Source organism: Symphalangus syndactylus, chromosome 18 (assembly GCF_028878055.3).
Source record: "Symphalangus syndactylus isolate Jambi chromosome 18, NHGRI_mSymSyn1-v2.1_pri, whole genome shotgun sequence".
Lineage (NCBI taxonomy): Eukaryota > Metazoa > Chordata > Mammalia > Primates > Hylobatidae > Symphalangus > Symphalangus syndactylus.
The window spans coordinates 10,033,040-10,172,707 of record NC_072440.2 but is presented as its reverse complement, the minus strand read 5'-3'; the positions used below and the strand labels follow the sequence as shown (position 1 = coordinate 10,172,707).

Here is a 139,668-nt window from a genome sequence, read left to right as displayed (position 1 = left end):
GGCCCCACCCCAACCACGATAAACCCTGGCCTTTGGACCAGCTCGGGTGGGGCGGGGCGAGGGGCTCCTGCTCCCCTGGAAACCTCAGTGGTGTAAAGCATGGGACGTTCTCACCCTCCTGGTGTGTGTGTGGCATCTTCAGTCTTGACATCCAAACCGAACGCTGGGCAGGGATCTCTCCTGTCCTTGCAACGTGACCGTCACTGGGATGCCCCGTCTCCAGCTGAGCAACAGCACTGTGTGTCCCAGACCTGAACAGTGATTGGAGACAGTGCTGCTGTGCCACCGCAGGGCACCTCCCACTGCCTTGGCCACCCAGGCCCTCCTGGGAGGGATCCAAACCACTGACCAGAAATAACACCTGAAAACCGGAACCTGGGTCCAGGGGTCCCACACAGCCGAAGGGATGGGCTGGGTGCACGAAGGACTGGGCGCCACAGAGCTCGGCTGTGAGGGCGTCATCTGGGCTCGGAGCTCAGCCGCCGTGTCACCTGACCCCCCTGCAACGCCGCGTGTCAGGTGGGTCGTCTGGTTTTATCCCCAGAGCACCTTCCCGGAGAAAACCAAGGACACAGCAAGGTATGAGGAGCACAGGCTCCTGGTTCAGAATGAGCTTCAACAAAAGAAGGTTTATTGGCTGCGTTTGGCTTTCCATCTGTTTATTTGCTTTTGTCTCTGGTATAAATATGAGGAAGCCGAAAATGGAGAATTAGGAATGGGCCTAAGTTACTAGTGTCTGAAACCAAGCTTAAGCTGAAGGGGAAGTCCAGAGTGGACCCAATGTTAGGTGGCTTGGAGGCTTCAGGAATGGCTGGATCCAGGAGCTTATGTGATATTATCAGATCTCTCTCTCTTTCTGTCTCTCCTCTCACCCTGTCTCCCCCTCTGCCCACCACCATCAGTACCCATGAACCTGTTTCTCTTTGAGTCAGGTCAGGCCCCTGGACCCTCCTGACCCACAGCCATGAGGAAGACGCTCTTCCCCCCAGCCAGCTTCATGCAGACTCCCCAGTTGGCCTTGCTGGGGCTGTGTGTCCGCTCCTCTTGCAGACTCCCCAGTTGGCCCTGCTGTGGGCAGGAAGATGAGGCACCTTCCCTGGCCAGCCATGGACCAAGTGGTGGCCCCCAGGGCCAGGAGGCGAGGGGGTCCTGTGATGATGGTGTGGGTGCAGTACAGCTGCCCTCATGAAGAAAAGATGACTTCAGGCAAAGATCTAAGTAAGAGATTCCAGGATCTACGGTAACCCAGCTCCCAGGGGAGGGAGGGATGCAAGAAACACAGTGTAGAGTTCGACTCAGCAAAAAGGGGCAGCATGGCTCAGAGTGATGGACCCCCACACCTACCACCTGTCTCCCACCAACCCGATGCCCACGGCGGCTGGACAGGCTGGACCAGGGGAAGTCAGCGTCTCGGACGCTGGTGCTAGGCCAGCTGCATTAACCCTGAAGTCCACCCCAGTCTGCTGCGTGGAAACTCAGCACTGGGCTTTTGTGAGGATTTCATGAGTTGGTTCCTGATTAGAATCTGGCCCCAACCACAGGCCTGATGAGGCTTTGCCGGGCAGGCCTCGGGGAAGCTGCCCTCCCCGCACCAGGCTTATGCAGCCAGTGCATCACGGCGTCTGCAGGGAGCTGCAGTCCCGGGCCCAGCGGCCACCCCAGCACCAGAAGGCCAGGCTCCCACTCACGTCTAGAGTCCTAGGCCAGGCACCAGCATCCAGAGGCCTCCTTAGCGGGGTGGGGGTGGCAGCTGAACCACTTTCCTCCCCTCATGCCCTTCCTGCCCCTGGCCCCAGACTGTTTTTAGAGGCAGTGTCTTGCTGTGTTGCCCAGGCTGACCTCAAACTCGTGGCCTCCAGTGACCCTCCCGCCTGGCTTCTCCAAGTGCTGGGATTGCAGACGTGAGCCGCCATTGTGCCCGTCTCTGCCAGGAGCCTCTTGCTGGGGGCTCCTCCTCTTGAGGCGATCCCCACATCTGCACTGCACCTGGCCAACCCTCACCCGTCCCCTCCGTGGGGCAAACGGGACACAGGAGCCGGTGCCTCCCTCTGCCTCTTGTCTGTGGCCACAGTAGTGAGTAAAGGCTTGATGGCCGCGGTCGGTCCGGCTGGTCCTCCTCACTGACCGGCCGGACACCTGGTGGCTCAGCAGAGTGTGTAAGAGCCTCTGTAGGCCCCAGCACAAGACGCACTCTCCAGGTAGCCCTGGCCCGAGGCCTGAGCCAGCCCTCTCACACCAAGCTCAGGCCAGCTCTCAGGAGGCACCGCTGCCCTCCACCCTGGAACAGGAAACCGCAGCCACCACGAGACTCCGGCTCCCTACCCACAGCCCATCGGCCACCCAGTCCTTTCCTTCCAATTTTGTCCAGCATTTCCCCAGCCCAGTCCTCCTGGGCCCTGCTGGTACCCATCCCCGCAGTGCCGAGGGGATGCCTGCCCAAAGCCGACCTCAGCCCCTCTCACAGTGGCTCCCAGTGCCCGTTTAGAGAGAGAGTGAGTTCTTCAGAGGAAAAGGAGAAGACGTCTGAGGCAGCCTCTGCAGGGCGAGTGTTCTGCGGGGCAGGTGTGGGGAAGCTGAGAATGGTCCCAGCCCTCGTAGGAGGCCTGTGGCAGCCCCGGCTCTGGAGTCAGCACTCCCTCCTGGGAACCGACAGCTGTCTGTGAGCTCTGACCTGGCAATTTGGAAGTGGCCGTGGGGACTGCGTGTTTGGAATAGGGGTCTCCATCCCTCCTTTAACTGGAGACATAGTGGGGACAGTCACTGAGACCCCAGGGGAAGGGACGCCTCACAGGAACCAGAGCAGAGGAAACACAGACTTGTCTGAATCCACTTCTAGCATCTCAGTAATTCCGAAACGTCAAACAGAGCTCAGCCATCAGAGGCAACAACTGAGGTTGGAGGAGGTCCTGCTTCACCCCGAGAGGTTTCCCCGGCCCTGTGAACCGTTGTTCTGAGGAAGTTCCCCACCTCCTTCCCCGCTTCCAGCAGCCACAAGTCGTGAGGGGCTTCCCCCTGGGTGGGGGGCTCCTCTCCACCTCCACTCACCCTGTAACGTCTGTTTCCTCTGCACGGGGCACAGAACAGGGGCTGCTCAGAAACTGTTGATTTGTTTTCTGTTGAATTTGTTGAAGAATCATGTAAAATGGACCCTTATAAGGGAAAGTAAGTTTACACCTTCAAAAGAAAAGTATACACCAACCTGGTTGGGGGTGAGGAGGCCTTGCTTTCTCTCCAGATGTTGACTGTGTTAGTCAGAGTTCTCCAGGGGAACAGAGCCAGGGGGTCGTGCGCAGAGAGAGGTTTATTTTAAAAAATTGGCTCCCACAGTTAGGAAGCTGAGAGCTCACCATCTGTAGCTGGCGAGCCGGACACCCAGGAGAGCTGGACACCCGAGAGAGCCGGACACCCAGGAGAGCCGGACACCCAGGAGAGTCGGACACCCGAGAGAGCCGGACACCCAGGAGAGCCGGACACCCGAGAGAGCCGGACACCCAGGAGAGCCGGACACCCGAGAGAGCCGGACACCCGAGAGAGCCGGACACCCGGGAGAGCCGGACACCCGAGAGAGCCGGACACCCAGGAGAGCCAGAATCCGGGAGAGCCAGAATCCGGGAGAGCCGGACACCCAGGAGAGCCGGACACCCAGGAGAGCTGGACACCCAGGAGAGCCGGACACCCGAGAGAGCTGGACACCCAGGAGAGCCGGACACCCGAGAGAGCTGGACACCCAGGAGAGCCGGACACCCAGGAGAGCCGGACACCCAGGAGAGCCAGAATCTGGGAGAGCCGGACACCCAGGAGAGCCGGACACCCAGGAGAGCCGGACACCCGAGAGAGCCGGACACCCGAGAGAGCCGGACACCCAGGAGAGCCGGACACCCGAGAGAGCCGGACACCCGAGAGAGCCGGACACCCGGGAGAGCCAGACACCCGGGGGAGCCGGACACCCGGGGGAGCCGGACACCCGGGGGAGCCGGACACCCGGGAGAGCCGGACACCCGAGAGAGCCGGACACCCGGGAGAGCCAGACACCCGGGGGAGCCGGACACCCGGGGGAGCCAGACTCCCGGGAGAGCCGGACACCCGAGAGAGCCGGACACCCAGGAGAGCCGGACACCCGAGAGAGCCGGACACCCAGGAGAGCCGGACACCCAGGAGAGCCAGAATCCGGGAGAGCCGGACACCCAGGAGAGCCGGACACCCAGGAGAGCCGGACACCCGAGAGAGCCGGACACCCAGGAGAGCCGGACACCCGAGAGAGCCGGACACCCGAGAGAGCCGGACACCCGGGAGAGCCGGACACCCGGGGGAGCCGGACACCCGGGGGAGCCGGACACCCGGGAGAGCCGGACACCCGAGAGAGCCGGACACCCAGGAGAGCCGGACACCCAGGAGAGCCGGACACCCAAGAGAGCCGGACACCCGGGGGAGCCAGACACCCAGGAGAGCCAGACACCCGAGACAGCCAGACACCCAGGAGAGCCAGAATCCGGGAGAGCTGGACACCCGGGGGAGCCGGACACCCGGGAGAGCCGGACACCCAGGAGAGCTGGAATCCGGGAGAGCCGGACACCCGGGGGAGCCAGCGCTGCAAGCTCCAGGCCTAGTCCGAATCTGAAGGCAGGACAAGCCCATGTCCAGGCAGAAGGCTCCACATCTCTGACAGACCCAACAAGGCCTCGCACGCTGGGGAGGGACCGCTGCGTTACTCACCCATGGACTCAAGTGTCCTCCTCACAGCCCAGCCATGGTGACACCTCGATTCCGCATCACATCGGTGAGTGCACGGCCTCCAGGTGGCTACGTGCCCCGCGCACTCATCACACTTGGCCCGGCGGAGCCTGGGTGGCTTCGTCTGACCTTGTCTACTGGGCCAACTTACCCTCTAAATCCCCAAAGCCAGGATCTGTGGCGCCTCTCTCTCCCATCCTGCTCCAGACAGCGAGGGCCTCTCCGCGGTTGAGGGCAGGGAGCGCGGTCTTTGCCGAGCCCGCAGGCTGCTCCCAGGACAGCAGGCACAGGCAGACGCAGCCCCAGCCCCACCCCAGCCCCGGGCGCAGGTGTGGGCTCCAGCTACTCAAAGGAGGTCTCAGAATTGGGAAGTACAGCCACTCTTGGCACCCAACTTCTTTTTGAAATATTGAAATATTTTTCTTTTCACAAAAATGTGCTGTGTTCAAACGCTATAGGTTTACTTTTGTTATATGGAAATGAATGAGTACTGTAACTTCTCAGTTTTAATTTCAATAGGGTAGATATCAGTAGACATAAGCCACATAACCAAAAGCTTGCTGGAGTCCTCAATAATGTTTTTTTTTTTTTTTTTGAGACAGGGTCTCACTCTGTCGCCCAGCCTAGAGTGCAGTGGCAGAATCTCAGCTCACTGCAGCCTCAACCTCCCTGGATTCAAGTGATCCTCCCACCTCAGCTTCCTGAGTCCCTGGGACCACGTCTGCCTAATTTTTGTGTTTTTTGTAGAGATGGGGTCTCACTTCATGGCCCAGACTGGTCTTAAGTTCTTGGGCTCAATTGATCCTCCAGCCTCGGCCTCCTGAAGTGCTGGAATTACAGGCTTGAACCATCACACCCAGCAAATAATTTTTTTTTTTTGAGATGGAGTCTTGCTGTGTCCCCCAAGCTGGAGTGCAGTGGCACGATCTCGGCTAACTCTCACTGCAAACTCTGCCTCCCAGGTTCAAGCAATTCTCAGGCCTCCGCCTCCTGAGTAGCTGAGATGACAGGCGTGCACCGCCGTGCCTGGCTAATTTTTTGTACTTTTAGGAGAGACGCCTGTAATCCCACTGTAATCCCAGCACTTTGGGAGGCCAAAGGGGGAGGATCACTTGAGCCCAGGAGTTCAAGACCAGCCTGGGCAACATGGCTAGACCCCATCTCCACAAAAAATTTTTAAAATTAGCCAGGCGTGGTGGTGCATGCCTGTGGTCCTACCTACTCAGGAGGCTGAGGCAGGAGGATCACTTGAGCCCAGGAGTTTGAAGTTGCAGTGAGCCATGATCACACCACTGCACTCCAGCCTGGGCAACAGAGCAAGACTCCTTCTTAAATAAATAAATAAATAAATAAAATGTACCACCTCAACCACTTTTAAACATGTGCTTCTGTGGCGTTAAGTACACCCACATCCCTCTGCAACCATCGCCACATTCATCTCAAGCACCCGTCATCTGACCAGACTGAGACTCTGTCCTCATTAAACACTAACTTGCAATTTCCCTTTCCCCACCCGCTTCCCCACAAATTCTACTTTCTGTCTATGGATCTGGTGACTCTAGGCTCCTCACATGAGTGGAATTATGCAGTATTTCTCTTTCGTGTCCAGTTTGTTTCACTTAGTAAATTTTTAAGGTTCATCTATGTTGTAACACGTATCAGAATTTTCTTCCTTTTTTTTGAGATGAGGGCTCACTCTGTCACCAAGGCTGGGGTTCAGTGGCACAATAATGCCTCACCACAACCTCTGCCCCTCCTCTGGGTTCAAGCAGTTCTCGTACCTCAGCCTCCCAGCTAGCTGGGACTACAGGTGTGCACCACCACGCCCGGCTAATTTTTTGTGTTGTTGGTAGAAACAGGATTTCGCCACATTGCCCAAGCCGATTTTCTTCCTTTTCGAGGCTGAATAATATCCCACTGAACGCACGGACCACGTTTTGTTTACCCATTCATGCACTGATGGACACTTGCGTTGCTTCCACCTTTTAGCTCTTGTGAATAACGCTGCTGTGAACATAAAGGTGTAAATATCTGTTCAAGGATTGCTCTGTTATTTTGAGTGTATATTCGGAAATGGAATTTCTGGATTATGTGGTCATTCAGTTTGATATTTGGGGAAGCCAGCATACGGTTTTTCCATAGCTGCTGCATCATTTTACATCCCCACCAAGAGTGCACAGAGTTCCAATTTCCCTCTGTGCTCGTCAACACTTGTTATTTTCTCTTGCTTCCGTAAGAGCCACCCTAATGGGCATGAGGTGGGGCCTCACTGTGGTTTTTACTGGCATTTCCCTAGTAATTCGTGATGTGGAGCATCTCTTCATGTGGATCTTGGACACTTGTGTGTCTTGTTTGGAGAAATGCCTACTCAACTTCTTCACCCACGTTTTTTATTGTGTTGTTTGGTTTTTGTTTTTGTTGTTGTTGTTGAGTTGCAGGAGTTCTTCACACATTCAAGATATTAATCCCTTATCGGGTAGATTATTTGCAAATATTTTCTCCCATTCCACATGTTGCCTTTTCACCTTTTTGATAGTGTCCTTCAAAGCACAAATGTTTTTAATTTGGGGCCAGGCATGGTGGCTCACGCTTGTAATCCCAGCACTTTGGGAGGTTGAGGTGGGCGGATCACCTGAGGTCAGGAGTTTGAGACCAGCCTGACCAAAATGGTGAAACCCTGTGTCCCCTAAAAATACCAAAACTAGCCGGGCATGGTGGCGGGTGCCTGTAGTCCCAGCTACTCAGGAGGCTGAGGCAGGAGAATAGCTTGAACCCAGGAGGTGGAGGTTGCAGTGAGCTGGGATCATGCCATTGTACTCCAGCCTGGGTGACAAAGCAAGACTCTGCCAGAAAAAAAAAAAAAAAAGAGAGAGAGAGAGAGAGACAGAAAAGAGAGAGAGAGAGAGAGAAAGAAAAAAGAAAGAAAGAAGGAAAGTTTTCAATTTTGATAAGGTCTGATTTACCTATCTTTTCTTTCATTGCCTGTGCATTTGTGTCATATTTAAGAAATCATGGCCAGGCACGGTGGCTCACGCTTGTAATCCCAGCATTTTGGGAGGCCGAGGCGAGCGGATCATGAGGTCAGGAGATCGAGACCACGGTGAAACCCTGTCTCTACTAAAAGTACAAAAAAATTAGCCAGGCATGGTGGCGGGCGCCTGTAGTCCCAGCTACTCAGAGAGGCTGAAGCAGGAGAATGGCGTGAACCCGGGGGGCGGAGCTTGCAGCGAGCCGAGATTGTGCCACTGCACTCCAGCCTGGGCGACAGAGCAAGATTCCATCTCAAAAAAAAAAAAAAAGAAAAGAAAAAAAGAAATCATTAGCAAAATCAGTGTCACAATGCTTTTACCTTATGTTTTCTTCTGAGAGTTTTAGCTTTTACAAGTAGATCTTTGATAAATTTTGAGTTAATTTTCAAGTCTGGTGCTACATAAAAGTTCTATTTTATTCTTTCACATGGGGATATCTAGTTTTCTCAGCATCATTTGTTGAATGGACTGTTCTTTCCCCATTGAATGGTCTTGGCACCCTTGTCAAAAATCATTTGACTGTATATATGAGGGCTTATTTCTGGGCTGTATTCTATTCCCTTGGTCTATATGTCCTGTGTTTATGCTGGTACCATACTGTTTTGATGACTGTAGCTTTGTAGTAAATTTTGAAATTAGAAAGTGAGAGTTCTTCAACTTTGGGGTTTTTTTTTCTTTTCCAGACTGTTTTGGCTAGTGAGGATCCCTAGAGATTCCACATGAATTTTAGAATGGGTTTTTCTATTTCTGAAAAAAAAAAAATAAGTCTGCACTTTGCGAGCCCGAGGCGGGCAGATCACGAGGTCAGGAGATCGAGACCATCCTGGCTAACACAGTGAAACCCCATCTCTACTAAAAAAATACAAAAAATTAGTCGGGCGTGGTGGCAGGTGCCTGTAGTCCCAGCTACTCGGGAGGCTGAGGCAGGAGAATGGCATGAACCCAGGAGGCGGAGGTTGCAGTGAGCCGAGATGGCGCCACTGCACTCCAGCCTGGGCAACAGAGCCAGACTCCATCTCAAAAAAAAAAAAAAAAAGTATTTGGAATTTTTATAGGAATTGCATTGAATCTGCAACTTGCTTTGGACAAGATGGATGTCTTAACTATAATAAGTCTAATTCATAAACACTGGGTGTCTTTCCATTTATTTATGTCTTTTTATTTTTTCAGCATACAAGTCTTTCACTTCCTTGGTTAATTCCTAAGTATTTTATTCCTTGTGGTGCTATTATGGATGGAATTTTTAAATTTCTTTTTTGGATATCTCATCATTAGTATATGCAAATACAATTGACTTTTCTGCATTGATTTTGTGTCCTGCAACTTTGCTGAATTCACCTGTTAGTTCTGTTAGTTCTAACAGGTTTTGGGTGGAATCTTTAGGATTTTCTACATATTCCATCATGTTGTCTGTGAACAGAGATAATTTTACATCTTCTTGTCCATGTTGGATGCCTTTTATCTATTTTATCTGACTGCTCTGGCTGGAACTTCCAGTGCTGTGTTGAACAGCAGTGAAGAGTGTGGGTACATTTGCCTTGTTCCTGGTCTCAGAGGAGAGGCTTTCTGCCTCTCACCATTGAGTACAATGCTCACTGTGGTTTCTTCCTACATGGCCATTGTTACGTTGGGGTCGTTTCATTCTAGTCTGGTTTTTTCCAAGTTTTTATCATGAACGGGTGTTGAGTTTGTTCAAAGGCTCTTTCTGCATTGATTAAGGTCACGTGGTTTCTTTCCTTCATTTGGTTAACATGGTGTACAACATCGATCGGTTTCATATGTTGAACCATTCTTGCATTCAGGAACAAATTCCACCTGGTCCTGGAGTAGAATCCTTTTAATAAGCTGCTGAATTGGGTTTCTGCTAGGATTTTGTTGAACTTTCCATTCTATTTCAAAATAAAATGTGTTTATGTTTCACTGATTCATTCTCCTATTCGGGAAAATATCGAACATGCACATGGAATCCCTTTCATATGTGTCTTCGGTATCCATGTGACCAAGAGCAAGAGAGAGTCACAGAGAGGCAGAGATCCTGGGAGACCCAGGGCTTTGAGCTGGATGCAGGGCTGGTCAGGCCCCTGGGGTGTCTTGTGGTGGTGAAGATGGGGTCCTGTGGGTTCCACGTGTGGGAAAAGTGGTGAAGCCACCATTTGATCATCTGATGATCAGAAAAGTGTGGGTGGCAGGAGCTGGCAGCTGTCACCAAAGCCACTTCCTGTTGTGCTTAGGCACACAACCGAACTATGTTTTCCAGCCTCCCTTGATATGGAAGATAAGCACAGGACTGAGTTCTGGCAAAGGAGTATGGGCATCAGGTGCACAAGCCTGGTCTCCAGGACACCCTGGGAAGCTGTTCCCAGGCTCTTTTTCCCTCTGTCTGGAACCAAAGTGACCCCAGGGCCATGTCTGGAAAAGTGTGGAAGGTGGAGGAACCCTAGGAGAAGGAATCCAGTTCCTGACCATTAGGAACAGAGCCAGCCATGAGCAACATTGGACTCAAGAGTAAAATACACTTGACTGTGTGTGGCAGCAGAGATTTTTAGGGTTTTTCTATTATACTCACAGAGGTATTAACCCATGTAGCCATGCCACCATCTCTGGGTGTTGAGATGCACTGGCCCTTCCTTCTGGAACACTCTGACCTCCCCGTCTCCTTCTTTCTGGAACACTCTGACCTCCCGGTCCCATTCTTTCTGGAACACTCTGACCTCCCTGTCCCCTCTTGCCTGGCTCTGCCTGCTGGGCTGTGTCCCACGGCCAGGACTCCAGGGCAGAAGGGGAACCTCAGCCTCTCGGGTGGAGAAAAGTCGGGGAACTGACTCACAGCCTCACGCCTCTGGGGCCCCAGTCGCTCTCCCACCTCCCCCCACTGTACCTGCCCCACCCCCTCGGTTGCACACCTGCCCCACGGGAACACAGTGGAGCCTCTAGAAAAAGTCCAGGTGCTGCTTCCACACAGGCGCCGAACCTGAACAACAGCACAAAGGAAGGTGTCTGGGAAGCCGCTTGCAAGACTCACCCAGAGATAATGCTGCGGTTTCCACAACTGCTCTGTTTTAATATCAACTCCCACGAATTGAGGGGACGTTATTTTCCTTATTTACAGATGAGGAAGGTGAATCCAGGCATCCCCTCCCACTCACCCTCCCGCAGCAACGCCCCTGACACCCCTCTACCCACCCTGCTCCGGATGCCTGAGCCGCCTCCCCTACGTGATGGCCTCAGAGGTCTCAGCTGAGGACCTAAGGGGGCACCTGTGAGGTCCAGTCATCTGAAGCCACGTCCACACTTGAAGACCCAGGCTCACTGAGAAAGCTTGGCCTCGGCTGGGCTGCTGCAGCTGCAGGGGAGGCCAGGATGACCCAGAGGGAGGAACGAGCACCAGGCTTCAGGGAGGGGGCGGTCGGGGATACTAGAGAGGAGAGTCCGCAGCAGGTCCCAGCTCCGCCGTGTGGCCAGGGACACCCCTGAGGCCTGGTGGCCCGTCCCTGCCCCCCCAGGGCTTATTCTCCCTCAGGGCACCCAAGAGGAGAAGCCTTCCCCTGCCCTCATACTCTCACTGCAAAGGCCGGGTAGGGCTGAGACATTTCGGAAGGAGGCCCACTGCCCACAGAAAGGGTCGGCCTCCTCCTGGGTTCTGGGGAGGGGACAGTGGCAGGAGGCGCCTGGTGAGATCTGGTGAGCACCAGTTCCAGAATGGGGGCTGTGGGGCACTGTCCGAGGTCCTGACCCTCTCTGGAGGGCCTATGTCAGGCTCAGGACTCAGAGGACCTGTGCAGCAGCGAGAACAGAGGGGTCCGAGGAGGCAGAGACGGGGGAGATGGGGCTCACAGTGGCACTTGTCATGCAGACTCGGGGCTCCTGGGCATCTCTGATACTCAGGGGCCATGGGGTCAAGACGGATTCAGGGATCCGGCCAGGTCCAGGGACTGAGTGGCCTCAGGGCTGCCTCCACCCACTGCACCTGTGGGTCCCCACATGGCCTGAGTCAGCCCAACCTGGAGCTCCGGCCAGGGGCAGTGCAGGACTGGACAGAGCCTCACCAGAGAGGCCAGTGCTGGTGGACACAGAGCGGACGCCGGCCTCGGAAGGAGAAAGGGTTTATCTCCTAGAGGAGAGCCGTCCGGCCGGGGGCGTGACAGTGGCCTGGGGTCCAGAACAGAGGGAAGGGGCACCGTGCTGTGCAGCCCGGCTGCGCTTCAGCCTCCCGGGAGACTCAGCCTCCTGGGAGGCTGCCCACAAACGGGCCAGGCATCCACCTGGAGGAATGAGCTCCCTGTCAGCTCCGTGGCTCCCCAAACTGGCACATATACCCAAGTCGGGCGACACAGAAGCATGGTCTCCATGTGGAGTGGCACGCAGACCCCCTGCCCCGGCTCTGCTGGCTGACCTTGGGCCCCTTCCAAGCCACTAAGCCCTCATCCCAAAAGTCAGGCGTGCTGATCTCTGAAGCCAGGCCTGACGCCGGGGGCCTGGTTTTCCGCTCTTGATGGGAATAGCTCACAGCTGTGTGTCTATATTGGAAGCCGCTTCTACCAAGCCCAGTTATTTATATATCTCCTTCCCAAATGGAAATATAAGGAAATGTGTTAGCAATTTTGACTTTATTTCATAAAACACAGGATGAAGCCAAATGGAAGTCTGTTTCTGAATAAGATTACAGATTACAGATCTGAAAAACCAAGTTGTCTTTCAGCTGCAAATATCACTTAGAGAAAATGTCTTGTTTTGTAAAAAGAAGCTGTGTGTTGACAGATTGCTTACCCTCAAATTCTAGAGGGATTTCAAAGCTCTCAGAGGTTCTAAGCTCTCAGAGTTCTACCTGTGGGGGAGGCGGTGCTTGCATCCCGGACCCCCCCTGCCCCTGCAGGCCCAGTGCAGTGGGGTCGCCAGACGCAGCTCCGTGCCCACAGGCTTGGTGGCAGGGGCAGGGCTGGCTGCCATGGGGCAGGGGGGGTGCCACCTCCACCCTGACCAGCGCCTCAGGTGCACCAGCCCAGCAGCAGGATGTAGAGGTTCTGGGATCCCCACAACAGGACAAACATCCTCATCCTCCCCTGGGCACCTGGAAAGCCAGCCGTGCCGTCGAAGCCTTCCGGGAAGGCGCACCTTGCCCACCCCCAGCTTGCCTCCCACCCCCAGCTTGTCCCCCACCCTAGGCTTATCCCCCACCCCCGGCTTGTCCCCCACCCCCGGCTTGTCCCCCACCCCCGGCTTGTCCCCCACCCCCGGCTTGTCCCCCACCCCCAGCTTGTCCCCCACCCCACCTTTCCCTTTAACTCTCGCTCGGCCTCATGTAGAGTTTAAAGGGAACACCCCCAGGCAGGTGACACCTCCCCACCATTGGGTGACCCACCCGCTGCCTCCCACAGCCCTCCCATGTGCCCCCCCAGCAACACCCCTGAGCCCCCACTTCCCGCCCTGCTTGGCAATGCCTGAGCTGCCTCCCCTATGTGATGGCCTCAGAGGCCTCACAGGGAAGCCTGAGACCCCCCGTGCCATGCCCACCCTGCCCACAGGACCCTTGAAGACCCCAGGTGGCCGCAGGCTCCCTCCTTTCTGTCCCCTAGTTCCTCACTTCCTGGTGGTCTCTCCTCGCCTGTCACCTCCCCGAAGCCTTCCTTGGCTGTCCAGGCGCCTCTCAGCCCACACCTTCCTCTTCCCGCCCTGGGCATCGCATCTGCACGTGTCAGTCAGCGCACTTGTGCTGGTCTCTCCTTCCCGCTGCTGGTCAACCCTGCCGGGTACCTACCATAGGTCCTGCATCCATGATAGGGACCGGCAGATCCCTGGGGAGGGCACCGAACCTAGGAGGGCTTCCTGGAGGTGGGTGAGAGCGGAGCTAGGAGTGTGAGGAGGACCATCACCCCTGGACTGGGTTCCTGCATATATGAGAGAGAAGACTGTGCCATTCCTGCATATACAGATAGGAGAGTGTATCATTCCCGCACATACAGAGAGGAGAGAGTTCCATTCCCACAAACACAAAGAGGAGAGTATACCCTTTATGCACATGTGTAACCTCATTGCATGCTGATGAGAAGCCTCGGGCGTGCGTGTGCACGGGCAGCGAGCGACACACAGCTCTTCCCAGTGATGCCCCTTCTGTCTTTAAAATTATGGTTAGTAATGAGCGCAGAATCTTTTCTTGAAAAAACAAGAGTAAGAAGTCATTTAATGATTTCCAAACTAGTTACGAATATGGCCATACTTGAAAAGCCACTTCCTAAAAGTGATGACTTGGCTCAAGCTGCAGTGAGAACCCGCTCAGGAGGCACCCGCCATGAGAACCCACACGGGAGGCACCCTCCATGAGAACCTGCGCGGGAAGCACCCGCCGTGAGAACCCGCACGGGAGGCACCCGCAGCCGTCAGTGCCACTTTTCACCCCGGCCCGAGGCAGAGACCCCTCCCCATCCCCACCCTGCCTGCCCCTGCCTCCTCAGTGGGGTGATTGAATAAAGGACGTTGGTTCTGGTTATCATCTTTGAGCTGCCAGGTTTTTTAATGGCTGCATGGAGATATCATTCACATACCCTCAAACTCACACGCTTAAAGTGCCCAACTCAATGCCTTTTAGTATGTTCACAGGCTGTGCGTCTATCACCACAATTTTAGAACATTTTATCACCTCAAAAAGAAAGAAATCCTGCTTCCAGCAGCCATCACTCTGAGTCTCCCGTTTCCCCCGCCCCCGTCCATCATGAAGCCACTCTCTGTCTCTGTAGATGTGTCTGTTCAGGACATTTCACATCAATTCAATCATACACCATGTGGTCCGTGGAGACCAGCTTTGTTTACTCAGCATGATGCTTTCGAGACTCTGTGGGGGCGATCTGGCTGTGGCATCTGTCACCCCATTGATTACCAGGGTTGATTCCACTGATGTGGCCAGCTCAGCAGCATTCCCTTCCCGCCTGACTGCTCCACGTGCCTCCCTCCCAAAACTGTGTGCTCAGCCAAAGAAAATGACCTTCCCAAATAGAGAAGGACTGTTCTTCAGTCCAGGGTGTCTGAGCAGCCATGCTTCCCTGCTAGAACCTCCAAAGAAGCTCTCGAGATCCATCCATGGTGCAGCAGGAATCAGACCTTTGTTGCCATTTAGGGTTTAATACAATTCCATTGTATGGATTACATCACATTTTGTGCAACTACTTATCCCTTGGCAGAAATTTGGGTTGTTTCTACTTTTTGGCTATCACTAATCATGCTGCTGTGAACACAGATGTACAGCTTTGTCCATGGACACGTTTGCCTTTCTCCTGGGTAAATGCCTAGGAGTAAAATTCCTGGGTCATCTGGTAACTCTACATTTGACATTGGAGGGAAAATGAGACTGTTTTCCACAGTGGCTACACCATTTGCCCCTCCTGCCAGTGATGGATGAGGGATCTGGTTCTCCACATCCTTCCAACACCTGTCATTGTGCCCTTTAGACTACAGCCGTCCCAGTGGGTGTGAAGCGCTGTCTCTTTGTGGCTTTGATTTGCCTGTTCCTGACAGCTGCTGACGTTGAGCATATGTCCATGTCCCTAGGGGTCATTGGTGTGGTTTGGCTCTGTGTCCCCATCCAAATTTCATCTTGTAGCTCCCATAATTCCTACATGTTGTGGAAGGGACCCAATGGGAGATGACTGAATTATGAGGGTGGGTCTTTCCCGTGCTGTCCTTGTGGTAGTGAATAAGTCTCACGAGACCTGATGGTTTGATAAAGGGAAACCCGTTATGCTTAGCACTCATTTTCTCTTGCCACTGCCATGTAAGAAGTGCCTTTCACCTCCCACCATGATTCTGAGGCCTCCCCAGCCACGTGGAACTATAAGTCCGATTAAACTTCTTTTTCTTCCCAGTCTTGGGTATGTCTTTATCAGCAGCATGAAAACAGAATGATACAGTAAATTGGTACCAGTGGAGTGGGGCACTGCTGAAGAGTTACCTGAAAACGTGGAAGTGACTTTGGAACTGGGTAACAGGCAGGCGTTGGAACAGTTTGGAGGGCTCAGAAGAAGACAGGAAAATGTGGGAAAGTTTGAAACTCCCTAAAGACTTGTTGAATGGCTTTGACAAAAATGCTGATAGTGATATGGACAATGAAACCTAGGCTGAGGTGGTCTCAGATGGAGATGAGGAACTTGTTGAGAACTGGAGCAAAAGTGACTTTTGTTATGTTTTAGCAGAGACTGGCAGCATTTTGCCCCTGCCCTGAGATGTGTGGAACTTTGAACTTGAGAGAGATGATTTAGGGTATCTAGCGGAAGAAATTTCTAAGCAGCAAAACATTCAAGTGGTGACTTGGGTGCTGTTAAAGGCATTCAGTTTTAAAAGGTAAACAGAGCATAAAAGTTTGGAAAATTTGCAGCCTGATGGTGTGATAGAAAAGAAAATCCCATTTTCTGAGGAGAAATTCAAGCCAGCTGCAAAAATTTGCATAAGTAACAAGGAGCGAATGTTAATCCCCAAGGCAATGAAGAAAATGTCTCCAGAGCACGTCAGAGGCCTTCATGGCAGCCCCTCCCATCACAGGCCTGGAGGTTTAGGAGGAAAAAGTGGTTTCACGGGCTGGGCCCAGGATCCCTGTGCTGTGTGCAGCCGAGGGACTTGGTGCGCTGCATCCCAGCCACTCTGAAAGGGGTCACAGTAGAGCTTGGGCTGTGGCTTCAGAGGCTGGAAGCCCCAAGCCTTGGCAGCTTCCATGCAGCATTGAGCGTGAGGGTGCACAGAAGTCAAGAATTGAGGGTTGGGAACATCCACCTAGATTTCAGAAGATGTATGGAAATTATTACTGCTGTAATAGTACCTTCTATAATTCTTATATGTTCTATATATAAATTATCAAATATTTGATTTTCAAATATTTTCTCCCATTCAGTGGGTTGTCTTTTCATTTGCTATAATAGAGACAGTGTCCTTTGATGCACAAACGTTTTTAATTTTGATGAAGTTCAACGTATCTGTTTTTTCTTTTGTTGCTTGTCATTTTGGTATCATGTATAAGACACCATTACCTAATCCAAAGATTTACACATGTGTTTCCTTCTAAGAGTCTTATAGTTTCAGCTCTTGCAGTTAGATCTTTGACCTGCTTTGACTTAATTTTTTGTATGTGTGAGGTAGCAACTCAAATTTATTATTTTGCATGTGGATATACAGCTGTCCCAACAGGGTTAGTTGAAAAACTATTCTTTTCCCCCAATAAATGGTCTTAATGTCTTTGTCAAAAACCAACTAAGGGTTTAATTTCTGGGTTCCCTATTCCACTGATCTGTGTGTCCAGCCTTGTGGCATTGCCACAGTCTCCATTACTGGTGTTTTGTATTCAGTTTTGAAATAAGGAAGTGTGAGTCCCCCAACTTTGTTCTTTGTAAAGTTTTGAGTTTTGAGGTTATATTCGGGGTCTTTTTAGATTCCATACTAATTTTAGGATGGATTTTTTTTCTGTTTCTGCAAACAGGTCAACTTGGGTTTGGATAAGGATTGCACTAATTCTGCAGATCAATTTGGAGAGTATTGCCATCTATTCAGTATCAGTCTTATGGTCCATGAACTTGAAATCTCCATTTATTTAGGTCTAATTTAATTGCTTTCAACAATGTTTTGATGTTTTCAGAGTTTAAGTTCTCCACTGTCTTGTTAAACATATTCCTAAATGATGTTCCATCTTTTATTTCTGATTTTAGTAAGCTCAGTCTTCTCTCTTTTTTCCTTAGTCTAGCTAAAGGTTGGTCACTTTTGCTGATCTTTTGGAAGAATCAGCCTTTATTTTACTGATTTTCTCTATTTTCTAATCTACATTTCACTAACTTTTTTTTCTATTCTTTATTATTTCCTTCCTTCTGCCTGCTCGAGGTTTAGTTTGCTCTTCTTTTTTCACTATCTCAAGTTGGGAGGTTAGGTTGTGGATTTGAAAGCTTTCTTTTTAAATGTAAGTGTTCTCAGACGTAAACCCTCTCTGCACTGCTTTAGCTGCATTCCATACGTTTTGGTATGTTGCATCTCCAATTTCATTCATCTCAAAGTATTTTCTTATTTTCCTTGCGATTTTGTCATTAATCTGTTTTGTTATTTAGGAATGTGTGTTACTTAATGTACACATATTTGTGAATTTCCCAAGTTTCTTTCTATTTTTTATTTCTAATTTCAATCCATTATACTCAGTGATTGTGTTTTGAAAGGTTTCAATCCTTTGAAAGTTACTGAGGCTGATGGATTCACAGCCAAATTCTACCAGAGGTACAAAGAGGAGCTGGTACCATTCCTTCTGAAACTATTCCAAACAATAGAAAAAGAGAGACTCCTCCCTAACTCATTTTATGAGGCCAGCATCATCCTGATACCAAAACTTGGCAGAGACGCAACAAAAAAAGAAAGTTTCAGGCCAATATCCCTGATGAACATGATGCAAAAATCCTCAATAAAATACTGACAAACCGAATTCAGCGGCACATCAAAAAGCTTATCCACCATGATCAAGCCACCTTCATCCCTGGGATGCAAGGCTAGTTCAACATATACAAATCAATAAACATAATCCACCACATAAACACAGCCAATGACAAAAACCACATGATTATCTCGATAGATCCAGAAAAAGGCTTTTGATAAAATTCAACATCCCTTCATGCTGAAAACTCTCAATAAACTAGGTATTGATGGAACATATCTCAAAATAATAAGAGCTATTTATGACAAACCCATAGCCAATATCATACTGAATGGGCAAAAGCTGGAAGCATTCCCTTTGAAAACTGGCACAAGACAAGGATGCCCTCTCCTATTCAACATAGTATTGGAAGTTCTGGCCAGGGCAATCAGGCAAGAGAAAGAAATAAAGGTATTTGAATAGGAAGAGAGGAAGTCAAATTGTCTCTGCAGATGACATGATTCTATATTTAGAAAACTCCATCGTCTCAGCCCAAAATCTTTTTAAGCTGATAAGTAACTTCAGCAAAGTCTCAGGATAGAAAATCAATGTGCAAAAATCCCACGCATTCCTATACGCCAATAATAGACAAGCAGAGAGCCAAATTATGAGTGTACTCCCATTGACAATTGCCACAAAGAGAATAAAATACTTAGGAATACAACTTACAAGGGACATGAAGGACCTCTTCAAGGAAAACTACAAACAACTGCTCAAGGAAATAAGAGAGGACACAAACAAATGGAAAAAAGTGCCATGCTCATGAATAGGAAGAATCAATGTCATGAAAATGGCCATACTGCCCAAAGTAATTTATAGATTCAAAGCTATTCTCATCAAGCTACCATTGACTTTCTTTGCATAATTAGAAAAAAACTACTTTAAATCTCATATAGAACCAAAAAAGAGCCTGTATAGCCAAGCCAATCCTAAACAAAAACAACAAAGCTGGTGGCATCACACTACCTGACTTCAAACTATACTACAAGGCTACAGTAACCAAAACAGCATGGTACTGGTACCAAAACAGATGTATAGATCAATGGAACAGAATGGAGACCTCAGAAATAATACCACACATCTACAACCATCTGATCTTTGACAAACCTGACAAAAACAATGGGGAAAGGATTCCCTATTTAATAAATGGTGCTGGGAGAACTGGCTAGCCATATGCAGAAAACAGAAACTGGGCCCCTTCCTTACGCTTTATACAAAAATTAACTCAAGATGGATTAAAAACTTAAATGTAAAACCTAAAACCATAAAAATCCTAGGAGAAAACCTAGGCAATACTGTTCAGGACATAGGCATGGGCAAAGACTTCCTGACTAAAACACCAAAAGCAATTGCAACAAAAGCCAAAGTTGACAAATGGGATCTAATTAAACTAAAGAGTTTCTGCAAGCAAAAGAAACTATCATCAGAGTGTCCAGGCAACCTACAGAGTGGGAGAAAATTTTTGCAATCTATCCATCTGACAAATGTCTAATATCCAGAATCTACAAGGAACTTCAACAAATTTGCAAGAAGAAAACAAACAACCACATCAAAAAGTGGGCAAAAGAAATGAACAGACACTTCTCAAAAGAAAACATTTATGTGTCCAATAAACATATGAAAAAAAGCTAATCATCACTGGTCATTAGAGAAATGCAAATAAAAACCACAATGAGATACCATCTCACACCAGTTAGAATGGCAATTATTAAAAAGTCAGGAAACAACAGATGCTGGCAAGGCTGTGGAGAAACAGGGACGCTTTTACATTGTTGGTGGGAGTGTAAATTAGTTCAACCATTGTGAAAGATGGGGAAGACAGTGCATCAATTCCTCAAGGATATAGAACCAGAAATACCATCTGAGCCAGCAATCCCATTACTGGGTATATACCCAAAGGATTATAAATCATACGACTATAAAGACACATGCACACATATGTTTATTGCAGCACTATTTACAATGGCAAAGACTTGGAACCCACCCAAATGCCCATCAGTGATAGACTGAATAAAGAAAATGTAGCACATGTATACCATGGAATACTATGCAGCCATAAAAAAAGAATTGAGTTCACATCCTTTTCAGAGACACGGATGCAGATGGAAGCCATCATTCTCAGCAAACTAACACAGGAACAGAAAACGAAACACTGCAGGTTCTTGCTCATAAGTGGGAATTGAACAATGAGAACACATGAACATAGGGAGGGGGACATCATACACCAGTGCCTGTTGGAGGGTGGGGGGCAAGGGGAGGGAGCGCATTAGGACAAATACCTAATGCATGCGGGGCTTAAAACCAAGATGATAGGTTGATAGGTGTAGAAAACCACTATGGCACATGTATAGCTATGTAACAAACCTGCACATTCTGCACATGTATCTCAGAACTTAAAGTAAAATAAAAAAATTAAAAAAGAAAGTTACTGAGGCTGATTTAATGGTCTAGTATGTGATCTATCATGAAGAACGTCCCACATGTGCTTGAGAAGAATGAGTGTTCTGCTGTTGCGTGGAGTGGTCTGCAGATACCACTTAGATCTACTTGGTTGTAATGTGTTTGAGTTTTTCATTTCCTGTTGCTATTCTGCCTGATTGTTCTATCCATTATTGAAAATGAAGCATTGATGTCTCCAACTATTATTGTTGAAATGTCTATGTCTCCATTCAATTCTGTCAGTTTTTGTTTTACATATTTTGGGTCTCTGTTGTTAGGTGCCTATGGTTACAATTGTTATTTTACCTGAAGAACTGGCTTTTATCATTATAAAATATTCCTATTTATCCCTAGTAACACTTTTTGTTTTAAATTTCTGTAAGTACTCCAGCTCTCTTATGGTTGCTGTCTGCGTGGTATTTTTCATCCTTTTACTTTCAGCTTTTTTGTATCTCTGAATCTAAAATCTGTCTCCTTTAGACAGTATATAATTGGATATTGGTTCTTTATCCAATTTATCTCTGCCTTTTTATTGTTTAATCATTCACATTTAATGTAATTATGAATATAGTTGAATTTATGTCTGTATTTTACCTTTTGTTCCCTATATGTCTCGTGGTCTCATGTCTTTTTGTTGTCGTTGTTGTCATTAATCTATTCCTCCTTTACGGATTTCTTAATTAAGTGAATATTTTCTAGGGCAATTTTTTCTATTCCTTTAATGGCTTTTTCACCATATTTTATTTTCTTAGTGGTTGCTCCACAGCTTACCACATACACTTAACATTTCAGAATCTACTTCAGATTTATATTAACTCCAATTATATGTTGACATGTTATCTTTATATTGTTATATTTACCTTGTTTAGTTATATTATCTTTTCTTATTTACCACTTATTCTCTTCATTTGTCTTTTCTTTAACTTTTTTTTTTTTTTTGGTATAGACGAGGCCTCACTGTGTTGACCAGGCTGGTCTTGGAACTCCTGGGTTCAAGTGATCCACCATCTCAGCCACCCAAAGTGCTGAGATTTCAGGCATGAACCACCCTGGCCACCTTCATTTGTTTCTGTGGGTCTGAGTTACCATCTGTTGTGACTTCTTTGCTTCAATACAGTGTTGTTCCCCATACCTCCTTTGTGCTATTATTAATATATTAAATTTTTGTTTGTTACAGGTCCAGGAATACAACCATATACATATTGTTTTACACAATTGATTTTCAAATCACTCAAAGAAAGAAGAAATGTGCATTTATACTGTCTTTTATAATTCATTATTACATTTCTAGTGCTCTTTTTTTGGTGTGGATTCGCATTTCCATCTGGGATCACTTTTAAGGCAGATCTGCCAACCATGAATTATTTTGGCTTTTGTTTATCTGAGAACTTCTTATTTGGCCTTCATGTTGAAAAATCATTTTTGGGCTATGACAATCTTGATTTACAGGTTTGTTTGGGTTTTTGTTCAGTCCTTTGAATATGTCATCCTACTGCCTTCTGGCCTTCATTGTTTCTGATGAAAAGTCACCTGTTAATCTTGTTGGAGTGCCCTTACCCATAACCATGAGGAGTCATTTTTTTCTCTTGTTACTCTCAGGATGTTTTTTGGTTGTTTTTTGTTTTGTGTTTTGCTTTTGGCTTTCAGTATTTACTATGATGAGTCTGCATGTGGATTTCTTTGCATTTATTCTACTTTGAGGTCATGGGGTTTCTCAGATGTATAGATTAATATGTTCAGCAAATTTGGGAAATTTCCAGGCATTATTTGTTCAAATATTTCTTGTCTTTTCTCCTTTTCTTCTCAAGTAAACCTGTGATGAGGATGTTGGTGGACTGAAAGTTGTCCCACATTTCTCCGAGGTTCTATTCATTTTTCTTCCATTTTCTGTTTTTCAGATTGCATAATCTCTATTAATCTATCTTCAAATTCACTGATTCCTTCTTCTGCCAGTTCTAAACTACCACTGACCCCCTCTAAAAAATCTTTTTCAATTATTGTATTTTTCAACTCCAACATTTTCACTTGATTCTCTTTCATAGTTTCTTTTTATTCATAGTCTGTATTTGAGTCTCTATTGATAGTTTCTATTCATACTCTCACTGTCTTCATATCTTCCTTTACTTCTTTCTTGTAGAAAGTAAAAGTTCCTCTTCAAAGTTTCCCTTCTTGTTAAAGAATAAATCACGTGTTAGAAATAATAGTTTCTTTTAAAGGCTAATTTCATGCTAGACGTGCTCACAGACATGTAGTACATTCTATGTCCTTGTACTTTAACCAAGATATCTGTGCTGGACGTGCTCACAGGCATGTCCCAGCTCGCAGCATATACCCCTTCCTTATTTGGGAATGTTATTACTTTTCTAATTTCTTTCATAAGCAACTTCCTCTTTTCCTTTATCCTTCCATTACTTTTACCTATTTAGAAAAGTTTTATACTGTTAGCCAATCGGGTTTTAGTTTAAATTGTGCTATCTGGCTCCAGCCAATGGAGACAGGACACAGTAGCAGGGACAAACTGTATAAGGGATAAAAATTGCTTCTCTCCTTTGTTCAGGTGTGCTCTTGCCATTATTCCATCTGTGAGGAGCACCCTTTCTGCAGGAAGTAAAGGTTGCCTTGCTGAGAGAATTAAATTTATGTTCAAGTGCTATTTCTTTGCAGCACCAGGGAGTAAGCATTTACATATAACAATTCTGCATGGTTTTCTTTAGTTCTTTGAATGTATTAATGATGGATACTTGGAGGTCCCTGTCTGTTAAGTCTGGCATCTGATCCCTCCCACGGGCAGCTTCTGTTACTGCTCTTTTCCCTGTGTATCCGTCATGCATTCCTATTTAATGTCTCTTAGGTTTTGTTAAAAACTGGACATTTTAGATAATATTTTATAGTAACTCTGGATACTGATTCCTGACCCCCCCACCCTCTAGGGCTTGTTTTTGTTGTTGTTTGCTTATTTATTTTCTGACTTGGCTAGGTTACTTTAGTAACATTTATTTCCCCCTTAGAATGGCATTCCCCCTTCGATGGCATTCTCTAGTGGGCTCAGCCTTGGGTGTATACACAACCACCCTAGATGACAGCAGTCTTGTTTTCACTGGGGCTATTCTTGTCTCTTTCCCTGATCTCTCTGTTAAGCTCTCTGCCTCATTTGCCATTACACTCAGCCTGCTAAGCTCCACTAATTACCTGCTGGTTGCTCTATTGTTTTTCACTAAGCCCTGGGGCATTAATTGCTCAGCACACTAATTCAATTAAATTCAGGCAGAAATAGTTATGAGTTCCAGTCTTAGGTTGATTCTGACCCAGCAGGGCACTTCTTAGTCCTTAGTTCTTTCTAGCAAACTAGCTAGCCCGTGGTAACAGCTCATTGCTGTTAATTAGGAACTATTGTTTTCTTAACTGTTATTTTAGGTTCAGAGGTACATGTGCAAGTTTGTTATACAGGTAAACTCCTGTCATGGGGGTTTGTTGTGCAGATTATTTCATTACTCAGATACTAAGCCTAGTACCCAATAGTTATTTTTTCTTATCCTCTCCCTCCTCCCACCCTCCACCCTCGATTTTAACAGCACCTGATATATGGAAGGAACTCAACGGTTTCCTGAATTTTTGACTTAGCTTTCTTACAATAATATATGATTTACACTTGTCTCATAAAAGAAAAAGAACTATTTTTTTTCAAGAGCACTCAGGCTTAAACTTCTTAGCACCCTGTTTCAAATAAAGTCAGTTCCTTTGGTGAGAGCTTTAGGGTTCTCTTTCCCTATGAACTGCCTCTCATCCTGGACGAAGTCTCTGAGCCACTACTCTGGGCATTGGGCAAGGCAGCAGCCCATGGTCTTTGGGGTTTGCTTCTCCTGGTGGGAAATCTCAGCTGTACAAGTGAGCTGGGGCAAGGGTGGTCAGGTCCCCAGAGTTCTTAGTCTGTCTCACCTGGGGACAGCCTGAAAGCTGTGGATGTGCCCCGTTTAGAGAAAGGGTCTCTACTGATGCTGGTGTGGTCAGGGTTTCAGGATGCGGTCTTCCTGGATGGTCCAGGTGCCCTAAAGCCAGTGCCAGGTGCTCTTGTAAGAGACACACAAGAAACAGACATGGAGCATGGGGTGCCCAGTGCCCCAGGAGCCAGAGAAGAAGGAAGGTCCTCCTCAGGGTGTCTGGAGGGTTGGGCGCCCAGGGCCACAGGACCCAGAGAAGCAGGAGGGTCCTCCCCAGGGCATCTAGAGGGAGGGCGGCCCTGCCACACCCAGATTTCAGGATTCTGGCTCCAGAGCTGCAAGAGAATGAGCTTCTATTGTTTGTGGTCCTTGGTCACAGCAGCCCACGACACTCAGGGGCTCTTTGCTCCTTGAAAACAAACTGTCTCCTCCTGCATCTCTCCAGCCTTGTCCACAGAGCCACCTGGAGGGCAGGAAAGAGCAGGTGCATGGAGGATGAGCCAGGTCGGGAGCTGCCTCACAATGTGCAGGGGAACATGTCAGATCTGGGGGTGGTGGTCTTGCCCACAGTGTAGAATGGGACTGAGGTCCCTTTGTCTGAGAGGAGGCCCCATCCCAGATGCTGGGATCCTGACAGCAGGAAACATGCTGGGACAGAGCTGTTCCAGGTAGGAAATGAGTGACCTGCGAACTTCTCCACTCACAGCAGGACCTGGCCCCGGACGCTCACACGCCAGTGGGGAGGTGAGGCCGCTCACTGCTCTCACCACTCCCTGCACCTGTAGCCTGGAGTCCTGGGTCCCCCCACCAGAGACTGCACCTTTCTGACCCTGGACTTTTTTGGCCAGCGCCCACCAGGAGGACACGCTAGGACGTGGCTCTGTCTCCAGGTGATGTGAGCCAACTGTGTGTGTGTGAGACGCTATTCACAGCACAGAGGGCAGAGCTGGTGCTCCCAACCACAGGTGTTCAGGGCCCAGAGGCTGCCTTACTTGGCCCAGTTACACATGCAGGTTCTTTATTGATTTTCCAGCAAGCGAGCCTGCTCCAGACCCAGCTTCTGGGAGTCCTGAAGGACCCACAATCCCTACGGTTAACCTGCCCGGCTCCCCTAGGTAGTCCCACATCCTCCACCTACCAGCACAGGGGACGTTCATGACCCCCGCCCGGGCACAGAGCTGTTGGGGGGGGGGGGGGTCTTGTGGAAGGTGAGCCTGGAGGCAGGGCCGTGTCCCTGGAGCCATACAGGGGCTCAAAAGGACCTCCTTTCACCACCTGGGGACACCAACCGGACTGCATCCAGCCTGGGCCCTGGGGTCTCAGAGCTTTTCCCGGGAGAAAAACACCCCAGTCTCCCCTAACAAGCTTGTTCCCCAGGACAGCAGTGGCCGGGTTGGACACCCAGAAAGGGGGCCTCGCCTCCTGCCCCCTCCATCAAGACAATCACACGGGGAAGAAAGGCTTCAGTGCCAGGGGAAAGTGGGGGGCCTAGGACAGAAGCAGCCCCCGGGGGAGGCAGGGGTCAGCCTCCAGGAGCTCCCGGCGGGGAAGAGCCTGGCAGATATGTGAGCGGCGCTCTGGAATGAGTCAACCAGCAACAGCAGGCAAGCAGGGGCACCCTCCAATTGTCCTGAGAAGGGCCAGTTTCTGAGCCAAGGCTGCAGCAGCCATCCCACCAGTCACAGAGACCAAGCCTCCTGGGGAAGACCTCACCCGGCTCCCCTCCGGCCAACCGGGGTCTGCACTCTGAGCCCCTCCAGAAAGAGTGTCTGGCGGGGCCTGCAGGGCAGGAGGCAGCACCCACTCTGTGGGGAGTGCAGGTGCCCTTCACCCCTACCCCACCCACAGGGCTCCAGGCAGGACAGGCAAGGCAGGGGTCTACAGCCCCCCACATGGCCATCCCAGGGCTCCACGGCATCGCCTGGAATGTCTCTGAGCAGCTCTGCCCCAACCCCCATCCCCAGGCTCACCCCAAGGCCCCCGTCCTCAGCCAGGGCCCCCATGCACTGCCCCAGGTGTCCCAGCCCCGATGGCTACTCCCCGGGGGTCCCACCGCAGTCCCTGTTTCACCCCTGACCCTTCTGCTGGGACATTCGGCCAGGGACCACTAGGCCCTGTGCCCTCCCACGCCGGCCTCAACGTCCCCACCCCACGGTGGCCTTCTGGGGACTCCCGTTGGGGATCATGGGGGCGGCGCCAGCATGGGGCAGGGGACAGAGCCGATTCCCTGCGCGGGTGTTTGGTCCGCGAGGGCTACGGGGTCCTGGGGGAATGGTGGGCTGCAACCAGGAGAGCCTGGCAGGGACCCCCCCATGCCAGGCCTAGCGCGGCCGGGAGGACCCAGGAGGAGTGAATGAATGAATGAACAAATGAATGAGGGAAGGGAAGGGGAGGGGAGGGGAGGGGAGGAGATGAGAGGAGAGGAGAGGAGAGGCCAGGCCCTGAGGGCAGGGCAGGTCCCACCCCTGTCTCAGGCCCCCCATGAGGCAGACGGGCCCACCCTGCAGGAGCCCCCTATTCACTGCCCTGGGAGATGCCCGGCCATGTCCTGCCCTGCAGGGCCTCGGGGTCCAGGGAAGAAGTGGCCCCCTCCGGCCCCTCACAGAGGCTCCCGCTGCACCCGAGGGTCCTCGACGCCACCCCGCCATCCCCCAGACCCCCACCCTGGGCTCCAGCTTCCTCCCCGCCAGCCCCGGGAAGGGCCACGCTGTCTCCTGCCTCCCTGCGGAGGTCTCATGAGCTGCTGCGCCCCAGGCTGCGAAGAAACACCCCGGTCCCCTCCCCCGCGACCCTCCCTGCCTCCTGGGTGCCCGGCAGACCCCACAGGGGTCTCTGTGCCCGGGTGGGGGTCATGAACGTCCCCTGGGCTGGTGGGTGGAGGATGTGGGACTACCTAGGGGAGCCGGGCAGGTTAACCCTAGGGATTGTGGGTCCTTCAGGACTCCCAGAAGCTGGGTCTGGAGCAGGCTCGCTTGCTGGAAAATCAATAGAGAAGCTGCATGTGTAACCAGGCCAAGTAAGGCAGCCCCAGGCAGGTGTGACCTCGAAGAGAAGCCACATTTCACGACCTCCTCAGAGACTCAGATGAAGGTCCACACATTAAATGCAGATCTGGAGAAGGCTGAGCAGGGTCACTTCAGACTTTCCTTTTTTTGTTTTTTTTTTTTTTTTTTTGAGACAGAGTCTCGCTCTGTCACCCAGGCTGGAGTGCAGTGGTGCGATCTCGGCTCACTGCAACCTCTGCCTCCCAGGTTCACGCCATTCTCCTGCCTCAGCCTCCCAAGTAGCTGGGACTACAGGCGCCTGCCACCACGCCCAGCTAATTTTTTGTATTTTTAGTAGAGACGGGGTTTCACTGTGTTAGCCAGGATGGTCTCGATCTCCTGACCTCGTGATCTGCCCGCCTTGGCCTCCCAAAGTTCTGGGATTACAGGCGTGAGCCACCGCACCCGGCCCAGACTTTTCTATGAATGCTGCATGTCTTGGCATTTAGCCTGACAGGTAACGTTTACTTGTAAGGAGCTCACATTGATCATTGGTCAACGATCCGGGCTCCAGAAGTAAATCATCCAGAAAGTGACCACACCGTGTCTCAGGCCACACATGGCCCATGCGTGCCAGGCCCAGGCCAAGCCTGTGGCAGAGTGGGCAGGTGATCCTGGGAGGAGCAGAGGAGGCGGGAAGGCAGGTGCCCCTCAGCTCCCTCCAGCACCCACCTGGATGTGATTTCTCACCCGGAACAAGGAGAATGAAGACCAAACCCTGAGGGGAAGATGTTTCCCAGCCTCTGGGCCAGAAAAGCTGCTCCAGGGAGGAGAGGGGTTGCACATGGTGCCCCACGTCCCCTGTCAAAGGCCACTGGCAGGACCACATCCCAGAGCCCCCCCAGAACCCGGGAGGCACAGGCCTGGAGCCCGGCCAGGTACACACCAGGGCCACTCCAACCCTGGAAAGAGGTTAGAAACAGCCGCTGTCTGGATTCTCAATGACAAAGGGACAGATGTTCAGGAAGACAGAGGGGGAGTGGGGTGTGGGAAGGAGGACGCTGAACAGAAAGGGCCTGGATGCCCACAATAACAAAAGCAAAAGCTGAGGAAACTTCACAGGGAGCAGGGTTGGAAAGAGGAGGGGTGGGGTTCAGGCTGGACAGAGGAGGGGGTGGGGTTCAGGCTTGTTCTGCAAACCCAACGTGGGTACCTTGGCCTTTCTTCTCCCCAGCGTGCACTTGGAGCCTGTGGCCCTCACCTGAAGGTGCTCCCAGCTCGGGAGGAGTTGTGCCCCTTCCTGGTCCCCTCCCCTTGGGTGTTGCTGGGGCCTGTTTCTTGCTCCTAAGCCACATCATAGGGATAGAGTGTCCATGGCTAAGTGTGTGTGCATGACCACACCACGTACAATTGTGACCCTGCCTTGCTGGAGCTGCCCTCTCCTTTGCTGCAGGAACACAGCAGCCGTGTTGGGCAACACCACATACCTGGGACCTTCCGTGGCCTCTAGCACCAGAGTGCAGCCTCTGGACAAAAGCCAGCGAGAAAATGAAGCCATCAGTCCTACAGCTGAAAGGACGGATGGTTGCCAGCACCCTGAGTGAGCGTGGAGGTGAACTCTGCCCCAGCTCAGCCTCCAGCCCAGCCACCACCCGATGGCAGCCGGTGGGCCGAGCAGAGGACCCCACTAAGCGGCGCCAGACCGCTGGCCAGAGACTGTGAGATGACAGATGTGCGTCGTTTTGAGCTGCAAGCTTTGTGGTGACCTTGTTACACAAGGACAGACGCTAACACAACGGGTTCCCACAGCAGGTCTCCAGGGCTCAGGGAGTTCTAATCACGAGACCTCGGGGGAGTCTTTTGGCTGAGTGCAGAGAATAACACGGCTGAAGGTCATGGCCAGATGCCTGGGGACAGATCACCAGCCACTGACACCCTCAGCATCGACAGCTGCTGCTGAATTGTGGACAGGCCTTTTTTTTTTTTTTTTTTTTTTTTTTTTTTTTTTTGAGACAGAGTCTTGCTCTGCCGCCCAGGCCCAGGCTAGAGAACAGTGGCGTAATCTCAGCTCACTGCAACCTCCATCTCCCTGGTTCAAGCGATTCTCGTACCTTAGCCCCCAAGTAGCTGGGATTACAGATGCATGTCAGCACACCCAGCTAATTTTTGTATCTTTAGTAGAGGCGAGTTTTCACCATGTTGGCCAGGCTAATCTCGAACTCCTGGCCTCAAGTGATCCACCTGCCTTGGCCTCCCAAAGTGCTGGGATGACAGGTGTGAGCCACCACACCGGCCAGCCAAGCCCATTTCTAAGAACGTCCATGGGAAGGAAGGAGGGATGGAGCCAGGGCCAGGACCACCCCAAGAGCAGAGTGATGGGTGCGGGTGGGGAGCGGGGCCAGAAGGGGCCCAGGGGCTGTGGTTCGTGGACCTGAGGCCCAGGCCAGCCCCCAAACGCTGCAGCTCCTGGCTCTCAAAGCAGCTTCCTAGGGACCATCAGTATAACTGTGACAGCAAACCCATCAGTAACGTGATTTAATTAAGCGATAATGACAGTGGAACCGGGAATTGTGCCGGGTAACGGGTCCTCATTGCCTCAGGAGCAATAACTCAGAACTCAGTATATTAATGCTTCACCGTGTCACTGTTTGGGGAGAATTGCCATATTTTTCAAATGCCTTCAAACTTTTATTTTCCTTCCACGGTCTCTGAGTTTGCCCCAGTCCCTCACTGATTAGTTCCAGCTACATCTGCCTTTTCTCATTAAAAGAAAAGCTCGTGCATTTTATTTTCAATTAACTTGCAGGAATCTATCAGGAGAAAATCCAACTGAACCTCATCATTCACAGTGCAATTTCTCAGAACCGCCAGAGACGGCAGGTGTGATCCGGGGTGGGGCTGGCCTCCCACCTGCTGGGGCACGTGCACCCCAAGGGCTCTCTCGGGCCGGGGCCGCTGTGCTCAGCCTCCTGCACAAAGCAGGGAGTGTGGGGAGAGGCCTCATCACACTTCCCACCTGGCAGCAGGTGCCAGGACACCTGAGTCTCCTCCGCTCTGCCCTCCAGTCTTGTCCCCTTGAAGACACATAGGGCAGGGCCGGAGGGCTAATGCGTTAGGATATGGGTTCTGGCCTCTGGCAGCTCTCAGAGCCTGCCTGGTGCTCCCTTGGTGAGCATCTGGCCTCTGGGCACCTCTTGACTCCCCTGGCAAGACAGAGTGGTCTGAGGGAGCCGTTATCCCAGGGGACACTCGCCAAGACCCTCCCACAGGCTGTGGATGCGTGTGGCCTGTCCTTGGCTTCCCTGGACCAGACCTGCCCATGGGCCTCTGGTGTACGTGGGTTCAGTGCATGGCTTCTGAGAGAAGAGTGGCTGTTTAGCCACTGAAACATCACCTTCCTCACAGCTCTTTCCTCTCATAAGTTCACGCCTTTCTCCAGGCCCCAGCTGTGCCCAGTGGCAGGGATGAGATGAGATGTTCTGAAGTACTCGTCAAAGGCCCGGAGAAGCATCGCATGGGACAAGAGGGGAAGGACTCCTGGGGGCCCGTCCTGGGCCTCTGCCCAGAGACCCAGTGTCTTCCTGCCAGCATCTGCTGCCAGGCAGCAGCACCTCCTCCAGCACCTCATGCCAAGCATTTAGTGTTTTGTTTGGGAAGTCACCGGGCACAGCCTGTCTTGCAGGACGCAGGAGACGACACTGGAAATATCATCACTCATCATCAGAACAACCCTGTTCTCCAGGGCTCCGCCCACACCTCCACTCCTCAGGGCACGGACAGGTGGGCAGGGCCGGGAGCCTCCACAGCCCGCACCCCTGCGAGGGGTCTTGCAGGAGGGGAGGCATCTGCGGCAGAGCCCAGCGTCCCCACCGCCGGCATCTCTGCCTGTCTGCAGTTCAGCCTGGCTCCCAGCAGGCCCGGCAGCATCTCCTCTGTGAGCCCCCAGCGCCTGCCACCGAACATTGCAGGGCGGCCTCACCTCCCCATCCCTGGGAGGACAGGGTCCCTGGAGCAGACATGGGAGTGGGGCCGCCTCACGTTTGCTCCTACAGCAGGCCCTCCACGGGAAGCCCCCTCCCATGTCCTGTCCCCCACACAGCAACCCCCACCGCCTTCACCCCAACCTGCCCCGCCCCTGCTGCAGCCCCTTTCCAGCCCAGCTCCTGCCCCCTCAACCCTCCTCCTTTTGGCATTCAGGTGAGGTAAGAGACTGGCAGGACTTGTTTTCTGGTCCCAGCCCCACTGACCCATACAGGACCTGGTCCAGGCAGGATGAAGTGAAGAAACCAGCAGGAACTAGCAGACGGTGAGAGGCGGATCCCTGGCTGCCCTCACTGCTCACTGGCATCAGACACGCCCACCAGTGCCATGACAGTTTACAAATACCATGGCAATGACCCAGAAGCTACCACCTTTTTCCTAGAAAATTCTAAATAACTTGCCCCTCAATTTGCATTGGCCCATCCTTAATTTGGGTGTAATTGAAAGTGGGTTCTCATGGGTATAAATATAGCTGCCAAGCACCCATACACTGTTGGCTGTGGGCGCACTGCCTAGGAGTTAGCCCTGTCCTCAAGAAGCAGTACCGTTCAATGAAAGACTGCTGTCCCACACCACTAGCTCACCCTCGAATTCCCCTTGGGGAAGCCAAGAACCCTCCCATGCTAAGCCCTAGTTTGGGGTCTTGCCTGTCCTGTAACAGGGGGGGCCTCCCTCTGCCACTTCACTGGCCCTTCCTTGTTCCCCCTCCAAGTACAGTGCCCAGAACCCAGACACCACCCACTCACGGGATCTTCCCTCTTTCCAGAGAATTCTGAGTCTTGGCCCGGCTGTCCTAACTCCCCTCCCCACAGCTTTTGACTTTCACCTCCACTGGGCTGTCCAGCCCAGCTATGATCCCAGCCCCCGGCCCCTTCCTGTTACAGCTGGAGGGTCCTGACTCCCACGTCCCCCACAGGGACCCCCAGCCAAGCACAGCTCCAGACTTGTGGGCCCCATGCAGGCGCCATGGTTCATACCTGTAATCCCACCACTTTGGGAGGCTGAGGCAGAAGGATTCTCTTGAGCCCAGGAGCTACAGACCAGCCTGGGCAACACGGCAAAACCTTGTCTCTAAGGAAAAAAAGCAAAAATAAAGAAAATCAAGATGGCAGCAGCAGAGCAGGTCCTCCCATGCGTGCTTGCCCAGTGCATGGCTAGAATCCTGCCTGCTCTGCCCCTCCTGGCCGTGCCCCTCTTCCTGCAGACCACTGATCAGACCAGGTCCTCCCATGCGTGCTTGCCCAGCATGTGGCTGGAATCCTGCCAGCTCTGCCCTTCTTCCTGCAGGTGAATGATGGGGACCCTGCACAGTGCCTCCCCTCCTCAGAGATGCCTGCCCTGATGCCCACATAGTGACAGCCCTGCCCTCTCCAGCCCCTGCTGTGTCCCTCCACCTTCACCCCACAGTGACTGTGTGCTTCTGTCCAAGTCCCCACACACCACAAGCCCGTGGTTGAGGCTCTTTGCCTGTTGCTGAAGCCCCAGTCCCTGGTGTGTCCCCCAGGCTATGGTACGGGTCCCAGAGCATCTGTCGACCACTGTAGTCAGTTCCAATTTCAGACATCAATGTCCACAGGGGCTTTGGCACAGATGCCAGTGCTTTGGGCTGGCCTCTTCTACAACTCACCTCCAGCCATGTCATGGCCTCAGCTTAAATCCCTTCAGATGTACAACTGACCAGGCCAGCACAGCAGCCCGTCCACCTGTCTGGGTGATCCTCCTGCCCTGCTGTCCTTTTCTCAGGGCCAGGCTGCAGGTTAAGGCTACAGTGAGCTATGACTGCACCACTGCACTCCAGCCTGGGTGACACAGCAAGACCCTGTCTCAAAAAAAAAAAATTATCAAAATCAAAAATGAAAGATGAGATATCACTACAGATCCTACAGAAATAAAAAGGATGATAAGAGAATGCTATGAACAATTTTATGCCAACAAATTACATAACAGATTAAATGGACAAATTACTGAAAGGAACTACAGAGACCTATTCAACAAGGAAACAGATTGAAATAGTAATTTTTGAAATTTCCACACTGAAAAGCACAAGGACGGATGACTTCACTTGTGAATTCTACCAAACTTTTTTTTAGTTGCTGTCAACAAGTTTATTGTCTTTGTCTGGAAAATCCTCATAGAAATTGTTTGGTTTAGCTTTCAGTAGCCTGCTCCCAAGCTCTGAGGAAGCTCACCTTCTTTTGAACTACCCAGGCTTTCTTCTGAGCAAGAGACATCTTCACCTCTTCTAACTTCTTTCTTGGGCTTCTTTTCATAGACTGGATTATCTTGTATAGCAGCATGAGCTTTCTTTTTTTTTTTTTTTTTTTTTTTTTTTGAGATGGAGTCTCACTCTGTCACCCAGGCTAGAGTGCCGTGGCGCAATCTTGGCTCACTGCAACCTCCGCCTCCCAGGTTCGAGCGATTCTCCTGCCTCAGCCTCTTGAGCTGCTGGGATTACAGGCATGAGCCACCACGCCCGGCCCCAGCATGAGCTGTCTTATACATCTCCTCCATCATGTCTGGAGTTAAGCTTTTTTTTTTTTTTTTTGGTGGAGTCTCACTCTGTTATTCAGGCTGGAGTACAGTGGCGTGATCTCAGCTCACTGCAACCTCCACCTCCCAGGTTCAAGTGATTCTCCTGCCTCAGCCTCCCAAGTAGCTGGGATCACAGGCACCCACCACCACATCCAGCTAATATTTGTATTTTTAGCAGAGATGAAGTTTCACCATGTTGACCAGCTGGTTGTGAACTCCCGACCTCAAGTGATCGCCCTGCCTCGACCTCCGTAAGTGCTGAGATTACAGATGTGAGCCACTGCGCCTGGCCTACCCTGTTCTTTATGTATTGAGAGAACTGTTTCTTATAAGCATCTTCATCTTCCTCCATTAAGTAGTGCATGTAATCTGCAACATTCTGGCCTGTGACGTGCTTCCAGTGTACTTCTGCTTTAAATTCTTTGCTTTCAGAATCATGACCAGAGAATTGTTTGGTGCTGTGAGGGACAGACAAGCCTCCATCCACAGCTCTCTTTAGGGCACCAAAAACTTTATTGCCAGTGGTAATTCTGGCAAGGCCTGCATCCAAAGAGCAGGCAAAGGCACCCAGCTGACCATATATGCTTTCCACATTGTATTCATCGCCAGTCACCTCCACTTGGCCTTCTTAGATCTTGTCCAGGCCAAACCTATTGAGAAGCCTGTGGGCCAGCAGCAAGCCAGGACAATATGCTGCAGTGTCATTTGTCAGGCCAACCTTCACATTATATTTTGAGAGTTCGTGTGCATATCCTACACGGACTATCATATCCCCCTCTATACGGGCATAAGCAATCTAACAAATGATATCTCTGTTATACAAACTATCATCCTGTATTTGGATGTGTTGTGTTTATTTTTATCCTGTATCACCAAATGTTTCTGAGCACAGTGATCAGTTTTACCCTCTCCTAATCTTCTAAATTTCACTTGGTATCTCTTAAAGTAGGCCTTATTCTTAATTTTAACAAACCCTATCCTGTGGAACAGAGACCCACGTCTGTGGCTCAACAGAGACCTACAGGCCTAGCAGCGCTGGGCAGGGAAAGGCTTTACCAAACATTTAAATAAATAAGAAATGCTAATCCTTCAAGCATTTTTTCAAAATAACTGAAGAGAAGGTAAGACTTCTAGATATGGTTTGGATGTCTTGTCCCCTCCAAATCTCATGTTGAAATGAGATCTCCAATGCTGGAGGTAGGCCTAGTGGGAGGCATTTGGGTCATAGGGCTGGATCCCTTAAGAATGGCTTGCAGTAATGAGTGAGGAGAATTCACTCATTATTCCTGAGGCCCTCACCAGAAGCAGATACCAGCATTATGCTTCCTGTACAACCTGCAGAACCATATACCAAACAAACCTCTTTTCATTACAAATCACCCAGCCTCAAGTAATTCTTTATGGCAGTGCAAACTGGACTAACATGCTTCCCAACTAATTCTGAGGCTAGTATTACCCTGAAACCAAAACCAAAGATATCACAAGAAAGAATATCCCTTCTGAATACAGATACAAATATCCTTAACAAAATACAGAATTCAGCAATTTATAAAAAGGATTATATCCTAAAACCAAAAAAGAATTTATCCCAGGAATACAAGGTTGGCTTAACGTTCAAAAACCAATTAATGCAATACATTAATAGAATAAAGGGACAAACCACATGATCATCTCAAAAGACACAGGAAAAAATAGAAAATTGAAAGTGTTGGTGGCGATTTGGGGAAATTGGAACCTCGTAAACTGCTGGTGGGAATGTAAAATGATGCAATTGCTTTGGAAATCAGTCCAGCAGCTCCTTAAAATGTTAAACAGGGCTGGGCACAGTGGCTCACACCTGTAATCCCAGCACTTTGGGAGGCCAAGACAGGCAGATCACCTGAGGTCAAGAGTTTGAGAACAGCCTGGCCAACATGGTGAAACCCCATCTCTACTATAAATACAAAAATTAGCCCAGTGTGGTAGTGCATGCCTGTAATCCCAGCTACTCCAGAGGCTGAGGCAGGAGAATCATTTGAACCCAGGAGGTAGAGGTTGCAGTGAGGTGAGATTCCGTCACTGCATCCCAGCCTGGGTGGCAGAATGAGACTCTGTCTCAAAAAATAAAAATAAAAATGTTAAACAGAGAGTTAATGTATAACCATGCAATTCACTCCTAGGCATATGCCCAAGGGAAATAAAAACATATATCTACACAAAAACGTATATGCAGAGAGATCACGATGGCTGATAGGCACAGATACATGTACCTCCTCCATGGAGAGGGACAAAATAGTAAATAGATGTGCACATTTTGAACAGACCATCCCGGAGAGAATGCTAGGATTCACCAGAGATGAGACAGGAAGCACCAGAAGTAAGTTAGGAGAGGGCTCATGGCAGCCTGTCCAGCCAGGAGCTGACAGCCTCCAGGTGGGAGTCTCCTGGACATGCCTAAACTGTAAGAAATTCCCAGGGCTCCACACTCTGAAATGGGCTTTTACAATCTTGGCTATGGGAGAAACCATCCACCCACTAGGGCCTCGGGCCTGACACATGGAGCTGCCTGAACATTGCACAGATACGTCGCTCCAGAAAAGGGAACCCACAAAGAACCTCACAGGCATTCAAACCTGGGGCAGCCTCAGCCGAGGCCGTTTTGAGAGCCTCACTACCGGGGATCTACCGACATGGCTGCAGCCACTGTGCTGCTCCAAGGAGACAGGGGAGACTGGGCACTGCCACACACTCCTGGGAGGTGCCCTGGGGGCCGGTGGGGATGCCAGCAGGCCCCAGGGGCTGGATAAGCAAACTGTGGAAGCCCCATGCAACGCAGTGTCGTTCAGCCATGGGGAGACGTGAAGCTCTGACGCCTGATACAGCCAACGCGCTTTAAACCATTGCACCAGGTGCGGGAAGTCAGGTACAAGAGGACCGGTACGGTATGATTCCACTCACAGGAAACGTCCAGAACGGGCAGCTCCACACACTCAAAGCCGATCAGTGTTGCCAAGGGCTGGGGGAAGAGGAAGGAGGAGGGACTGCTGATGGGAACGGGTGTCCTTTGGAGGTGATTGAAAGATTCCAAAATTGACTGCAATGATGGTTACACAGCTCTGAGAATGTACTAAAAACCAGTGAATTGTGTGCCTTAGATGGGTGAATTCTCTCATGCCAATGATATCTCAGTAAGGCTGGAAGGACGCAGACCTGGTCAGCGAGGAGGAGGGGCTGGGCCTTGCTAAAGTGGGCAGAGTGTGTGGGGTCCATTGGCTCAGCCCCAGCCTCTCTGTGCAGCCCTGGGGTCTGGCTCCTTCTGCCGCGCCCCACAAGCTGCCCCCTCTCCCCAGCTGGGGCCCCAGGCCTGCTCTTCCCTGGGCTGAGCATCACCTTTGCCAGAGGAAGGTCAAAGCACCTGGACCCCAACACCCCAGGGGCCCTCACAGGCCTCTTCCGGGACCCACCTCTCAGTGAGCGCTGCCGGTGAGCACCCCTGGGCCTGAGGGCTGGGCATCCCCCAGGTGGGCAAGGGGCTCTCCGTGCAGGGCTGTGAGCAGAGTGGGGGCAGCCGGCCGCAGTCTCTAGCCCCTGGGGCCTGCTGGCATCCCCACCAGCCCCCAGCCTGGGCACCCCACCCAAGGAACCCAGCTCCCAGAGTCGGGGGCACTGATTAATATTCACACAGGCAGCAGAGAGCTGCTGAGCCCTGAACGCGAGGCAGGGAAGAAAGTTGAAGCACCTGCTGTCTATAAATCAAAACGAATTTACTCTTCCTGTAAGGACAGCTGCTGTAATAGGCCGCAGCCAACAGGTCTCATGGCGTGATTTATGCGCAGGAAGCCGCTGCTCACACCGGGTGTGGAAGCATTCGTAACCCCGAGGGGACCCGCTGCTCCACAGAAGCTGATGGAAAGCTCAGGGAAGGCCGGGCTTCAGGGGTCACAGGCCGGGTGCCAGAGCTGCTCACATGGGTGGTGCCCGAGGGAACCCTGGGAGGAGCCGTCAGCCCAGGCAGTGGGTGGAGATAGGCTCTGCCTTCTGCCTTCACCAGTTCCACCCAGTGCCCGGGTTGCCCACCACAGCCCCGGCCAGAGCAGGCAGCCGTGCAGACGCCAAGCCGCACTTGCTCATTAACTCACATCCTCACTACAGCGTAGCTGTCGAGTAAATGCTCTCCATGGGTTAAAAATATAAGTAGAGACGGCGAGGCACAGTGGCTCACGCCTGTAATCCCAGCACTTTGGGAGGCCGAGGCGAGTGGATCACGAGGTCAGGAGATCGAGACCATCTTGGCTAACATGGTGAAACCCCGTCTCTACTAAAAATACAAAAAATTAGCCCGGCGAGGTGGCGGATGCCTGTAGTCCCGGCTACTCGGGAGGCTGAGGCAAGAGAATGGCGTGAACCCGGGAGGCAGAGCTTGCAGTGAGCTGAGATCTCGCCACTGCACTCCAGCCTGGGCAACAGAGCGAGATTCCGTCTCAAAAAAAAAAAAAAAAAAAAAAAAAATATATATATATATATATATATATATATATATATATATGTAGAGACATGAGTGCCGATTCTTATTTATTCACGGAACCAATGGCTTAGATGCCAGAAATTCAGTCCCTGGGTTGACACCAAACCCAACTGTTGGCTTTTCCTGCTGAATGGAGGGGCTGGGAGAAGCCACCTCTGGCTGGCAGCCTCAGACCTGTGTCCACCCAGCAGGCCTCCACCCAGGTGGGGACAGGCCACCAGGCAGGAGTCACTGGGGCACTGCTAGGGCTCAGGACACTTGCAGGATGAGTGAAGGAGGAGAGGGAGGAAGGCGGAGAGGACCACCTCGGCCACTCTGACCTTGCCTCCTGGCCACGCCTGGGTTCTTAGAGGCGGGAGCTGGGGGGCCGCAGGGCTGGGGGCCACAACCACTCTCCAGCTGCTGTCACCCTCCCTGGCAAAGAACCCCAAAGCCCCCCACCTCCCCACCGCGGGTGCCACACACAGGCCTGGTGCAGGTTCCACATTATCCGTAACAGTGTTTCCCACGCAGGGCCAAGCATTACCAGGAAGCTGCTATCATGGCCCAGCAGCGTCCGTCAGCCACCACTCACCTCATTCTGGCTCCAGCTAATCATGCCAGGGTGGGGAGAAGCCCAGGAAGCCAGCTCCCCACGAGCCCCTGGTTCAGCCGCACAGCCTGACTGCATCATCCGAGCCCTTGGCCCTGGCCTGCCCTGACCCTCCTGTCCCCAGGCCTGTTTCCAACCTTCAGTATCTGCAAACAGAAAAGGACAGTGCCCCGCCCAGGGGCTTCCCTTATGGCCCCTGTGGGGAGTGAGGCCGCCCCACTGCAGGTGGGCCTATAGCAGCTGCACCTGAGGCAGGGCTGGCGGCCCCTGCGGGGAGTGAGGCCGCCCCACTGCAGGTGGGCCTGTAGCAGCTGCACCTGAGGCAGGGTTGGGAGGAAATGGACACCCGGGTTAGCCAAGTCAGATGGGAGCGGGATGGGGAGCAAGCCAGCGGGCCCGGGGCCTGCAGCCACCCCCACAGCAGCACACCCAGGGCAGGGTGCATAGGGACCCCAGGCCCTCAGGAGAGAGCTGGACCTGAGTCCATAGCAGGCACGGGAACCAAACCAACCGGGCTGCTGGACAGGTGCCTTCCAGCCCCGCTGACCAGCCCTGTGGCCAAATGGACGTCAAAGCAGGAGTGCCGTGCATCCACCAGGAGCCAGAGCGGGAGGCTGGCACAGCCTCCTTGGGCAGGTGTGGGCCTGTGGCCCCGACCTCGGCAAGGTCATGCCTTTTTTTTTTTTTTTAGTCTAATTAAAGATTGGTCAATTTTATCTTTTCAAAAAACTAACCTTTTGTTTTGTTGATTCTTTGTATTGTTTTCTAGTCTCTTTTGTTTAGTTCTATTCTGATCTTTATTATTTCCTTCCATTAATTTGGGGTTTGGCTCATTCTTGTTTTTCAATTTCTTCGAGGTGCACTGTTAGGTTGTTTAAGTCTTTCTATCTTTATATATATAAAGTGTATCTCTTTATCTATCTATGTAGATAGATAAATAGATACAAAGAGACAGGGACTGGCTGTGTCACACAGGCTGGAGTGCAGCGGTACAATCGTGGCTACCTGCAGCCTCGACCTCCTGGGTTCAGGTGCTCCTCCCCACTCAGCCTCCCAAATAGCTGGGACCACAGACACACACCACCACACCCAGCTAATTTTTGTATTTTTAGTAGAGATGGAGTTTCATTATGTTGGCCAGGCTGGTCTTGGACTCCTGACCTCGTGATCCACCCACCTCGGCCTCCCAAACTGCTGGGATTACAGGCAGGAGCCACCGCGCCCGGCCCTGACTGTATCTTTTCCAATAGCCTGTCTTTGAGCTCACTGATTCTTTCCTCTGCTTGACCCATTCTGCTGTTGAGAGCCTCTATCAATTTTCCAGTTCAGCAGATGTTTTCCTCAGTTCCGATATTTCTGTTTGATTTTTTAATTTCAATATCTTTGTTAAAATTCTCTGATAAGTTTCTGAATTGATTTTCTGGGTTATCTTGGAGATCACTGAGTTTCCCTATAACTGCTATTTTGGATTCTTGATCAGAGGCTCACATGTGGCCATCTCATTAGTCACTGGTTCCTTGCTTTGTCCCTTTGAGTGGTTCATAGTTCCCTGTTTGCTCGTTTCTTGTGAATGCACATCTACGTCTTTGCACTGAAGGATTAGTTCTTTATTCCAGTCTTCTCTGTCTGGCTTGTTTTGGTTTTTACTGGGTATGTTTGCTTAGAGACTCTTTGCCATGTACCTGTTGAATTTTTTTTCTGCTAGGTTGCTGCCTCCTTCTTCGGCACTAGAGGGCAACATAAGTCCAGGTTTTCCTCAGCTCCCAAATGGGGGAGGTCCCACAGGGGATACCCCAGCAGTGTGGGCAGACTGGCCGGGGGTCCATGCCCAGGGAACCTATGGACTGTGCCTCCTATCATGTAGCTGAACAGCCTGACTTGGTGCCTCTTTTGGCTGCATTACAGGGCAGTTTTTAGGGCTGGAGATGCTAGTCCCACCTCTTCCCCTTGTCTGGCTGGCCTCAGGGATATTTCTCCTTTAAGCATTCTGAATGCTTTCCTTGGGTTGAAGCAGAACAAGTCTCCTGCCAGGGAGCCCAAAATACTGGGAAGCTGGTAGTCCACCTTGATCTCCTTTTTCCAGTGCAGAAGCCGTGAGTCAGGGGAGATTTGCCCACACTTGGTGCAGGTAGACTGGGGGAAGGGACATCATAGATCTAGAATTCCAGTTCTCTTACTGCTTGCTCAGAGTTTATTCACTTCTCTGTGGCCCTGGGGACTGTCTCATCCTCATATTTGAGTTCTGGGATGTTGCTGGAGATAATTTTGGTGCTGAATATTTGTTTTGGATTTTCTGTGGCAGAGAGAGAAGCCAGCTTGCTTCTATGCTGCCATCTTGGAACCAGCCATCTCCTCAATTCTTTTTTCATTTGCTTTTAATTATAGGTGATAATAACAACTGAACTCCATAAACCAGCAGGCACCACATGTGGGTGCATTTGCCACATATTGATCCTCCAAGGTGGGGGTTGGCTAACCCATCCTGGGCTCTACTCCCCACCCCCCACCTGGCTCTCCCGTGGGGGCGCCATGGGAGGCGGGTTGCTGAGCCCCAGAACCTGGCTGTCCTCACCTGTACAACAGGATGGGGTGGGGAGTCAGAGGAGGCAGGGAGGAACCTGGAGGGTCTTTGTGCTTCAGAGTGGGAGTCCCCACAGCTGAACTGATGTTAAAACTCTGGGGCGAGAGACCAACAAGAGATGTGTTTCATTTGCAACGGGAGAAACACTAATGAGATAAGGTAGAACCGCATTAGGAGTCAGTGAGCAGAACATTGTAAGTGAATCATAATTTCAGGAAATATCCACGCAGGAGGGGTCCTAGCTCAGCAGAGCTGTTGCCGGCCTGGTCAAGGGCCAAGCTCACGTGCAGGCTCCCTCCAGGGAGTCCAGGCTTCTTACTGCGTCGCTGAGTCTGGCTGCCCCAGCCCCACGGCTCCCAGAAGCCCCCACTCACACAGTGGAGTACACACCCCACCATGCTCCCTGGAGGGGGGACTTTGGCTAGGTCCCGAGAGTGGGGGGCAGGGGGACCTCTGGGCACTTCACTTTGGACACTCATTATACTGAAATATGCATAGAATTTGGCCATAATCTTCTGCTTTCCATGAGAAAAATGTGATTTTTGTAAACTAGCAGAGGCCTTCTCTCCTACTTGTGTGGGGGTCATTTTTGGGATCCTCCAGCCTTTGCACATTGCTCCCAGCCCCCACTCCCCGGCATCCACAGGCCCTCGAAGCTCACAGAGATGGAACAGCTGTGCTGCCCGGCGCCTGGCCTTCGGCCCAGCCAAGACTTGCTGCCCTGAAGTGAGCCCAGCAGAGGGAACAGGATGACAGCCTCCAGCTCCAGCCACAGACACCGCCTGACCAGCTCTCATCTCCAGGTGGACAGGAAGGACACTCTGAGTCCCTCTCTGAGCCATCCCTCAGAAGGGGGAGCACTGGAGGGGGCAGGAGGCTCCTGAGGGCCACCGTGGTACCTTGCCGACCTCCCTTCCTCCAGATGCTCATAGGACTCAGTGCCACGGCCCAGCCTGGGGGTGAGCGCTCAGCCATCAGGTGGGGCCCCTCACCCCTCGCTCCTCCCCAGCAACTTCTTCAGTGCAGTGGGCGCCCAGAGGACAGGGCCTGTGAGGCCAGGGGTCACTGTCCACAAGACCGCAGGGCTGGACTGAGGCTCTGTGGGGATGGAGATGGTGATGGTGCACAGAGGAGGCTCAGAGGTAGCACTGACCAGGTATGGGGACAGGCCGGGGGGTCAGGGAGGAGACCCGAGGGGACCCCCAGGCTGAGAGGGCCTCAGGGGAGGGGCGCATCTGCAGGAAGGGGCTGCAGGGCTTCCCACCCACCCCCTGTGCTTGCAGTCCAAGCACAACCTGGGTGCTCAGAGCCTGGGCCCAAAGGATTTGGAACCTGAGTGGGTCTCTGGGGGATGGAGTGAGCAGCACAGATTTGGGCTGGACCTCCTGGGGGTCTGACTGAGGGTCTTCGCTCCCTACCTGCTGCTGCCCCTGGTTCCTGCCACCCCCATGTGGCCCAAGGCAGGGCCCACCCACAGAGAAGGGGACCTGGGGCTCAACTCCTCACTGCATTCTCCCTACAGCCCCTGTCCTCTCCCCGTGTGACTAAGGGGCTCTCCCCACCTGGCTGAACCCCCAGCTCCCTAAGCCTCACGCTTCTGCCCTCCCTTTCTTGCCCGGACTGCCAGACACATGACTGTTTCCTCCTCCCCTGAAGTCAGGCAGGAATAACCTCCCCAAAGCAGAGGGAATCCCCGGCAGGTGACAGAACCGGCCAGGGGCAGGGGTGGTCCGGGGGCCAGCCCAGGGCTCGGCGGCAGTTTGGCAGGGGCTTGAGGCCTGGAAAAATGGACTCCGACGCTACTCAGGAGGACCCCCCAAAGATGTCCACAGCATTACACACTGACGGACACTTCGGAATCATCCCAGCCTCTCCAAGCAGCCCGTCCTCCTGCTGACATCCACAGCCTCAGAAATGGGAAAAACAGATCGGCTTTCCCAAACTGCTCACGCCCCAGGCTAGGAAGGAGCAGCTCAACGTTGAGCCAATTCCAGAAGCAAACAGGCTGGTTTTAGGGAAGGACGAGCCAGATTCCATGCGAGGGCGTCGGATGCCAACCGGGCACAGCTGGGTGGGGAGCTGCACCCAGGAGGAGCGGGTGCAGGGGACGAGGCCAGCTGGACACACCTGAGCGGGAAGCTGGGATCGCACGCTGGATACGGAGCCCCCTGCTTAACCCGAGACCCTCACCAGCCAGTCACCGTGTAGACTCCAGACCCCCACCAGCCGGTCAACCCAGGGAGGTGAACATGACTCAGTGGTCGCCCCCACAGTGGGTCGGCTTCACTAGGGCACAGCCCGGAACCCAGGGAAATTGGATTGCTCTGCACTGTATTTTGAAGGCCTTTTCACATCAGCGTACTAAGTTCCTCCTCATTCTTTTTAACCCACTACCACAGGTTTTTCAGCCAAGACAGGGCGGAGTGGTGTCAGTCAGAACAGGAGGCCACACTGTGAACTTGGTTCCCAAACATGAAACTCTGGCGGCTTCGTGCCCTGAGCCCTCTGGGTCTTAGCTGCCCACACCGAGGCCCTCCTCCGGGGGCTGGGAGGGCCCGGGGTCCTAGCGAGGTAGGGAGGCTGCGGGGAAGTCAGTGGGGTGCGAGCGGTGTGGACACCTCCCCAGCCCCAGCCGGCTCCAGTCCCGGTGGCCTTGGGCCAGAATGGATCTGCTCATGAGGTGGGCACCAGCCCCGTGGGCTCAGGGAGATGTCAAAGGCTCTGGTTTTGGGGGAAAAGGTAGGGAACCTCTTGCTCCCTCCTCGTCCTGAAAAGCCAAGACGCACCAACTCCCCGAATCTACACGCCCACCCTCCCCACGCTCAAGCCAAGCGCACCGCCCTGGAGGACGAAGGACCGCGGCGAGGGCGCGCCCTGGGAGACAGAACCCTGGAGAGCACGACCTGGACGGCGGGCGAGGCCAGGATCCGCGTCTGAGCCGCTGGGAACCGATGAGCCCCGTCCATGGAGTTGAGGAAGGGGGTCGCCCCAGGGGGTGAGCGCCGTCTACACGGCGCGCTTCCTCTTCTCTCGTTAGCGCCACGGAACCAGCCTCTGGTTCTGCACCTCGCGCTCTGGGAGCCGCGCCTGACTTTGGCGAGCGCTTCCCCGGGACTGCCCAGCCTCTGCTCCGCTCGCCCCGCCAGGCCCGGCTCCGCGAAGCCCCCAGTGTCCAGCCCAAGGCCCCGATTCCCCAAGGCCAGGGCCCCGGGGCAGCATTGGAACAGGGCGCGGACGCCAGTCCTCCGAGCATGGAGTCATTGCAGCTTTTGAGAAAAGAAAGCAGACCCCACCGCATCGAGAACGCGGCGCCTTGTTTAGGGACGTTCCTGGGCCTTCAGGGAGTGCCGCCGGCTCCTCGGTCCCTCCCTCCTCCCCGCCCCCACACCCGACAGCCGCTTCCCTGGGGACCTCCCCTCGGGCTGCGCTTTCAGCCCAAACACAGGGAGGTCTTCCAGGAGCCTGCCCAGTCCCCACAGCAGCCCAGAGACCCCCACTCCCACCTGTACCTGCCAAGCCTTCAGAGAGGGCGCTGGACATGCCCCGCACGGGAGGCGCCCCGCCTCAGCACCCCTGCAAGTAAGTGGCAGCAACCCAGAAAACCCGTGAGAGGCCTCTGAGCAGCCCAGGAAGTGGCTGGAAGACGCACACGCATCTCACCCCTCTGTAAGAGCAAGGACCGGAGAACACATGCTGACCCCTGCTTTTGCAGAGGGGCGACGCTCCACGACAGGCGCGCTCAGCAGGTGTCCATCTTATTTCACACCTTTGTGTTTACATCATCTTATTTTGCATTTTATGTCTAATTAACAATATGCAGCTGGCCAGGCACAGTGGCTCAAGCCTGTAATCCCAGCACTTTGGGAGGCCGAGGCAGGTGGATCACTTGAGGGCAGGAGATCAGGATGGGCCTGGGCAACATAGCAAAACCCCATTGCTAATAAAAATACGAAAATTGGCCAGCCGTGGTGGCGGGCACCTGCGGTCCCAGCTACTCCGGAAGCTGAGGCAGGAGAATCACTTGAACCCAGGAGGCGGAGGTGGCAGTGAGCTATCGAGCCATTGCACTCCAGCCTGGGCAACAGAGAAAGACTGTCTCAAAAAAAAAATTAATATGCAGCAGAATATTATGTGGTCAGCCCAGGCAGTACCCCTCACTCAGCCCTCTGTCCCCACAGCTCCAGGCACTCCCCCAGCCCCTCCCCTGGACAAGAGGTAATGCCCAGAGGGTGAAAATCCACCAAGGTTAAGCCAGAAACAAAAGGCTCAAAGCTTCAGCATCTCCCTCCGCTCAGACCCACTTAGAGCAGATTCCTCTCATCGACAGCACGATCAGGCTGTGGGTGGCAAAGAGAAGGGGTGCAAACTGCACCCGCCATTAGCTGGGCTTCTCGGTGGTAGCCGCCTGCTCCACGGCCTGTCCCCATCTGGCTCCTGCACCCGCTTCCCCATTTCCTTTCTGCGTGGGCGGTGGGTGATCCTGGGAGCCACCAGCTGCTCGTGGTGGGGAGGGGCCTGCCGGGCGGGGCTGGCTGTGGGAAGGAGAGCCACGAAAGATAGGAAGCACCTGCCAGATGCAGGACAGAAACTATCTAAGGAAGACTTGATTTCCAAGTTTCTATGGAGATGTTACAAATGGTGTAGGCTTAAAAAGCATTTAAAACTTTTATGTAACCAAAGTTTTAAAATAAAAATATGATCAGGTGAAAACAAATAATGCCATCCCATGACAATTTTTAAGATAAAGGCATGTCCCCGCCGCTTGCAGCCAGCTCCCCACCCGTCCTTGGGGCTCACCTAGCCTTCTAAGGCTGTAGGAATAAAAAGGCCACACCGTCCAAATCTTGACTTTATTTTTAATATAAAAAATGCAAATTTGGAAACCCACCCTACTTTCCCCAACATAATGCTTTACCTCTTAAAAATAAAAATAAAGTACTAATTCTATATACATCACATGTACCATACAAAAATGTATCCAAAGTTTCTATTGCTACCAAAGTGTTCTAAATTAAAACAAGTTACAGAAAGCCCCTCATTGTAAACAAAAGATTACAAGTTATAAAATCAAAGTACACACAGGCCAGAGTCATTTATACAATGCAATGCATTCTGCTCCCAAGCCAAGTTGAATTTTTATGTGCCTGTATAAAAATGCATATCAATATACCTTTGCAAATGTATTTCTCGTTATAAAGCAAATGAATACACTTTCTACAATAAATAATCCGCTGGGAGGCACACCTGCGGGGTTTGAGGCGGGCGGGACGACGGCAGCGGGGACACACCCGCCGGCGGTCACGGGCAGCGGAGTGTTTTTGGTGATCTGCAAGTGATGTACACAGCATAACTTTATTCTCCCCTCTTTCCACAAAGTACCATTCAAAATAATGTCATTTTCTTTCTTAAAATACACATTTGTCATTGTAAATTTACATCCCGTCTTATTAAATAAGTGGTACTCTGTGTAAAGAGCATGATTTACAAAATTATTAAACATTCAAAAGTCTTTAAGAAAAAGCTACATATCAAAGAAAGTGACGCCAGCAGCACGGCCCGGGGACGTGCGACAGACGCACTGCGCTGCCCGGACGCGCCCACCCCACTCACAGCGCCCAGACGGAGATGGGTTCCTAGAAAACTTGGAAATAAAACCTCCCCCCTCCCCGGGGAAAAAGAATTAAAGAGCTACAACTAAAAATCAGAATAAGTTAAGTTTTGAACAATATACAAACATGTACAGCTTATCAACACTATGGACAAGACCCGAGCTGGCGGCCGGGCCATCAGTCAATGTCACTGAGGTCGCTGGTCGGCTCCCCGTGGACGCGGCTCAGGTGGTTCATGGCGCGGTCAAAAGCGATCCGCACAGCCTTCCGGATGCTGGAATTCCTCCCTTCCATCATCTTTAACTTGTCTATAGTTTCATCAATACCAAGGGGAACCATTTTGGACTTAGGAAGCCACTGCCTTTTTAAAAGGAAAAACATGGGGAAAATCATTGCTTGCACGTGGTATTTCAACATGCTCCATGTAATCATCTAACAAATTCACTGCCCTCTGATAGAAAGGGGCCCTGCTCAGCACCACCAAGACAGCTGGGCCCCGTGCAGGGACAGGCCCAAGGCCAGGAGTGCACCCCTCCCTTCTCCTCTCCAACTTGGGGATACGGGAAGCTAAGTAAGGCATAAAAACCATCACCTCCTCCTCCACCTCCGAAATGTTTCCCAGTGCCTGCTGAGTGACAAGACATGCACACACCAAGCCCAGAGTCAGGGTGGGCTCCGGAGCAGGGGCCAGTGGTTGGCGAGACCCCATCAAAGGGGCCCTCGGATGGACAAGGTGTGGGCCTCGCTCAGGGCCTGACAAGGAGCAGTGGCCACATGGCCAAAGAGGCAGAGGTCGAGGCAAGAAAGAGAAAGACGGTAGGGATGCCTGTGCCGCCAGTCCTGCTCCAGGCACACCTCAGGCAGGTGGCCCCGAGCCCCTGCGCCAGGTCCCAAGTGCAGCCAGCTCCACGGGGAACCAGGAAGCACCTGCCCAGGCCACGTGCGCAGGGAACAGCCGGGGCCACAGCTCCACCCAGGGGCATGTGCTGCCAGCATGTCCTACACAGAGGGGTCTTGGGGTCTGAACCCTGGCACATGAGGGTCCCAGACGCTCTGGGAAAAAGCAGCTCAGGGCACAGGGGGAGCCTCCTGTGGTGGGGTGGATGTCTGCGCAGAGCTGGATGACGCTGGGACGGAAGGCTCTAGGCACAGGGCCAGAGGCCAGGCCCGGGCGGGGGCCACGTCCTGCAGCACAGGGGTCCGGGAGCACAGCAGAGGGACCCCCAACACTACAGCAGACACACGGGTAAGGAGTAGGGAAGAGACGGTCCAGGCCAGTGGGGCTCAGGCGAGAGGGAGAGGAAGCCGTCAGGCAGAGACAGACCCTGTGCTCGGTGCCCGTCCCACAGTCCTGGCGAGGGGGCTGAGCAGTGCCCTTCTCTACCAGGCAAACAGCGGAGCACTCACCTCCGACTTTAGCTGTGCCAGGGCCCAGCAGACAAAGAGGCCGCTCGCCACAGGGACACTCAGGTCACTGAGCCCATGGCCCCCACACAACCACCCCAGCCGGTTCCCGGAGTTTAAGGCCTCTCAACTCACCAACTTCTCTTATTATCAAAAAAGAGAACGAGGAACAGCTTCTCATCGGACTTGGTCTGCATGTGCTCCCCAATCTTCAGCACATCCAGGGGTGGGGCCGGGATGGTGACGCCATTGTGGTGGCCAGGCACGCGCGGCATCTTGGGGTCGATGATCTGCACGAGAAGGACCCGCTGAGGTCACTGTGAGGCTCACACCCACAGATGACCGCACCTGTCACTGGCACCGCCCCCCCGCCCCCCCCAGCTGTGTGAGCCTCCTCAGACCACCCCCGCCCCCCCGTCCCCGAACCACCCCTGCCCCTTCCAGCTGTGTGAACCTCCTCGGACCAACCCCGCACCCCTCCCGCAGCTGTGTGTGCCTCTTCAGACCACCCCTGCCCCCCAAACTGTGTGAGCCTCCTCAGAACCCCCCTCCACCCCACAGCTGTGTGGGCCTCCTCAGGACCCGCAGGCGCCACGAGAGCCGTACTCACCAGTGCCGGGTAGGAGGGGTAGCCGCTGCACTTGGCCCACACCACCTTCAGGGGCTCCAGCACTGAAGCGGCGGCATCAGTGGAGATCCACATGCTGTTCTGGCCAACTTCTGCAGAGAGGCACGGCGTCAGCAGGACAAAGGAGGCACGCCCCGCCCCCCCCGCCAAAAGGTGCAGCAACAGGGTGGGGTCCCCCGAGCACAGCCCAGCTCTCAGGCCTTTCTCACCCACCCCCAGCGGCACCACTGCCTCTCCTGTGGAGTCCAGGCCCTTGCATCCCCACTGTCCCTGCAGCCCACCTGGGGGCCCACCAGACTCCCACGGACCCAGAGAATCTCCTGCCCTCCGGGCTAGAAGGCTCTGACTCCAGGTGCCCAGCACAGCCCCTTCTGAGCCCTCCTTGCCCCAAGGACGGGGCTCCCAGCATGCTCCTGCCTCATTTACACAACTGACACCCCAAATCGGAAACCAAAGTCCTGGCTCCCTCTCCGCCAGACCAGCTCCCTGCTGTTCCTCCCACCTGGGGGGTCTCCGTCCTGATGCCCCCTCACAGCATGGCTGCCTTCCACAGTGAAGGCTGTGCGACCCCAAGCCCCGGGACCTCTCCCTCCCCCAGAGGCCTGAAGTTGAGGGCACCCACCCTGCAGTCAGTCCCCTGTGCAGCTGCAAATGACCATTGAACCTAAACAACCCCAGACAGCCTTGACAGTGCCTGGCAACCAGGAGCCACACAGAGCTGGATGTTCCACAGGGAAACGAAGGCAGGATGGAGGAGGCGCCACCTCCGCAGGCACCCCAGCAGGGCTGCAGCCCAGAGCCCCTCGGTGTGTGATGAACCCTCCCCCGGGAGGTCGGCCAGGGCGGGGCTCCACACAGGGCACCGAGCTCCCTGAGCCGGAGTCCAGTCCCCAGCAGTCGAGCCCTAAGACGCTAACCAGGAGGTGTGCAGAGCCACAGAGGCAGGTCTGGGCAACTCACCAGCTGCGATCCTGGCCGCCTTGGCATAGTTCCCATTCTCGATGCAGGAGATCAGCTCACTGCGGTCCTCCAGCGTGTGCCTTCGCACAAGAGCAGGTTTGCCCCGCCCACATTTGGGCGCACTAAAGCTTCGGGAGGAAGAGCAGAGGGAGTCAGGTGCCCCGCCCCTGCCTTCAGCCTCACGGGCTTCGTCCCGTGGGCTGTCCGCCACCAAGCTGGCCACGCATCCTGCCTGACACCCCCTCGGCCAGGCAGGCCTGTGGGTGCGCAGGTCTGGAGGGAGTGAGCCTGTGGCAGGGGGGACTCAGGAGGCCAAAGTGGCCTTCACACGGCAGACAGGCAGGGCTGTGCTCACTGCCAGATTCTGGGAGGAAAAGATCAAGTGTAAAACTTCATTGCAGATTCTAAAATTGTGTTCCTATTTCACGCAGTGTTTTTCCTACTTCTGGTTGAATTCTATAAAGCAGATTAATATGCAGCATGGGAAACTGTCCACAAGGGCAGAGCACACATGAATCCCGGGCCAGAATTTTTCAGAGGACACTAAGATGGGAGCTGGAATGTCCCGGTTTCCAGGACAGCCAGGCGGGGCGGGCGGTGCTGGGAGCTGCGTGGCGGGAAGCTCGGGGCTGCAGTGCCCACCTCGAGTCGCAGAGCGGGCTGTTGCTGGAGGAGATGCTGGACTCGGAGGCGCAGCGTCGTCGGGGTGTGGCTCTCCTCCCCAGGCCGCCGCCCAGCTCCTGCTCGCTCCTTGCACCCCCAAAGCCATTGGTGAGACCTGGAACACAGGCAGGCAGGCCGAGCTCAGCACAACCAGGGCACACTCAAGCATGACTCAACTACGTTACACTTGGAACACATCTTACAAAGAACGTTTCACAGACAGGTAAGACAGCATCTTCCTTTTCACTCCCAAGTTCCCGAGCATAGTCCTTACAGTAAGCAGACACCAAAGTTACTCGTTAAATGAAATCAACAAACTGCAGTCAGCTCCGATCATAGTAGTTTGCTGAGCACCATGAAGATGCCCCTCTTCACAGGCCCGGGTCTTTAAACAGGCTCTGTGAAGGCAAAGAAGGGGTGCTGTGAGCCTGCCACGGGGGCAGATGTGCAACCTGTGAGTGCAAACACGGGGGCGGCCTGTCCACGCCGGCACAGGCCGCATTTGAACGGAACCTTCACCAGGCTGAAGGGGCCACCAAAGACACAAAAACGTGTTCACAGGAGCAGAGCTCCAGGGAACAGGAAATCAGGTTTTAAAAAGAAAAAACCTTGGTTCAAAAGACAAGTGTTAACATGAAGTCAAAAGTGCTGACGAAACACTTTAAAACACAAAATCCGGGGCCATCGCCGCATCTGAGTGTGTCTGGCCTCGCTCACCATGAAGCTGCAATCACTGCCTTTCAAGTATTGTACACGGCTGAACAAAACACAACTCACAATTCCATCATCTCAATGTTTAAAAAATAAGGCAAATCTCAGTATTTTCCCCCTAAAAAGTCCTGACTTTGTCAGTCAACAGGAAACAACACATCCGCCCAAGGCTCCCCGACAAGGTCCCCCACGGGAGTCACAACATGGGGACGATGTTCCCGCCTGGAGCCCGCTAGGTGTGAGAGCTGAAGGGGTGTGTGATTTTTTTTTTTTTTTTTCTTTTTTGAGACGGGGTCTCCCTCTGTCGCCCAGGCTGGAGTGCAGTGGTGCAATGGCTCACTGCAAGCTCCGCCTCCTGGGTTCACGCCATTCTCCTGCCTCAGCCTCCTGAGTAGCTGGGACTACAGGCGCCCGCCACCACGCCTGGCTAATTTTTTGTATCTTTAGTAGAGATGGAGTTTCACTGTGTTAGCCAGGATGGTCTTGATCTCCTGACCTCGTGATCCACCCACCTCGGCCTCCCAAAGTGCTGGGATTACAGGCGTAAGCCACCACACCCGGCCGTGTGAATTTTTTTATCCAAAAAGAACCCCATTTTCCTGCCTACCTACCTCATCCTTAAAAAATTTTTAAATCTATTTTCAAAGGAAATTATGTAAATTTGTAAATAGAGCATTTCTGTAGAATTCTTTTTTTTTTTTTTTTTTTGAGACGGAGTCTTGCTCTCTCCCCCAGGCTGGAGTGCAGTGGCGCGATCTCGGCTCACTGCAAGCTCCGCCTCCCGGGTTCACGCCATTCTCCTGCCTCAGCCTCCCGAGTAGCTGGGACTACAGGCACCCGCCACCGCGCCCAGCTAATTTTTTGTATTTTTTTAGTAGAGACGGGGTTTCACCGTGTTAGCCAGGATGGTCTCGATCTCCTGACCTTGTGATCCGCCCGCCTCGGCCTCCCAAAGTGCTGGGATTACAGGCTTGAGCCACCGCGCCCGGCCTAGAATTCTTTTTGGAAACGATGTCTTGCTCTGTCACCCAGGATGGAGTGCAATGGACCCCATGGCTCACTGCAACCTCGACCTCCTGGGCTCAAGTGATCCTCCTGCCTCAGCCTCCCGAGTGGCTGGGAGACATGTTTTGACGGGAATGGCTGGACTGTGGGGTTTTCCACCCGCTGTGTACGCTTCCTGTCTGTTCTCAATGAGCACAACCGACTTTTCAATAGAGGGGCTGCATCAACCTCCACCCGCTTCTTACACTTTCTGTCTGTTCTCAGTGAGCATGACTGACTTAAACAGAGGGGCTAAATCAAGCTCAGAAGGGAATGCACAGACTGGGCGGGTGCCCTGCTGCCCGCCACAGACTCAAGTCAGACACCAGCTCCCTCTCTGCTGGACTGGAATGTACCGTGAGCTCCAAGGGAAGCTCTGTGTTTCTCATTTTAACCTCGGTCATTTTAAGGCAGGAACTGCAGCCAGTTGGGTGTGTCATACTCATCTCTGGCAAGGGAACAAATAAATATAAGAACCTACAGGAGAAGGCCTTGAGCCACACGCTGAGCTGCCACACGCTGGGGCTCCACATCCTCCCCACACTCATCACAGAGGGGGCTCAGACCCTGCACACTCAGGCCCTGAAGGTGTCTCAAGAGGGAGTTAAAAGTCCTGCCCTGGCCCCGAGAATCCCTCAGGAGCAGAGACTCCATCCCTACTCCAACCTGAGTGGGTGAAGGCAGAGGAAGCCCACCCAGCTCACATCAGCAGTGGACGGACGGAACCCAGCACCCCTGCCAGCATTCGGCTCACAGGCCCGGGGAGGGGTCTGCCAACGCATGTGAGCCGTCTCCAGAGAGCAGCCACCAGCCTGGCGACCCACACCCCACAGCCAGGCCCCCAGCGCACTCCAGACCCCAGGTGCAGGGTGAGCCTGCTCCAGGCTGAGCAGATGTGGCCCAGGGCCTGGGTGGGGAGGCTTTTAGTAGTTACTGGTCGGCCGAGCAACGGCCACTTGGGGAAGGACGACGACCAGTGCAGCCTTCACAAGACTGCCCAGTGATGCCAGCCTGAGGACCCTAGCACCAGAGCACCCGCAGCTGTGCCAGCACCTGCAGCCCCAACACAGCCAAGCCATGACGGCCCCAGCTCCATGTAAACCACCACATGGAGTGGGGCCAGGAAGGGGATTAAAACACAAAGCAAGTCCTTAATTCTCAGAAAGGAGAGAATGATAAAATGCCCCTCTTAATTTTCCTAAGCATTCAGTGAGTGCGCGTATGATGCAAAAACACACAGAGGTTCCGCGTGTCACCCATGAAAATGTGACAGCACCAGGGAAGATGTGGGCAGCACAGACAAACCCAGCCCAACTGAGACACCACCCAGCCCAACCAAGACGCCACCCAGCGGGAGGCCTGGCGGGGGTGGCACAGCCACAGGGCCTGCTAACAGTGGTCTGGGGGCTGTGGCAGTGCAGGGTCACCCAAGAGGCCAGACCAGGCCACAGACACGTCCCGGGAGGCTCTGCAGCCACCGCCTGGAGTCCCCAGAACCTCGGGGGAGCTGCGAGGTGGCCTGCGCTGCCCAGACCCTCCCAGCCTCCACCTGGACCACCAGAAAATAATCTAAGACAGCTCTGGTTCTGAGATCTCTCCATCTCGGCCCTGCCAACTCCCGCCCTGTGAGGCTCTTTCGGCCACCTGGGAGATGCCCACCATGACCCGCACCTCAGCATCCCTGCAAGGACCTCAGCCCAGAACATTCTGAAGCCCAGGCCAGCCTTGAGGTGGGGCCCAACGTGGGGAACCCAGGGCCTAAGGTCTGCAGAGATGGGTGCCAGGTCCATGAGGCATTTGCAAACAGCAGGCACTGAGGCCGAGCCCAAGCCTCTAAATCATGTATATAGCAGGGGGCAACTTTCAGCAACTTTTTCAGCACGAGGTTTTTTTTTTTTAATGCTGAAAGTAAAGCTGGTGACTGTGCGAAATACATTAAAAGAGGCGGCGGCTGCCGGGAAAGAGCCCCCTCAACTGCCCCCTCAACACAGGAGCTGCACGGAATTCCCACAGCGGCCAGGGCCCACTCACGCTCAAGGGCCTTCCCAGTGACCTCCTAGGAGGCCAAAGACTGAACTTAGATATGTCCCTCTCTGCCCCCAAAGGAGATTGCGCAAAGGTGTCCCACAGCCCAGCAGTCCCCGGAAGCCTGCCCCTCACCAGGTACGTCCACAGCACACCTGCAACTGTCCGAGGAGGTCCCCAAAGGGTCTTCTGAGAGACTGAAGGCCACAGCGGCTGAGACACTGCCCCTCCCCACAGGGAAGAGAAGCCCCAGGGCCCACCTGGGGAGGCGGAGGCCTGCAGGTCTGACTGATGGGCCGTAGTCTCCTCTGGTCTCAGGCTGCCAGCCCCCAACCCATGTGGACACCACAAATCCTCCAGGCCACAGGTGCAAGAACACCAGGCCCTGATCAGTGGCTGCCGAGACGCCTGAGGGCAGGGAGCCATGGGAACGCATCCCCATGACGCGGGATACACGCCCGCCCCTGCTGCCGGCACCCAAGCTGCCGCCTCAGCTTCTCCGGCTCATGGGAAGCTTGGCCGTATGAAGCAGGTGGGCTGAGCCTGCACCCTGAAGACCAGAGCCCTGAGGGCCCCACGCAGTGGCAAAGGAGAGCCCACTATCTCCTGTTTTCAGTTTCACTTTTACCATCGTTAAAAGGAGAGCAGTTTCGGTGCATTTTTCAACCTCTCAACAAAAACACACACGGAAGAAGATTCCAACCGCACCCTGCTCTTGCTGGGACCTGCTCCGTGACAATGCAGCCGGGACGGTCAGAGACAGACCCAAGGCCCAGGCCAGATGCCTGCACAAGACTTGCTGGGACCTGCTCCGTGACAATGCAGCTGGGGACGGTCAGAGACAGACCCAAGGCCCATCTTGCTGGGACCCGCTCCGTGACAATGCAGCTGGGGATGGTCAGAGACAGAACCAAGGCCCAGGCCAGACACCTGCACAAGACCTGCTCTTGCTGGGACCTGCTCCGTGACAATGCAGCTGGGGAAGGTCAGAGACAGACCCAAGGCCCATCTTGCTGGGACCTACTCCGTGACAGCGCAGCTGGGGACGGTCAGAGACAGACTCAAGGCCCATCTTGCTGGGACCTACTCCGTGACAGCGCAGCTGGGGACGGTCAGAGACAGACTCAAGGCCCATCTTGCTGGGACCCGCTCCGTGACAATGCAGCCGGGATAGTCAGAGAGAGAACCAAGGCCCAGGCCAGACGCCTGCACAAGACCTGCTCTTGCTGGGACCTGCTCCGTGACAATGCAGCTGGGGACGGTCAGAGACAGATCCAAGGCCCAAGTCAAACGCATGCACAAGACTTGCTGGGACTTGCTCCGTGACAATGCAGCTGGGGACGGTCAGAGACAGACCCAAGGCCCAGGCCAGATGCCTGCACAAGATCCCAGGCACAGATGCCCCACCCCACAAGCAGGACTTCTCAGTTGGCCACAGGGACACTCAGCGTGGCGACCAGCAAGAGACAAACAGCAGCACTGCTCAAGAATCCACTGGGCATTGTGGGGAAAAAACAGAGGAAGGGGAAGTAAGGGGAGACGGAAATCAGGTAGAAAACCCAGAAATACAGAAGATGCTAGCGAGTGAGTGAGCACGCACTGTCCATGCCACATCCTCAGATGGTGCCGAGCCAAGTTCCTCCATACTCCATGGCACCGACACAGCACAACGCGCCTGGGCATGGCCGTGGCACCCGAACCGCCAGTCACTATGGGACGGCTCTGCACACGCTCAGGACAGCCTCAGAATGCTGTCCACTGTGTCGTCAGCTGCAGCAGTCTCCCAGCCGGTGCCCGGCTCTGCTCTGCGTCCTTCGTGACTGTCGAGAGGGAAGGCTGAGGCACCACGACATCCCGCCAGCTCCAGGTGTGCACCGGGCGCCAGCACCATTCCCACTGCGGGGCTCTGACTTACAGAGGGGGTGGGCTAGGGTGGGGGAGAGCTCCTCCAGAGCTGCTGTTTGTGTTTTTGTTTAGAGGATGTTTGAGCTGATGATTCCAATGTGATCCGCAAGAATTAAGTGAAAGGCAAGATGCAGTGATCTTTGTGCGTTCCAAAACGGCCGCTTAGCAGAACTCCAGTCCAAGTTGAGGTAAGAGAAAATGATTAGGGTCCAAAGAGTGAACTACCCAGCACATTAGTGGTTAAAGTGAGAACCTGGAAAACAGTGAAAAAGCCATTTAGTCTGAATGAAAGGGCAGGACAGCTCAGCCTCCTCCCTGAACAGCCGAAGGACACTGAAGACAGCCCCGCGCTCTCACACCCCAGCACGTGCACAGAGACTCGCAGCAGGGGTCTCCGAAACGGCAGCGAGTGGAAGGCCGCTTCAGGTGAGGGTTCACTGCCGGTGAGCGTGCAGTCGCGGAGGAAGGAAGCCATGAGCCAGGGCCAGCCTCTGGGGCTGGGCCATCGCGGGAACAGAAGCCTGGCGCACAGCACAGCCGGCCTGCGGGCACAGCGACACAGGCGGGAGGCCCACAGTGAGTGCGTCGCCTCAGGACCAGCGACCCTGTTCAGCCTAACTCAGAATTGTGTGTGTGCTGGAAAATGCCAGATAACTCCCTAAAGATCAGAGCACACAGACGAATGTTTGGAAAACATCAGAAGGTTCCAGATAATTCCCGTCCTAAGACGGCGAAGAACTGCAGCTCAGGGCAAGAAATCCCCCATGTGCAGAGCAACAGAAGGTTCTGGTGAAACCAAAGCGAGGGCGGATGGCAGGACTGGCATCATTCAGAGCACGCCCAGCCCTTCCCCGGGCGCCTCGGCCACAGCAGTGGAATGCCTCCCGCTCCCGAGGGCCTGGTCTTAATGCTGCTGAGGCTCCCGGCTGCTCAGGAGAGAGCTCAGGAACTCACCGCACCTCCACGGAAATCCACTGTCACTCGGGAATGAGAGAACAGAAATCTCCACTTCAGTCAGGATCAGAGGGCACCATGATTCTCAAAAGCCACCATGGGCCACGCTCACTGAAGGTCTGCAGTAACACTGCTCTACACCACTGTCACCACGGGAAGCCCTCAAAACACTCCACTCCAATGTAAGACAGTGGCCTGGAGGGGACACGTGCTCTTCTACAAGGGACAGCTGATGAATGAGCCTGAGAGGTTGCTGAGGACGTGGCCGCCAGCCGGCAAAACTGTCCACGGTGGGAGCCCACAGCTGGGGCAGGGCCCGGGCAGGTGGGGCCACCTGGTGGAAGCCACCACATGAGCATCCTGCTGACTGTCGAGGGGAGGCCGCCTCAAACCCCAGCCCCACGGCCGGCAGGGCCTCCACGCACAGAGTCCCGAACCTCTGCCGCCAACAGACGTGAAACCCCGAGGAAGCGGAGCATCAGCTGAACTCCAAGTTCTGTGTGTGGAGGGGATGCCCACAATTGCACTGAACCAACCTCTAGTACCCAGTGCACAACACCCTGACCCGATTCATTGCAGGACTCCGGGGTGCTTGGAAAACCAGGTCAGAGTCTTTCACCAAAGGTGACTAAGAAAGACCAGGGTGGTTAAGACACATCCCCAAGTCCTGAGTCAAGGGCATCTATCCTTATTGGTATCTTGTGAAGCATTTCAATAGCTTCCTATTACTTAGAAAGCAAAAAAGCTTTTTCAAATTATTTTAAAATGCCAATTTAACATCAATCCATCAAAGTAAAAGGACATGGGGAGAAAATTTCTACACATTCATTTATGTGCAAAATTTTCATACAAATCAAAATGAAATTTACCAGAAATTACTCTGGCAACAAAAGGCATGACCTGCTTGCTGGCAAGGGTGGGAAGTGCGCTTCCTTCCGCACAAAGATCTAAAGACAGCGCCTGGTCTCACTCCCCTCCCTGGATGCTTCAGGCCAGGGACCAGCAGAAGGAGCAGGGACAAGATGTGAGGGAGGGGCCTGGGCAGGTCTTGCCCACCACAGCCTTCCGTCTGTGCCCGGCCTGGCGAGGCTCCACGACACAGGACTCACTTGCCGCCACTCTGGGAAATAAGCAACACCCACCCAGCCCCACCCTCTCTCACTGCTGAAGCGCAGGAGGAACCACTGCACACCAGCACAGCCAGGAGAAAATGCGCGTCTCCTTATCTAGGTATAACAGGCAGACAGGACAGATGGGAACCAAGCCTTGACTCGGGACAAAAACCAAAATGACAAAGAAGCTCCAGACACGCTTCCAGAAAGCAGCCACTGGCAACCTGACCCAGCACCTCCAGAAGCGCAGCCAGTACTGAACAAGCAAACCGATGACAGGTGCTCCTCTTTAAAGGACACAAACTCCTCAGCTTCCTCTGAGGGGCAGGGAGCAGAGGCGGCAGGAACACAGCTGCCTCCTCAAAGTGATCTCAGCACGGCACACACATGGCAACACCCTCACCGAGTAATTCAACAGAGTTCAATTACAAAAGCGCAGCAAGAGATGAGAAGCACCTTCCAGTACTATTTCAGCAGGTCCTAATACCTCATCACATATGTGGCTAAGAGGGCCACATAAAACAATGAGTAAATGTTGCTGAAATCAACTGCAAAGTACTGCATTTACCACAAGGGCAGGTCCTCTCAGAGGCCCAGGGAAGGGCCAGGCTGAACCCTGGGTCTTAGGTCTGTGGGGCTGCAGGAGACCTGACTGAGGGTGTGCAGAGTCGAGCTCCCACAAGTGCTGGGAGCAGCCAGTCACTAGCTTATCCAGATGTGCACAGCAAAGTCAAGATGACCAATTAAAACCACACCTGAATTCATTCTCAGTACTTTTTTAAAGATCAGAAGGGGCCACGTGCAGTGGCTCACACATCTAATCCCAACACTTTGGGAGTCAGAGGCCAGGAGTTCAAGACCAGCCGGGACAACACGGCGAGACCCCATCTCTACCAAAAATTTTCACATTAGCCGGGAGTGGTGGTGTGCACCTGTAGTTCCAGCTACACAGGAGGCTGAGGCAGGAGGATCACCTGAGCCCAGGAGTTGGAGGCTGCAGTGAGCCACTCACTCCAGCCTGGGTGACAAGGCAAGACTCTCTCTTAAAAAAAAAAAAAAAAAAAAAAAATCAGAGAGGAAGTATGTGGCAGAAGACAGGACCAAGGACCATCGACCCCTGGCCCAGGGCAGCCCAGCAAGGCTGCACAATCTCTCGTGGCAAACAGGCCCCCCACGAAGGTGCCGGCCTCAGACCCACAACTCAAGGCTTTTCAAAGAAAACACTGCACTGTTGTCTTCTCTGGAAATTAAGAGAATGCTGCAAAAACAGAAGCTGGGCACCCCCCGTCACACCAATGATCCTGAAGGACGCTCCCGGCACCGGTCGGCAATGGGCCTCTCAGGGCCGCCCGCGGCATTTACCTGCGTCCAGGCGCTTTCCTGGGGACTCCTCCTCCACCTCGGAGTCTCCGCATGTGCTCCGCGACCTTTTCCTTGGCTGCAGAAGAGTCTCCAACCTCGGAAGGACTACAGACAAAAAGGTTTTGGTCCCTAGCTGAGGAGAAGTTGGCTGGGTTTCAGTGTTCTTGGCAGACTTTGGGGGGCTTACACTTTTCGATTTGCAGAAGAGAACAGAAGTGCGTCTGTTTACATCGCTTGCTGGCTCCGCCACCGCGGAGGCCGCCGCCGCCGGCACATCGCCACTACTGGCGCGGGTGGGCTCTGGAGGGCGTCCGCTTACCAGTGCGCTCTGAGTGCAAGCGCTATGTGATTCATTATCAAATGTGACTCTTTTGAAAAGTTTACTCTGCTCTGGGTTGAGTTCTACTGGTTTGAGGGTTGGTGGTTCTGAATTAGTCTCCGAGTTTGAAGGAAGAGGTAATGCATCTGATGGTTCAAGTTTAGGGGGAGATTTATCTCCTGAAAAAATTATAAATAAAGTGATTTTTGAAAACTGAAGATTATAAAATCTATTATAAAACTTACTATAAATGTGAAGTCCACCAAAATACTAATTCAGTTAAGGAAACAACGCATCGCACATACTGTCTGCTCGGCAGTGTGGGCCCCGTGGGCTCGGGCCACACTGTGTGTGCTTCCCTAACGCCAAAGGCTGCGGCCCTGGGTGCAGTGCCCAGGCACACAGTTACTCTCTGAAAAAAACTGTGAAAGATTATTTCACATGCGCCAATATTAAACACATCACTCGAGTTCATGACAATTTCTGCAATCAATAATTCACTTACCTTGAGGAAGAAAAGTATCTCACATAACTAAAGGGGCCTTAAACGGGCATTCCCACAGAGCTTTACTGGGCGACGAAGTTAGCAAATAAAAGGAAAGAAACATTAAATCTCATCTCTGGTCAAGGTCTTAAGTCAAAAATACAAAAAAAAAACAAAACAAAACAGGGAGTGGTGAGTGGCTGTGGATGATTCTCAAGAAAGGCAGGGAAAAAAAGCCCCGCTCACCACAACACAGAAGTCCGTGCCACGTTCCCAAATATTGTGATGGGAGCTTTCAGGAAAAAAAAAAAAAAAAATCTGACCTTTAAAAATAAAGTCTTTGGAAAAAGACTGCTTTAACCTCTTTTTAAAGTCTTTTTAACATTATAAAAACCAGAAGTGTAAAATGGTACAGAGCCCGAGGTCAGGAGGACGGCCTGGGGCTGGTCTATGGGGCTCTGTGCACTGTCCTGAGTCCAGGGGGCCGGACAGGCTCTGGCACGAGACTGACAGGGCGAGACAATGCCACACCAAGCCAAGCCAAGCCACTGAAGCTTCTTTCCAAGCAGGACCGGTACTGACAACAGGAAGTGTGACATAAAACCAAGAGTGACACTTTAATCCTTAGTATATATTATCACTGGGTACAGTTTTCATTTCGTTAAACCTGCAAACTTTCCTAAAACCGTTTGAAGTATGTATGGTTACTATTATAATTCAAAAAGTTGTTTTGAAAATACAAAACTACACAACTTAACAAGACTCAGAGCAATGTTTTGAGACTGACAGAAAAAAGTTCTCCCAAGGCTGGGCCCCATGACGCCGGGCAGCAGTGCTTTCGGCTGCAAGGTGCCACTGATTTCAAATGACACTCGCGCCTTGGAGCACCTCACAGCCGATTCAAATACAAGGGGGAAAGCCTCACCTCAACAAAAAGCCTCCCGTGCCAGCCGCCGGCAGCACAGCTGTCACGTGGGAACGCTGGATCCCAAGGCAGGGGCACACGCAAGGTGACAAAACTCCTTCCCTCCTCTTCCACGTCGCCAACAGGCTTAAGGAAAAGGTGTTTGTGAAACACCTGGGAACGCTGGCCAGAGGGAACTGGGCAATGCGGAGAGGGGCTGCTGAAAGGCTGCTCATGCGCTTCTACTGCGCCAGCATCCCTGGTGCCCGCGCAGCGCAGGAGGGGCTTCAGCACGGAGCCTGCAGCGTCCTGATGCACCTGGTGTCTGGGGCACAGGGCCCGGGGCTCACTTCACTTCCTGCCTCCTCTTCCACCTCCTGGCCTCCCCACCGAGTTCTCGTCCTGATCACGACATTCAACTGCTCACTGCAATCCCAATGGCCTCTGCAGGGCCAAGGCCAGTGGTCAACCCCAGTCTTGGCCTCTATGGGTGCAACAGCACCAGGCCAGCAGAGATGGAGCCTGAAGGAGTCTCCTCCCAGCACCTCCAGGAGACCCCCTTCCCCCGACCACCTCCAGCCCACCTTCTCCACAGCTATCTAACAGGCACCGTAAACCCCCATCTCCTGCTTCTGGTGCAACCCTCAGAACCACCACTCCTGTCTGGCAGCAGCCCCGAGACATGCAGACAGCCCTGCCTTGCAGCAGGCCCTCCCCAACCATGGTCCACAACCCCTCCTCCACACCTCCAGCTCTCGGCCCAGCTAGGACGCCCCATGTGGGACTCATAACCATCTCCACGCTGCAAGGACTTCCCCAACCCCTGGTCTATCCCAAAGCAGGCCCCTGTGGCCCTGCCTCAGCCATGCACGCACCCTACACACCCCTGGCCTCTCTGCGGCAGCTCCACATGCAGGCCGGGCTCCAGCCGCCAGCACGCAGGCTAAAGGATGTGCTCCTGCAGCACTGACCAGAGGCACAAAGGAGGCCGTGGTCAGGAACAGAGGTCGCTGGCGTCTGGGTGCTCAGCCACCTGCCCAGCCAGGACCACTCAGGCCCCTCCCCCAGCCAGGACCACAGAGGGCCCCAGACTGTTCAGTGCCTCAGTTCCTCATCCATAAAATCAGAAAAAACAGGACCTGAGCCTCCAAGCTCCAAGACACAACAGGCAAGCCCAACCCATCCCTCGAGTGGAAATGTGACTGGAAGTTAACATCCAAGAAGGAAAACTCCTCTCAAAGCTCGCTGACTCTGGGCCATCTCAGGCTATCACTTAACTGCACATGAGAAAAGCTCAGAACATGCTCGATACAACTCCGGCATAAGCCTCTCAGACCCCGTCATTGTATCAGTCAGGATCCTAGAATTGCAGTCCCTGGAACCTGTCACGTATTCCAAATGGCAAGATGGTTATCTAATCCAAACCAGCTACTCTAAGAAACTAAAAGACCTAGTTAAGTCTGCAAGAACAATTCCCCAATATTTTGCCCACCTGGCCACCCACTATGCCAATCAAAGGCTTCTGTATCAAAGCCACAAGGCACTTCGGAAAATCACAGCGTAACACAGGCAGACATTTTAGCTCACGGGCAGCAACCACACTGTCCCTCCAACAACCCTGCCTCAAGCCTCTGTCCTCTGCAATCCTGAAGCGACAAAGCTGCGTACTCCGCACCTTCTACCCCAAGGAACACGCATCCTTTCCTGAGGGCCACAGTGGTCCACATGCTCAGCGCCCGTGCACAGCAGGAGGACCTCCACGCATGCACTTCAAGGGCCCACAGCTGCCCTGGACTGAAGGGGACGCCCCGGAGCCTCTGGCAAGGGCATCGCTGTGACTGGAAGTCTCAAGGACTCGAAACACAAGCCCCTTCCACCAGCTCACGGTGCAGACCCTGCTCCTCCTGACTGCACTGACCTGCCTCACCATGTCAGCAGACACCAATCTCAGCACAGGGTGGAGACAAGCCCTCTGCGAGCTGCAGGTCCGTCCCACAGGCTCATCAGACAGGCTGGAATCCCAGCTGTGGCGTGGCCCCCACCCAGCTGACACGCAGCCCCCAGGAAGTCAGCCCTGGCAGAGCCAGCTCACAGCAACAGCCCGAACCTCTGCACTCGGCAAACTGAGTCACGGCTACGGCAGAGCCTGCGAGAGGGCCTGTACAAGGGGGCAGACCGGGGCCAACCGTGCAGCCCAGGAGGTGTCTCCTTCCTTCAGACACTAGAGTCTCAGGGGCCTGGCACTCAATGGCTACAGCCTTGTTCAAGCTGCTTCAAATGGAAGCAATATAAATACAACATATGTACTGTTAAGTTACAATTTAAGTGAGACTGTATATTTGCCATTGAGGAATTACTATCTTTTTAGGTGTGAAAATATTGTGGTTATATTTAAGAAAAATGATGGAGAGGCTTTACTGATGAGAACGTTCATGCTGGATTTTTAAATGTCTGATTCTTGGTTTTCATCCTATTATAAGTATTGTAAGTTCACATTTCTATACCAACTAACAAGCTTGCTTGTGGCTGTCTTCCCTAATGACTTCCCCATTCCAGTCTGGTGCTCGCCTCTCCAGAGACCCGCATCTTCTCTAAGAGGCAAGATTCCGCCCGCCCCACTTCTCCACAGACCCCAATGTTCTCTAAGAGGCAGGACCCCGCCCGCCCCACCTCTCCAGAGATCCCCGTCTTCTCTGAGGGGCAGGACCCTACCCGCCTCGCCTCGGAGTGGACTTTCAGGCTGCTTGCTTCTCCACCCACCTTCCCATCAGCTCACAGGAAACGCCCTTTTCATCAACTGAGTCATTGTGAACATTGGGTGTAACAGGTGATTCGAAGCCACCTGTGTCTCAGTCACATTGTATGTGTTTTCCTTACAACGACCCCAGAAAAATAAAAATAAAAATAAAATGATTCCAGAGCTATAAAGCAACAAAAATGGTCTCCAAAGTCTCCTGCGAAGCGTTGGGGGTTATGAGAAGCCACGCTCACCACAGGGGAGGGCCAAGCAGCTCCAACCATGCGAGGTCCTCAGCCCTGCGACCCAATAACCGTGCGGGGTCCTCAGCCCTGCGACCCAATAACCGTGCGGGGTCCTCAGCCCTGCGACCCAATAACCGTGCGGGGTCCTCAGCCCTGCGACCCAATGGCAATGGAGGAAGCCACTGATAAAAAAAAAAAAGCTAAAAAGGTAACTTATTGCTCCACAGTGAAAATGGTACAACTGTGTGGGAAGAGAAGCACTGGAAGCTATTTTGAGAATGGTGAGTGGACCTGCTGGCAACCTCCTCACGACTCAGTCCTCAGGGCACAGAAGACAAGGACGGAAGGGCAGTCCACCTAGAGGGAGGCCCGCACAGCCAGAGGATGCCTCGGTGGGCTGCACGAAAGCAAAGGCTGCAGGACCAGGCACCAGCCTGGACTCCTGGGCACAACGGGGCAGCCCAGGGCCCGGACAGGTATGGCTGCCAGAGGGTCCTGTAGGCAAACGTTCCCCAGAAAAAACACGAGGCCCCCAAAGCAGAGGAGGGATCATGTGCCAACAATAACAGCCTTTGAGAGAATAGAAAACCAAGCGCTCACCTTGAAATAGAAAAGCCTTTATTCTATGGACCTAACGTATAATTGACACCAGCCCCAAAAGAGACATTCTAGAGTCTGGGTACTAGTGACCATGGTGAACTAAACAGAAGAATCCCAAAACAGAAAAACAAACAGGCACAGAATGAGGAAAAGGATGCATAAGAAATTCTCAGCTGTGTGCACAGGAGTAAGTTTCTAAGAGAAAGAAAAGCTTAATGGCTCTCATTCAAGTTGCCCAAATGTAAAACAGGATAAAAGGGGCGAAGCTCTGCAGACAGGAGCCACATGAAGTTCAGGGGATGAAAAGGGCCCTGAGACCGTGGGGACCCGCTGACCTGTGTGGCATCATGAAGACACCGCGTCACTCCGAGCACAGACGTCCATAAGAGATGAACGTCTTTGTTTTAAAAGAAAATTGTACAACAATTTTGTGTCTTATTTCAATTGTCTGCTGTTCGAACTTGGATGTGCAGGGGAAGGGCAAGAAGGCCAAGAACCAGCTGCTAACGCTGTGGCAAGAGGGACTGACCCTACTGTCTGCTTCATGTGACCGGAGCGTGCCAAGGTCAGCTACAGAGACACAGGGCCAAACACAGCGGCAATGACTTTCTATCTGCGTCTCCAAATCCAATTTAGTTTTAAAATTCCCCTTTCACCAAATATGGGACACACCAGCTCTACCTCCTCACCCTGCCAACCTAGATGTACACAGACCACGGTTGGTCAGCTCCCTCCTCACCACGCCAAACCTACATCTGCCCTGGGTTTTGCTAGTTCCCCTACACTTATTTCTTAGTCATAAAAACATCTTTGCTGCCTGGACCTTTCCCCAGACATTCTTTGGCAACGATCACGGCTGTTACCTACCAACTCTGCAGAGGAGCTGGCCGGGGACCCTCGGGGCAGACAAGGCCTCTGCGGGTACTGTCCCTCCCTTCGCAACATCAAGGAGGAGTGTTTAAGTGCCAATAATCTAAAACAGCCCTTTCAAAATGCTGCATTTGATGGCCTAGTGCATAATTAAATGGCTCCCCGTCAATTTACAAAATACAACAAAAACATTTCTCACTCTCATCATTCAAGCTACCTTTACTCTTCAACGTAGCATAAGATCTAAACCACTCTTTTCAAATAGTTTTTCAGGCCCAAGTTAAAGAGAAAAATTTTATTCTGTGCCTTAAATTTTACCAACTAATTATGTGAAAAAACACAGACAGCACAAATTATAAAGTCTCTTTAAAAGGAAACAACCTAGTGGGAAGATCAAGTGTTCCGGCCTTCGTGAATTTTACAGGACTGGCGCTAACCCGGGCCTCCGTGCACACCAACACTGCTGCCCGTGTCTGGGTCTGTGCCTGTGCCTGAGCCCTGACGGCAAGAAAGCGGGGCAGCCCTCACCGTGGCTTACCTTCCTCGCCCGCCTCCAGCCCCAGCGCAGCTCCGTCCTCTTCGAAGCCTTCCGAGCCTGGCCCCGCGGGCGGGGGCTGGCTGTGCTGCTGGCTCAGCTTGTTTCGGAGAAGGGCAATTTCCTTTTTGAGCAGCTTTGCCCGCTTGCTCCGGGAACCACTGGACTTCATAGCGCAGGTGAGGTCGAGCATGTCCAGCAGCTCTCTCAGCTGCTCCTCCAGGCCCAGGTGGGCTCTGTTGGCAGGGTCCAGCAACCTGTCCACTGAACCAAAGGACACACGCTGTCAGTCATCAGGTCCCACGTGCCTTCTGGGAACACATCACCGGTCCCGTCTTTCAAATCACCTTCGGCCAAGGCCCTGAGAGTGACTGTTAGCAACGAGACCCAGGCCCTGCTCACCAGAGGCCCCAAGAGGCCCCTCCCCTGCACTCTGAACCCACGATGGGGCTGCTGCTACAGGAACACACTGGGATGCTCCTGATGGAGAATTTCTACTCCCATAACACTGTCACCACAGAAGGGGCAGTGTCCAGGTAACATCGCAACCTCTCCTGGACCAGGACCCACTGAGGCTCCCGGTGCAGACAGCCTGGTTGCCTGGGTGAGGCACAGCGACCCCAGAGAGAGGCGCACGCTCCACCAACCTGGCGCAACTCAGCTGGACCTGCGCTGGCTCTGCAAACAGAGGTGGCGACTGGCAAGTGTGTTAAGTTAGGGCCATTGCACGTCCTAAGTGGTATCTTAGCTGAAGTCTTCAGACGCTGATCATTGTGTGGCTTTATTAAACAGGTTGTAAAATTCACAGATCATTCTGAATTTCAGGCGTATTTACTACAAAGTCCCTAGAAACTTCAGTTTCAAAAACACCAAAATTTATAAAGCACAAATTACCTTAAATAAGTAAGAGATGGCCAAGAAAAGAAACTGCTCCTCAGAGCTATCTGAAGATAAAACCAGAGCGAGAAGAAGAGAGAAGAAAAAACAAAGTAAGACTGCCCCAAAACACATGAATTCTCTTTGGCTAGAAACAGGTGTTTTACTGAAAGCATCTGTCTTTTTGGCTGAATAAATATAGTAGTAGTAGAGAGAAACAAAATGCTTAAATCAGTCCTTCAAGACTTGTATCCATAACACCACTTTGAACAAATGTCATAGATAATACTCAAAAATGTTCATACAAAAAAACACATCCTTTGAAACCCCAAGAAGAAAGCCTCGAAACGTCTGTTTCTTTTAAAACAGAGACCCACAGCCTCCAGGTCTGTGGCTCAGGCACCAGGCAATGGGAGGTGTCGGCTGTGCTGAGAAGAGCAGCAGGTGCGCCCTCAAGGCACACCATGGCCACTGGCTCACCTGTGCACTCCCAAATACTGAGAAATAAAGAAACCAGGACTTCTCATCCTTCATTTTCTCCTTAGCAAAAAAAACCCGGGTGTAGAAATTCACTTAACAACTTGCATGACCATGATCTGAAAGGCGCTGACACTCAGAGGCCTCCACACCTGCTCCATTCGAGGGAGGTGGCATGGTGCTGGGAGCACGATGTGGGGGAGCACAGGAGCAGGGCCTCTGGGCTGCTCTGAAGACAGGGAGTCCAAGAGTGATGCATCTTCCTGCTTTTAAGGGCAGGCAACCAGCGTGCGTCCTGAGCAGCCGGCACTGGGCACCAGGTGGGCGTCTGAGAGCTGACGGCAGGCAAGGCATCCAAGCCAGAGCGTGAAGGCTGTCGGGGTCGGGGGCGGGGGGGTGGGGGGGAAGCTTTCCCACGGTCAGCAGAGGCTACAGAAGGACCTTCCAGGAAAAGCATGAGCCCACGGAGCCCTGGGCTCACTCTGAGGCGGGCTCAGCCCTGGCTCCTCTCAGATCCCCAAGGGAATGTCTCGGAAAAGCATAGCTGGTCTGATCAGCCTGGAGGGCGCAGCTTCAGGGAGGGGTTAAAGCTCCACCCGGGTTCACCAAGAGCCAGCAGCACTGTTTGGAGCCTGTGTTTATTTTCTAAATTTCTCCAAGAAAAACATGTTACTCTTAAAATCAGAAAATCAGAGACATAGAATAAAAATATATTTCCATTCTGTTTTCTGTTTTTTTATTTTTTGAGACAGAGTCTTGCTCTGTCACCCAGGCTGGAGTGCAGTGGCGCAATCTCGGCTCACTGCAAGCTCCGCCTCCCGGGTTCATGCCATTCTCCTGCCTCAGCCTCCCGAGTAGCTAGGACTACAGGCGCCCGCCACCACGCCTGGCTAATTTTGTTTTTGTATTTTTAGTAGAGACAGGGTTTCACCGTGTTAGCCAGGATGGTCTCGATCTCCTGACTTCGTGATCCACCCGCCTCGGCCTCTCTCTTTTTTCTTCTTTGGAGACAAGGTCTCACTCTGTCACCCAGGCTGGAGTGCAATGGCGCAATCTCCGCTCACTGCAGCCTCCGCCTCCCAGGTTCAAGCGATTCTCCTGCCTCAGCCTCCAAAATAGCTGGGATTACAGGCATGCGCCACCACGCCTGGCTAATTTTTTGTATTTATAGCAGAAACGGGGTTTCTGCATGTTGGCCAGGCCGGTCTCAATCTCCCGACCTGAAGTGATCCGCCCACCTCGGTCTCCCAAGGTGCTGGGATTACAGGCATGAGCCACAGAGCCTGGCCCTATTGCCGTTCTTTAAAAGAGTACAGCCCATCCTCCAACCCTCACAGATGCCGAGTGCTGCGGGACCCCACAGGAAGCAGGGAGCCCAGCACTGCTGCCATGAGGGGAACAGAGGGAGAAGCAACAATGGCCCAGCTAGGCTGAATCCCACGATGGCGGGAAGTGGACCCCACGATGGCGGGAAGTGGACCCCACGATGGCGGGAACGTGGAGGAGAGGAAGAGGGCCAGGCCTCATCCCAGAAGCAGAGACCTGGCACAGGTCAGTGATTCATCAGGAAAAAGGGTAAGCCAAGAAATCAGGGATATGGGACCTTTAGATAAATGAGCCAAACACACCATGATTTCTGCTCAGCTTGTGGCTCAGAGCTGGAGCTGAGGTGCTGGAGCTCTAGGTGCTTTGACAACCCATGTGGGCAGGACACACCCTTGGGCAGACAATCCCAGAGGTGCGACCAACAAGCAGGGTGCAGGGGACAGCCCGGGTTTCGGAGGACCGGTCTAGAGAAGGGTGCAGGTGACTGCACATGGCTGCAACACGTGCCTGGGCAACCGAGAAGCGCAGGCCCAGGCTGGAGTCCAGGTGGGCCGTGGACACGCTCCCAGAGCCCTTTCTACAACATGCACAAACCACGAAGTTAAAGGGCCAGAGGCAAAGCCAGAGTTCCTCCGGCTTCACGCCACCCTCAGAAGTTAGCCAAGGCCCACTCTGGATGCAAACCCCCCAACTACGCGGCTTTCTGGGTCTGCATTGTCGAGACCGGCCACCCCACAGGGAGCCACAGCCACATGGTCCTCTTGGTGGGCACCCAAAACGCAGCCAGTCTGAAGTAACAGGTGCTGAGTGTAAAATACACATCAGATGGCAAAGAAGGTGAAAAGCTTATATATCCTCAGTAACGTTTACTGATCCCATGTTGAAATCAACTCTTCCATATACTGAGTAAAATAAGACACATTATTAAAATAAATTCCACCTGCTTCTTTTGCATTTTTCAGTGAGACTACTAGAAAATGTAAATGATGTATGCAGTTGCATGCTAGTCCTCCCGGACCGTGCTGATGGGGAGGGGCAACACAGAGCGGGACAGAGTCTGCTGGGAAGAGCGTCTTCCAGTTCCTCCGGACTCGGCGCCGGTTCTTACCGTCTTCCCAGGAGAAAGGCCGCCGCGGCGCCGCAGCAGGCCGCTCAGGCAGGTGCATCCCCGAGGCCTCTTCCAAGCCGATGCTGTCCACCTCGCGCCGGGCCTGCCTCAGAACAACACCTCCCTGATCGCGCAGCCTCACCGCGGCTCTATAGAACACGGTGTCCCTGGCATTGTACTTCATGCAGTTATCTATAATGAGATCAAAATCCTCCTCAAACTCATGGAGGTTTTTATACCCTTGAGCTTCTAACCGTTTCCTCATTGTGGCAAAGTCCATGGGATGTTTAATGTGATCCAAATAATCTGGTACCTAATTTTAGAGAGGAAAAAGAATAATTTACAAACTAAAACAGGATATTAGTTGACTCTAATTTATTATTCCATATAACCCACAAGCCCATCCTACCTGAGAGCCACACACAGACACGCACACGGTACAGACACAAGACCCAAGTACTGCCGGGACCTTCCCAACCCCAGCTCCTTCAGCTAAAGCGCACCGGAGGGTGCCGGGCGGATGCCACCACAGCTCAGGGTACTGTCTGCACAGGGCCTCTCGCCCACTGCACTTTCAATATTTTACAATGAAATGCATCACTTTTATAATTTAAAAACAAATACGTTAAATAAAAACGAGAATTAAGAAGACAAGGGATGTACTCTAGCCAGTCACACGTTTCCCGGTCAAACGGCAGCACAAATCCACAGTCACACATGCGGCAGGACAGACGAGCGCCGCAAACACCCACCTCCTTCAGACTCACGGGCTGCGCAAATATCCTGGCGGGGTCCTTGTCCTGCAGCTGATCCAGCACTGAGCGCAGCAGCACCGTCAGCGGGGTCAGCCGCAGCTCCATGGCAACCTGCTCCACCTTCACCTGGGGGGTCCCAGCAGAGCCTCAGCTTTGGGGAGCCGCACATGCGTCTCAGCCCCACCACGCGCCCCACAGCCACAAGCAGCCCCCACAGGCTCCTGTGCTTCCGTCAAGGCATAGAACAACGCAGCCTCCACTTAGGGCCCTGCAACCCATGGCAGCCAGGCACCTGGCCTGGGCTGAGCAAGGCACTGCCGTGGGCCAGGACCCACCAGGTGCAGCCCACCCTCTGCAGGAGCTGCCAGCGTCCCACCCACGCCCCGTGGCCAGTGGTACACTCCACGCGGGACGGGCCCAGCCCCACCTGCTCACGCTTGAGCTTCTCCCGCTTGCGCAGCAGCTCGATCAGCAGGCGAGCGCGCTCCAGGTCGTGTCGCAGCCGCTGCCAGTACTTCAGCTTCTCTTTGGCAGCCTTCATCTCCTCATCGTTTTCTCTCTGAGAACAGTGAACACTTCCGTCAATCAAACCCAGAGGCTCCTTCTGCAAAAGGCCTCAGATACCGTGGAGGTAAGACCCCAGGAGGCATCCACGGCAGGGGTCCTGCAGGCCCATCCTGGGGAGGATAGCAAACCCATCCTCACCGGAGAGCCCCAGGACAGCACCGGGACAGAGGGGACAGAGGAGACAGAGGGGATGGAAGGGACAGAGGGGACCACCAGGCCAAGGTGAGCAGGGGGCTGGCTCCAGTGCACAGGTTCCACCCTTCAGAGAGGACAGAGGCCTCCACAAGCTGGTGGCAGGGGGGCCTTCACAGAACCAGAAAGGCCCACAGAGGTGGGGCCAGGACAGAATGGGGGGCCTTCGAGGACCCACCTCCAGGACAGCTGGGAATGGAGGGAGCGGCTGGAAAGAAACCAGGTGCACAGAAAACAACATGCTGGGCCCATCCTGCCTTGGACGGAGCATGACGGGGGCCTGGCACACAGCCGACCTGCTGCCCTGCCCTGCACAGCGCCTCCATCCCAACACACGTTTCCCCATAGCCAGGGTCCCGTCTCCATCAACAGCACCTGCTCCCTTCTCAGTGGACAGAAGGGTGCGCCAGATAGCACAGGCCGCCAGCCTCCACCCAGCCAACATTCACGCCAGGGTGATCAGAAGAATCATAGCCCTGCAAAGGCCATGACACAGATGGTCGCAGGAGAGGAGGCCACCTGGGTCTGCCCTCAGCCCCGTCCTCACCATGTCCCCCAGGCCTGGCCACATGAGGCCTGCTCGTCACAGTGCTAGGGGCACCCTGACCCTACCTCAAAGGGGAGAGGAAGTCAACGAGTGAGTGGGCCTGAGCGGGCCCCCAACGCCTGTCATCCTCCACAGCTGCAGGACATGCACGGCCTGCCAGCCTCAGGACAGCCGTGGCCATCAGTTTCTGGCACATGCTCCACAGCCCTGAGGCCCTCCTCTCCCCCCACGCCTCTGTCCCCGGGTTCCCAACTGCCCACCTCAGGGCGCTGTCACAGCTTTTTAAAGGAACGAGGGTGTGAAGGAAAAGACTGCTGGACTACAAGACGCAAGGACTTCGGACTCTAAACTGCTCAGAAAAGGAGGCTCAAAGAGGGAGGCTGAGCTCCGCACTCCCACCCCCACCCCCAAGGCCAGGCCTCTCCACGGCAAGGCGGAGCGTTGCTGCGCTGGTGTCCCCTGAAGTGAGGATCTCTGGGTTTTCCTCAATGTTGCTGAACACCCTCAGGCAGGAAATCGGGGCTAAGAGTAACAAGATCCACATCAACTCAAGCAAAGGCAGGAAAACGTGGGCTCCAAAAATCAAGCTCCCCGGAGCATCTGAGTATCGCCTGTCTCTCAGCTTGCAATCGACACTTCTGAAAACCTCCGCCAAAAGGACATTTGGCCTGGGAATCTGTTACGAAACGGAAGAAATCTCATCACCAGGAAGCCCTTTATCACGCACTGGCTGCTAAGCAACTTACTAGTCTGCTCCCCAACCTGGTTTAACAAACGCCATCGGCAGCGGCAGGGGCCCCGTTGACAGCACCTGGGCCCAAGGTCCCATGACACATGCAGCCTCATCCACTCAGAAGGATCAAGGTTCCTTACTCGGCTCTGAAGTGCTCGATATTTCCCATGTAAAAATCAACAGTGGGAGGCTCCACGAGAAAGGACAGAAGTGAAGGAGAAGCACTCAGACGTCCCCACTGCGGGGAAGAAGCGCTGAGCGCCTTTGCGTCCATTCCAGACACACGGGGGAGATGCAGGGCAGGGCTAGGGGACGGCCAGGTTAAAATCCCCTCTGCTGGGAGACACAGGCCAGCTCCCAGGGTGGGGTGGGGGCCCACAGTGTTACAGAGTGGCCAGCTCCAGGCCTCCTAGCAACAGCACCCAGCTCCTGCCACTGGGCCCAATGCCCCCAGCAGGTGCGTGGGACTGAGGCCACACACGCAGCACAGTAAGGACAATATGGACAGCAGCGCCCAGCATGCCACAGGACAGACACTGGGAAAGCTGGAGGATGTGCTCCCCGGACAGGAAGGATGGGCCACGGGAGCAGGAGACACAGGGGACGCCACCAGCATATGCACAAATCACTGCTCACCCTAAAGCTAAGCCGCCACCCCCGTTCTCCCTGCAGCCTTCAACGGCCGCACCCACCAGAACAAAAACCAGGGCTCTGTATGCGCAGCCAGCACCCTTGGCGCCTGCTGGCCTCTCAGAGACCCCGTCCAGTTCGCCCACCTGCCCCCACCACAAGGTCCTCTCCCAGGGTCAGTCTGGAGCAGGTACACAGAGACACAGAGGAATCAAATGCATCAGGTACTTCCAAAGCTTCAAAACCATGAAACCACATCAAGCTGTGGCCATCCCTGGCCAGGAGAAGGCAGAAGCACAGTCTCTCCCAACAGCCCGTTCACACAGAGGCAGATTTCCAGGCTCTCCACGCCGACTGCTGTGCTGCGGCTCAAGTCCAGGCAGCTCCTTCTGCTCCTTCCCAGGTGTCTTCACGAAGCTGCCCCCTCTGCCAGAAGAGCTGCTCTGGCTGTGCTGTGGGGATGTTCTCTCCTTGCAAACATATTCTGCACACAACAGGATGTGAGGCCTAACAGGCAGCGATGAAGCAGAGGGGGCCCAGCTGGCAGGTCCCAGCGGGCCACCTCTTCTTTACAACCCTCCCCCTTCCCTTGCCTGGCTCTACCACACCCCAGGTCACCCCCAGCTGCCTGGGTCCCCGTGGCCCACTGGCCCACGTGTCCTGCTACTGCAGGGATCCTGGCCCTCGTGTCCCAGCTTATGAGAGTAGAAATGATGATTCCCACTGCTGGACGTCCCCTGTCTGGCCACATCCACGCCCACTTTCCATGGAATCTGCCCTTCACAGCTCCTCTGCAGCTTATCTGGAGTCCTGTCCAAGATAAGACCCAAGATCTGAACCCTCAACTTCCTCCCAACAAAGCCTTTCTTCCATTCCCCAACATCGCGGGGCCCAAGACGAATGCCTCCACTCTCTTCCATTCCCCAACATCGCGGGGCCCGAGACCAATGCCTCCACTCTCTTCCATTCCCCAACATCACGGGGGCCAAGACCAATGCCTCCAGCCCCCAGAGCTTCCCGCCGCTCAGCCACTTCCTGACTCTGCCTCTTAAGTGCCCCCAAACCATGCTGTCCTTTCTGGGAGCCCTGGTGGCTACGAGGTGAGGGCAGAGGAGAGATGGAAAGCAAAGTCACATCATGGAACGGAAGGTGCAGTTAACTCATTCAACAGCCAAAAGACATTCACTGAAGCCTCAACTCTGTGGCCATGTGAGGATCTCACTTGCAGAGGGGCTGGTTCACAGACCTGCCCGGGGAGCCCTAAGTTCCATGGACAGACACACAGTGGGGCAACCCAGGTGGATGGCATGGGAGGCCCGGAACACTCCACAGCCAAGACGCACCAAGGCCGTCAGAAAACTTTGGACCCCACCACACCAAATCATACCCACAAACCACCACCTGCCAGACCAGAGGGCCAGACTCTGTAGTACCCTGGAGCACAAGGCAGCCACGGCAGGTGACGGAACAGGGCTCACGCTGCAGGGGCAGAGTCTGCGAGGCAGAGACAGCACCGGCCACCGCACGGGGACCCAACCGTGAACCCTGTAGACTCAAGCTTCCCGTGAGCAAGTCGCTGCCTCACGGCAGAGCAGGATGGTTTTGCTTCATGCCCAGGATGGCAGTGAAAAGCACCATGAGGAAATTCCAAGAGGCACTCAGGCCACACGATGCCACCCGCAGACAGGTCTTCCAAAAGACCAGTGGCTCCTCACTAGGCAGCGTGGGCAGAGGGCGCTGGCCGCAGGTCCTGGGCTGTGTGCAGAGCCACTTGTGTTTTCAATTTACTTTTGTGCATCTCACAGAAGCTATTTCACTCTGTAAACCCATTTTTTCAGAACTGTTTCACAGTAACAGATGAGTCTATAAACTCAAACCTACTATCAAAATGTAAGAGTTTGGGTTTGTTCTTTTAAAAAGGAAAAGTCCTGCTCCTTCTCTCCCACTCTCTCAGCTCTCTCAAGCCCTCCCCACCCCACCACAGTCCAAGCTAAACCAGCCTTCAGTGCAAGGGCCTCGAAATAAGCCACTCCTCACCTATTTCCGAAACCCACACTCCAGGTCCAGCACACAGACCCCCACCCACATGGCCCAGGTGTGCTCACTGGGTCCCACTCCTGCTGTCCCCAGCCTGGACGCTCATGCAGCCACAGTGTAACACATCCCTGAGCATCCCCAGTCCCCAGAGCTGGCCACTGCCCATCAGCATGTGTGCAGACAGGGCGGGGCAGGGGAGCGCAACTCAAAACGGAAGAAACACCCAGTGACAGGCATGGATGAGAATCACCCCCACAGTTGCAGATCCAGAGTCCAGGGCACACCTAACTCCTCCTACAGCTCCAAGGCTGGACGAGACCGAGGCTTCCCAATGGGGAGCCTGAGCCCAGGGGGCAGCACCACATCCAGCCTGAACCAGGTGCCCTCTCCCTGGAGGGTGGGGCTGAGAGACGCAGAAAGGCTGTGGGGGCCACGAGCCACGTACCTGCTGTGAGCTTCGCTGAGACTGCAGGCTGGACTGCAGCCGCCGCAGCAGGGGGGCACCGTTCCTGGACAGCCGCTTGAGCAGCCAGTAGCTGTGGGCTCGCTCCACAAACTGCTTCTTCCGCTGAATGGCCACCTGATTCGCAATCCTATTTAACCTAAAACACAAACACTCAGTGTATCTTTGAAGCAGTACGTTGTTTCATCACATAAACTAGAAATGACAGTGTTACTGCTAACAAAACCATGTGTTCATACTTTTTCTCCAAGCCATGACACCTGTAATTTCTACTATCCCTAGTGCTGCTAAAACAAAATTTACGATCTCCAACCATTTGAAGATTTCATCCACTTCTTAGGTTGGGCACAGTGGCTCCTGCCTGTAATCCCAGCACTTTGGGAGGCCGAGGCGGGGGGATCCCTTGAGGCCAGGAGTTTGAGACCAGCCTGGCCAACATGGTGAAACCCCGTCTCTACCAAAAATACAAAAATATTAGCTGAATGTGGTGGTGAACGCCTGTAGTCCCAGCTAATTGGGAGGCTGAGGCAGGAGAATCACTTAAACCTGGGAGGTGGAGGTTGCAGTGAGCCGAAATCGCACCACTGCACTCCAGCCTTGGCGACAGAGCGAGATTCTGACTCAAAACTAAAATTAAAAAAAAAAAGATTTCATCCACTTCTCATTCACTACAACATTTACCAGATTGAACATCCAGAAAGAAAACATGCTGAGTGAAGCCTTCAACAGTTTTCATTCTTTCTACGTGACCCCATCTGCACACAAGCTGACGTCAACCACATCTGTGTCAGCGGGCCCAAAACCCTAGACCCTGTCTACTCGGACGCCATGGGAGAGGTGGGCACTGGTCCCCATGTCACCTCCAAGAGGAGAGAGAGAGCTCAAGGTATAACCCGCTAACAGGTGCTGTTTTACTGTGCTCACTAAAATGACATCAGTCATCTTCAAGTCTCCCAAGAAATGCAAAGTGCTGCCCTTGGGGCACATGGAGCCACCAAGACCCTCGGCGCCTCTCATCCACCAAGGAAACACCCAACACCGCCTCTTCCGGCAGGACCTGGCTCAAGTGTGGAGCCTGCAGGAGAACACTCACCAGACCCAAAACTGACCGTGAGGTGCCTCCTCACAGGGAACCCACTGGGGGAACTTTGCCAGAGTGACCCATCACCAAGAGCTCCCGTGCAGATGTGGAACCCTTTTAGGCAAAAACAATCCTGCCCACCACTCCAAGGGCAGTCTGCATGCTCTGGACACCAAACGCCTGCCCACGAAGCACAGCCCTCCAAGGACAGCCAACGGAAGGAAGCCAGAGGCTGGAGAGGGTGTCGGCAGGTGCACTGGGACACTGGGCTCTGATCACAGCCCCACATGGCTCCTCCTCTGCAGGCTGGGCTGGGCTGGACCTGGTCACCTCATGGCCTGCTGTTTCGGGAGCAGTTTGTTTTCACCACTTTGGACTGAGGCAAACCATGTGCAGTAAATAGCACAACCCTTAACTCTTCTGGTTCAGTGAGTCTTTTTTTTTTTTTTTTTTTTTGAGATGGAGTCTCACTCTATTGCCCAGGCTGGAGTGCAGTGGCGCAATTTCAGCTCACTGCAACCTCCGCCTCCCGGGTTCAAGCGATTCTCCTGCCTCAGCCTCCCTAGTAGCTGGGACTACAGGCACCCGTCACCACATCCAGCTAATTTTTGTATTTTTAGCAGAGACAAGGTTTCACCATGCTGGCCAGGCTGGTCTCAAAACTCCTGACCTCAGGTGATCTGTCCACCTCGGTGTCCCAAGTGCTGGGATGACAGGCGTAAGCCACCACTCCTGGCCCACACCCAGCTAATTTTTATATTTTCAGTAGAGATGGGGGTTTGCTATGTTGGCCAGGCTGGTCTCAAACTCCTGGCCTCAAGTAATCCACCCGCCTCAGCCTCCCAAAGTACTGGGATTACAGACATGAGCCACCACACCCAGCCAGCCCTATCTCTTAAAAAAGAAACAAAGAAAGAAAGAAAGACTCTGTTTGTTTTTATTTCTTCTGACCCATAAGATGTGAGAAAAGATTCTGACCTCGTAAACAAGCCACCATCTTCTCCAGAGTCAGGGCTTCTGGAAATGTGAACAGCCCACAAGTTGTGAGCAAAAACGCTTAGATGAAAATGCTTTAAAAACTTAAGAGCCAGATGCAGGCGTGTGCGTCTGTGACCCCAGCTACTTGGGAGGCTGAGGGAGCTCATGTGAGCAAGAGGCTGAAAAACCCAAAATTAGAATGAGGAAGAGCATGGAAGAGCAGCTTCCCAGCTGAGACAATGAGCCCCGCCACTCAACTCGGACAGAAGAGTTAAGGGGAAACAGACCTCAGATAAGAAAACTAAGCAAAGACATAGACATGACAACCACAGAAAGTGGTCCCTGAGGGCTGGCTGGACTGAGATTCCGGCAGAGCGGGCGAGATGAGGGAGGCCTGGGGGCAGCAGCCGCAATGCCCACCTCAGGGATGATTGCAGACAAGTCAGAACCCACACTAGGGGCCGGGCACGGTGGCTCACGCCTGTAATCCCTGCACTTTGGGAGGCCGAGGCAGGCAGATCACCTGAGGTCAGGAGTTCGAGACCAGCCTGGCCAACATGGTGAAACCCCGTCTCTACTGAAAACACAAAAATTAGCCGGGCGTGGTGGTGCGTGCCTACAATCCCAGCTACTCGGGAGGCTGAGGCGGGAGAATCGCGTGAGCCTGGGAAGCGGATGTTGCAATGAGCCAAGATCGCACCATTGCACTCCAGCCTGGGGAACAAGAGCGAGACTTCGTCTCATTTAAATAAAAAAAAAAAAAAAAAAAAAAAAAAAGAACCCACACTAGGGAAAAGAACCCCAGAAACAAGGGAGGTCACCAGAATTCCAAACATCAAGTATTCCTTGGATTTTTGTTAAGTCTACATGCTGACACATAAATACTTTACCATGGGACCCACTAAATGCACTAGGGAAATGTATGGATAGGAAGACCAATATTGTTAAGATGTCAATACCACCGAAAGTGATCTACAGATCCAATGCAATTCCTAACAAAATACCAATGATGTCTTTTGCAGAAATAGGAAAATCCACCCTAAAATTCATATGGAAACTCAAGGAACACCCAACAGCCAAATCACCTTGAAAAAGCTGTAAAAGTCACGCTTCCTGACTTCAGAACTTACCACAAAGCTACGGTCATCAAAACAGTGTGGTGCTGACGAAAGGACAGACATATAGACCATGGGAATAGCAGAGAACCCTGAAGCAAATCCTCCCGTATCCAACATAGACTGTTGACAAGGGTGCCAAGACCATTCAGAGGGGAAAAGACAGTCTTTTCAGCAGATGACACCGGGACAAGTGGATATGGCCATGCAAAAGAATGTGAAGTTGGACCTTGCCTCGTTTCACACACAAAAATTAACTCAAAATCAATCAAACACCTAGACATAAGACCTAAAACTATAAATCTCTTAAAACAGAAGGGAAAAGCTTCATGACACTGGACTTGGCAATGATTTCTTGAATAAGACACCAAAGGCACAGGAAACAAAAGAACAAATAAACTGGGCTTCATGAAAAATGTTAAAATGTGTGCATTAAAAGACACACAGCAGAGTGAATGGGAAGAAATATTTTCAAATCACATATCTGATATGGGATTGATATCCAGAAACTCCTAAAACTCAACAAAAAAAACCCAATTCAAAACTGGTTAAAATACTCAAATAGACAATTCTTCAAAAGTACAAATGCTCAATAAACACAGAGCTGTAAATCCAAACTATGATGTCACCTTCACACCCATTAGAATGGCTATCAAAAAATACTAACAAAAAACAAAAAAAAAATGTTGGCAAGGATGTGGAAACCCCCAAACCCTTGTGCACCGCCGGCAAGAAGGTAAAAAGGTGCAGCCGCTGTGGAAAACGGTGTTGTGGCTCCTCAAAAACTTAGAGAAATGCCGTGTGACCTGGCAATCCCACTTCCAGGTATACACCCAAAAGAACTGAAAACGGGCTCAGATACTTATCACCCATGTTCTTCACAGCATTATTCACAATGGCTAAAACATGGAAGCAACCCAAGTGCCCATGGAGGAAGGAATGGGTAAGCAAAAGTTTATCTCCACATACAGAGGGTTATTCAGCCTTAAAAGGCAAAGAAGTTCCAATTCATGCAATGACATGGAAAAACCTTGAAAATGTGCTCAGTGCAATAAGCCAGACACAAAAAGACAAATACTGCCTGACTGCATTTATGTGAGGGACTGAAGAGGAGTCAAATTCATGGAGACAGGGAGTAGAATAGTGGACGCCCGCAGTCGGGGAGGGAGGAACGGGGAGTTCCTGTTTAACTGGGACAGAGTTTCAGACTGGGAGGACAAAAAGCCTCTGAAGATAGATGGTGGTGATGGCTGCACAGCAATATCGAAGTGCTTCATGCCCCCGAACTACATACTTACAATGGTTAAGATGGTAAATTTTATGTTATGTGTACGTGACCACAGTAAAATACTGAAAAAACCTGAATACAGAGAATTAAATGGAATGTGCACCTTCCAAATGAGTAGAGGAGGAAAAACGCCCCCCACTCCAAAACAGCAAAACCATTTGAGTCAATACATCAGAAGAAAAACGGAACCGGGCGTGGTGGCTTCCGCCTGTAATCCCAGCACTTTTGGAAGCTGAGGCAGGTGGATCATGAGGTCAGGAGTTTGAGACCAGCCTGGCCAACATGGTGAAACCCCATCTCTACTAAAAATACTAAAAAATCAGCCAGGCATGGTGGCACATGCCCGTAATCCTAGCTATTCAGGAGACTGAGGCAGGAGAACTGCTTGAACCCGGGAGGCGGACGTTACAGTGAGCTGAGATCACGCCACTGTACTCCAGCCTGGGCAACACAGCGAGACTCTGTCTCAGAGGAAATGTAAAGAAAAAGGAAAAAAAGGATCATGGAAACAAATCCAAAATAGATCAGTAATCCAACATAAGTCAACAGTCTAAACTTGCTAATGAAGAGGTTGTTAATCTGGTTAAAAATTTAAAATTCCAGTTTTAGGCCAGGTGCAGTGGCTCACGCCTGTAATTCCAGCACTTTGGGAGGCCGAGGCAGGTGGATCATGAGGTCAGGAGTTCAAGACCAGCCTGGCCAAGACGGTGAAACCTCATCTCTACTAAAAACACAAAAATTAGCCAGGCGTGGTGACAGGTGCCTGTAATCCCAGCACTTTGGGAGGCCGAGGCAGGTGGATCATGAGGTCAGGAGTTCAAGACCAGCCTGGCCAAGACGGTGAAACCTCATCTCTACTAAAAACACAAAAATTAGCCAGGCGTGGTGACAGGTGCCTGTAATCCCAACTACTTGGGAGGCTTGAGGCAGGAGAATCGCTTGAACACAGGAGGCGGAGGTTGTAGTGAGGCGAGATCGCGCAACCGCACTCCAGCCTGGGCGACAGAATGAGACTCCGTCTCCCAAAAAAAAAAAAAAAAAAAAAATTTAATTCCAGTTTTAAAATACCACAGCAAGGCTGAAGCTGGACATAAGGAAAATGCCCAGATATACGCTAAGGAGCAGAAAGTGGGTACTACTGACTGATCAGCCGAACTGAGGCCAGAGAAGCACCATGACTGGAGTAAAGAGCGCTGCGAGGGCTACTGCACCATGATCGAAGGAAGTGACCAAATTCCAAAGGCATACATACCGCCTAACAGGACATCTTGAAAATATCAAATGCAAAACCTCCAGGAGCTATAATGAGAACTGTTAAACCTACAAGCCTAATGAAACCAATTCACGCAAAAATAAATTAAGGATATTAAAAATGTAAGCATGGGGCCGGGCACGGTGGCTCACGCTTGTAATCCCAGCACTTTGGGAGGCCGAGGCGGGCGGATCACGAGGTCAGCAGATCGAGACCACGGTGAAACCCCGTCTCTACTAAAACTACAAAAAATTAGCCGGGCGTGGTGGCGGGCGCCTGTAGTCCCAGCTACTCGGAGAGGCTGAGACGGGAGAATGGCGTGAACCCGGGAGGCGGAGCTTGCAGTGAGCCGAGACTGCGCCACTGCACTCCAGCCTGGGCGACAGAGCGAGACTCCGTCTCAAAAAAAAAATAAATAAAATAAAATAAAATAAAATAAAAATAAAAAATAAAAATAAAAATAAAAATAAAAATGTAAGCATGATTTATACATTTGACCCAACAAGCTCATAGAGAATATTGCACCAAAGAAAGAAAGAACACACATATTCACAAGCACAGATGGACTATTTACAAAAAATGTATAATCTATTGAGCCATAAAGTCTCAACAAGCATCAAAGAATGAATGTGTACCATGGAGGCCACGTCCTTTGCGCACAGCACAAGCAATGGATATCAAGAGTTTAAAAAATTAATTTGGGGGAGGGGAAAGGGAAGGGAAGGGAAGGGAAGGGAAAAGGGAAAGGGAAAGGAACAGGAAAAGGAAAGGAAAAGAAAACCCCACATGCTTCTAGACTGCTAACAGGTAAAGGCAGAAATTATCATATATAGGAAAACGGTGGCCAGACGCGGTGACTCACACCTGCAATCCCAGCACTTTGGGACGCCAAGGCGAGAAGATTGCTTGAGCCCAGGAGTTTCAGAACAGCCTGGGCAATATAGTGAGACCCCATCTCTTAAAATATATATATATGTGCATATATAAAAACAAATAAAACTCCTATTAAATGACCCTTGGTTAGGCAAAGCCTTCTTACATGTGACACCAAAAGCACAAGCAACCGAAGAGAAAACAGATAAACTGGACTCCATCAAACTTGTAAATGTTTGTGCTTCAAAGAACACTGAATGAAACAATAAGACAACCCACAGAATGAAGAGAAAGTATTTGCAAGTCATGTTTCTAATAGGGAGTCTAGTACCCAGAACAGACAGAGAACTCTTACGACAACAGTAAGAAGTCAGCTAACCAATGAAAACATGGCAAAGATCTGAACAGACATTTATCCAAAGAAAATACGCAAATGGCCAGGCAACCTCTTCAGCCACTGCGGAACTGCAAAGCAAAACCCCTCTGAGCGATCGATGCCCCTGCACCATGGAATGGGTACCATCAAAAAGAAGCGGCCTGAGAATATACAGGGGTACAGCGGCCTTGGAAAACAATCTGGCACTTCCTCAAAATACTAAACAGCGTTACCACGTGACCCAGCAACTCCACTCCTAGAATATGCCCAAGAGAAATAAAAACACACTACCTAAAAACCGTTACACAAATGTTCAGAGCAGCATTGTTCATAATAGCTCCAAAGCAGGAAAAAAACAAACATCCATCAAAAGATGAGCAGATTTTTTTAAACGTGGCCTATCCACACAATGAACATTACGCAGCCATGAAAAGGAAGGGCACACTGACCCAGGGGGCACTATGGACCCAGGGGGCACTATGGATGGACCTTGCAAACGTCATGCTCAGTGAAAGACACCAGTCATAAAAGAACAAAAAAACACATTTCTATGAAATGCCCAAAACAGGCAAATCCACGGAGACAGGATGCAGATGGGTGGCTGCCAGGGGTTGGGGGAGGATGAGAAGGTGGGAAGTTGGGGTAATGGCTGAGAGGCACAGGGTTTCCTTTGGAGGTGATGAAAATGTTCTAAAATTGGTTGTGGTGATGAACACACAACTCTGTGAACTAAAATCCACTCAACTGTACACTTCACATGGGTAAATTTCATTGTGTGTGAATGACAAGAGTCCCCCCCTTAACCAACGGGGATAGTTCCAAGACCTGCAGCGGCTGCCTGAAACTTGGAACAGGACCGAGCGCCAGCCTCGATCTTGGTACCTGCCAGTAAGCGGGTAAGGGGCAGGCAGCCGCACGGCGTGGGTGCCCTGGACAAAGGGAAGATTCACGCTCCCGGCAGGCAGGACAGGACAGTGAGACTGTGATCACGCTGCTCAGAATGGTGCACAACTGAAAACTTATGAACTGCTTACTGCTGGAATTTCCCATTTAATACTTTCAGACTGTGGCTGACCATGGGCAACTGACACCATGGAAAGCAAAGCCACAGGTGAGGGGAGGGTATTAAGTGTCTCAGTGAAGCTGACAAAATTCTCCCACGGGCAGCAGAACAGGGATGGAATGGGACACACCGCACAGGTGCATTTGGCCGGTGGTGCTGAGTCTCCCAATTCCTAGGCTATGGGTGGGTTTGTGGGCATTGCTATTTACATTTACGGTCCACACATTATTTGGTATGTATCAAACATCATCAGTTTTTACAATATACTAAGATCTATAGTATTAACATATCAAAAATTCCTCTCAAAAACAGAAAAATCACTCAAAATTTAAAAATATATTAAGATGAAACAGTATGTGAGAGGCAGAAATAAAAGAACATGGGTAAAACCCTACAGCAAGCAGCACAGTCCGCTCCTCTTTTTTTTTTTTTTTTTGAGACAGTCTTGCTCTATCACCCAGGCTGGAGTGCAATGGCACAATCTTGGCTCACTGCAAGCTCTGCCTCCTGGGTTCAAGTGGGAGACTGAGGCAGGAGTCATTCTTCACAGATACTGTCCACAAAGACAATTCAAAAGAATCCTACAACATGTTGTATCAATCTACAACACATAGCTAAAAAAAAATGCTAATTTTAAGAAGTACTATATTAACAAGTGCCTAGAAATAAATCTAATAGATTTTTATGGAGAAAACCATGAACTTTTATTAGGACATTAAAGAAGTCCTAGAGAGAGGCAGGAGTGGTGGCACACGCCTATAATCCCAGCTACTCAGGAGGCTGAGGCACGAGACTCACTTGAACTCTGGAGGTGGAGGCTGCAGTGAACTGAGATCATGCCACTGAACTCCAGCCTGGGCGACAGAGCAAGACCTTGTCTCAAAAAAGTAAAAGTCTTACATGGGCAGCAAACTGGGCCACCTCCATGTTTAAGTGAAATTAACAGTGTAATTAACGGTGTAAAGAGTCCAGGCTTCCTAAAGGAACACTAATGTCGGGAGGACTCTAACCAGAAGTCTGACAAGGTGAAGCAGGAACTTTAAAGCTACTGCCCACTGTACATAGACGCACCAAGGACCTCACACACCAGCACCATTCTGGAGACAAGGGGTGCCCACCCAACCGCAGACTGAGGCTCAGCACAAAGCTGCTGAGTGGCCCAAGGTCCAGGTCACAGCTGGCCTGAGACCAGGAGGCCAAGCAGGCTGGCTCACAACCCAGACGACTCACCAGGCCTAACCCAGCCTCACACCAAACAGCAATTCCAGGAGGGCTCAAGACTCCTCGAGGTGGCTGGGCACCATGGCTCACCCCTATAATACCAGCACTTTCGGAGGCTGACGTGAGTGGATCATTTGAGCTCAAGAGTTCAAGACCAGCCTAGGCAACACAGTGAGACCCCATTTCTATTTTTTGTTTTTTTGAGATGGAGTCTCGCTCTGTCGCTAGGCTGGAGTGCAGTGGCACGACCTCAGCTCACTGCAACTTCCGCCTCCTGGGTTCAAGCGATTCTCCTGCCTCTCAGCCTCCCTGGTGGCTGAGAGTACAGGTGCCCACCACCACGGCCAGCTAATTTTTTTTTTTTTTTTTTTTTTTTTTGAGACGGAGTCTCGCTCTGTCGCCCAGGCTGGAGTGCAGTGGCGCAATCTCGGCTCACTGCAAGCTCCGCCTCCCGGGTTCACGCCATTCTCCTGCCTCAGCCTCTCCAAGTAGCTGGGACTACAGGCGCCCGCCACCACGCCCGGCTAATTTTTTTGTATTTTTAGTAGAGACGGGGTTATCACCGTGGTCTCGATCTCCTGACCTCGTGATCCGCCCGCCTCGGCCTCCCAAAGTGCTGGAATTACAAGCGTGAGCCATCGCGCCCGGCCTAATTTTTGTATTTTTAGTAGAAATGGGGTTTCACCATGTTGGCCAGGAATGACTTCAATCTCTTGACCTCGTGATTCGCCCACCTTGGCCTCCCAAAGTGCTGGGATTACAGGCGTGAGCCACCGCACCCGGCCTTTTATCTTTATTTAAAAAATTTTTGGCCAGGAGCCATTAATGGCTCATGCCTATAATCCCAGCACTTTGAGAGGCTGAGGAGGGCGGATCACTTGAGGTCAAGAGTTCGAGACCAGCCTGGCCAACATAGCGAAACCCCATCTCTACTAAAAATATAAAAATTAGCCAGGCATGGTGGCAGGCGTCTGTAATCCCAGCTACTCAGGAAGCTGAGGCAGAATCGCTTGAGCCCAGGAGGCGGAGGTTGCAGTGAGCCGAGACTGTGCCACTGCACTCTAGTCTGGGTGACAGAGTGAGACTCCATTTCAAAAAAAAAAAAAAAAAAATTTTTAAAGACTCCTAGAGGAAATACAGGGAACAGCTTTACGGCTGCAGAGTGGGGACAAGTTTCTTAAACCAGGCCCAGCACGCACATACCACATAGGAAAAGGGTGATAAATTTGAGGAGTACGATGAAATTAACAAACTTGGGTTCATCAGACACTATAAAATTATGGTTGCTTGACAGGTGCATGAATGGAATTTCATGACCACGACTTGCTTCAAAACAATGGAATGGAAGGAATGGGAGAGGGGAGGCTGGCCAGGTGCGTATAACTTCTGAAGCTGAGTGAAAGAACAGGAGGCTCTCTCTAAAGATTTCCAAAGTAAAAAAGAATTTTTTTAAAGACATCACTAAAAATGAAAAGATACACCCACCCACGGGCACAAGCACACTACAAACAGTGCACAGGCAGCGCAGGAGCCCCCAGTGCAGGCCCAGAGCCCTGGCATGATACACACGCAGACCCCAAGCCGGGTGGTGAGAGGTGGAGGACGCCGTGCCCATATCCATCGCTCAGGAAACACATGAGACCAGCCGGCCAGAGCCCTGAATCTCACCTCAGAGGACTCCTGCACCAAGGCTGGGGCACCACAAAGCCTGCTGCCCATCGCCAGGGGACACCTGCTGTTTTCACACGCCTGACATGCATGGGCAAGGGCCACATCTGGGACCCTCTCCGACAGGGCAGGGTGTGCACAAGAGGACGCAGCCCCAGCAACATGCAGCTCTATGTAGAGCACCTGGGTAGTCCCTGCTCTCTTTATTTTTGTGAAAATTTTGTAAATTTGAAGTTATTTCCACATAAAAATGTAAAATCAAGCTCCCACCAGCCCGAGCCCAGGAGGTGCTCTCTCAGGAAAACCACCACCGCCTCCAGCAGGTAGCACCTAGGCTGGAACAGAGGTGAGAATGTGTGGCAGTAATCTGCCCCGCTGTCCCAGTAGTAAAGAAAACTTCACATAAATTTTCAACCCCATTTCTGCCAAAAGTAAGTAAATCTGGTGAAAGTGAAGACAGACAGAAGTCACCTACACTGTGCTGTCTCCCCTCTGCTGAGAACATCCTCTACATGCCTGGGGTGCTTCAGGGAAGACAACCAGGCCTAGTGGAACGGTGCCCCACAAAGCTAGGGGTGGGAATGACATGGTTGGGTACCCAAGTCGCCGGGGGCAGGGCAGAGCTGTCTAAATGGCCAGATGACTGTGGTTCATGGCCCACGGCCCTGCTCTGTGAAATGCTAGCTTTAGTTCAGTAAATGCCAGCATCTTTAGGAGAGTCTGAGAGTGCAGAGGAAGGTGTGGTGAGGCCAGTGAGAAACACAGCCCATCCTGTGAGCACTCAGAGTTTTCCCCAGCACAATTTTTATTTGCTTCAGCTTTTTCAATCAAAACAAATCTAGGCCGGGCACAGTGGCTTATCCCTGTAATCCCAACACTTTGGGAGGCTAAGGCAGGCGGATTACCTTAGGTCAGTCAGGAGTTCGAGACCAGCCCACCCAACGTGACTAAATCCCATCTCCACTAAAAATACAAAAATTAGCCAGGCGTGGTGACATGCACCTGTAATCCCGGCTACTTGGGAGGCTGAGGCAGGAGAATCGCTTGAACCCGGGGGGCAGAGGTTGCAGTGAGCCTAGATCATGCCACTGCACGCCAGCCTGGGCGACAGAGCAAGACTCCGTCTCAAAAAAAAGAAAAGAAAAATCTGTTTCCAGATGTAGTAATGTCCATTTCTGTAGAGGAGAATCCCTCCTGCCCGTCAGCCTGCACCGGGAAGGGCTCCGTTGTGAGCTGCCAGCTACAGAAAACCAACAAAGTCACGGGGGGCAGGAAAGAGTGTTTAAAACGGCATTCAGGTCTGTTCCTCACGGAGGAGAGCAGGCGCTCCCGCAGGCTGTGTTGACCCAGGCACCCTCCCGAGCTCCCAGGCACCCTCCCGAGCTCCCAGGCACTGGCTGGACCTGCCCTGCAGCTCCTCCTTCCAATGTGTCGTCCTGGTGCTTCCTTCCCAAGTGCCCACCACTCTAGACCCAATGCAGGTCAAGCACAGGGAGCTGCCACCTGTGGCCTCAGGGCCCCTGCCATGCCTCCCAGGGCCACCCGCAGCAGCCAACTCACGCACCCACACTGCCCGGGAGGGGCCCACACAGGGCCTCCCAGTGCCACCCGCAGCAGCCAACTCATGCACCCACACCGCCCGGGAGGTACCCACACAGGGCTCCCCCCATTGGGCAATGAGCCAGTGTCTCCTGCTTCAATCCATGCCAGATACAAACTTTTATAAAACAAAATTAACAGCCAGAAACATGGAGGAAAAAAAGACTTAAAAACACAAGCCAAAGGGGGCCGCGGCCAGTGGCTCTAATCTGTAACCCTAGCACTTTGGGAGGCTGAGGACCACTTGGGCCCAGGAGTTCAAGGCTGCAGCGAGCTAGGATTGGGCCACTTCACTCCTGCCTGGGAGACAGAGCAAGACCCCGCCTCAATTAAAAGAACAAAACAAAACCTCTGCAGGTGCCCACCAGGTGACAGCTGGGATCCTCACAGGGCCTACCTACTAGCACTCAACGCTCCCAAGACACAACAGCTTCCCCACCCTCATCAAGTGCACAAGGGAGACAACGCTGCCCGACAGTGACCCCAGAACAAGTTCCAGAATAGTGACATCTTTATTCCAGAGTCAACATACTACCCTCCAGCATTAAACAGACTACAGACTAAGGCTGGGGCTGGGCGAGGTGGCTCACGCCTGTAATCTCAACACTTTGGGAGGCCTAGGCAGGAGGATTGCTTAAGCCCAGGAATTCAAGATCAGCCTGGACAACATAGTGAGACCCTGTCTCTATAAAATAGACGAGGGCCAGGTGGCCTCCAACAGTGTGGGACCTGAGTCCAGGTAGGAAAAAAGTGCCTTCCAAATTCCGGGGCCCAAGGTGCCTACCCTGCAGGGAATAACAGACAGACACTCTCTGGACTGTGGGGGCTGAGGCCCGCCACCCAAGGCCCTTTGCAGCCGGCAGACACCACCTGTGGGTGACCGTGTCCACACAGGACTTTGCTATCCATCCGCCAGGACCTGAGGGAAGAGAACTGCCAGACCCCATTCCTGCCCCTTCTGCCACCATTTCAGACACCCCACAGGGACTCATTTTGGGGGTTCCCAAATGAGTTCCCACTGACTTCCAGGAAGTCCATAAGCCACTCTATGACCCCAGCTTGGGCATCTGTCCTTGCCACGCTGACCCTTTTCCCCTGACCTCGCAGTGCCTCAAGCTCCAGGAATGGCTCAGAAGGGGTGCAGAGCCAGTGGTGACGGCACGGTGGGTCAAGGAGTCACCCCTGGAGGCAATGTGTCTGGCAGAGGCCTAGGGGAGCTCAAAAGGATGGCACTGGGGGTGCACAACTGTTCATGAAGCCAAAGAGAAATTAAAAGAAGCAGCAGAAGGAACTTTCTTCATGTGAGATAGTTCAAGTTCAGACTACCTGCTAACAACATTAGGACATGGGCTGGACCAACTAATCTTCATATCGAATACCAAGACAGGAGATCCAGACCGAACTCCATCACGTGCACCAAGTTCAAGCTCAAACAATCAGCTGGTGCAGCATGTCTGCTGAACGACTGTGCTGTGATGGGCTAGGACCAGCAGGCGGCCCAGGGGACCTAGACTGCTCTATTCACCTCCATCCAACCACATCGCTCTGCACACCAGGCACCATCTCTGTAGGCTCACCACTAACAAAGAGGGATCGGTACCATCTGAGGACTGCCTTTATCAACAAGACTAAAAGATTTCTTGGAAGAGTATCAATTCCAAGGGTCAATGTTTTTCTTTCTCTAAACATGCCTCATATAGAGGATCTCCAGATGCAGCTGTGTCAAAGAGAACCAAAACTCAAGAGACTGCTCTGGATAACCATGCAAAACCCTTCAGAGACAGGGTCTCACTCTGTCACCCAGGCTGGAATACAAAGGTGCGATCACAACTCACTGCAGCCTCGACCTCCTGGGCTCAAGCAATCTACCCAAGCAATCTACCCACCTCAGCCTTCCAGTGTGAGGATTACTAGCCTGAGCCACCGCACCCAGTCAACTTTTCTAACAGCTCAAGTCAATCTAATTTAAATGCATGAAGAGAAGTAGCTAGGTATTTAAAGTTCGCCACGTATTTTCACCTGACTGATGCTTCCCTTCCTAAGGCTGACGAAGACCAGTTGATCCTTTCAAACTCAAAATAAAATGACCCTAGTGAAGGCGGGAGAAACCCCTCATTCGAATGAAGGTAGGAGGAGCACCCATCAGAAAGCCTTGCCTATCTGAGGCTCCTGTCCGTGAGGCTGAAGTCCAGGCTCTCGTAGTAGAGTAGCTCCTCCTGGAACATCTGAAGCAGTCAAAGGAACCGAACGGACACAGGCCGTCTGCCTGCTGATCAGTCTCTTTTAAGACACTTTCTACTTTGCATTCTGATGAACCTAGCAGTTTTGTTGAACAGATTATGCGTGTATTTATCCCTCATTTCATGCAATTAACCCAAAAGAGTTATCGGGAAACCCTGTTTGTCTTTTCACTCCATGTATGAACTCTCATGTGAATGAGTCCTGCAGTAATCCATGTTAAGGGAGCCCTAATTTCAAACTGGTGCAAATGGAAAAGACTTTCCCTTTTCCTTTAAGACTAAAGACAAAATGTCCTCCTGGCCGAGCTCGGTGGCTCACGCTTGTAATCCCAGCACTTTGGGAGGCCGAGGCAGGCGGATCACGAGGTCAGGAGATCAAGACCATCCTGGCTAACATGGTGAAACCCTGTCTCTACTAAAAATACAAAAAATTAGCAGGTGTGGTGGTGGGCGCCTGTGGTCCCAGCTACTCAGGAGGCTGAGGCAGGAGAATGGCGTGAACCCAGGAGGTGGAGCTTGTAGTGAGCCGAGATCGTGCCACTGCGCTCCAGCCTGGGTGACAGAGCAAGACTCCGTCTCAAAAAAAAAGTCATTCTATACAGGTGCAACTCAATCCGTTAATAAAAACTGATGTATGCTGGAGAGAGGAAGTGAAAAGAAAAAATAGGGCTGGGCGCGGTGGTTCATGCCTGTAATCTCAGCACTCTGGGAGGCCGAGGCAGGCAGATCACCTGAAGTCACGAGTTCGAGACCATCCTGGGCAACATGGTGAAACCCCATCTCTATGAAAAATACAAAAATTAGCCAGACACCATGGCACACACCTGTAGTCCCAGCTACTAGGGAGGCTGAGGCACAAGGATCGCTTGAACCTGGGAGGTGGAGGCTGCAGTGAGCCAAGATCACACCATTGCACTCCAGCCTAGGCAACAGAGCAAGGCTCCATCTCACAAAAAAAAAAAAAGAACAAGAAAAAATAACAATCAATGTAAGGCCAGGCATGGTGGCTCACGCCTGTAATCTCAGCACTTTGGGAGGCCGAGGCAGGCAGATTGCTTGACCCCATCTCACCAAAAAATAAAAACATTAGCAGGGCCTGGTGGCACACGCCTGTGGTCCCAGCTACTCAGGAGGCTGAGGTGGGGAAGCCGCTTGAGCCCAGGAGGTCGAGGCTGTAGTGAGCCATAATCATGCCACTGCACCCCAGTCTGAGCCAAAGAGCAGGACTCCGTTCAAGAGATTCTCCTGCCTCAGCCTCCTGAATAGCTGGGATTACAGGCACGCACCACCATGCCTGGCTAATTCTTATATTTTTAGTACAGATGGGTTTTCACCATGTTAGCCAGGCTGGTCTCGAACTCCTGACCTCGTGATCTGCCCACCTCGGCCTCCCAAAGTGCTGGCATTACAGGTGTGAGCCACGCACCCGGCCCTGCCTGTTTTTCAAAGTGTTTATTTACTGCTGTTATTATTTGATCATAGTATATTAAACTTACAAAAGAACAGACTATAACCTTAAAACTATCTTTTTTAGCCCAGCGCAGTGGCTCACGCCTGTAATCCCAGCACTTTGGGAGTTCACAGTGGGTGGATCACTTGAGGTCAGCAGTTCGAGACCAGCCTGGCCAATATGGTGAAACCCCGTCTCTACTAAAAATACAAAAATCGGCTGGGTGTGGTGGCACTTGCTTGTAATCCTAGCTACTTGGGAGGCTGAGGCAGGAGAATCACTTGAACCCAGAAGGCGGAGGTTGCAGTGAGCCAAGATCATAGCACTACACTCCAGCCTGGGCAACAAAGCAAGATTCCATCTCAAAAAAAAAAAGGAAAAAAAAAAGAACTATCTTTTTTACTTGAAATTTTAATTTTTCAAACCACTAGAATGATAAAAGCAGTCAGTCCCTGAAGGCAGATTCTCTTCTGTCCATAGGGAATAAGGAAGACCCTCTTTCTCTAAAATCTCTAAAACACTGCTCAGATGGGGTCACATCCCTCTTCCAGTGTGACTGGCTGGCCTGAAGCATAACATCCTCAGATGCTCTAGATGGGTCCTACACCAGAGCCATGGGTTAGTGCACACCCTAACCAACTAGACTCAGCATCCCCGCCCACTGCTGCACATCGAGAAGCTTCACCATGGGCCAGGCACAGTGGCTCGTGCCTGTATTCCCAGCTGAGGCTGGGAGGAGGCTGAGGCAGGAAGATCGCTTGAGCCCAAGAGTTTGAGGCTACGGTGAGCCATGATCACGCCACTGCACTCCAACATGGGCAACAGAACAAGACCCTGTCTCTAAACATAAAATAAAAAATAAGTAAGAAGCTTCACCCTCATCTACACACAATTCAAATGCACAGCTGAGGCCTCCTACATGCACCCAGGGGTAGTCCCAGGGCCTAAGAACAGGGCTGCCAGATCAGCTGCCTCTCAGACCACAGCAAGCCTGTAAACTCGGTTTCAGGCAGCAGTCAGTACTGTATTGAGAGCCTGCCTCTCACGACCACCTCAGAGGTGGGTCCAGCACCGCGGTGCCAACAGGCCAGGTGCACTGGGAGCTCCTCCACTGGTGGCAAGGTGGCCCGAAGCACCAGCATCTCCTGGAGACTGGGAAACCCAGACTGCAGAGACCACGGCCAGGAACACTCGTCCAGGTTTGTTTCTCTCTCTCTACTCGAAGCTGAAATAATAGTTTATTTCCAAGTTAGGAAAAGAACAGAACCACAAAGTACGCGGTTTAGCTCCAATACCTGCTTTCAAATATTTAGGTCGAGTTTTCTTCTCAATCAGCCCTGGCCACTTCAGGCCCCCGCGTCTCTGCATGCAAACGCTGCCTCCTTCAAACAGTCCTGCCTACCCAACATCAGCAGCCAAAGAACAGAGAGCGTGGGGCCCAGCCGGGCCCGGCCTCTCCCAGAGCAGGTCATCATCTGGTACTGGCCAGGGAAGGGAGCACTTCAGACTTTTGGCTCTTCATTTTGTTAGATCACATTTTGTTTATTTTGCTTCAATTTCAGTAAAGCTGAAATTTTTAGACCTCTTATACAGAAGCTTTTAATACAAACCCTAGACTTTTTGACTCATACGTAGAAATCCAAGCAAAACCATCTCTTCAAAGTCAGATTAATTTATAAAGACAAAACACCTTGGTTTCGACGGGGTTTTCTCTGGATGGGAAGGATTATGAGCATTTTTGTTCATTCTGTCTGAATTGACTAATTCTCTGAGTATTTACAGCTCTGTGAAAAGAAACTGGACCTCACTTTGGCAAAGTAGAGCAATATTAACAAAAATCACTTAAAACTTTTTTTTTTTTTGAGACACAGTTTCACTCTGTCACCCAGGCTGCGGTGCAGTAGCACAATTCTGGCTCACTGCAACCTCCCAGCCTCACCGCCCAATGCAGCTCAGCCTGCATGCGTCCCACCTGTGCTGCCCTCCCCTCACATGTGGGGCAGGTCTCACACCTCAGAGAGCCCTGCTCACTGACCCCCAGCAGTCCTGGAGGGTCTGTGTGGTAATGGGGATCCGGGCATCTCCCCCAGCCACGCTGCAAGCTCAGCACCAGGCTGGCTCTACCCGCCCTGTTGACCGGCAGGCCCCGTCTGTGCTCACAGCTCCTCCCCTTGTTTGGCCACCCTTTCCTCAGGGCGTCTGCAGCAAGTGGGGGGCACAGCACGGGAAACGGGGCCAAGGCCACAGCAGTGGATGTCCCGATGCCGGAAGTCACTGGGAAGCCCAGGCCAGAGCCCCTCGGGTTGAAAGTCACAGAGTTCCTGCGTGGGCTTCATTCCTTCTTAAAGTTTAGTCACTGAAATTCTTAAAAATCTTCACTCACGGCTGGGCATGGTGGCTCACACCTATAGTCCTAGCACTTTGGGATGCAGAGGTGGGCAGACTGCCTGAGCTCAGGAGTTCCAGACCACCCTGGGCAACATGGTGAAACCCCGCCTCTACTAAAAATACAAACATTAGCTGGGCATGGGAGCACACGCCTGTAGTCCCAGCTACTCGGGAGGCTGAGACACAAGAATTGCTGGAACCTGGCAGCAGAGGTTGCAGTGAGCTGAGATCATGCCACTACACTCCAGCCTGGGCAACAGGGCAAAACCCTGTTTAAAAAAAAAAAAAAAAAAAGACTGAGCAAGTGCTGTAATTCCAGCACTTTGGGAAGCCAAGGCGGGCAGATCACTTGAGGCCAGGCGTTTGACACCAGCCTAGCCAACATGGTGAAACTCCGTCTCTATTTAAAAAATACAAAAATTTGTCGGACATGGTGGCGCACACCTGCAGTCCCAGGTACTCAGGAGGCTGAGGCAGGAGAATTGCTTGACCCCAGGAGGCGGGGGTTGCAGTGAGCCAAGATTGCGCCACTATACTCCACCCTGGGCGACAAAGCAAAACTCCATCTCAAAAAAAAAAAAAAAAACCTAGAAAATTATAGATCATTCCAAGCCTACAGACTAAAATCTTTTACAACATCTACTCCCCGAAAAGACGTGGTAAACAGGCAGAACCATGCTTCAGGGGAATATTAGGAAGCTGCGCCAACAGGAAACGCAATGACCACGCAGCACAGGCCCGGCAGGCTGTGCCCACGTCCTCCCAGGGTCCCGCACTGCAGGCTCCTTGTGGACTCAATGCTTGGACACGCTTACCTCTGCGGGGGAATATAAGGAGCACACACGGTCGGCAGGACCGCACAGGGCTCAGCCAGAGTTTTCTTAGCCTTTTTTGCCTTCTTCCTGACCTTGGATGTGGACCTGACCGTTTTAACCGAGCTCTCTTTTCGACAGACACCATTTTTCATTTCGACATCCCCGTAAATATTCAGAGGCCTCCGGGTGCAGCCTGGAGGCGTGTGGACATCACAGTAAGCGGTCTTTCTGACGGAGAAGGTGGTGCCACCGCCAGTCAGTTCCTTCACGGGCTCCATTTTCATGTACAGGCCAGCCTTCTGGGCACATGTCACATGGAATGCTGTGTAGCAGTTTGCTTTGTGGCACTGGATGCAGGCACCCACGCCCTTCTGCTTACAGAGGTAGCATGTCAGTTTCCACCGGGCTGGGGGGATGTTCCTCACCCCATCAATGGGCTCGATGAACACTGTGTTGGCAAAGCCGACCTCTGGGATCCACAGGGCACACACCACGTGACCCCAGCGGTCGTCATCTGTCTTTTTGAAGGCACCACCCTTGTTGGGGCACAGCACACAGTCGGCGGGACGAGCCCGGGACTGCAGGCAGTGGCGGCAGAGCCACTGGCCCTCGGGGATATAGGGCACCCCGTAGCACTCCTGGTGCACGGCCAGGTTGCACATGTCGCAGAAGAGGATCACGTTGCTGTTCTGGCACTCCCCATCCATGCAGATGCAGCACACGGCGTCCTCATCGATCAGAGACTGCTGCTCGCCCTGCTTCTGGTTCTCGCAGTGCGACTCCTTCTCGAAGCGGTCCATCAGGAACTCAAACATGCTCTGCGACACGGCAGGGACGCAGTCGCCCTTGCGCTTCTCATTGACAATCTCCAGCCAGGCATAGTCCTCCTCGTCCATGTCATACTCCACCTCGTTGTCCAGCTCCTCGGCCGACTTCTCAATGAACTTGTAGTACACCGGAGGCCTCCTGGGGGCGGACGGAGGGCTGTACTCCACGATGCGCACCTTGGGCTCCGGGAGGGCGCTGGCCGAGGCCGGCGTGCCGTGGGCGCTGGGGAGGGCTTCATTTTTCTTTTTGACTCTGTTGTTTTTGTGACGCTTAGTTCTTAAGCAGACTGGGGGCCGCTCGCTGTTTTCCTTATTGCTGTTGCATTCACTCATCTCTTGAGCAGTGAGGTCATCTTCTAATATGATCTCCAGGGGATCAAAAATACTGATCCTGTGCAAGCGCCCTTCAATTTCTATCTCTACCATCCTTTGAGCTTGAGCGTAGGTCAGCGTTTCTCGCGTGGGGGAGTGTTTAACACTGCATGGGGAGGAAGGATGCCTCGCTGCAGAGCCTCGATGACATCGTCCTTTCCTCCTCATTTGGTAATGATTACCTAAAATAAAGGCAAAAGTAAAGTTAATTCTATGCAGGGTGACCAAAGACTCGAGAAAACCACAAAAGTATACTTGGGCAGATCTAGCTCACCAGCTCAAAGCCCAATCAAAGCAAAACTCACAGCTAACCTCTTTCCAAGGTGTCAAAAACCACGCATCCAGGCCTGAGCGACTCCCCAGGACCAGGGAGAGAGCTGCGGTAACTGGCAGAGAGGCAGCCTGAGGAGCCCTCCTGGAGCACCTGTGCACCTACCACCACACACCAGTCCCCTCTCAGACCACACCAACAGGCTGCGGAGACCACAGCAACGCTCCTCAAGGAGGGGTCCGGCCCAGAGCCCACAGCTGCAGGACTTTCCCAGCATGCAGGCGGTCCCCCAGAAAGTCCACATACAGGGCCGGACCCCACCAGGCACAGAGGTTATGCCCACCAGACAGGCATGCTCAGTGGCCACCTGGTCCTATCGGATGCTCCCCCTAAACCACTCTTCCCCTCCCCACTACTCCCAGGACAGCACTCCCATGAGCCCAGAGTCACCACAGTCCTTGCAGCATTCCTGCTGGGGCCAGGGGTAGGAGACAGATCACAGCCTGTCCATCCTCTACAGACAGGCCCTCCACACGCACACCACAACACGGGAGACCAACAGGGGAGCCCTGTACTGGTCTGAGGGGACAGTCTTCGCCCCTGTGAGGCCCCAACCCCGCTTCTGCAGAGCCTTGGCAGTGACCACCATGGAAACCACCACAGGCTGAGCCAACCTGCCAGGGGCACTCCTCAAGCCCCATTGAGACCATGGTGCTGGCCATGTCCTCCTCCTTTTTGAGCGAATCCAGATACGTGCATTACCCCAAAGGGAAATCCCTGTTCTTCCCAGCACACGTGAAGGCAGATGCTCCGCTCAGGCTCCACAACGAGAGGTGACCCTCAGGAACCCCTCACTGCTTGCAGAGACCCTCACCAGGAGGGTCGCCAGCGCTGGCTCAGGTGCCTGAAGACTTGGCCACAGAGACTTAGGAGAATCTGCTTTTCCAGAGGTGGGCAAAACCAGTGAGCTGCCACCCATACCTCCAGCTCCTTGTGGCAGAGGCCTCTGCTGTCCGAACACCACGGACTGCGTCTATTCCCAGCTGTCCCCAAGGTGCCTGGTGTGTGGACACCTCCTGTTAAGACCACCACCACCTGGGCAGTGCCTCCCTCCAAAGCGCCACACTTCACTGACAGGAAGCAAAATGATTTTTCAGTGACTGACTCGCAAAACAAATATTCTCAGCTGAAGCCCAAGGCCCACTCTGCATCTAGCCCTGCCAGGTCAGGGACGCCTGGCCTCGGGGTCCAAGGGGATCAGGGACACCCGCAGCAGCCTCGCCCTGATCTATTGGGCCTGAGAAAAAGCCCTCAGGGAGCAGGCTTCCCTCTGTGAGTCCCGAAAGGAAATCCCAGCAGACTTTAAGAGCACTTCTTAAGACAGACCCTCCAGGCACTGGGTATCTTTCTCTGTATCAGACAGAAATCCTCATTGTATGTTGAAACTAGATTGCAATTACCTACAGAAAGGAACAGGAGAGAAAATGTGGTCAGCCAAACCTCAGCCCCTCTGCATCTCCAGGGCCTCCAGGTGCCCACTCAGCCCTGCATTCCTGGGAAGCTGTCAGCACAGCCACCCCCCAGCCGGCCCTGTGAGCCCTGCAGAGGTGACACCACAGCCTGCAGAGAGCGACCCTAGGGCACCCGGGAGGCGACACGCGTCATTACTGAGGTGGGGCAGAAGCAACAGTTGGTTACTCACCAGATCAGAAACGAACCTGTAATTTTCCCCTCGACAGCAAAGTCCTGAGTCGCCCTAACGACAAGCAGCCCCTGGAAACCCACTCTCTCCCAGGGAGCCGTGAAGCTCTTCATTGCAACAGTTTCTACAAGGGGAGAACTGAACCGAAGGCTTCACGGCCACAGCAGCTCTATATCCTCAACATGTAACTGGGACCCGGGGAAAGTAGGCCCTCAGCAGGGCAGGGCGACCCACGACCTCCTCTGCTTCACCGCTTCCCCTCTGGGCCGGTTCTGTTCCTGGCCCTTCCGTGCTGGGACAAGCATTTCCACCGGGAGGGATCCGCGGGGGCACACACGTAGCTTCTCAAGGAATAATTCCCTTAAGTACATTCTGAAGAGCCCTGCGGGCCAAAAACGGGGAAGGCTGCCCACAAGACGGCCGCTTCCATCTTCCCACCACCCGCCCAGGGAGAAGCCGGCCACGCGCCGGGCCTCTCCGTAAAGGCCACGGGAGCCGCGGCCGCTGAGTTGTGCGAAGTTGTGTGAAGCACACAGCACTCGGTACGGCGCTGGGCCAGCCAAACAAAAACATCCGCCGATTCCACTAACTACACAACCACCTGGCGACAGACCCTCAAAAACAGACACTGGCGGCTGCGCTTTCTGGGGAGACGGGGCCGCACCCCGCGGGGCAGGGGCTCCCTCTGCTACAGATTCTCAGAACTCCTGCGTCCGCTCACAAGAGCCGCGTGTCCCGTGAACTGCGCCTCAATCGTGTCACTCGTTTAAAAGGCCCGGGGAAGCCTCGCGTTGGTCGCGAGGCGTCTCCCTGCAAACGCCCGGGGAGGCCGCGGTGCCGGTTCCCAAGCCCGGCGGCCGCAGGCCGCGCGGCTCCTGGGCGATCTCGGGGCGCGTCCCTGCTCACAGGGAGTTCCCGTCTTGGCAGAGCTCGGCCGGCCTGTGTTACATAAGGGGCGGCCCGGCCGGCTCGGCGGCTGCCCCAGGCCCGACCCGACTCGAGCGCGGACTCCGGGCAGGCGCCGCGGCCCAGGCCGCCGAGACCCACAGCCCGACTCGGCCTCCCTCGACTCCCCCGGCCTGACCTACCCGGTCTCCCCGCCCGTCTCCCCGGCAGCCCAGCCCAGCCTCCCCGGTCTCCCCGCCCGGCCTCCCCGGCATCCCGGGCTCCCGGCCCGCAGACAATGCGGAGCCGCCGCCACCGCCAAACATGGCGTCGGCACCACAACCCCGAGAGGCCGGGCCGAGGCGGCGACGGCGGCCGGGCGGCCCGCGAGGCGGCGGGGAGGCCTCCCCGGCCAGGCCCCCGCCCACTCACCTTCGGGGCGCCGCGGCCGCGGGAGCCCGGCAAGCGGGCGGGCGCGGGGACCGGCGCGGCCGAGGCGGCGCTAATGGCGCCCGCGGCTCCTCCGCCAACGGCCGCGCAGGCCGGGCCCCGCTGCCGCTCCTGGGCGCGGGCTCCTCTCGGCCGCGGCGGCTCCGGGCCCGGCAGCGGCGGCCGCGGACTCTCGGGCAGCGGCTCGCGCGGCGCGGGCTCGGGCTCGGGGCCCGGCTGGAGGCCCGGCTCGGGGGGCCCGGCCGGCGGGCGCGGGAGCGGGCGGCGGGCGGCGGGCGGCGGGCGCGGGACGCGGGGCTGGCTCGGACGCCAGGGCCGGGTCGCTCGCTCGCTCCCCAGCGAAGCAAACAATGCGGCGAGCGCTCCGCCCGGCGCGCTGCGTGCGAGACGCGCCCCGCCCGCCGCCGCCATGACGCGCGGACTCCGCCGCCTCGGCCGCTCGCGGGGGAGGGGGCGCCGCGAGGACCGGGGGCCAAATGGGGGCCCTGAGGCGGCGGGGACCGGGCTGGGAGTGGGGGGTCGGGAGGATGGAGAGTGGGGGCCCTTGAGTTAGGGAGGACCGGGCCAGAAGGTCCCTGAGGGGGTCAGGAGGATGGAGAATGAGGGGCCCTGAGGCAGGGGGACGTAGGCTTAGGAGTGGGGGGCCCCGAGGCAGATGGGGAGCAGCCGGGAGTCGGAGGCCTTGAGGCAGGGGGTGCCGGCTGGGAGTGGGGGGTCCCTGAGGCAGGGGGGTACCGGCTGGGAGTGGGGGTCCCTGAGGCAGAAGGGCATTGGCCCAGGAGTGGGGTCGCTGAGGCAGGCGGTACCACCGGCCGGGAGTGGGGGGCCCTGAGGCAGGGGGGACCGGCTGGGAGTGGGGGGCCCAGAGGCGAGGGGACCAGCCGGGAGTGGGGGTACCTGAGGCAGAAGGACATTGGCCCGGGAGTGGGGGGCCCCGAAGCAGGAGGGGGGAGCAGCCGCGAGTCGGGGGCCGTGATGGGGGAACGGCCAGGAGTGGGGGTCCCTGAGGCGGGGGGGACCAGCTGGGAGTGGGAGTCCCTGAGGCAGAGGGCCATTGGCCCAGGAATGGGGAGCCCTGAGGCAGCGGGCGATTGGCCCATGAGTGGGGGGCCCTGAGGCAGGAGGCGATTGGTCCGGGAGTGGAGGTCCCTAAGAGGACGGAGGGGGCCCTGCGGGGGCAGTGGGTGGGAGTGGAAGGGGCACTGGCCGGGGCACCCGACTAGGTAGAGGTGGGTGGTGCAGCCAGGCTGGGGAGCCTCCCCTAGTGAGTGCCAGGCCCGGTGTGCAAGTAGCCCTGCCAGTGTGAGGGCCCTGCCAAGGCTGGCGTGAAGCAGATGCCCTTTAAGGTTGCAAGAAAAGGCCCTTGCGGGCGGGAGTTGAGAGGCCTGAGTCTGCCTTCACTTTGGCCTTTTGTGTAAACTCTAAAATTCAGTGGGGTCATAACAATTTTCACTCTAAGATTAAATCCCAAATGTTTTAAGGTGAGGCAGGAGCTCCTTGATTTCCTTGAGAATTTGTGATCAGGACGATGGTGCTGTGGAATCGCTGGGTTCCAGCGGCCCAGCCTGTGGCATCCAGGCAGGCCCCTCAGGAAGAGCAGCGGTCCATCCTGGGACAGACCTTCCCCACGGGGGCAGCCGAGCGGCCCCACTGCTCGGGGCACTGCACCAAACACCTTATTGGGAGTGGGGTGGCCTTGTTCACCCAAGTGTCCCTGATAGGGGCAAAGCCCCACAGGCCTTTTCCTGGCCAGTCCTCATGCCTGTGGCACCCAGTGTGTGGGTTGTGATGTGAAGACTCAAGGGCAGGTAGGACCCCAGCCAAGGCCCCAGTGGTCAGTCCTGATCTAGGACTCCCTGTAGACACACCCTTGAGCTGAGGGGGTGCAGGCCACGGGGGCCCTGACCTCTCCTGCACCAGACCCAGAAGCTTCGTGTCACCTCCATTCTACAGATGTCTGTTTACCTGTGGCCAAACAAGCAAGCTGAGCCCAAACCCTTTTCTCCTCCACCTCAGGGAAGCCAGATGGAAACCAAGCTGGAGGTTCTCCACAACACAGAGCAAAAGTAAGACACAGTCTCATGAAAGAGAAGATGAAAAGACACGAAACCCTTCACAGAACAGGAGACGGGGACAGTGGCCTCTCAGACGATGGAGGTAATGCTCAGAGGAGTGAAGAACAAAGCCTAGAACGTAGGTGTGTCAGAGGGATACTCAGGAAGGCCTTTGGAGAGGATCTTCTTTAGAGTTCAGACTGATCCTTCAGAGGAGGGGTTGCCAAAATACTAAGAGAATTGAACCCTAACTCATACACAGTGAAACTAGCGTTCCAGTGAGACAGCAAAATAAAGGTGTCTTCACAGCCTGTAAACATCCACGTTTACCACAGATGCAGTCTGTAAAAGTACTAGAAGAAATACCTTAACAAAGTGAAAAGTGGACCCAAGCGTAAGACATGGATGCCAGCAAATAAATCAGTCTGGTCTGTTAAAAGAAAATCAACCTGAGAGAAATCCCAGATGAACTCAACATGACACGTGCAAGGCGGGGCGCAGAAGGAAGTGAAAGTGCACGAAAGCTCTTGTATTGTTTGGTTCAAGGATTTTAGAATCGATTAAAAAAAAAAAAGGTTAAAAATTTTAGCTGGGCATGGCCGGGCGCGGTGGCTCGCACCTGTAATCCCAGCACTTTGGGAAGCCGAGGCGGGCGGATCACGAGGTCAGGAGATCGAGACCACGGTGAAACCCCGTCTCTACTAAAAATACAAAAAATTAGCGAGGCATGGTGGCGGGTGCCTGTAGTCCCAGCTACTCGGGAGGCTGAGGCAGGAGAATGGCGTGAACACGGGAGGTGGAGCTTGCAGTGAGCCAAGATCACGCCACTGCACTCCAGCCTGGGCAACAGAGCAAGACTCCGTCTCAAAAAATAATAATAAAAAAATTTTAACTGGGCATGGTGGCTCACACCTGTAATGCCAGCACTTTGGGAGGCCGAGGTGGGCAGATCACCAGAGGTCGGGAGTTCAAGACCAACCTGATCAACATGGAGAAACCCCATCTCTACTAAAAATACAAAAAAAAAAAAAATTAGCCGGGCGTGGCGGCGCATGCCTGTAATCCCACTACTTGGGAGGCTGAGGCAGGAGAATTGGTTGAAACCGGGAGGTGGAGGTTGCAGTGAGCTGAGATGGCGCCATTGCACTCCAGCCTGGGCAACAAGAGCAAAACTCCATCTCAAAAAAACAACAAAAAAAATTTAAACTATCAGAAAGTTTCCACAAGAATGGTGGAAAAAGAATTTACCACTTTCAGAACAGCTGAGGAAAAAGCAAAATGAAAAATGACAGCAATAACAACAACAACAACAAAAAAAACAGGAATGAGTAAAAGATAAAACCATGATAAATACAGAACATAATATGAGTTGGCAGGACTAAGTTCAAACATTTGAGTAATCAGAGGAATGTGACTGGATTAAATGCATCTATTAAAAGACAACCTCTCTGAATGGAATATAAATATGGTGAAATACTGTTACAAGAAATTCACCTGAAAAATAACAGATGAAAAATAAAACGATGGGGACAGGCACAGTGGCTCATGCTTGTAATCCCAACACTGGGAGACCGAGGCAGGTGCATCACCTGAGGTCAGGAGTTCAAGACCCGACCAACATAGTGAAACCCCATCTCTACTAAAAAGAGAAAAATTAGCCAGGCATGGAGGCACGTGCCTGTAATCCCAGCTACTCAGGAGGCTGAGGCAGGAGAATCACTTGAACCCAGGAGGCTGAGGTTGCAGTGAGGCAAGATCGCCCCACTGCACTCCAGCCTGGGTGACAGAGCAAGACTCCATTTTGTAAATAAAAGGATGGAAATTATCATATGTGTGTTCCTCAAAAGGCACCATAAAGAGACTGAAGAATGAAAAACTAAAAGATATGTACACCTTGCAAATGATTAGTATTTAGAATACATAGAGAACCCCTTCAGATCCATTGGAAAGAGACAAACAAGCCAATAAAATGATGCACAAAACCCAAATCAACAAAGAAACCCGTGTCATAATCAGGCTGCTTGCAGAGAACATGGAAAGGTCAATCATCTTACTAGTAAATTTGGAAATGCAAACTAAAACCACACCAAATAGGCACCAGCATTCATATGCGGCAATACTCAGCGATGGCAAGATGGCAGAGCAATATCCTGCTAGCCAGAATGTCGAGTGGGACAATTATTTGGTAAATATCTTGGCCGTTTGGCATTACCCAGTGAAAGTGGACATGTTTATCAGTTACCGGTTGCTGCAAAACAAACCACCCCCAAAACTTTGTAGCTCAAAACAACAGTCATTCCTTTTGTTCACACATCTGCTATTTGGGCAGGATTCAGTAGGTACAACTAGACTACTTCCTGCATCCTTATCTGGGGTAACTCCGCTAGGGGCTGGAGGAGCCACTTCCAAGATGGTGCACTCACGTGGCTGGGACCCTGATCCAGGCTCTGGGTTAAGGGCCTTGGGAACATCCTCATGGAACAGTAGCCATGCTCCAGGAGCAAGGGTCTCAAGAGAAGCAGGTGAGACCTGTATCACTTTTCACATCCTAGCTTCTGAAGTCACATGCATCACTTCTACCATAGTGACAAGCCTGTCCAGATTCAAGAGTTAGGGAGAATACAGACCCCACCTCTTCTCTTGGGACGTGTGTCATCATCACATTTTAAGAGAAGCATGCTGTATGGGAGAAGTTGTTGTGGCCACTTTGAGAAGATGCAAGCTCCCCCAGTGTGCATACCCATTCCCGGCTGTAGGGTTAAGTCAATTTGTATTCCTAGGTGCATTCCATGCCTGGGTGTGTACCTAAGAAACCTGTTCATCAGGGCCGGGCGCTGTGGCTCACACCTGTAATCCCAGCAGTTTGGGAGGCTGAGGCGGGCAGATCATGAGGTCAGGAGATCGAGACCATCCTGGCTAACACGGTGAAACCCCATCTCTACTAAAAATACAAAAAATTAGCCAGGAGGCTGAGGCAGGAGAATGGCGTGAACCCGGGAGGCAGAGCTTGCAGTGAGCGGAGATTGCGCCACTGCACTCCAGCCTGGGCAACAGAGCAAGACTCCATCTCAAAAAAAAAAAAAAAAAAAAAAAAAACTTGTTCATCAGGAGGCATGTGCATGAATGTTCAGAGCAACACTGTTTTTGGTGTTGTTTTTTTTTTTTTTTTAACACTTTTTAATAGCAAATACTGGGGGAAATCTTAAATATCAAAGGACAGTAAAATGGACAAAGTGAGGTGTATCCACACAATGGAATATCACACAGCAACAGAAATGAATGAATTCCATCACCAACATGGCCAAATCTCAAACATATAATTTTAAATGGAAGAAAATCTCAAAAGATTACAGAATATGATTCCATTTACACTCAGCAGACAGAGCTAGGAAATAGTAAGTACGTACACAAATACACACACACACCCATATCTTTTCTGATACCTCTTAGCAAACCTTGAGTTCATACTGATACCTGTACCTCCAGTTACAATCTAGCATGGAGTTGATTCTACCCTTCTCTGTTTGTACATAACGATCTATGCCTTCACTTAGTAGCTCAGTCCCCCGCTACATAACCATCTCTAGGCTATACGGGACAGAAACTTGGCCCCAGACACAACCACTGTCCCCCATTTATGCACCAGTCAAAAACGCAGTTCTGGGGGCATCACTGCTCTCCAGAACGGTTATATCTGCAGGCCGAAAGCACAGCCCAAGAAAAGGCAAGGAGGAGGATGCTCGTGTTGTTTCTGATATTCTGTTTCTGGCAGGAATAAGACAAAACCCTTTTTCTTTGATCTATCTCACCTTTAATTTATTTAATTTTTTTTTTTTTTTTTTTTTTTTCTGCATGTATTTTTTTTTTTATTAATTTTTTTGCATACAAAAACAATAAACATTTTCTAAAAATACATACAAACAAAAAGATGCGTATCAAACATATTAGGAAGGTTGCACATGGGAAGTCGGGGAATAGAAATGGGGGTGGGAGTTAAAATAAATGAGAGAGGGACTTTATATGGATCAGTGATAATAACTCAATCCTCTATTTGACAAAGAAGAGGGAGAAGGAAGAGGAAGAAAAAGAAAGTGGGATAAAGGATCAGAAAGGGAGGAAAATAGAGAAAATTAGAGTATGACTCCAGGGTAGACCTGTTTTGTTGTCATTGAGTTGGTTGGTTGGTTTGTCTGTTGTATTCTTCATGTTTCGCCAAGTTGGCCAGACTGGTCTCGAACTCCTAGCCCAAAGTGATCAACCCGCCTCGCCCCCCAGAGTGCCGGGACCACAGGCGTGAGCCACCACGTCCAGCCCCCACATTGCTTCTGGCCTCCGTGGTAGACCTCCCAGACGGAGCGGCCAGGCAGAGGAGCTCCTCACTTCTACCCAGACACGGGGCGGCCGGGCAGAGGGGCTCCTCACTTCCCAGACGGGGCGGCCAGGCAGAGACGCTCCTCACTTCTTCCCAGACGATAGGTGGCCGGGCAGAGGCGCTCCTCACTTCCCAGACGATGGGTGGTCGGGCAGAGGCGCTCCCCACTTCCCAGACGATGGGTGGCCGGGCAGAGGCGCTCCTCACTTCTTCCCGGATGGGGCGGCCGGGCAGAGGCGCTCCTCATTTCTTCCCGGACGGGGCGGCCGGGCAGAGGCGCTCCTCACTTCCCAGACGGGGCGGCCGGGCAGAGGTGCTCCTCACTTCTTCCCGGACGGGGCGGCCGGGCAGAGGCGCTCCTCACTTCCTCCCGGACGGGGCGGCTGGGCACAGGCGCTCCTCACTTCCCAGACGGTGGGTGGCCGGGCAGAGGCGCTCCTCACTTCCCAGACGGGGTGGCCGGGCAGAGGCGCTCCTCACTTCCCAGACGATGGGTGGCCGGGCAGAGGCGCTCCTCACTTCCCAGACGGGGTGGCCGGGCAGAGGCGCTCCTCACTTCTTCCCGGACGGGGCGGCCGGGCAGAGGCGCTCCTCACTTCCCAGACGGGGCGGCCGGGTAGAGGCGCTCCTCACTTCTTCCCGGACGAGGCGGCCAGGCAGAGGCCCTCCTCACTTCCCAGATGGGGCGGCCGGGCAGAGGCGCTCCTCACTTCTTCCCGGACGGGGCGGCCGGGCAGAGGCGCTCGTCACTTCCTCCCGGACGGGGCAGCCGGGCAGAGGCGCTCCTCACCTCCCAGACGATGGGAGGCCGGGCAGAGGCGCTCCTCACCTCCCAGACGATGGGAGGCCGGGCAGAGGCGCTCCTCACTTCCCAGACGATGGGTGGCCGGGCAGAGGCGCTCCTCACTTCCCAGACGGGGCGGCCGGGCAGAGGCGCTCCTCACTTCCCAGACGGGGTGGCCGGGCAGAGGCACTCCTCACTTCCCAGACGATGGGTGGCCGGGCAGAGGCGCTCCTCACTTCCCAGACGATGGGTGGCCGGGCAGAGGCGCTCCTCACTTCCCAGACGGTGGGTGGCCGGGCAGAGACGCTCCTCACTTCCCAGACGGTGGGTGGCCGGGCAGAGGCGCTCCTCACTTCCCAGACGGTGGGTGGCCGGGCAGAGGCGCTCCTCACTTCCCAGACGGTGGGTGGCCGGGCAGAGGCGCTCCTCACTTCCCAGATGGTGGGTGGCCGGGCAGAGGCGCTCCTCCCTTCCCAGACGGGGCGGCCGGGCAGAGGTGCTCCTCACTTCCCAGATGGTGGGTGGCCGGGCAGAGGCGCTCCTCACTTCCCAGATGATGGGTGGCCGGGCAGAGGCGCTCCTCACTTCTTCCTGGATGGGGCGGCCGGGCAGAGGCACTCCTCACTTCTTCCCGGACGGGGCGGCCGGGCAGAGGCACTCCTCACTTCTTCCCGGACGGGGCGCCCGGGCAGAGGCGCTCCTCACTTCTTCCCGGACGGGGCGGCCGGGCAGAGGCGCTCCTCATTTCTTCCCGGATGGGGCGGCCGGGCAGAGGCGCTCCTCACTTCCCAGACGGGGCGGCCGGGCAGAGGCGCTCCTCACTTCTTCCCGGACGGGGCGGCCGGGCAGAGGCGCTCCTCACTCCTTCCCGGACGGGGCGGCCGGGCAGAGGCGCTCCTCACTTCTTCCCGGACGGGGCGGCCGGGCAGAGGCGCCCCTCACTTCTTCCCAGACGGGGCGCCCGGGCAGAGGCGCTCCTCACTTCTTCCCGGACGGGGCGGCCGGGCATAGGCGCTCCTCACTTCTTCCCGGACGGGGTGGCCGGGCAGAGGCGCTGCTCACTTCCCAGACGGGGCGGCCGGGCAGAGGCACTCCTCACTTCCCAGACGGGGCGGCCGGGCAGAGGCGCTCCTCATTTCCCAGACGGGGCGGCCGGGCAGAGGCGCTCCTCACTTCTTCCCGGACGGGGCGCCCGGGCAGAGGCGCTCCTCACTTCTTCCCGGACGGGGCGGCTGGGCAGAGGCGCTCCTCACTTCTTCCCGGACGGGGTGGCCGGGCAGAGGCGCTCCTCATTTCCCAGACGGGGCGGCTGGGCAGAGGCGCTCCTCACTTCCCAGACGGTGGGTGGCCGGGCAGAGGCGCTCCTCACTTCTTCCCGGATGCGGCGGCCGGGCAGAGGCGCTCCTCACTTCTTCCCGGATGGGGCGCCCGGGCAGAGGCGCTCCTCATTTCTTCCCGGACGGGGCGGCCGGGCAGAGACGCTCCTCACTTCCCAGACGGGGCGGCCGGGCAGAGGCGCTCCTCACTTCTTCCCGGACGGGGGCGGCCGGGCAGAGGCGCTCCTCACTTCTTCCCGGACGGGGCGGCCGGGCAGAGGCGCTCCTCACTTCTTCCCGGACGGGGCGGCCGGGCAGAGGCGCTCCTCACTTCTTCCCGGACGGGGCGGCCGGGCAGAGGCGCTCCTCACTTCTTCCCGGACGGGGCGGCCGGGCAGAGGCGCTCCTCACTTCCCAGACGATGGGTGGCCGGGCAGAGGCGCTCCTCACTTCCCAGACGATGGGTGGCCGGGCAGAGGCGCTCCTCACTTCCCAGACGGGGCAGCCGGGTAGAGGCGCTCCTCACTTCCCAGACGGTGGGTGGCCGGGCAGAGGCGCTCCTCACTTCCCAGACGGTGGGTGGCCGGGCAGAGGCGCTCCTCACTTCCCAGACGGTGGGTGGCCGGGCAGAGGCCCTCCTCACTTCCCAGACGGTGGGTGGCCGGGCAGAGGCGCTCCTCACTTCCCAGACGGTGGGTGGCCGGGCAGAGGCGCTCCTCACTTCCCAGACGGGGCGGCCGGGCAGAGGCGCTCCTCACTTCCCAGACGGGGCGGCCAGGCAGAGGTGCTCCTCACCTCCCAGACAGGGCGGCCGGGCAGAGGCGCTCCCCACCTTCCAGATGGGGCGGCGGCCGGGCAGGGGCTGCAATCCCAGCACCCTGGCAGGCCAAGGCAGGCGGCCGGGGGGTAGAGGCTGCCGCGAGGCCAGACCACGCCACCGCACTCCAGCCCGGGCAACAGCGAGCACTGGGTGAGCGAGACTCCGTCTGTAGTCCCAGTACCTCGGGAGGCTGAGGCGGGCAGAGCACTCGGCGTCAGGAGCTGGCGAGCAGCGTGGCCAAGATGGCGAACGCGTGCCTGCATCCAAAGGAGAAAAGGCAGGCAGCGGTGGCGTGCGCCGGCAGTCCCAGGCAGTCCGTGGCGCGGGCAGCAGCAAGCCGAGTAGATTGTGGTGTGGGCCAGAGAGGGAAAAAAAGAAAGAAAGAAAGAAAGAAAGAAAGGAAGGAAGGAAGGAAGGAAGGAAGGAAGGAAGGAAGGAAGGAAGGAAGGCTTAATTTTTATTTTTACCTGGTGTCTGCAACAATCACCTTTAATTTAGGAGACTATCCTTTTACAAACAAATAAAACGTTCCTTAAATGGTGCTTTTCTCACTTCAGAATTCAGGAAAAATAGTTTTACTGACATTTACTTTTAATAAAAATGTAGTAATTTGCATTGTTGCAGTAGAAATTTGTCCTCCTTGTCACCAGGATATAATCAGACAAATTAATAGTGGAGCCCAGGCCTTAATTGGGTGTCATATTTGAGAATAACTTTCCTGTGCTTCCACACCATTAAGGAACAAGGGTTGTGGCATGTGTGCTGAACCAATGCCCACACAACCCTCAGACCCACAGTGGCCGGGCGCCTGTATTCTGGCACACAAGGCCTCAGCCTCACAAGTAGTAAGAAGGACACTTCCTGGCAGGCCAAGAGCCGTGGCAGACACTGGAACCCTCTGGAAGATGGAAACTTGCACACACACAGGTCCTGCAGGCACACCTGAGGGAGGTCGATTTGGTTCGGCTTCCTGACCTAGGAAGAGAAGAGCAAATAAGAGAAATTAAAAAAAAAAAAATCTCCGGTGTAATGTAGGCTCAGTCCTACATTCCTTATAATGACACCTCCAGATAGAAGTTGATTTTCTGGCTTGGTTGTTGCATAACGCCATCTGGTTTAGATGTGTCACCTAACAAGGACACTCCTGCGTGGTAATTACCACTTCTTGCAGCGCCTGTGTAGATGAATTAGGTCAGAACGCAAGACTAGCTTTCTGTGGTCAAGAATAACCTTCGGAGATTATTTATCATCCCAAGAGGGAGCTAATAAAAATGTCCCAAATTGAGGATTAGACACCCCAAAATCAGTGTGTCCATTCAGTGGCAGGCTGTGTTCCTGAGCAAGCCTGCCAGGCAGATTTTCGGATCCTTTGGAGTGTGCACCTGTTTAACTCGCGATATACTATTGATTATGATATTTTACAACTCAGCAAGGGTAGACTTTAATTTGTTGAAGACAGATGGCTAAGTAAAATTATTCCTGTCTGACAGCAATGCAAATAAATTTTGCCCAGTAGTAAGTGATAGAAATTATTTCTGTCCAGTGGAAAAGATTACAGTAAAAAAGGTTGCAGTTTGGTTGGGCGCAGTGGCTCACGCCTGTAATCCCAGCACTTTGGGAGGCCGAGGTGGGCGGATCACCTGAGGTCAGGAGTTCGAGACCAGCCTGGCCAACATGGTGAAACCCCGTCTCTACTAAAAATACAAAAATTAGCCGGGCATGGTGGCGGGCACCTGTAATCCCAGCTACTCAGGAGGCGGAGGCAGGAGAATCGCTTGAACCTGGGAGGCGGAGGTTGCAGTGAACTGAGATCGTGCCATTGCACTCCAGCCTGGGCGACAGAGCAAGACTCCGTATCAAAAAAAAAGAAAAGGTTGCGGTTTATGGCCCTGTAGAACATTAACCACTTTTTTTAAAAAATCTAAATAAGCAGAATGACTCAAACTTTTTTTAAGTCACTACGAATACTTCCCTCTGTCCAATCTTTTGAACCAGCCTCACCATCATGCTGGTTTCCTCATTAATGATTAAAATAAATCTTTGACACGTCTTCACTTTAGAGTTGTATGAGTCATGTTTTTAACTTTTTTTTTTTTTTTTGAGATGGAGTCTCACTCTGTCACCCAGGCTGGAGTGCAGTGGTGCGATCTCGGCTCACAACAAACTCCACCTCCCAGGTTCACGCCATTTTCCTGCCTCAGCCTCCCAAGTAGCTGGGACTACAGGTGCCCACCACCATGACTGGCTAATTTTTTTTTTTTTTTTTTTTGTATTTTTAGTAGAGACAGGGTTTCACCATGTTAGCCAGGATGGTCTCAATCTCCTGACCTCGTGATCCGCCCACCTCGGCCTGCCAAAGTGCTGGGATTACATGCGTGAGCCACCGCGCCTGGCCCTGTTTTTAACTTTTTAAAAAGTATGCTTTGACAGCTCCAACATCTAGCTGCCTTCTCAGCCTCTCCTCCAGGATGTCCTGTAGGCATCTCGAACTCAACGTGTCTGGCACTCAGCTTTTGGCCTTCATCTCCAAACTTCTCTGCTGTCTCCCTCCTCGGTTATGGGTTGAATTGTGTCCCCCTCGGCAAAAGGTGTGGTGAAGTCCTAAGCCACAGTACCTGGGAATATGAGCTAATTTGGAAATAGGGTCTTTGCAGATATAAAGTTAGGATGAGGCCAGGCGCAGTGGCTTACGCCTGTAATCCCAGCACTTTGGGAGGCCGAGGTGGGCGGATCACCTGAGGTCAGGAGTTCAAGACCAGCCTGACCAACGTGGTGAAACCCCGTCTCTACTAAAAATACAAAAATTAGCCGGGCATAGTAGCGCATGCCTGTAGTCCCAGCTACTCACAAGGCTGAGGCAGGAGGATCGCTTGAACCTGGGAGGCGGAGGTTGCAGTGAGCAGAGATTGCACCACTGCACTCCAGCCTGGGGGATAGAGTAAGACTCCATCTCAAAAAATAAGTAAATAAATAAGAATAAATAATAGGCCGGGTGTGGTGGCTCACGCCTGTAATCCCAGCACTTTGGGAGGCCGAGGCAGGCAGATCACGAGGTCAGCAGATGAAGACCATCCTAGCTAACACGGTGAAAACCTGTCTGTACTAAAAATACAAAACTATAGCCAGGCGTGGTGGTGGGCGCCTGTAGTCCCAGCTACTCGGAAGGCTGAGGCAGGAGAATGGCGTGAACCCAGGAGGCGGAGCTTACAGTGAGCTGAGATCGTGCCACTGCACTCCAGCCTGGGAGACAGAGCAAGACTCCATCTCAAAAAAAAAAAAAAAAAAAAAAAAAAAGCGACATAAGAAAAAAAGAATACATAATAATAATAATAATCAAGTTAGGATGAGGTCATTGAGTTGGGCCCTAATCTAATGACTGGTATCCCTTTCTAAATTACAATCTGCTAATCTTCTCTGTATCATTCCAATTTTAGTATATGTGCTACTGAAGCAAGCACATGGTATTCTTATAAGAAGAGAAATTGGGACGCAGACACACAGAGCAAAGACAGCTATGTGACAGTGGAGACAGAGTGGAGTGATGTGGCCACAAGCCAAGGAATACGAAGTATTGATGGCCACCAGAAGCTGAAAGAGGCAGGAAGGACCCCTCTTTATGGGTTTCAGAGGGAACACAGTCCTGCTGATGCCAGGACTTCAGGCTTCCGACCTCCAGAACTGTGGGAGAGTGAGTTGCTGCCATTCACAGCCCCTCAGGCTGTGGCGATTTGTCATAGCAGCTATAGGACATGAATCCACTTTCTCAGCTAAGGCAACTCCAGGCTTCCTAGGCGAGAGGCAGTCCTTCACTGCTCATGTCTGACCCGCTGGCATAGCCCGTCGGCTCCCCTTTCAAAATAAGTCCAGAGCCAGCCCTGTGTCACCGCCTCCTCTGTTCCCTCAACACCTCTCACCTGGATTATCCCAGTAGCCTGACCCACCTCTCTGCTTCACCCTTGTACCCCTCTGCTTCTTCCTCTCTACAGCAGCCCAAGTGACAGCATCTCCTGTGTTTGCCTTCCACTGGCTTCCCATCTCCCTCAGAATAAAAGCCACAGTCCTCAACTCCACAACAAAAAACACAGAATCTGATTTTTTTTTTTTTTTTTTTGAGATGGAGTCTCACTCTGTCGCCCAGGCTGGAGTGCAGTGGCGTGATCTTGGCTCACTGCAACCTCTGCCTCCTGGCTTCAAGTGGTTCTCCTGCCTCAGCCTCCCAAGTAGCTGGGATTATAGGCGCACACCATCACGCCCAGCTAATTTCTGTATTTTTAGTAGAGACGGGGTTTCGCCATGTTGGCCAGGCTTGTCTCGAACCTCTGACCTCACATGATCCGCCCGCCTCGGCCTCCCAAAGTGCTAGTATTACAGGTGTGAGCCACTGCACTCAGCTAGAACCTGATTTTAAAATGGACAAAGGATTTGAATAGACAACTACAAATAGCCAATAAGCACATCGGAAGATGATCATCATTAGCTCTCAGGGAACTGCCAATCAAAACCACAATGATGTCCCACTGCACACCCACCTGGAGAGCTAGACCCAAAAAGTCAGGTAGTGAGTGTTGACGAGGATGTGGAGACGCCAGAACTCTCTCATGCTGCTGGTGGGACTGTCAAATGGTGCACCCGCTTTAGAAAACGGTCGGCCAATTCCTCAAAATGCTGAACACAGAGCAGCCATAGGTCCCAGCAAGTCCACTCCGAGGCATATCCCCAACAAATGAAAATATGTGTCCACATAGACACTTGTATGTGAAGATTCATCGCAGTGGTATTTTCCATAATAGCTGAAAAGTGAAAACAGGTCATGAATGGATAAATCTGGCATATACATAAATGGTATATAATTTGGCAGTAAAAACCAAGTATTGCCATGTGCTGCATCATGAAGAACCCTTGAAAACATGATGCAGCCACAAAAGATCACATATTGTAATGATTCCATTTACATGAAATGCCCAGAATAAGCAAACAGGTTGTGGGGTCTCAGGGAGGGGAAACGGAGTGAGTGCTAACGGGTATGAGGTTTCTTTTGGGGATGATGAAAATGTTCTAAAATTGACTATGGTTAGGATTGCACAGTCCTGTGAATATACTAAAAACATTTCATTGAACTTGTTTTTGAGATAGGGACTTGCTCTGGTACCCAGGCTGGAGTAAATCACAGCTGCTATAATGACAGCTCACTGCAACCTTGAACTCCTGGGCTTAAGGGATCCTCCCATCTCAGCCTCCTGAGTAGCTGGGACTAAAGGTGCGCACCACCACACCTGGCTAAATTTTTCTAAAAAAATTTTTTTGTAGAGACAGGGTCTCGCTTTGTTGCGCAGGCTGGTCTCAAACTCCTGGACTCACGCACTTCGCTCTCCTCAGCCTCCCAAAGTGCTGAGATTATAGGCACGGGCCACCGCACCTGGCCTGTCCATTTTACATATACAGTAAACCGCATGGTATGTCTGTGAATTCTTTATCAATGAAGCTATTTTAAAATCCATAGAATAAATAATTACATAAATAGGCCGGGCGCCGTGGCTCACGCCTGTAATCCCAGCACTTTGGGAGGCCGAGGCGGGTGGATCATGAGGTCAGGATATCGAGACCATCCTGGCTAACACGGCGAAACCCCGTCTCTACTAAAAAAAATAGAAAAAATTAGCCGGGCGTGGTGGCGGGTGCCTGTAGTCCCAGCTACTCAGGAGGCTGAGGCAGGAGAATGGCGTGAACCCGGAAGGTGGAGCTTGCAGTGAGCCGAGATCGCGCCACTGTACTCCAGCCTGGGCGACAAAGCGAGATTCTGTCTCAAAAAAAAAAAAAAGTGCATAAAAAAATTAAAATTAAAACCAGAGACTTCTAGCTCAAGAGGAGACGGAACGGACTCACCTCTCCGTGCGCCTCCAGCTACACACACTTTTCAGTGCCAGCAGCCAGTACAGCAGACAATTGGAGGCCTCAAAGTCGTGGGAAGAGGGGAACTGGCCGGTGGGGACCGCGGACTGGAAAAAGTGCGGCCGCCTGGAGCCTCCATCCCTGCCCGGCAGTGGAAGGCAGTCCAGGCCCAGTATCTCCTGACCCAAAGTGGCGTAAGGGGGTCCAGGCCTACGGCCTCCCTTTGCCTCTCCCCACACCTCCCCAGTAGCTGGGGGAAGCCCCACAGCCCTCCCATAGGGGAATCAGCAGAGGCGGTGCTGGAACTTGCTGGCACCAGGTCCGCCCACTCCCCACCTAACAGCTCGGAGAAGCCTGGAGAGGCACCTCTATCCCCACCGGCAGCACCAACCTAATTACGTAGACGCCTAAATAGCAGATCTAGTAGATAAACTAAATTATCGTAGGAACCACAACCCACAAAAGTAGGCCAGGATGTGCTGCACCTCAACAGGGTGACTGCCTGCTAAAATAGCAGGTTTAAGTAGGATTCAGAGTCTGCTAATATGCAAACTGTCCAGATTACAATTCCACAATCACGCATCACACCAAGAGCCGGGAAACTCATAACTTGACTAAAAAAAGACAAATAATGATGCCAACACTGAGATAAATCAGATATCGGATTATCCGAAAATGATTGTAAAGCAGCCATCACAAAAATGCTTCAACAAGCAATTACAAACTATCTTGAAACAACTGAAAAAATAGAGAAAAAAAGTTTTTGGTTTTTTTTTAAATGAAATCAGGGTGTGGGGAATGGGGGTAGGCGGCTGAGGCAAGAGGATTGCTTGAGCCTGGGAGGCTGAGGCTGCAGTGAGTCATGATCACACTGCTATACCCCAGCCTGGGTGACAGCGAGAGACTGTCTCAAAAATAAAGAAAGAGGCCGGGTGTGGTGGCTTACGCCTGTAATACCAGCACTTTGGGAGGCTGAGGTGGGTGGATCACAAGGTCAGGAGATCACGACCATCCTGGCTAACACGGTGAAACCCCGTCTCTACTAAAACAATACAAACAAATTAGCCAGGTGTGGTGGCAGGCGCCTATAGTCCCAGCTACTTGGGAGGCTGAGGCAGGAAAATGGCATGAACCCGGGAGGCAGAGCTTGCAGTGAGCGGAGATCCAGCCACTGCACTCCAGCCTGGGCAACTGAGCGAGACTGTGCCTCAAAAAAAAAAAAAAATAAGAAAGAAAGAGAGAGAGAGAGAGAGAGAGAGAAAAGAAAGAAGAAAGAAAAGAAAAGAGAAAAGAAAAAGAAAAAAGAACCAGATGGAAATTGTAGAGTTGAAAAGTACAATAAGTCAAACTAAAAAACTCACTGAATGGGCTCAGTAGCTGCATGAATATGACAGAGGAAAGATTCCATGAACTGGAAGACAGAACAACAGAAGTAACCCAATCTGAAAAACAGACGGAAAATAGACTGAAAAAAACTGATGGAACATAGCCTCAGGGACCTGTGAGACTATTTTTAAAAATCTAGGCCAGGCATGGTGGCTCACGCCTGTAATCCCAGCACTTTGGGAAGCTGAGGAGGGCAGATCACCTGAGGTCAGGAGTTCAAGACCAGCCTGCCCAACATGGTGAAACCCTGTCTCTACTAAAAATACAAAAATTAGCTGGGCACAGTGGCTCTTGCCTGTAATCCCAGCACTTTGGGAGGCCAAGGTGGACAGATCACCTGAGGTCAGGAGTTCGAGACCAGCCTGGCCAACATGGCAAAACCCCATCTCTACTAAAAATAAAAAAATTAGCCAGGCATGGTGGCAAGCGCCTGTAATCCCAACTACTTGGGAGGCTGAGGCAGGAGAATCGCTTGAACCCAGGAGGCAGAGGTTGCAGTGAGCGGAGATCGCGCCACTGCACTCCAGTCTAGGTGACAGAGCAAGACTCTGTCTCGAAAATAAATAAATGAATAAAAATCTAAATTTTGCGTCATTGATGTCTAAGACGGAGAGGAGAAAGAGCATGGAGCTGAAAAAAATATGTGAAGAATGAACAGCAAAATCTTCCCAAATTTGGCCAAAAGACATAAACCTCTAAATTCAAGAAACTCGGAAAACCCAAATAAGAGAAATCCAAAGAAATCTATGCCGCACACATCGTGATTAAATTTCTGGGAACTAATGACAAAGAAAAAACCCTTGAAAGCTGACAGAGAAACAACATATTGCCTATGGGGAAGAACATAGCTTTGTATCAGAAGAATACACAGAGGCCAGAAAGAAGTGGCCCGGTGTTTCTCACATGCCGAAAGAACCCTCAGCCATGGATTCTACATGGAGTGAAAATGTCCTTCGGGAACGAAGAGAAATAAAAAAAATTCACAGACCAAGGCACATGAAAAGAATTTGTCACTGGCAGAACTACCCTTAAAGAACAGCTAAAGGGGGGCTGGGCGCGGTGGCTCACGCCTTCATACCAGCATTTTGGGAGGCCGAGGTGGGCGGATCACATGAGACCAGGGTAGACCAGCTGTAGTCCCAGCGACTTGGGAGGCTGAGGCAGGAGAATGGCGTGAACCTGGGAGGCGGAACTTGCAGTGAGCCGAGATCGCGCCACTGCACTTGAGCCTGGGGGACAGAGCGAGACTCCATCTCAAAAAAAAAAAAAAAAAAAACCTCTCAAAAATAGGAATAAGAAAACCCTCAAAAAATAGGAATTACCTCGATTTGATGAAGAGTGTCTAGAAATAACCTAGAGCTAACATTATATTCAATAGTAAAAGACCAAATGTTTTCCCTCTAAGATCCTAAACAAGGTAAGATTTTACTCTCGGCTGGGCGCGGTGGCTCACGCTTGTAATCCCAGCACTTTGGGAGGCCGAGGCGGGCGGATCACGAGGTCAGAAGATCGAGACCACGGTGAAACCCCATCTCTACTAAAAATACAAAAAATTAGCCGGGCGTGGTGGCGGGCGCCTGTAGTCCCAGCTACTCGGAGAGGCTGAGGCAGGAGAATGGAGTGAACCCGGGAGGCGGAGCTTGCAGTGAGCCGAGATTGCGCCATTGTACTCCAGCCTGGGCGACAGCGAGACTCTGTCTCGAAAAAAAAAAAAAAAAAGATTTTACTCTCAACCCTGTTATTCACCATGGTCCTGGAAATAGTAGCCAGCACAATAAGGCAAGAAAAGGGAAAAATAAGTACTTTTCTTCAAAAGAAGGACATAAAACTGTCTCTATTTGCAAATGACACGATTACATACATAGAATAAAGCAAGGATTCTACCAACAATACTCCCAGAACTAACAAGTGAGTTCATGGAAGTCTCAGAATACAGACGAACTTTTTTTATTTTTTATTTTTGAGACAGAGTCTCACTCTGCTGCTCAGGCTGGAGTGCAGGGCTGTGATCTCAGCTCACTGCAACCTCGCCTCCCAGGTTCAAGCAATTCTCCTGCCTTAGCCTCCCAAGTAGCTGGGATTACAGATGCCCGCCACCACACCTGGCTAATTTTTGTATTTTTAGTAGAGACAGGGTTTCACCATGTTGGTCAGGCTGGTCTCGAACTCCTGACCTCAAGTGATCCGCTCATCTTGGCTTCCCAGAGTGCTGGGATTACAGATACAAGCCATCACACCCAGCCAAGAAAAACTGTTTAAAAAAATTAATTGTATTTCTACTTACTAGCAATGAACACAGAGACACTGAGATTACAAATGCAACACACTTTACAATGGCTCAAAATAAAATGCTGGGTGTAAATTTTTTTTTTCTTTTTGGGACAGGGTCTCATTCTGTCACGCAGACTGGAGTGCAATGGCGCCATCTCCGCTCACTGCAACCTTCACCTCCCGGGTTGAAGAGATTCTCCTACCTCAGCCTCCCAAGTAGCTGGAATTACAGGTGCCCAACATCTCACCTGGCTAATTTTTGTATTTTTAGTAGAGATGGGGTTTCACCCTGTTGGCCAGGCTGATCTTGAACTCCTGACCTCAAATGATCCACCCACCTCAGCCTCCCAGAGTGCTAGGATTATAGGCATGAGCCACCGCGCCCAGCCAGCTAGGTGTAAATTTAACAAAAAATGTATAGAACATGCTAAAAACTATGAAATGCTGACGAAAGTAATCAAAGATCCAAATAAGTGGAGACATAAACCATCTTCATAGATTGGAAAGCTGAAATAGAAAAAGTGCCAGTTTCCCAAGTGTGGTGGCTCACGCGCCTGTAATCCCAGCACTTTGGGAGGCCGAGGTGGGCGGATCACTTGAGGTCAGGAGTTCAAGACCAGCCTGGCCAACATGGTGAAACCCCATCTCTACTAAAAATACAAAAATGAGCCGGGCATGGTGGCAGGTGCCTGTAATCTCAGCCATTCAGGAGGCTGAGGCAGGAGAATTGCTTGATCCCAGGAGGCAGAGGTTGCAGTGAGCCGAGATCACGCCACTGCACTCCAGCCTGGGCGATGGAACACGACTCTGTCTCAAAAAAAAAAGAAAAGAAAGAAAAGAAAATCACCCAAAATTGACCATAGATCTAAAACGTGAAACTATAAAACTTTTAGGAAAAACATAGGAGAAAATCTTTGGGATCTTGGGTTAGGCAAAAAGTTCTTAGATTTGATACCAAAAGTGTGAGCCATAAAATAAAATATTGATAAATGGAACCTCATTACAACTAAAAACTTTTGCTCTGTGAAAGACCCTGTTCAGAGGATGAAAAGACAAGCTACAGCCTGAGAAAAAGTATTTCCACACCCCCTGTCTGACAAAGGACTCGCGTGTAGAATATAGAAAAGCTCTCAAAACTCAACAGTAAAAAATAAAAATAAATAAGCAATCCAATAGAAAAGTCAGCAAAAATATGAAGAGACATTTCCATGAAGGGAATATACAGAATAAACACACACGATGATGTCCATCATCCTTAGCCATTATGGAGGTGCAAACTAAAAGTGCAACAAGACATCACACCTATTAAAATGACTCATATGAAAAACAGTAACACCAGCAAACGCTGGCAAAGACCTGGAGAAGCTGGGCCATTCATGCATTGCTGGTGGGCATGTAACATGGTACAGCCGTTTGGAAAACAGCTTGGCAGTTTCTTCAAAAACTAACCATCCAACTACCATGGGACCCAGCAGTTGTGCTTCTGGGCATTCATCCCCGAGAAAAAAAGACTTTTTTTTTTGTTTTGAGATGGATTTTCACTCTTGCTGCCCAGGCTGGAGTGCAGTGGTGTGAGCTCAGCTCACTGCAACTTCTGCCTCCTGGGTTTAAGCGATTCTCCTGGCTCAGCCTCCGGAGTAGCTGGGATTACAGGTGCCCACCACCACTCCCAGCTAATTTTTTTGTATTTTTAGTAGAGATGGTGTTTCACCATGTTGGCCAGGCTGGTCTCAAACTCCTGACTTCGTGATCTGCCCACCTCGGCCTCCCAAAGTGCTGGGATTACAGACGTGAACCACTGTGCCCAAGAAATAAAGACTTTTGTTCACACCAAAACTTGTACGCGAATGTTCATAGCAGCTATATTTGTAACAGACCAAAACTGGAAGCAGCCCAGATGTCCTTCAGCAGGTGAATGGCTAAACACACCATAGTACTCCCATTCCACGCAGCTCTACTCAGCATGGAAAAGGAGCAGGCCGTTGGTACATGCAACTGGAATGAAGCATCGCCAAGGAATTATGCTGTGCAAAAATAGCCAATCCAAAAATGCTACTTACTATGTGATTTTTTTATTTTTTTATTTTTTATTTTTTTTTTGAGACAGAGTTTTGCTCTTGTTGCCCAGGCTGGAGTGCAATGGTGTAATGTCGGCTCATTGCAACCTCTGCCTCCCGGGTTCAAGCAATTCTCCTGCTTCAGCCTCCCAAGTAGCTGGGATTACAGGCACCCACCACCATGCCCGGCTAATTTTTTGTATTTTTAGTAGAGATGGGGTTTCACCATGTTGGCCAGGCTGGTTGTGAACTCCTGACCTCAGGTGATCCACCCGCCTCAGCCTCCCAAAGTGCTGGGATTACAGGTGTGAGCCACTGCACTCAGCCTACTATGTGATTTTTAAATGACACAGTTTTAGAAAAGAACAGATTTGTGTTTGCCAGAGATTCGTGTCAGGCTGGGGACAGGAGGGAGGCGGGTGTGACTATAAATTGACGACATGAGCAATCCCGTGGTACTGGAGCCCTTCGGCATCATGACTGTGGGTGCACGAGCCTCGCCTGCTGATGAAATCATGCAGAATTTAATATACACATAAAAATGAGTAGACGTAGAACTGAGGGACTCTGAATAAGATCCATGGGTCTTATTGACATCCATACCCTGGCTGTGACGTTCCACTCTAGTTTTGTAAAATGGTACCCTTGGGAAACACCGAGCAAACCATACAAGAGATCTCTCTATGCTATTATTTCTTACAACTGCATGTGAATCTACAATTATCTCAACACAATTTTGCACTGCAGCCAAGCACTGCAGCTCACACTCGTAATCCCAGCCATTTAGGAGGCCAGGGAGAGAGGATCACCTGAGCCCAGGAGTTCAAAGCTGGATTGAGCTAGGATGGTGCCACTGCACTCCAACCTGGGGGACAGGGCAAAACCCTGTCTCAAAAAAAATAAAGTTTTAAAAACTTAAAATAAATAAATATTTAAAGTTTCCTGCCAGGAACGTTTTCTAAGAAAATACCCAGAGGATCTGCAAAGGAACAAAAATGATCATGCTCCTCTGGGAATTGTTTTTGATAGGGAAAGGGACACACTTCAGATCCTTGCTGAAAGGAAAAAAAAACTGTTTTCCTCTCCTCTGTCACACAGAACACTCTGCCTCTGACACCAAACGGGGGCAGAGGGTTCCCACATCGGCCACTTCTCCTAGCCCCTGGACACCAACTGCGAGTCCAACAATTCACTCTGACACTCTCCACCTCCAGCTGGAGGCGGATCCCACAGGTTAGGGGCTCCGTCCCACAGCCTGCCCCCACTTCAGGTGCCAGTCAGGGGTTCCTACAACCCCTTCTTTGGGTTGGATGCTTTGCTATGAATAGAATGGCTTATGGAACTCAGAGAAACATGTTTATTTATTTATCTATTTATTTATTTATTGAGGTGCAGTTTTGCTCTTGTTGCCCAGGCTGGAGTGCAATGGCACCATCTCGGCTCACCACAACCTCCGCCTCCTGGGTTTGAGAGATTCTCCTGCCTCAGCCTCGCTAGTAGCTGGGATTGCAGGCACGCACCACCATGCCCGGCTAATTTTTTATTTTTAGTAGTGACGGGGTTTCTCTGTGCTGGTCAGGCTGGTCTCAAACTCCCGACCTCAGGTGATCCGCCCACCTCAGCCTCCCAAAGTGCTGGGATTACAGGTGTGAGCCACCGCACCCGGCGAGAAACATGTTTATTATAAAAGATACGATAAAGGATAGGGATGAGGAGTCAGATGAAGGATGCGTAAGGCTAAGTCTAGAAGGGTTCTCAGCACAGGAGCTGCCAGCCCTGGGGAGCTGGGGTGCTCCACTCCCCCCACAAAGAGATGTGTTCACCAACCTGGGAGCTCGCCAAACCCCCGCTGTTGAGGGACGTTTATGGAGACGTCATCACGTAGGCACATGGCGCATTAGGAATGGCCACTGTTGAGGGACTTTTAAGGAGACGTCATCACGTAGGCACATGGTGCATTAGGAATGGCCACTGTTTTCGGACGTTTATGGAGACGTCATCACGTAGGCACATGACGCATTAGGAATGGCCACTGTTGAGGGACGTTTATGGAGACGTCATCACGTAGGCACATGACGCATTAGGAATGGACACTGTTGAGGGACTTTTATGGAGACGTCATCACGTAGGCACATGACGCATTAGGATGGCGCCGCTAGCTAGCGCGTCTCCCCTGCTCAGAGGTGGGGGTAGAGCTGAAGCTCCAGGTTTCTCATCGTGGTGTGGTCTCGCTAGTGACCAGCCCCCACCCAGGAGCCAAGAGTCACCGCATTAGAACAGAAGAAGCTCCTATTATCCAGGAAATTTCAATGGTTTTAGGAGCTCTCTGTCAGGAACCAGGGGGAGAGCTGAAATATCTATTTCTTATTATGTCAAAATCCCATAGGACTGTGTGCGTGAATGTGCCATGCAGTCTCAGGCAGCCATTCAAAATGACCCCACACCGCCATCATCAGTGGCAGGCAAGGCTCTTTGCTAAGCAAAAACCGCAGTTTGGAGAAGAGAACACACACGGTGCAAAACCCAGAGGTGCCACTGGCTTCCTGCAGGGTCGCCATGAGTGCACTGGCTCAGCAAACAAAGCTCCCGAAATTCCAGACGAGGTGGGAAATTGGTTTCGGGGTGTCTGCAGCTTTGCCACGGATAAGAATGCTTTCTAGAGGAACTTCATCCTGGGTTCGGGATTCTTTGCTGTGGGAGTTTGGCTGGACATGAATTTGAGTGACGTCCGTTGGCCTCATGGCACCTCAGGCACAGACATAGCCAAGTAAACAAGTGGAATCTTGCGCTGTACCCGAACCTTCCAGAAACAGAGCCTACAACCTGTGACCACGAGATGTGCCACCAAACAAGATGGCAGCTGAAGTCGGACTCCGCCGGCCCCTTCCTCCCTGCCTGGCTTCCTTGCATACCTTGAGAGCACTCAGAGTTCCACTTCCTGGTCAGCAGCCAGGCCTCAGCTATGGCGCTGCCTCTGCTCTGTAAAGTTCTGTACGTAGTTCCTAAGTTTCTGCAGGGGGCGATTTTTGCTCTTGTCCTGAAGAATAACAACAGCATTTTAACAAGTGTTTGAAATAAAGATGGCACACATTTAGGCCAGGCACAGTGGCTTGCGCCTGTAATCCCAGCTACTCCAGAGGCCGAGATGGGAGAACCCCTTGAGCCTAGGAGATTCAGGCTGCAGTGAGCCGAGATCACGCCACTGCACTCCAGCCTGGGTGACACAGCAAGACTCTGTCTCTAAAAAAAAAAAAAAAAAAAAAGTTATATATATTTATATATGTATGTACTCTTTTCTTTTGCGCAGGCTGGAGTGCAGTTGTGCGACCTCGGCTCACTACAGCTGACATGAACACTACAGCCTCAAACTCCTGGGTTCAAGTGATCTTCCCATCTCGGTCTCCCAGTGTTGGAAGTACAGGTGTGAGCCACCATGTTGGCCTTCTTTTTTTAACTCTATGGTCATATATAAAACCTAGGCAATGCCAGCTGGGCACGGTGGCTCACGCCTGTAATCCCAGCACTTTGGGAGGCTGAGGCGGGTGGATCACGAGGTCAGGAGATCAAGACCATCCTGGCTAACGCGGTGAAACCCCATCTCTACTGAAAATACAAAAAATTAGCCGGGCATGGTGGCGGGCGCCTGTAGTCCCAGCTACTCGGGAGGCTGAGGCTGGAGAATCACTTGAACCCGGGAGGTGGAGGTTGCATTGAGTCGAGATCGCGCCACTGCACTCCAGCCTGGGTGACAGAACAAGACTCCGTCTCAAACAAAAAAACAAAAACCCAAAAAACTAGGCAATGCCAGGTGCAGTGACTCATGCCTGTAATCCCAGCACTTTGAGAGCCCGAGGCAGGCAGGTTGTTTGAGCCCAGGAGTTCAAGACTAGCCTGGGCAACGTGGTGAAATCCGGTCTCTACTAAAAACACAAAAATTAGCCAGGTGCCTGTACTCCCAGCTACTCAGGAGGCTGAGGTGGGAGGACTGCTTGAGCCTGGGAAGTTGAGGCTGCACTGAGCTATGATCACACCACCGCATTCCAGCGTGGACAGCAGAGCAAGACCCTGACTCAAGATAACAAACAAAAAACAAAAACCCTGAGCAATATACACCTAATTGTTCTTAAAGTTATTCTTTTAGGGATGTGTCATAAATAGTTTTTTCACCTTTTTAAATACTTTTGCTGTTTACTGGACTATGTACAGAGAACAACATTCCTGTTATGATTAGGGTTGTCAGATAAAATACGGTACAATCAGATACATTTTAATTCCAGATAATAATTTGTTAGTATACGTACGTGCCGTGCACTTTTTTTTTTTTTTTAGACAGAGATTCGCTTTTGTCGCCCAGCCTGGATGGCCCGATCTTGACTCACTGCAACCTTCGCCTCCCGGGTTCGAGCGATTCTCCTGCCTCAGCCTCCCTAGTAGCTGGGATTACAGGCGCACACCACCATGCCCCGCTAATTTTGTATTTTTCGTAGAGACGGGGTTTCACCATGTTGGTTAGGCTGGTCTGGAACTCCCAACCTCAGGTGATCGGCCCACCTCGGCTTCCCAAACTGCTGGGATTACAGGCGTGAGCCACCGCGCCCGTCCGGTCCCATGCAATTTTGTATTTTTATCCACCAAATCTGGCAGTCCCAGCTATGATCACAAGCTCCAAACCCCTTTCCACCCATGGACCCTCAGACAGAACCAACGCCACCGCAGCCTGGAGCCGCTGCCGCCCCCACCCCTCCCAGCGCGTTCCCTTAGCCGCGTTGCGTTCCGGCTCCCCCGGCTCCAGCACCTTCCTGACCTGAGCACCGGCGGGCCCCTGCTCACTGTCCAGCACCCGACGCACCTGTCCCCGCCGCGCAGCCCCTTCCCCCCGGCCGGAGTTTCCCTCCCGTCGCACACTGCCCTTGTGACCCCCTTCCCTCCCCGGCCACAGATGCAGCTCTCGGCCAGAAGCTCCACTTCCCCGAGGCCGTCGCCCCTGCCAGGCAGCTCCCCTGCGGCGTCGCCCACCCAGCGTTCTCTCCTGGACGCTCCCTCAGTGCCCCCTTAAGCAGCCCCGGCGGTCTTCTCCCCACCTTCAGCCCCCTCCCCGGCCCCCCAGGAAGAGGCCAGACTCCAGCTCAGCGCCCAGCGCTTCCTGGTCTTTCCCTTCTGGGCGCCCTCCCGACCGTTCCCTTTAGGGAAGTTGGCCCGCTGCGCGCTCCCACCCCCCTGCCACCGCCTGGACAGAGGCGCGCAATCCGGAGGGCGCAGGCTCGGGCCCGGAGAAGGGGTTGCCGCCGGCGTTCCGATTTCTCAGGAATGGGGAAACAGAGGCACGGTGGATCCGGCGGCGGGGCTGGGCCTGGGGCTGGGCGTTGAACTAGGACCCCGCCCCTGCCCGCCCTGCGCCGCGTCCCTCCCGGGCCCGCCTTGCCCCAGAGGCTTCACGCAGGCCCGGGGCTCGTCCACCCGACAGGAGCGGGGTGCTGCAGCCCACGAGCCCACTAGCCCGCAGCGACGCACCCGGAGTGTAACCGCGCAGAGTCACGCAGACACTTTCCCGGTGTGGGCGCCTCGCCGCGCTTCCTCCCTGCGGGCTGCGGCCACTCGGGGCAGGACAGAGCCGAGATGCCCGGGTGGGAGCGATGCCCGCCTGGGGGCGATGCAGCGGGGGAGATGCCTGGGGGAAGGGTGGGAAGGTGAAACCTGGTGGAGAACAATGGGGGTGGGTGGGCGATTCCTGGGGGAGGTACACGGTGGGGGGTGTTTCTGGTTCGCCCGGGGACAGTGCGCGTCCCCCCACCCACGGCGTCCGCCCTGCCCGTCCCAGCGTCCCCCGGAAGTGTCTGGGCCCACGGCTTAGGGAGGTTTCTCCGAGACCTGGGCGCTGTTCTGGGGGAGCAGGGGCCCGGGCCACCAAGGTTCGTGCGGGCCGTGGGGTGTCCCGCGCCCGAGCTCGGGGATCCCAGCGCCCAGCTTCCCTCAAGGGCGCCGCGCCCCGGACTGCAGGTGGAGACCGGGACCGGCCCCGCGGGGTCGCGGACAGGCGCGGGGCGGGACAGGGTGGGAGGCGGCGGGGCGCAGAGTCCTCAGGTCGCCGGCGCGATCCGGCCACCTTCCTGGAGGCGGCGGGAGCGCAGTCGCGGCGCCTCCGGGGTGGGGTCCAGGTTGGAGGCTCCGGGGCGCACCGCCCTAGCCCCACCCCGGCCGGGTCCCCACGCTGCTCTGTGGAGAGGGAGGGGGGGATGGCCGGCAGGCGTGGGGTCCGCGGCGTCAGGGCTCCTTCCTCCCGTCCGCTCCATCCTGCAACCCGTAGCCCGGGCGGGGTCTCGCTGCCCCCTCCCCGAACGCAGCCCCCTTTTCCTCCCTCCCCAACCCCAAGCGCCTCCCCTCCCGAATGCGGGAGTCCACGGTGCACGGGAAGCCTCTTCCCCTCCCCACCGAGGCTGCCCAACGCCCCTTCCACCCTCCGACACCCCGCAACCATCCCTCAAATGCCCCGGCGGCCGGCAGGGCTGGGGTGGGCGCAGGAGAGCCAGGGGTCCTGCCCGCATGCAGGGGTTTGGGGTCGGTGTGGCCGAATGAACGCGCGGGTTCAGACGAGCCTGTGGTGTCCCCGCTTTCCATCTCCTCGCGACCCGGCCCCAGAGGACAGTCTGAGAGGCTGGTGGCCGCGGATTCTGGACGCGCTTCCCTCCTGCCTGTGGTTTCCCTTTATTCCGGCAGCGCTGAGTCCACCCTTCACTTACAGGAGCCACATCCAGAACCTTCTCCTGGGGCCACAGCGTGGGCTTCCGAGACCTGTGTGACCCCAGCTCTGCCCCTTCGGGGCTGTGTGGTGCAGCCCTCAGGACCTCCGTGTGGGTTGGTCGGGTGACGTGGATGAGGGACAACGTGGTGAGGTCCCTGTCATGGCAAAGAGTGACAGTAGGTGCCCAGGGCCCGACCCTCCTCTGCATCGGAGAGAAACCATCCCCTCTGCAGCAGCCCCCACCTGGACGCTCTGGAGTCCTCCCCACCTCCCTCCCCGGTGGGGCACACAGCATTCTTGCTGCCCTGAAAGGCAAACAGGAGGCACAGGATGGCAGAGGGGGGCCAGGTCTGAGATTCCAGACGGAAGGGACCATGGGGCTCCACCCCACCACCACTGTAGGCAGGGGACTGGCAGGTGTACACCCCTGGCAGGTGTCCTGCGGGGCCCAGGGACACAGCCACCCTCCTTTGAGGCCCTGGCCCTGAGGACCCTGCCACAGCGAGGTCTGTGCCTCCCCAGTGACCAGTGGTCACCGGGCTCGGGGTCACCTAGCTGCTTCCACATGTGACACCATCAGCTCCATGCCATATCCCCAAGCTGGGTTCATCATCTTAATTCACAGCTAAGAAACTCAACCAAAGTCACATCACATGAGGGCGAACCCTCCCGGGCCACAGTGCTCCAAGTACGGAGGGCTCCCTGCCGTCGGAAGATGCTGTGGGGCCACCTGCAGCCTCAGTGGACAGAGGACCAAGGCACCAGCTGCTCTTCTGCCTCAGTGCTGAGCACTGCCCTGTACAGGTGGGGCTCAGAGTCTGTGCATGGAACTCAGATAAAACACCTGGCCCTGGGAGGTCACACTTTGGTTCAGATGAATGAAAAAATAAGATACCGACACTCTGGATGACTAAGAATCGACTTATGTCTTTCCCGTGATGGGAAACTGTCCCATGAAAAGCCACTTACATGTTTGGATGGTCCTGTAGAAAATATTTTTTCTTCTCCTTATCTCACTCTCCATGATGCATAAGAATGCAATTTAAGACAAACAGCAAATAAATACCATCTGTGCATGTACCAAGCACTTGCAGACTAAAAAAAAAAAAGAAAAAGAAAAAATAAGATACTGTATCTTGGGCACACAGAAAGTGTCCATCAAAGATTAAATGAATGGACTGCAGCTGGTGGAGGCACGGGGTACTGGCTTGCCGAACAGTCCCAGTTGATGCTGGGTCCTGGTCCCATGATGTCTAGCGTGCCCTTCCGTGCTCCAGGGTGTCCCATTTGGGCACTTAGTCCAAGGGCCACCCAACATACAAAACAGTATCTTCCTGTGAGGGGCCAGAGAATAGGCTGCACCCGGCTGCCCTGCACAATTTGGAAGGCACTAGGAGGGACCTGTCAACCTGCACTCAGCTCACTCACCGGCGGGCCCCTCTGGGAAGAGCTCTTGCTCTTTGGCCCCAGCAATCTTCTATTTCTGCACCTGAGTGCCAGGCAATTGTGGGGCCCCATTAACCTACTCCACAAAGCGTAGGGGGCCTTGCTCTCGGCACTGGGCATGCTCCCTCAACGCGTACAACAAAGAAGTCCCCCCTCCCGCTGATTCTAGCAGGAGGCTGTGGGGGGCAGTCATGACACAGGCATATGCAGTGTGTCAGAGCCTGGAGAGGGGATGAGGAGAGCGCAGTGTTACTTCCTAGAGCATGGCCCCAGAGAGCCTGCCACTATGCTGACACATGGGCAGCTGTCTGGGAGCTTGACACTGGCAGAGGAGGAGAGCATTCCAGTCAGTGCAAAGACCCCAAAGCAAGCATCAAGGAGGCTGGGGGCTGCTGCAGATCTGATGAGGGGATGGCAGGGGCAGAGCAGGCCTGAGAACACTGGCCTCCACTCTGAATGAAACAGGGATCCCCAGGCCAGGCGCGGTGGCTCACACCTGTAATCCCAGCACTTTGGGAGGCCGAGGTGGGCGGATCACAGGGTCAGGAGATCGAGACCATCCTGGTCGACATGGTGAAACCCCATGTCTACTAAAAATACATCAATTAGCTGGGCGTGGTGGCACGCGCCTGTAGTCCCAGCTACTCGGGAGGCTGAGGCAGGAGAATGGCATGAACCTGGGAGGCGGAGCTTGCAGTGAGCCGAGATCGTGCTACCGCACTCCAGCCTGGGGACAGAGTGAGACTCTGTCTCAGGAAAAAAAAAAAAAAAAAGGAAAGAAAAAGAAACAGGGAGCCCCTTTCGGGTGTCAGTGCCCGGTCTCAACTCCATAGCTATGGTGGAAAGTAAAGCAGTTTACCTTTTAACTACATGAACAAGCATGGCGGTGTTCCAATTGAACTCTTTAGGAAACCGACATTTTAATTTATTATTTTTTTTTTTGAGATGGAGTCTTGCTCTGTCACCCAGACTGGAGTGCAGTGGCGCGATCTCGGCTCACTGCAACCTCTGCCTCCCGGGTTCAAGCGATTCTTCTGCCTCAGTCTCCTGAGTATCTGTGATTACAGGAGCCCACCGCCACGTCTGGCTAATTTATTTTTTTTCAGTAGAGACGGGGGTTTCTCCATGTTGGCCAGGCTGGTCTCGAACTCGTGATCTCAGGTGATCCATCCGCCTCGGCCTCCCAAAGTGCTGGGATTACAGGCGTGAGCCACCGTGCCCGGCCGATATTTGAATGTCATATACTTTTCATATATCCTAAAATACTGTTTTAATTCTCCCCCAAACTCTTAAAAACGAGAAAAGCATTCTTAGCTCAGGCACCATACAAAACCCGGCTGCAGGCTGGACGTGAACTTTGAAACAGTCGGCGTGCGGGTGAAGGGGCACAGCCGCGGGGCAGGGGCGGGCTCCGGGCAGAGGCGGCCGGGATAACTCCACGCTCCCGCTCCAGCCGGTGACCGCGACGCGGGCTCCTCTCACTCTCACACTCAGGCCCAGAAAATGCCGAAAGCCATGTCACCAACGGGGAACCTCGGGGCCACAGTCAGCATGCAGAGTTTATTTGGTCTGCTCAGACATTTGTGTTAGGAAATAACACATTAAAAGCGCACATTTCCTTCAGACCCTGAGAAGCGGGCGAGTCCCGTCCGCTCCGCACCGCCAGCCCCGGCTCCGCGCCCGCCCAGAGGGCCGCCCTCCTCCCGCCGACCCGGCTCGGGGCTTAGGCGTTAATCCCGCCCCCCGTGGAGGCCGCGCGGGGAGCCCCTGATCGCGTTAGGGTCAAGGGCTTACGTCCCAGCCCACGAGGCCTGACCGCACCGCACTGAGCGGCCTCTGCGCCAGGTAAGCGGGTTCGGGGCGGGACCGGGACCCGCGCTGCTAGCCGTCCCGGAAACCCGCGGTGGGCCGTTGGGTGCGCGCCGAGCCGCTGCCAACTGCCAAGCCACTGGAAGAAACCGCGGCGCCCGCGCCCCGCCCCGCCAGAGCGCCGAGGCCCTTCCCGTCGCCCGCCCGCGCCTGAGCGCCCACTGCGCCTGCGTAGTTTGCCCTCCCGGACCCGGGGGCGGAGCCGAAGCGCTCACTGCGCCTGCGTCTTCCGCCCGGCCCCGCCCCAGCGGCCTTGCCTCCGGCGCTGCGTCCTCCCGCCCGGCCAGGGACGAGGCGGGGCGGGTACGCGGACACTGCGCCTGCGCGCGTAGGCCCCGCCCCCCCCCCGACCGGCCCCGCCCCCGGCCAGCCCCGCCCCGTGCCGCGCGGGGCCCTGGGAGGGGCGCAGCGTCCGGCGGCGTCGCGGGCGGCGGGCGGCGGGGCCGCGGGAGGGGCGCGGGGGCAGACAAAGCCGCGGTAATGAATGGAGCGTCCGCCCGCGCCGCCGTCGTCCGCAGCCGGCCGGGAGCCGCCCCAGAGGCCGGGCCGAGGTGAGTGCGCGGGCGCTGCCGCCCCGCCGCCTGCCGTGAGCCCCGTCCCCCGCGGACCGCGCCGGGGCCGGGCCGGGCCGCGCCATTGTCTGCGCCGCGCCGGGGCCAGGGCCGGGGCGAGGCGGGCGGGGGCGCGGCTCCGTGGCCTCGGGGTCCCCGCCCGGCGCCGCCCCGGACCCGCCCCCGCGCGGACCCCGGCCCTGACAGCTGGCGCGGGGGCGGCGCCGACTGAGCGGCCGAGTGCCCGGGGTCGGCGCCCGGCCTGGCCCACGTGCCCGCGCCGTTGCTTCCGGGCGGACGGGACGGGGCTCGGGCTCGGGGCGCCGCCCGGGTCCGCCGGGAGCGCGCTGTCCCGGCCACGTCGAGTTACCCCGCGAGCCCCGTCCCTGGGACTTCTCTGGATGTGTCATTCCCGTCCCACCTCCAGGAAGGGCCACCTGGGCCCTGCTTCATGTCTCAGCCCAGACGGGTCCTTGCGACGCGCCCCGAGGCAGGTTATTGTACGTGGTTCTGGGGATGACCGTTCACATTTAATGAATAAAAATATAACTTGCCTTGCGAACCATAATTTCAAATGTTTTTCGACTGCAGTGGTTTTCCTACACCCAAATGAGCTCGCAGTCAGTTTTGTTTCTTTTGTCCCGTTGTGTGACCCACACCGTCTTCGTTGCTAAGAGAATCGCAGCCCCTCGGGCTCCCTTCTGCGCCTTCCTATTCCGGGTGGCCTTGGTAGACCCGGGCACCTCTATGGAAACACGTCCCGGCCAAGCTCAGCCGTCAGAAGCTTCTGTTGGTGTTCTCGTGTTGGTCAAAAGGGGAGTTATTTATTTTGAAGTTAACTCTGATCAGATTACATACATGGTTTTTAGAAATCCATTCAGACCTCATAATGAGGCCAGTTTGGTAAAGCAAAGGCATCCTGCGACTTTTTACACAAATATTTTTTATTTTTTCTGTGTATGTCATTCATGGTGACAAAATTGAGACTAGGAAGGATTTGGTTGGGATTTTTTTAAGTGCTATGGATAAGCCACATTTTGATTATGAATTAATTTCAATTACTAAACAAAGTTATCTTGCAAGAGGAAAGTTTACAGGAGTTTGATTCCATACTCCGAGAGTTTGCAATGGGACGTCCGTACAAGGATGCACACTTCCCGTAGTCCTTAAACGGATTATATCTGTTTGTCATGATTGGCTTTTTTTCAAGAAAAGATCTAGCACAAGTTAAGAGAGATTCTGTGAATCTTGAAAACGCTTCAGAGGCCCGGTCTTTGAGGTGAGGACACAGTTAATCTATATGGAAAGAAACCTAGGACTTTTAGTCCACTTGACAGGTGGTTACAGGGTCTTGCCCACACACACCCTTGTCCAGGTAATTCCTGAATAAGGTGGTTGACGTTTTTGGATGTAAAACCTCTGCTCTTTAAGGTCACCTCCTCCCCCCCCACACACACAGTGAGTAACTCAGCTGTGCAAAGTATGCCCATAACACCTTGCAGAAAGACTAAAAAAATTACTAGGGGAGCGGACTGACTTCTGTGTGTGTGTGCAGAGGAGCTGAGAAGCAGCTTCTTTAGTGAAAGGTGTGTGTGTGTCTCAGATCCTTGATGAGGAGCCCTGGGGAGTGGAACCCTGGGGGCATGAGGAGCAGGAAGTGACCATGGTCAGTGCCATCCTTAAATATGTTTTGTATTTTTTTCTTTGCCTGGCTTTAGCTTCTGGTCTGATTCTCTTTGGTGTGGTGGTTGTCTTTTGAGAGGAGGGAGCAGGTGAAACAGCTGGGCGTGGCTCTGCCCAGCCCTGGGGTAGAGGCCGAGCTCGCCCTTCCTTACCAACGTTTCCTTCACTGTTTAAATCTCAGGACCTGAGGATGTACCTATAGGAATTGCTCTTATTCACATTTGGCTGTGTAAGAAAGTCACTGTGCCTTTAGCCCGTGACACCCCTTAGCGTTTTGGTTTTCGCTTTCTGTTCTAGTGTCTGTGGATTCCAGCAGCTCTCTGGCTTCAGCCCTTTGAGGGGTTCGGCCCTCTCTGCATCCCAGCCTTCCAGGCCCTTCTCCTGCTCCCCACTTTTTAGCACCTAGGTTTTTCTACATTCTGCAGTACCTCAGATCCCTTCCTTGGTAATCATTGGATATGTGCTTTTGGTAGTTCAAATTCTGGGAGGCATTGTTAGGAATAAAATAAGGTCTTTGCCGTTTCTGAGGTGGAGGGGAGCAGGGGAGCAGGAGAGACCGAGGTGCTTGCCTCTCTGCCTGCTGGGGCCATGGTGGTTTTCAAAGAAGACCCTGGCCTTAGGGAACGTGGTGGTGGTGAGGAGCAGCGTGAACCAGAGAAAAGGGCTCAGTAAGTGCTTCAAGGAGAAACACCGGCAGGTGAGAGCAGGGGTAATCTCAGTTTCTCAGGAAAGTGCTCCGGAGACCCCATGGGGAGAGGAGGTTAGAGTCCAGCCTGAAGGGTCTGGGGGCGATGGCAGAAGCCCCAGGAGAGCATTGTCCATGAGGTGCAGAGGCAGCCTCACAGCACCCCAGTGCGCACCTCCTGCCCCGCCCAAGGGCCTGCTGCTGAAGCCGCCTCCCAGTTCCCCCAGGTTGTTTGGGGATTCAGGGGACATGCAGCCTAAATGACCCGCACTGGAATGCCGGCCAGCTTCCCACCTCTCATTCTAGGTGAAGGCTGCACGGGAATCCCAGCCAGCTTCCCATCCCTCATTCTAGGTGAAGGCTGAACTGGAATGCCGGCCAGCTTCCCACTCCTCATTCTAGGTGAAGGCCGCGCTGGAATCCCAGCCAGCTTCCCACCTCCCATTCTAGGTGAAGGCTGCGCTGGAATCCCGGCCAGCTTCCCACCTCTCATTCTAGGTGAAGGCTGAACTGGAATGCCGGCCATCTTCCCACCTCTCATTCTAGGTGAAGGCTGCGCTGGAATCCCGGCCAGCTTCCCACCTCTCATTCTAGGTGAAGGCTGCGCTGGAATCCCGGCCAGCTTCCCACCTCTCATTCTAGGTGAAGGCCGCGCTGGAATCCCAGCCATCTTCCCATCCCTCATTCTAGGTGAAGGCCACGCTGGAATCCCGGCCAGCTTCCCACCTCTCATTCTAGGTGAAGGCTGAACTGGAATGCCAGCCAGCTTCCCACCTCTCATTCTAGGTGAAGGCTGCGCTGGAATCCCGGCCAGCTTCCCACCTCTCATTCTAGGTGAATGCTTTTCAGCAGCGGTGGCCCAGGTCTTTCCCAGCAAAGTCTGTGTGCAATAGAAACAGCTGATGCTGGCCTGGCCCTGGGGGTGGGGTTGTGACTGCTGCAGTCCCCTACCTGATTAGGGTCGGGAGGACCTGGCACCACGCCCTTCCCGCCTTGCCACCTCCACAGACAAACCCTGAGGGGCTGACTTCCTCCAAAGCTGCTCCTCATCGAGGCCGGGTGGTCTCTGCTCCACCTGTTTGCTGCAGGGAGCAGGGTCGGGAGCATGTGCATTTGGGAGAGCTCTGGTTACTCCGTCATAGAAGCCATGCTCCACATCCTGTAAGTGAGAGACTCCCCAGTGGTGTTCAGCCACAGCTGCGATGTCAGGCCTGTCACTAGTGGGACTGTCCGTACCCCCAGGGTATGGGTATATGGTGAGGGTGCTGGTGTTAAATACAGGGGACCCACAAAACCACCTAGCAGAACAATCCACATGACCCTGTCGTGTGACCCAGAACATTTCAGGGACGGAACACGGACCAGCTGACCTTAGCGTGGTGGCTGGCTTGCTTTGGAGGGTGCCCTGTTTCCAAGACGGCCTTACCTGGGTTCCTGAGCCCGTCTGACGGAGCAGCTCTACTCCGGGCTTCTGGAGTCAGATCCCTTGCCACTGTCTTTGACCTTTAGCTTTGAGTTCCCCTTCTCAGTTTGTTTGTTTGTTAATTCTCACTCTGTCGCCCAGGCTGGAGTGCAGTGTTAACAATCTCGGCTCACTGCAACCTCTGCCTCCTGGGTTCAAGTGATTCTCCTGCCTCAGCCCCCTGAGTAGCTGGAATTACAGGCACCCGCCACCGCACTCAGCTAATTTTTGTTTGTTTTTTGAGATGGAATCTTGTTCTGTCACCCAGGCTGGAGTGCAGTAGTGCAGTCTCAGCTCCCTGCAACCTCCACCTCCTAGGTTAAAGCGATTCTCCTGCCTCAGTCTCCTGAGTAGCTGGGATTACAATAGGCGTGTGCCACCATGCCCGGTTAATTTTTTTTTCTAATTTTTAGTAGAGACGGGGTTTCACCATGTTGGTCAGGCTGGTCTTGAACTCCTGATCTCGTGGTCCGCCCACCTTGGCCTCCCAAAGTGCCAGGACTATAGGCGTGAGCCACCGCGCCCAGCCAGTTTTTGTATTTTTAGTAGAGATGGGGTGTCACCATGTTGGCCAGGCTGGTCTCAAACTCCTGACCTTAGGTGATCCACCCGCCTTGGCCTCCCAAAGGGCTGGGATTACAGGCGTGAACCACTGCGCCCAGCCCACTTCTCAGTTTAGCCCAGACCTGGATGTTGGCTTCTGTGTGGGCAGCTGTTGTGAGCCCGTGGCTCCTGCTGGAATTTGTGGCAGTTGATGCTGCTGTGCACCCCCAGAATAGGTGAAGGCTACTCAGGTGTAGCCCGGATGGTAGTTTATGTCCTCAGGAGGAGAAACTGCCATGACCCCATCTGAACCAGGCCTGCAGTCTTGATGCGTAGCTCTTTGCCTCCCTGGGTATACTCGACAGCTTGTTGAGAGCGTGTGTGCTCTGAGTTGAAAACGAATATACTTCTGTTGTTGTTTTTTTTTTTTTTTTTTTTTTTTGAGACAGAGTCTCGCTCTGTCACCCAGGCTGGAGTGCAGTGGCGCAATCTCGGCTCACTGCAAGCTCCGCCTCCCGGGTTCACGCCATTCTCCTGCCTCAGCCTCTCCGAGTAGCTGGGACTACAGGCGCCCGCCACCACGCCCGGCTAATTTTTTGTATTTTTAGTAGAGACGGGGTTTCACCGTGGTCTCGATCTCCTGACCTCGTGATCCGCCCGCCTCGGCCTCCCAAAGTGCTGGGATTACAAGCGTGAGCCACCGCGCCCGGCCACTTCTGTTGTTTGAAGGTTATTATAAAGTTTCTAACTTACAGAGTTGGCACTCCTGTGTCCCTTTCCCCCAGCTGGAGCTACCGTGACTGCCACCCGCTGCCACCTGGCACTTGCTGAACTGTCTTGGAGGAAACTGCAGATATCTGGACACTTCTCTAAGTGTTCTTTCTCCTAAGAAAGGGAGAAGGACGTTCTACTGTCAATGACAGTCGCGTCATCGATGGCGTCTACAAAACGTGACTGTGTCCCTTGGCGTCATCCAGTAGCCAGTCCACGGTCCGAAGTTGTCCCCCAACGTATTTACTAGCTGTTTTTCCCAACCAGAATCGAGTCCAGGGCCATGTGTCACAGTGGCTGTGATGTCTCTCTTCGGTCCGGGGCCCCCGGAGCACCGCCTGTGATCTGGCAGTGGGAGGCCTGATTTGATACAGGGGCACGTTTGGGGTGCAGGTGATGCTGTGTGCTGCACTGTGGGCGGAGGCTGTCCCATGAGGACGGATGCGACTTTGCTCACTGGCCCTTTAAATTGTGTCCCTGCCCCCCACAGTTGGCGAGTTAGATGAGGGGGTGTCTCGGGGCGTGTGGATGCTCTGCTCCCATCAGACTTCCACATGCTGTTTGCTGGTCTCCCCAGAACCCGTGGGCAGCAGCACCTTGGCTTTCGTATGCTGTTGTTCTTTTTTTCTTTATTTTTATCTGTTTCCCTTCTTTGTTACCTCTTAGAAAATGCTGAGTTCTTTCCCTTTATTACCAATTCTTAGCGGACGATGATCTAGTAGACACCTCTGTGGGGGCAAATGTTTGTACTTTTCCTTTGTCTTCCTGGAGTATCAAGGTGGACTAGTGGACTTTTATTTATTCACATGTCATCATCTAGTAAAGCCTTTTGTTTTGTGATGCTCAGATAGCTATAAATGTGACCAGTTGGGAGCCCCTTCCAAGCTGGCCCGTGTCCTTTTCACTCAGCACATGGTCCTGGGAATGCATCCTTTCTGGCCCAGCGTCCCAGGCTCATGGTGACATCTTTCCCAGGCCTGCATCCGCTGCTTCTCCAGAGCGCCTGGGTTCCTTTTAGTGCAGAAAGGCATCTGGACACCGAGGGCCAGGCCGTAGACGTAGTCATCATGTTTGTCTGTTATTGCTTAATGCCCTCTTCACGGACACAGCCTGAAAATATGTATGTAAAACATTGTGAGTTCAGTCTGTATTCTCAATATGAATTATAGTTAAAATTAATTTTAATTTTCATTAAAATTATGTAGTTTTGCGGGGTGTGGTGGCTCACACCTGTAATCCCAGCACTTTGGGAGGCTGAGGTGGGGAGACCCCTTGAGCTCAGGAGTTGCAGACCAGTCTAGGCAACATGGCAAAACCCCATCTTTACAAAAACATACAAAAATCAGCGGGGCATGATGGTATGTGCCTGTAGTTCCAGCTACTCAAGAGGCTGAGGTGGGAGGATCACTTGAGACTGGGAGGTTGAGGCTGTGGTAAGCTGCAGTCACGTCACTGCATTGCTGCCTGGGTGACAGAGTGAGACCCTGTATCAAAAACCAAAACAAAACAAAACAAAAAATATATATATAGTTAATTTCTTTGATTCTTAAATTATATGTTATTCTGAAAAATCGTAATATCATTGGCATAATTACTTGTTTTGTGCTAAAATGTACATACAATAGGTTGTAGAATTACAATACTGCCACCTCTTAGAACACTGCTTAGTTAACTTTGCAGGTTTTTGTTGAGTTCTTTTTCTCCTTAGTTATCTTCCACTTTGGTTGAATAAAGTGCTGTGTTTTAAAGTTCCTTGACAAATACTCTTGTTTTATTTTTTATTTTATTTATTTTTCCCAAGAAAGAAGACAAATATTCTTTTCTCTGGTTATGTTGCCGATTTGTTTCAGATCATTTTTAGATTTAGGATTTAAAAAAAAATTTATGTACAAAATAATTACCTGTTATAAAGGTCAGAACTACATAAAAGCTACCTTTCCTATCCCCACCACTCTTCTAAGCAACTTTTTTTTTTTTTTTGAGACAGCGTCTTGCTCTGTTGCCCAGGCTGGAGTGCAGTGGCTCGATCTTGGCTCACTGCATCCTCGGCCTTCCAGGTTCAAGCAATTCTCCTGCCTCAGCCTCCCGAGTAGCTGGGACTACAGGCGCCCACCACCACGCCCGGCTAATTTTTTCTACTTTAGTAGAGATGGGGTTTCACCGTGTCGCCCAGGCTGGCCTCGAACTCCTGAGCTCAGGCAGTCCGCCTGCCTTGGCCTCCCAAAGTGCTGGGATAATGGGCATGAGCCACCATGCCCGGCCTCGGCAACCCTTTTTACTTCTGCTACGTCCTGTAAAAATAAGCAAAACACACCCACAGCTCATTTCCCCACCTGTCTTTCACAAAAGTTACCATGGGCTGTTGACACTGTGTGTGTCTGATTTTTCTTGTTTGTTTGTTATGAGATGGAGTCTCGCTCTGGATTCAAGTGATTCTTGTGCCTCAGCCTCCTCAGTAGCTGGGACTACAGGCACCCGCC

The 139,668-nt window shown here is 53.0% G+C and overlaps 2 protein-coding genes, 1 long non-coding RNA gene and 1 pseudogene across 9 annotated transcripts in view; 1 reads left to right on the top strand and 3 right to left on the bottom strand.

Annotated features, from left to right (window-relative positions):
- Positions 1–33,732: 33,732 nt before the first annotated feature.
- LOC129468508 (large ribosomal subunit protein uL18-like) lies at positions 33,733–36,923 on the bottom strand (annotated as a pseudogene).
- A 9,707-nt stretch (positions 36,924–46,630) lies between these two features.
- BRD1 (bromodomain containing 1) lies at positions 46,631–100,844 on the bottom strand. 7 transcript variants are annotated; one of them, XM_055253927.2, is made up of 13 exons: positions 100,473–100,844; positions 95,984–97,364; positions 76,559–76,715; positions 71,835–71,966; positions 71,405–71,533; positions 70,653–70,965; positions 66,869–67,129; positions 60,172–60,669; positions 51,038–51,173; positions 50,396–50,523; positions 49,418–49,527; positions 48,943–49,097; positions 46,631–47,764 (listed from the first exon to the last, which is right to left on the bottom strand). In XM_055253927.2, the coding sequence occupies exons 2-13, from the start codon at positions 97,348–97,350 to the stop codon at positions 47,581–47,583; spliced, it is 3,570 nt and encodes a 1,189-aa protein (XP_055109902.1). In that variant the 5' UTR covers positions 97,351–97,364; positions 100,473–100,844; the 3' UTR covers positions 46,631–47,580. The 7 variants fall into 7 exon arrangements, 6 of the variants coding, with proteins under 6 accessions (XP_055109902.1, XP_055109908.1, XP_055109905.1 ...); XM_055253933.2 differs by having other exon boundaries at positions 60,172–60,276; XM_055253930.2 differs by having other exon boundaries at positions 71,420–71,533.
- A 9,560-nt stretch (positions 100,845–110,404) lies between these two features.
- On the bottom strand, positions 110,405–131,647 carry LOC129468417 (uncharacterized). The gene is made up of 6 exons (XR_008652648.2): positions 131,419–131,647; positions 129,148–129,273; positions 128,177–128,333; positions 123,267–124,476; positions 114,366–114,626; positions 110,405–110,811 (listed from the first exon to the last, which is right to left on the bottom strand). It is a non-coding gene; the product is annotated as an uncharacterized lncRNA (long non-coding RNA).
- Positions 131,648–131,891: 244 nt separating this feature from the next.
- ZBED4 (zinc finger BED-type containing 4) overlaps positions 131,892–139,668 on the top strand; it is a 35,008-nt gene continuing 27,231 nt past the window's right edge. The window contains exon 1 of the mRNA XM_055253935.2: positions 131,892–132,044. The gene's annotated coding sequence lies outside the window, so the exon portion shown is untranslated. The remainder of the gene's footprint in view (positions 132,045–139,668) is intronic.

What these genes read in the sequence shown, in the direction of transcription:
- BRD1 (XM_055253927.2), bottom strand. Translation starts at nt 97,350, where the DNA reads ATGAGGAGGAAAGGACGATGTCATCGAGGCTCTGCAGCGAGGCATCCT. An exon ending in AGCCCGTGAGTCTGAAGGAG is followed by an intron (nt 70,966 to 71,404) that starts GTGGGTGTTTGC and finishes CTCTAAAATTAG; the next exon opens with GTACCAGATTATTTGGATCA. An exon ending in GGCGGCCAGGATCGCAGCTG is followed by an intron (nt 49,528 to 50,395) that starts GTGAGTTGCCCA and finishes GCCTCTCTGCAG; the next exon opens with AAGTTGGCCAGAACAGCATG.